Consider the following 132,808-nt stretch of genomic DNA (forward strand, 5'->3'; position numbering starts at 1 on the left):
TTTAAACATTTTTGAAATAGAGATGTGTCCCAAGTTTTTGGGTAATGCCCAGTCAGCCTCAGAATTCTATCTTCGGACCGCCCATATTCTCATACTTAGGAATGAAGAAATGAGCGGTCCAATGATAAAAACCTTGGACCTCATAATTCTATCTTCGGACCCCCCATATTCTCATACTTAGGATGAAGAAATGAGCGGTCCAATGAAACCTTGAACCGCTCCCTAGATTGAGTAGAGCTCAGTTCTAAAGGGGTTTGACATTTCTATCCTTGGGCCGCCCATATTTTTGTTAGAGAATGAAGAAACAAGCGGTCTGAACATAGGAACCTCGGATCGCTCCTTGGACTGAGCAGAGCTTAGTTATGGAGCAATCGCAGGTTTCCATCCTCGAACATCCCATTTTCTCATTTGTCAATGAAGAAACGGGTTATTCGAGGACAGGAACCTTGGGATTACTCCATTTCGAAAAATATTTATTTTTTTTTAGAAAAAGCGGTCTGGTGATGGTATCCTCAGATTTAGAGATAATTTTGAAAAATAATAATAATACAGGTTGACCGCCTTCCACATAATTTTTGTCCAAAATTGCCCCAAAGTGTATTTTCCTTTTTTTTGTTCGTATGTAAATTACTCTTAAAAATATTATTGCCCTTGTATTTTAGGTGTAACGGACGTGTGGCAACACAAATTTTTTATAAAATATACTCATATTCCGATGTATGCATAAAATCCTAGAATTACGCATTTTATATTTAAAATTAGAGTGCCACAGTGTGCTCCAGCACTATGAAGTTACTCCCTCGGGCAAAAAAGAACTAGGATCTTTTTTGCTTTTTATAGTCAAAAGATATTATACTCACGTAGGAGTCTATTTACTCCCTCAGGTCAAATCCTATCTGGAATTAATTTTAGGACCCATATTTTAGGGACATAACCTCTTTGACCCTTAGATTTACCTCAAGAAAAAAAAAAAAAAAAAAGTTCCTAATTTTTAGAGGGTAAGATCCTAGAAAAACTTAGAATTCAATTTTTTTATTTATTTTCATGATAGTAATCTAGTGATTCTTGGGGTTCTCAAAATTTCAGACTAAAAAACCCTGTCAAGTAGGTCTTCGGGAGTAGATGTACACTATGCTCTCGTGGAAGCATGGTATACTAGCTCTTTTTATATATAAATTTTAAGAACCACCATGTGAATATTTTCGAAAGGGTGTGGTTAGCGTTAGGTTGCAACCTTAAACAATGAAAACTAGACGCACCTCCAAATTTTACGTAAGATATATATTCGGTGTGAACAAAATCTTAGGGTAGCTTAAGAATCTATTTTCATCTCCAAATATAAGATTTTGACTGCTAAAAATGGTTCGAAGCAAGTAGATCTATAAATTTGTGAAAATCTTGAAAATTGACTCGAAATTTTTTTCTATTTTATTGTTATTTCCATACATATCGAAATCGATATGATCAAGTAGATAAAAGCAGTCTTTTCCGATGTCCGTTGATGTGCACCTTAGTTCTACCGTTTAGAGGGACGATCTTATATAAAAATTTTCCTTTTCAAAAAAGAAAAATGTATGGGTTTGTGTTCATAAGCATTTTGATTTGACTATCTAAAAACAAACCATCTCAATTAAATTTTGGGTATGGTTTATGTAGGCTTGTCTCTTGATTTATAGAAATAAAGTTGTGACATTCTACACTGTTTTTTTTTATTGCAATGTATAGATTTGATACGTCTTTTAAAACAATGTCAACAAACGGTATTATCTTTTAAGATAGTATCAAATATATACATTCCAAATAAAATAAATGATGTTGATTACTGCAGCATTACATCTATTAATAAAGTTCCAACCTTATATGAACTTTTTCCTTAAATTTTAGAGCTTTTTTTAGTTGCACAAGGAGTAAAATGTTTTTTTTTTGGTATTTAAGTTGATCACAATGCTCAGAAAGTTACATCCTTAAGTTTTAGGGTCCGAAAATTATTCCAATCCTAGAGAGAGTTTGAACCGAGGGAGTGACTTGGCAATGTACTCCTGCAGGAGCATACCATCTTTTGCGTTTTATATAATCTAAGGAAGTGAGAAAGACTGGAGACTCCTTGAGAGACAAAACGTTTGACCTATCACATAGAGGATTCACCAAAGCAGGTTGCATCGTCCTTGTTTTAGTTACATGGCATGTGGAGATCGTCTATTAAAGAAACTTGATTTTGGCCAATATAGGGGGACTTTTTCCAGGTCCCCTAGCTTGGGTTTTACGACAATGCATGAACGAGTGTCTCATAAATTATATCTTTCTTTAAAGTCAAGATACTGGCATAATCATCTGAATCTCAAATCTATGAACCCAAAGCTCTCTTAGTTGTAGGACAGGGGCTGGGTCGTGGTGGTAGCACCTCATACCTAAATACCACGTTATGGTTTTCAATCTTGCCGACATTACCGACTGACACTTTTCAAAAAAGTTACCTCGCTAATCTATCTGAAGAAAATGGGTGTAGTGCTCAATGACAGTAAGCATGGAAATTTCATGAGGGTTACTAATGGGTTTCTCCTCTTCTAATTATTTGAAATCACATTAACATGATTGTACTTCCTAAGCTGAAGCATTCATTTTCTCGGATTTATTCCCACTGACTAAACTAGAGAATGATGGTTCCTGCAATCTTATTTCTACAAGTAAAGTTGATGCTTTATATAAATTTTCTTTTTAGTAAACTTTTACGCTCTCTATATGCGTAACTCAGCTTCTTCTCTATATTTCATTTTGAATGAATTGTCCATGGAACTTGAGAACTCATTCAAAAAAAAAAAGATTTCTCCATGGTAATGAACTATAAATTTGCCAGTAGCATTTCTGGTTGATGGCAAGAGTTTGTAGTTTAGAAGCTTGGCATTTGGAGGAAAAATGACATGTTTTCTAACCGTGAGAATTTGGCATGTCTAGGCCAATTAGAAGTCATTTTCCCCTTATTTGTTGAGGACCTTTTTGAACGGTAAGGGGTGGAACAGATTTTGGCATCATGAGTAATGGTGATAATAAGTAACAGGGAAAATATCATTAAAGGGCTTGAATTATTTCACAAAGTCATTAAATGTCTATGGAGGGTCTATTTAAAATTTTATTTCATAAAAGTACTTCAAAAAATTGGTCCAAATATTTTGAAATTAGCTTTGTTTAGGTTGGTAATCCTCAACAATTAAAGGTATTTTGGTAATTTGGCCAACTTAAGTGGCTCAAACTAAGCTACAAAAAAATACCCTAATTGTTTAGAGTTAGGAACATGAAGTATTATGAAAAGGACTATAAAAAAAAAAGAAAAGAAAAGGAAACCTAGTTATTCACTTTTGACACTATAGTACTAGGGGTATTTTGATCATTTGCTATATTTATGTTCATAACCCTAAATACCAACAATTTTTTGTTAGGAAAAATATAAAATAATACCATTTATTTTTTGTATAAGGAGGTCAATCAGTCAGGGCCGTTGGTTTGAAGCTTGGTTTGTCCCTTTGACTAAATTTAAAGTTCAAAATATTTTTTTTTTAACTTTGTGACATACCTTAACCTGTCAGATTTCACATCTGATTGCTAGGAGTAATTATGACTGCCATATACTAAAAGTAAATATCTTATAGTATACAACTATTTCTTATAATTTATCTTCAGCTACATAAGTGAGCTGAATTATAAATATATCCCTAGTTCATGATTTTTAACCTTGGGAAAAAGCTAACAACAGCTGGGCAGCTATAATGAATAGTAATATAAGTAGAATCTCAACCATCAGATATTCATCATGTAGTTCAGAATGCATATCGCTATACAAATTTTCAATTTTATTTTAGAAATCAGATTACAATAAAATTTAGACATGTATGCTAAAAAACAGGGTGTACAATTAAAATGTATATATATATATATATATTATTTTCAAAATAACTGAATTACCCCTGAAAAATGACAAGGGTAATTTGGTCATTTTAAATTATTGTAAATACTTTTTTTTATATTTTTATATGGTGCAAAATAGTGTTAGGTATATACACCCCAAATTTCATCTTAATCCGATTTCTAGAAACAATATTAAAATTCATAAAATGATATACATTTTGAACTACATAATAAAAATATGACGGCTGTGAATCTACTTGTATTATTATTTCATTATAGCTATTATAAAGTTTATTCTTAACCTGAATAATGATAGTTTTGGAATTCTTAATTAAATTTTTTGAGGGAGTGCTTTTATGAAATGACGTGTATTGAAAAGTACATCCATAATTTCCTTTGTGCATTTGATTAATTTTTTTTTATGAGATTGCCTCAAAACCTCATCTTCCACACACACATATTAGAAAATTACTGCTGTTAAAAAGTAAAGTCTAATGTTGAATAGTATATTTTGACCTTTGTAATGATTTTATAAGGGATGCTAACTCCTTAAATGATATTTTTCTCTTTTGTATCTATTGAGGTCAATTTTTTTATGCTGGATGTAGACTAAAACAATTACATGTAAATCTTTTTTAACGCTTTGTAAAATACCTTATTTATTGTGGTATTTAAAATACTCCTGAATTTTAATAATTTAAGTTCATGTACCTTTTTCCCTCTCTTTTTTTTTTTTTCCAAAATATCCTCTCGTTCTGCACAGGGTTCTTTATTAAAAGATGAGTTTGGAACTTGAAGTGCATGTAGTCGCCCTACTTCAGCTAACAAATTTCCTACACGCACCCTATACGTGTGGGATTTAGACTTAGTCGCCTCCCCTAAACCATCATAGAACTAGAGCCTTGTTTTTGCGTCCTGAAAATACCATGTTCCTACCTAAAACCAAATTAGGGACCATACAAAGTTAAATGGTCTGTAATCCACCTAATCCCATGCTCCATGCACCTTAATCAACATACCTCAAATGCCATTGAGCTGATCGTGCATTCTTGATTTGATCTATTTCTAACTCTGAGTGTCAGGTTTGTGGGCCTAACATGATCTATTTTTAACTTTGAATGTCAGGTTTGTGGGCCTAACATGATCAAGTAGTCATTCTTAATCTCCTTTATCTTTGATTTCCTTTTCATCTCGGTCATTTGCATGTCCTATTTTGCCTTCTTTTGAAGTCCAAGCGTTTTTTCATACTTTTAAAAGTCAAGTTTGGCGAACCGCTAGATGCTGGACCATAGAGGATAGGACTTGAGCCCTATCCTTTGTAGTCTCTAATTTGAGAGAACTCATTTTTTCATGGTTTTCATATAATCTCGTTTCGGTGCAAATAAAGGTGAAGGAGGCTCTTATTCCTCTCACCTCAGATTTATGCAAATAAAATTTCTGAACTAACTTGTTCATATATTATCTGATTCCAAACGCCAAGTTTCGAACTCCTCATTCACAAATAAAAAAAGACGAGCCGGCTGTTCGGCACAAAAATTTCCTAATATGTGGACTTCTCTGTTTATTAGAGTGAAGGAGGGAGCTCTCGTTGACAAAGAAAGACGAGTGTGTAGAGGTTTATTTTTAGGGTGAAGACTAGTATGGAATTTCAAGTTCCGAACCATTGGTTTATAAAATTGTTGGTTTGGAACTTCAAGTTCTGAGTTGATCTCCCAGTCAAAAACAAAATAAACAAGTGAACCGAAAGTATTTTATGATTAATGAAAGAGAGAAAAAAAGAGACATGAGCACAATGTAACTCGTTTTTCAATTACGCCAATTATAGGACCTAATAGTTTTGGATGGTATGGTCCCTACCTGGTCCCCCACTCCACCCATAAATTGCCACCGTTTTATTTTTTTATTTTTTATTTTTTATTTTTTAAAGCTAAGCCAATGTTTCATACGTTCCCATATGCGGTATGGCCCATCCTATGAATCCTTATTTTAATTTGTATTGTATTTTATTTTATTTATTTTAACAATTTTTTAAGATCATTAATTTTGACTGATCTAGACTTAATTTCAATGGCGGATTCATTGGCTTGACATATATACACATGCATGAATGATCCGCTCCTCTGATCCGAGTTTTAAAATACTGCTCAAAACAATTCTGCTCAAATGCAAGGGTGCAAAAATTCATGCCCCTAATCTATTGTTCATCTAAACGTCGTGCTGAAATTGAAACCCTTGATAAATTTAGGCATCATCGATAGCAAGTCAACTCCTACCAACACTCGTAATGATCTCTCCATTTCGGGCACAAATTGAAGGCAATTCATGGAGTTATTTCGAAGGATGCAATTTCCACTAGCCCTAGGCTTTCAGAGACGAAAAAAAAACAAACTAGGTTTCAGAAAAATAGTAAAGCCTCATCTCGAAACTTCGTCTGAAAAGTAGTTTGGGCACTAAAAATATTTATTATGGCTCTAAAATCAATTTTCACCACTAATACTAAAATTAGAGCTTAAAAGGTGGTACAGATATTGCAGATTTGTAAACACTTGAAAAATAAATAGCCTAGATATTGTGTTATAATATAGGGTGCAGCTGGCATACGGATGCATCCGTAGGAGCAGATGTGAGGTGCACCTTCAAATATTATCATGGTATATAATTTTGATGTAAAATGATCTTAGGATTATCTCAAAATCTATTTTTATATCTAATTATAAAATTTTAAATTTCAAAATTGGTTAAAATCAAGTAGATCTATAAACATATGAAAATCTTAAAAATTGACGGTGTAGATAATATGTTGTAAAATGCACTATTTCTGAGAATTAAAATATTTTTATTTTTCATAGTCATACATCTCGATGTCGAGATGATCAATCAAATTTTCAACATTAAAACTACCTTTTCCGATGGATTTTTGAGGGGCTTATGTAGTTCTACATTATAAGGTAGCATCCTTATATATATTTTTTGTTATAATATATGGGAATATCTACAAATAAACCTTTTATCTTTTATACATAGAGGTCACAATGATTCTTGTCCCTTAAATTTCAAAATGGGTGGTTATAAAAGTGTCATTGAATAGATACAAAGTTCAAAAAAAAAACTTCAGATTTTGTGATACAATTCAAATCATATTTTTTTATATCTAATGAGTGAGTGGGAATGATTGTGACCTCTATGTATAAAGATAAAAGATGAATTTTTTATAGATGAATGGTCTCTTTATAGACAAACCCATAATATATGCTATAGTAATGGCCTCTTTATAGGCAATCCCATAATATATACTATATTTAAGACTTCATGTCCTTTTTTTTTTCACACTCATAATGATCAAGGTCACGATCACGGATTTGAAGGTTTTTCAATACCAACATTGCAATTTTATGTGAGTTTCGAGGTCAAGCTTTACTTATTGAAATTGCATACTATGAGGTCATTTATCTTTGTTAGAAAGAGTTTTCAATTACTCCTAACCATTAGATGTCAAATTAGATGGCTTGAGGTGTATACAATGTTCGAAAAAAAAAAATTAGCTTTAAAATATAATCAATAATACACTCACAACCACTTTGATTTAAAATTGGGAAAAGTTTATATAGAGCCGAGGGTCTAAACAATCAAATAAGAGCCTACCTCAAAAATTTCATTAGAGGAGGTTGTTTTGATGCCCAAATATCTTTAAATTGATCATCTCCACATCAAGATGCATGGACATGAGAAAAAAGTGGATTTCAATTTATGGAAATAGTATATTTCGTAACTCATTTTTGGACCGTCAATTTTCAAGATTTTCAAGTTTTCATATACATGTCGATCTACACTATTTTTGAAGCTTTAAACTTTATAAATAAAGGTGAAAACATATTTTAGGGTTATCACAAAGATTTTTAATATTGAAACTATATTTTTTTACACTTTTTTAAGGTAGGCTCTAATTTGATATTTAGAGCCTAAGCCTTATACAAACAGCATATTTTGAAATTTGATGGACAATAATGATCATGATATTTATATAAAAAAGAGGAAAAAAAATTTGAACATATTAAATAAATGCAACCACATCCAATTTCGCACCCAAGTAAAAGTAAATGATCTTTTTGTATAATTTTGTATTTTTATTTTGATGGCCTATAAAAGCATCTCATCATTGCCGTACAAGCCGATGCTTATTCGAATTGTACGTGGTCCAATGAGGATTTACCACGTCAGCTTACGGGGTAAATACAAAAGGTACGCACCACATGGTCCTGTTGTTGAAGTGGTTCACGAGAGGCAGCTGTGGGGTTCCAGCCTGCGTGGCTCAACTCCCAAGGACACGTGGACGATTCGATTAATCGTACTATCCCTAGTACAAGAGTAAGACCCACGTGTACGGCCTCGCCTCAAAGTCTCCACCGAGTGGACTCGTCGCGTTTGCCTTGAATTTGGGACTCGAGATCGGCAACAATTCACCCAGCAAAGTCGTTAAACATGTCGCCCAATGGTTTGATTGGAATTTGGGATTCCCATAAAAGCTCAGGCTTTTGAAAACAAAATAAGGCCTTATCTCAAATCCTCGTCCCAAAACCACTTTCAGCTACGGAAGCCTCGCTTTAAAATTAATTTTTAAAACTGGTAATGAAATTTGAAATTCAAAAAATAGTATAGATGATGTGGATCTATAAACGATTATTTTTTGAATAAAATGAACGATTTAAATAATTTGTAACAATATATGTTATTTTTAGAGCTTAAAATCATTTTTTTTTACAACTATAATGTTTAAGACAAGATAATTGATTTAAAGGTTTTCTAATGAATTGCAATTTTTGATGAATTATGAGGTGAGGCTTTACTTGTTTTGATAGGGCTGCAGCTCTATCGAACTATTTTCCATTTGTAAATAATAATAATAATATGAAAATACAAAATACGTTATATTTAGCAATGTACATAAAAAAAAATAGCTCGGCCAAAGAAATCGGGGTTTAGCTGAGGCAAGTTACTCAGACACGTGCGAAGAACTCTCCTAAGTAGAAAAAAAAATCAACGTATATTTTATAACCTTCCAATTTTTAACCTTATAGGCAGAATAGCAATGGTAGTTAGTTGTCCGGCTTTCATATGCCTCTTTACCCCGAAAGTCCTCAAGGTGCTTTTTGCTTTGAGTGCGGTTCAAACTGTGTTAGTCCGAGTGGACTTGGTTGAGATTTTGAATAAATAGCTATTTAATTTTTATTTAATTGATAAATTAGGCAAAACCGATTTGTGTGATGCCTCAAAATTAGTTATATATGAGTTTTGACTGATTTTCTGTAAAATTTAATTTTTATTTTGAACAAGATCAGCTAAAGCACCAATCAACCGTCCAACCGGTTCAATTCAATCCCTGTTTACTACAATAGGACCTTGGAAAGAATCTCACTTATATAGGATTCCGATTTAATTTATCATTGATTCATATCGATCAACAATGTCGATCCTTGCATTTTGTGTAACCCAAATTAATCAAAATTTTGCGCATGTATCATGAAGTTGAGAAAAGCCTCACGGGTAATCCATTGGTGGCATGACGGTTGGCAATGGGCTGGCACCCAGATGCGGTAGAAGGGCTTTGCCCACTGGATGAACCCAGGTATGAAATTTTTGCCCTGTTGGCTCTCAGTTGTCGTCCCCTTTGCCCTGTCTTTTTTTCATTTCCATCATCATCATCATTATCCAAGCCGTAGTTCACGTAAACCCTTAACCTGAGACGTTCAAAGCAAAATGCACCTCTAAACCCTATAGGGAGATCTAACTTTGGTGGCAAAAACCGTTATAATAGTTTGACAATCTTTTTTCATTCATAATTATAAAATGTAAATCCTCTCCAAAATATATGTAGATTAAAGATCTACAAATACTTAAAAATCTTAAACACGGAAGATCCAAATATTGTGTTATATGATCTCTACTTTTTAAGACTTGAAATCTTTTTTTTTCATATCTATACATCCTCAAGTTGAGATGATGTATTGAAGAGTTTTTAATATTAAAACATCCTTTTGAAATGAATATCTAAGATGCACCTTATCTGTATAGTTGATGCCTTAGATAAAAAAAGTGATTTTAAGAATTAAATATAATATCACCAAAACAACAAATCAAGCCACTTTTGGATGCTTTTGAAATGCTAGAATGGATTTGGTCTTATCCCAGGTTGAGCGTGTGCCGGAGATATATGCGGGTAACTTTGGTGGAGCACTTCATAAAGTATGGTTAACAATTAGACAAATCGTATAAGTATATGATTAGAAATAAATACTACTCCATAACATCATAGAAATCAGAACCCATTCGATAAAAATTTTATGTGGAGCACTTTGTAAAGCAAGGGATTTATGATTTAGTTCAAACAAATAATTAGAAATTCCATCAACTTTTGTGTGAGCAAGAAACATGAATAAATAAATATGAGATATTTTGATTGTAACCAATAGATGATAAGATGAAAGAGAGTAGGCATAGGTGGGTTGGCCATGTGTGGAGCAGACCCAATACAACATCGGTAAGGAGGTACGAGTAAGTTCAAGTGGGAGGCTAAAAAATGACAAGGGTTAGGCCCAAAAGGATATAGTTGGAAGTAGCGAGAAAAAATATGGGGACTTATAGCCTCACTTATTAATAGAGTAGAATGACGGACTAAGATTCGTGTAGGTGACCCCAATTAGTTGAAAAAAGACTTTCATAGTTTGCTGCATCAAATATATAAAAAGCATAAAAGTATTAACAACTCTCGTTTTCTCAAACGAGTTACATAATAGATTAGCCCTTCCATCGATTATTCCAACTTATGATCTACAGACTGATCCATGCATAATGCAGAGGCAAAAATTATGCATTGTAGAATCTACAATTAAAAAATAGATAGATAGATAGATAGAGAGAGAGGCATTTGGGCTCAACAAATTCCAGGCATTTTAGAGTTCCATGTTTGTTTAAGAAATAAAGACATTGTCATATAGTATAGGGGATAATTATTACCATAAAGAATGGTCCAATGAAGGAGCAGGCATCGGATATAGCTCCACATATTCATACCAAATAGTGGAATTCTTGTACCTGGAAGAGAGAGAGTGGGGGCTTAAAATGGCGAGAATGTCATACCAATACATCGATCTTGAGATCCATTTTAGAATGAGTAATGATTATGTCACGACTCTTGCTAAATAAATTATTTTGCGATCCATTTTAGAATCATACTGAAATTTGAGTTCCTAAACACTCACTTCTGACGGTCCAAAACTAGGACCATCTTCATTCAATCTTATCTTCCAGCACCGGTAGAGTATAGATCATCGCTTTATTTATTTATGGGAAATTTAACATGCACCAGCAATGGACTATTTAACATTTTATCCGTTTTTCTTTATTTAATTTCAAAAAATACATCAAAATCTACATGACCATGATTTGGGATACTTAAAAATGAATAAAATATTAAATAGCTTATAAATTACATATATTTTCATATATTGGATATGTAACAAAATTATCTGAATTTGCAACCTTTAAATGTTGAATATAGCGCAGCTCAAAAATTCATAAAAGGTCGTGATGTTAGAAAATCCTCTTATTGATCATCTCGATGTCGAGAAGTAAGAATATGAAAAGAAAAAAAAAACACGAGACCGTCTTGCAACACATTATCTCGATCGCCCATTTTCAAGATTTTCATGTGTTTATAGATATACTTGATTTGAACTATTTTTAGAGTTTAAAATTTTATAATTAGAGATGAAAACATATTCTACTAAAATTAAATTAAAGTCACGAACTATGCAAACCACACCATCACATATACATTAATTTATTGGGTTTTGTCTGTAACTTGGTTCCTTCTATGGGTGGAAAAAGAATACAAAATTAAGAGAAATGGATCAGCAATCCAAACCATTGAAATTGAATGATGATCTTTTCTTTTATTGTATTGATCTGTTCATCTGTTAAGAAAATGCCTGTTAAGAAAATGCAAGAAGGAATAAACCCTCAGAAGATGCACAAGATATGACCACTTCATATCAACACAAAGAATGGCACGAATGCTTTCCACAAGGGCCGGGGTTATGTATAAATATGTACAAAGTACTCCACTCTTCCAACAATAGAGCCAATGAAGACATGCAGATTGAGTGGAGCAAGTTGTGAGGGACATCAAGCACATAGCTTTACACGTTCAAGTCACCTGATTCGTTGGTCGTCTCAACTTTTGCATCAGCTGGAGACGCCTGGTTCAAGGAACAAAAATTAACAAGTGAATGGCTCAAAACCAATAGAACTTCAATATATTTATAGACATCAACTAGGAAAGAAGGCAGCATTAAACTATAAGGAGTTCATGATGAGAGAGAGAGATTTGGGGGGAAAGGGTGTCTCTACCTCACTTTTTCCCTAAGACACCTTTTCCAATGATAAGAAAAAGGGTGGAGTGCTGTACTGTCATTTTTGGGTTCTCTTTCCATCTTTTGAAGAAGACCAGCTATTCATTTTATTGTATCATGCAATGGTATGGAAAGATTAAAAATATGAATTAAAAATCTATTAGTTGTTATGCTATGGTTTTAATAAATATGTAAAGTTTTATACTTGGTCCTACTTTGACCAAATTTGTATCTTCCGTTTTCTTTTTTATTTCCCGTATTTTGGGCAGTAATGATCCAACACAAGTTGTTGCCAAATTTCTTAATGGACATAGAAGATACTTTACATCGTAAAGCTAAATGTTCTTATGATGTACAATCCTGAGAAAGAGGAGTGAGGTGTCAAAACATGATAGCAATTAAACTATTGGATGGATGAACGTATGTTGGATTCCCCTTCCAATAAACTCTAGTTTGACCAGGGTCTCCAGTATCCCAAACAAGTTTGGGGCATGATTTTCATCAGAACCCCACACAGGAAAAATGCCACTCACGATGAGTCCCTCTTAAGGGCCACAAAATTCGACTCCTCTCATGAGTCATACCATATACAGAAATTGTAATGGACTAAAGTTTCCTACAGTTTTTGTTCTCATGACAAGCTACTACATATCACATTCCCAAAATTTGGGGGTTTAAAATTCATCCTAGAGGGGGTTTTACCCGAGGGAGTAAAAAGACAGTACTCCCGTGGAGGCATAATATCTTTTGGGCCTAACCATTATTAATACTTTCCTCATTGTGTTATGCCATACGTTACTCATAAATTTTTATCTTTTTCCTGATGTTACCTTGGACCTTGTGAGAATGGAACTGTAGATGCCACATGGCACTTGCCACGTAACCACCTCCGCCTCAAGCCCGCTCCCACTGGTAGATATTTATTTGATTATTTTTCTCCTATTTATTTTTCTCCTATTTTTTACTTTTTTTTAATTACATTTGCGATTGGAAATGATTCATCTTTAACAAAATAAAGATCATTGATCCGATTCCACATATATTGCCTGCCATCCAACACAGACCAGCAGTGTGGAGATCCTTTTACACATGGATCAAGGTTAAAAGTAAGGCTCCACAAGCATTAAAAGAACATAACTAATTTCCAACTTATTTAAGTTCATCGAAAATGCATTTAGGTGACCAATCTAGCAAACAGTATAGGCCTTTTCACGTGTAAGGGACAGAAGGGTATGTCATGGTTTTCACTTAAATTTCTCCCCTACTACACACTCCCCTAACAATCATATGCATGTCATTATCATCATCATCATAACCTTTTCCCAACTAATTGGGGTCGACTACACGAATCCTGGCCCGTACACAAATCTTGGCCCGTCATTGTGCTCTATTAAAGGCCATACACAGTAGAGGTCTTTTCACGTCAAGGGACAGAAGGGTATGTCATAGTTTTCATTTAAATTTCTCCCCTACTACACACTCCCCTAACAATCATATGTATGTCATTATCATCATCATCATCATCATAATCAAAGCCTTTTCCCAACTATTTGGGATCGACTGCACGAATCCTGGTTCATCATTCTGCTCTATTAAGGGTCATACCCTCCGTGACACCATATGTCCCCATCTCTTTTCTCACTACTTCCAACTATGTCCTTTTGGGCCTACCCCTTACCCTTTTTGAGCCTTCCACTTGAATTATCTCGCACCTCCTAACAGGTGTTGTATTGGGTTTGCACAAAATATGGTTCTCTCACGTTATCACCTATTGGTGCCACATCTAAATTGTCCTGAATGTATTCATTTCGAATTCTATCCTTTCTTGTCTTGCCACTCATCTATCTGAACATCATCATCTCAGCTACACTAATTTTATGGATATATTGTTTCTTAATCGCCCAACATTCCACCTATAAAAAGCAAAGTTGGTCTCACAGCTGCCCTATAAAACTTGCCATTCAACTTCATTGATATGTGGTCATCACATAAAACTCCGGTTGCACATCTCCACTTCGCCCATCCAGCCCTAATTTTATAAGCGACATCTTCCTCAATCTCTTCATTTTCCCAGATTATCGACCCAAGCTTTTAAAAGTGCGCTCTTTTTAGTGTTACTTGGCCGTCAATCTTAACTACTTCCTCATCTCTACTATTATTAAACCTAAACTTGCATTCCATATACTCTGTCTTAGTCCTGCTAATTTTAAAACCTTTAGGTTCTAGAACATCCATCCAAAGTTCTCAAGTTGTATCGAAGCCATTTCCGGTCTAATCAATCAAAACTATGTCGTCCATGTGCTACAGTACCTTATCTTGTAGGTGCGTAGTTAAATTGTCCATAACTAAGACAAAGAGGCATGGGATCAGTTTACATAAGGAACGTTGTATTGAAGCCATTTCGGGTGTCATCGATCAAAACTATGTCGTCCATGTGCCACGATACCCTCATCTTGTAGGTACTTAGTTAAGTGGTCCATAACTAAGACAAAGAGATATGGGATCAATACTGACCCCTGATATAAACCTATTGTCACTGAAAACTCACGCGTCTCTCTACTAGTTGTTTGTACATTAGTTACCGCTCCCTCGTACATATCTCTCAGCAAGTTCATGTAGTGTCTGGAGAATCATTTCTTTTCCAGTACCTACCAAATCAAATCTTAAGGTACTTTATCATAAGCTTTCTCTAGATTAATGAAGACCATGTGGAGGTCTTTTTCCTTCGCCCTAAACTTCTCAATTAGTTGCGTAAGTAGGAAAATAGCCTCAGTTGTTGACCTCCCTAGCATAAAACTGAATTGATTTTCTAAGACACTCGTTTCATGCTTCAGCCATTGCTCAATCACTCTCTCCCACATCTTCATAGTGCGGCTCATAAGTTTGATCTCTAGATAGTTCGCATAATTATAATGTCTCATTTGTTCTTGTAAATAGGTATTGCAATAGTTTTCCTCCATTCATTTGGCATTTTCTTCGTTTTCAACACCTTATCCAACAGTTTGGTCAGCCAGTCAATGCCAATCTCCCTCATGCACTTCCAAACCTCTATCGAGATACCATCTGGTCCTAAAGCCTTCCCTATCTTCATCATCTTCAAAGCTTCTTTCACTTCCGATATTCTAATCCTATGAATGCATCCATGACCTCCACCCTCATTTATGCCAACAGTTCCCTCTACCGCTACATCCGCCCTCATTAAACTCATCATCCTTTACCAAGACCCTTTGATCGTCACTCTTAATCTATGTCCCTCCACTTTTTCACTCTCATTTTTGCTAATGTGATGACATTTTTTTCACCTTTTCATGTTACCAGTTTACTGTATAAATTATCATGTCTTAAGTTTTGCCTTGCGATTTGTTTAGCATTTTTCTTAATATTTTTATATTCTTCTAAGTTTTGATCATCATTTCCATTACATTGTCAAGTTGTATAACATGATTGTTTTTCGCTAATGGCCTTCTAAACCTCAAACAGTTATATGTATTATGTATATGTATGTTGTATGCATATATAAATGTTATATCACTAATCATATGCCTCACAAAGTACATGTTCATATGCCTTACAGTGCATTGTATACAATATAAATAGAAAGCCTACTAATCCTTATATGAATATTATATCAAAACAATATTTCAGATAAATCAAATTATTCCCAAATCCGTTGATTCAAGGAGACGAGTGCTTTTAGATACTGTTCTTAATTCTTTTAGATATACCATATTATCGCATGTAGTTTAATAAGTCATATTACATTATATCATAGAGATATGGAATGCTAAGTATCCAACTATCATAATCAGAAGGAAGAGTGCAACATACTTCACAAATACTACAAAGTGTGCATATTTCCGGGAGAGATTTAAATGTACCGCAGAGGTGAAAGTTGAGAGCTAGTAATTCAATATCCATTTAGTGAGAGCATAGAAAAGTATAGTTAAAGATAGATTCTCTAACCAGACTGGGACTAGATAGGAAGATATTTAAAGATAGATTCTCTAACCAGACTGGGACTAGATAGGGAGATATTTAAAGATAGATTCTCTAACCAGACTGGGACTAGATAGGGAGATATTTAAAGATAGATTCTCTAACCAGACTGGGCCTAGATAGGGAGGGATGAGTGCTAGGTAATTGCTACTTCATATTCTATTTGTAATCTCTGATTGAGATTTACCTGTAGTAGGTTTAATTGTGCAGATTTTCATGCTGTTATTAATGTTTGATTTTGATGTAGCTTTTGCACTTCTTATTTTCTCACCAATAATAGTAAAGTAATGAAGAAAGATATCTATCACGTTGAAGGTTTAGTGCATTCTATGCAGTTGAACTACCTAAAACATAAGCAATAGATTTCAAAAGTGAATTTCCTAAATGGATTGAGACCCACAGCCACTTTAAAATTTCACAAAATTGTTAGTAGTACGATACTAAGTAATCAGAAAATGGGTAAAAACTTGAAGAAAATGAGAAGCTAGCCTGCCACTAATAGAACAGAAATTTGATGAACTAGTGTTCAAAGGATAAACACTAGAAAATTGCAGGGAACAAAGATAAACTATTTAGAAACTCACATCTGTGGTCTGGTCAGCAGGGAACAAGTGTATGGAGCCTGGATTGAATGTCATGCCACTGAACCCAAAGAAGATGCAAAACGATCAGCTGCAATCTTTTTTTTTTTTAAATAAAAATAAAGAACATGGTAGAGTTCTGATAGTATAAATGAGATAAAAATCCCTTACAAGTTACCAGATAGGTAAAGATGGGTAAATACAAACACTGAAGAAACAAAGCAGTTAATCACCATTACGCAACAACAGTCATGAATTTGAAGTTCACATACTACCAAATAAAAATTAATAAGGAAACACCAAGTTTGTCCCTCATCAAAAATATCGTGATACAGACATGCGCTTAAGCTACGGTAGAATTGCAGAAAGATATCACACAGTAAGTTTATGTGGTGAATACCTTTTTGAAAGGACTAGCTGCCAAACATATGGGATGAAAAACTCTTCTGGATGATGCTCTTGCTCATAAGTGAATTTTAACTGGGTGAACATCTGTTAATATCCAACATTTACATCATGTAATAAACCTAATAAAAGATAAAACTGGTATCCAAAATAGAAACTAGATTCTACTATTTCTTTTATACCACTAATCCCATTGCTATAACACAAGCAACAGCAGAACAGAATTCTACCTTCATTCCATCACCACGCCATGATCGGCAATTAATAATAATGACTTGAAGGACTTTCTCCACTGACCATTCACCATCCATATTTTGTGCATCCATGCGGCTGTTGAAGAAATCTAGTACCTGCAATACAGATACTGTCTTACTCATTTAGTCCATTCCTGACAAGCACCTTAGCACCAGGTGCATTGTCTTGGCAAACAAGGTGCTCAAAGACTAGAGGCATACAGAGTAAATGTTATCCAATAGCTCGTAAAAGCGTGGGTGTTGCTTAAAAGGCTCAAAAACTTCTTGGCGATGCATTATTGCATATACAACCTGCACATTTTTCACAAATATTGAGAGAGAGAGAGAGAGAGAGAGAGAGAGATCATTGAGAAAGAAGGTATCAGAAATAAAAGCCATGTGATCCATCATCCGCCATTAAAGTTTGATCTGAAGGAAGAAAAATAATGTTATACTATAAGAAATACCTCAGGATTTCGAGGCAAAGCATATGTCATGATTGCATTCAGAATCTCCAGTACAATCCGTAGGAAATCAGTATAAATGTGTAACTCAGTTGGCTGCAAGAGTAACAATCATAGTTCATTGTGACGTCATTAACAAAAGTGTAAAATTAGGTTATGAAAGGAAACTGTAAAATTAGGTTATGATAAGGTCATTGATAATTTCTGAAGGCTAGCCTGATTACCATATCATCCCCGATAGTGTTCCCTTCAGCCAAATTGGCCTTAAAGTTTTGGATCTTATCATTTCTTAACTCCGCTAATTTGGTATACCTGGACAAGATAAATAAAACTAAAATTAAACATATAGTCATAGAATCCAAAAACAAAAAAAGGAAGAAGAAAGTCAAAATTGGAGTACTGGAAAAAATTAAGTCACACATCATCAACATATTCCCAACTAAAAGATATAATCCTGATTAACATTAATGACTGTGCATGTAAGAAAAAGAGAGAAGATTGGTTAGAAAAAATTAGCATACTTGCGTGCGAGCATATCAAAAAGGCTAACCAGCCTCTGCGAAGCATAGGCACTTAGTCTATGAACATGAGGTGCCATGTTTGCCAGAGTTGCAAGACAGTTTGTATGTAGGTAAACATCCTGTTCAAGATTGGAAGAAACAATCAATACTGAGAAAAGACTCTTGACAGGACTTACTGATCACAAAAATCGACATGTTTAATTGATGCCATAAAAATCTGCAGATAGGGATGTTAAAGAACAAAAATGAACAAACGTCACTCCTAAATTTGGAATTCATAAAGAAGAAAATAATTCAAGAAAGTCAGCAAAAATCATTGACAATAAATAGCTGCTCTAGATGAGCTATATATACATACCCTAAGCTTCGACATGTTGTACTTGACCGTCCTTATAAGTATTACGACCATCAGAGAACCAAGGGATGTATGATGTAAAAGACGTTCTTGGTACCATGGAACACTTGGTAGTATCTGCAAAGTCATATAAAATGCAATAGCTATTTTATCTAGATTCTAACATGGATGAGAAGTCTCTTAAGGAGCTCCTGACAAAATTATCTTACCAGCTTATGAATACTAGCATTGAAAGATGAATCCTGACTTAGTATAAGAAGTATAATCAGCAACATATAAATTTGATTAGAGGTCCTCCTTGAAGCATTGTAAAGCATTTCGAGCACAGGCATCAACTGCAAATTTATATTGCATACGACAATATAAAAAAGTTAGTTCAAATGCTCTTGACATGTTTGGTAAAATAGAACTTCGGTTGCAATAAAATTATCAACAAGTTCGTGAGACAAAAAAAAAAAAAGGCCGCCAATAAACTTTTTCTGATGCATAAAAGCCAACAAAAACATATAGCAGTGCTAGCAGAAATTTGTTCTTTCTACACATGAAAACCTAAGAAAGATCTTTTAGGCATGTAAAGGATCTATTTTAAAGCAAACTGTCGGACACATGATCTTAAAGGACATCAAGGTAAGAAGAAACTTCTTAAACAGAAGTGCTTCATTTGCTTGGTAGTAGTCAAAACAGCAACAAATGCTCATTCCCAGGAAAGCCTAACCTTAGACACAAAATAGAGATGGAACAAGAGCCAACAATACTTACCAATGTATCCAAATCCGTTCTCACTAGAACATACTCCAGAAAGTCAGAATTTCCATGGACTAATGAATAGAGAAGTAAGACTGATGTCTCATCAAATAAGCACCTGCCGTAACAGAAAGAATTTAAAAATATACAAAGAGCATGTCACAAACAGCAAAATAATAGCAAGAATATCAAATAAATCCAGAGATGGATGGCATTGTGCAAAAGTCAATTATATTAAGGTCATTAAAAAGTTTAGAACAACTAGGACACAGAAACCTACATGAGTATATATAATGAATACAAAGAAGTATATCATAGCTAATATCTGCTTGGCATTTTTGATAGGTATACTTTTGTGGCTATATAAACAAAAAGGAAAATAAAAAATTAAAGGATAAGTTAGCTTGTTTGGGGTCTCTGGGACAAACTTCAAGGAATTGAACCCTTGACCACCCTCACCCAAAACAATATGTCTACCACTAAGCTGAAGACTAAGGGACATGCAAAAGTAGAACACAGGATAGGTAAACTTGATATTGCTAAATGAAATAGTAGAACTATGATTGCATGCATATGTTGAAAGGCAGCATGAAGACCTTAGTCATTGCTTCTCTTTTTGTACATGAAATTACCTCAAGAAAGCAAGGGGAACATTTAGAAAACTGCCAAGACATTTTCATCAAAATTTTTACTATCAGTGGTTACATATAGTTGCTATGGGTGACACTTTTTGTGAGACAAGCCTGAAGTCTGCTTTTCCAATGAGTTTTGAGATAAGTAGAAGATGAAAAATGAAATGGCTAAGTTATCAAGGAACTCCTATCTACCAAAAACGTAACATGTAGTGTGACTTTGTCTCTTCGATTGCCAAGGGAGGGTGTGGAAGACATCATGAACTCCTAGACGATCAGTATGTTACATAAAACTGTACCCAATTTCTGCTCTTGACACTTGTAGGAAGAAAGGCCGCGTACCATGTCTCCATTGTATGAATCTTTGTTAATGAAAGAAAAATGATGGATGGCAGTTAAGATCCTCAAATAGGGTTAAGATTAGATAGCGGCACGAGTGGATTTTGACAGAGTGGCCTAAATTGCTTTGACCGCGCAATGGATGTTGGGGTAGTTGTATTCTATTGTAAATGGATCAGAAGTGAACTCACATGCAGAATTTCTTAGGAAAAATGGCTGCTTAGTTACAAGATCAGCATAGGAATAAATGAGATGTGATTGATTAAGCCACTTAGGGACATCGAGACCATGTGAAGCTCTAAGGATAAATCTATACCTGTTTTTAAATATCGAATGAGGCACAATGAAGTTGACAATATATTAAACATCATTTCACTTTCAGGTGCTATTTCATAGCCAGATATAAGCAATAACTTCAGCACACAAAACTACACAGAGAGCTAATGGCAAGTTTCTTGTTGACAAGCTATAACTTATTACGTTCCTGATGCCAGTATGAGCGCCAATTGAAGTGTACTTGCCCTTTGCAAGTGTAAGGGTGATTATGCACATGTCCTTTTGCCCTTCGCTGTAAGGCATGTTTATCAATTGCCCCATATGAATTGCATATAACCCAATAATCATTTTGTTAACGACTTTATTTCCCAAATCCCTGCTCACCATGTCAAGAACTAAATGTTAAGAGAATTTAATAAGACATGAACATGTGGGAAGGGTTGAGTTTGAGGAATCGAGTATACGGAGGCATTTCGAAGCTTCCAATCCAAAAGCAACATTGGATGTGGAATGGATCATCAAATGTCAGGATCCTTATAACATTATTTATTTGAAGGATGCTTGAAAGTTACAAAAGATTTAACTAGGTTTTGGGTTTCACTCAAAATGAAAAGAACCAGGGATTCAGATGTTTCCCTGAATCCTTAAGGGATAGAATATTCAACATGAAAACAGGGTTCGCATTTCGATCTCCAATCTAATGTATGCATCTTCATGTAGATCATGTTCTGAGGTAAGCCATCTCCATGTCTAATTGTTTATCTAGGGATAAATAAACAGTCAGATTCAGCAGATCCCTTTTCACCATGGAAGATGTAATAACCTATTAAGAAAAAATCCGTACAACTTGTATCCATCTATAGATAGTAGTATCTCAAAGCAACTACAAAATGTTCTATTTTTGATAAATGTTATTAGAAGAACTTTATGGCTATCTAGAGGGGTTCTACAATGTTACAATCTTTTGCAATTGGTTAAGGTTCTCTATGATTTACATCGAACTTTACCTGCAAACAGAGAAGTAAGGGAATATCATGTATAACTGGCATTCAGTAAGGTTGCAACTCTGCTGTCTAAAGAAAAGAACTTTCAACTGCAAGCTCAAAGTTGGCTTCTAAACAGGAAGGTTCAACCAACATTACCGAGCAGATTAAATTATTACAATAACAAGAGTTATTGCTAAAAGAGTGAATAAATAAGAGATAATCCTCTATGGTTTCATAAAGTACCAATGTAAGATCATATGTAAGGAACAAAACCTAAGGTTTACAAGTATTGTCGTGACTCATGCAGCGGCTACAAGCTATGTTATCAAAGCACTTTGTGCATGTGCCTAGATGTTGACTCCATGAAGGGCATCGTTACAGCAACTCCCTAGGGCTTCTCTAAGAAGGAAAAGACAGGTGAGAAGGTCTGTGTCAGCTACCTTGAAAGTAAAGGGTTTACTGCTGGAATACAAGTTATGGGTCACTTTCAATTGTTGAAGGAGGGGACATGCAAAAGATAAATTTTCTAAAGTAACCAAATGCCCAAAGGTATCTTCAGATATTTCATTTCAACCTGTTGTGAAGTAGTCCTAGACTGTAAACAGGAAATAAGAACATAGATTTTCCTAAGTCATTTAATTATGTTTAATGGTACTATGCCGATCCTAATGGTACTACAGAGTCAGAATGACAAATTCCCAATATTACTTTGAGGTGCATTTTTTAATATAGCAATATACTCCCAGAGCCTCAGAAAACAGAAGATAAATTCCAAATTATATGAGAGATAGTAATACTCACGCTCCAAGAGTGTCGAATAAAGAAGCAAAAGGCAATCTCACAAGTGGTCCACTGTGTGCATTCCCCTCTACATCTACACGATCAACTGCATAGACGGTGGAATTGAACCACATTAAACACATAAATAGAGACCACAATGTGAAACAAATTCAAAGACTACTTAGGGAATAAAAAATGAAATGAATTAGCCATGGAAATAATGTCTTACATTCAATATCCCTTGCATTTTCCAGAGCACTACAGTAAGGGTTGTCCTGAAAGTAGGAACTTTCTTTAAGAAAACCATTCATCTCCACACCATCTTCACTTTTGTCCATAAAATTATCATCCACTATTATTCGCTTTTGGTAGTGAACGAGAACAAGTAAAACAAGTAGGCTGATATCTGCCAATGGACTTCGTGATCCATCACTACTTGAATTGACAATATAATTGAATGTATAGTATGGCAGTAGTACAAAAGTTGCTGCAAGTTCAAATAATAAGCACAACCCATCAGGCTTAAGCACGATGAAGAAGAGGATTTCAGAAGTGAATCATGATATGCGGAAGACTTGCAAAATCATAATTATCACATAGGATTTAAAATAAAATCATCATTATCAGTTAGTTTGGTTTTTTGTAATAATAAGAGTCAAATGTGGGACAGTACTCAAACATTACAAGTGAAAGTCCATGCATCAAGTATGTCAGTAAAAATGTCCAGTATTGGTGTTCAATGCTACTCAAGTAGATATAGGTTCACAGTTCACCTAACGAGGAGAATGAAGATCCTACAATATAGTCATAGTTAAGTATAATGTCAAAGAAACAGAAAAGTCCTATTGCAATGAGAGAATGGAACCACGACATCTGGCATAAATTTAAAAATTGCATAAACATACCAGCTGCTGAGCCAACTTTTTGTAAGACGCCAGTTTGACTCCCTTCGAGAAATGAATTGTAGGATGCTGAATTCAAAGGAATGCGCGGGTGAGTAATATATGTGAGCAGTAGTCTACGAACAACAGAACCAACCAAGGCACTCTCCTGCATCAAAATCATGGCAGTGTAATATTAAGTGAATAACTATAAGAAAAGGCTCCAATTGTTCAGGGTTTAATACTGCTAAGACTATTAAAGACAACCTGAGCCATTGCTGCATCGATAAATGGATGAACATCCTTTGGCCCTCGAGATGGCCCAGCACGAAGCTGAGTGGACATTGCCACCAGCACCAAATTCAGTACTTCATGATGGAGGAGGTACATTCGAGGACTTGCAAAATAAAACAATGATACTTAAAATCAGCAGAATAGAAAACGGGGCTAACTAGAAACAACAAATAAATCATAAAGAGAACAGGGCTATACCTGATATCTGCTGTGCCAATAAAAGAAAATAAATTCCGTGTGAGCAAATTTACTAAATTTTGACCTACAACAGGCAATGAAAACTGTAAGCTGTATGCACAAAAAACAGAACGGCATGTGTATGTGTGCAATTTAATAAAAAGCTAAGAAAATTAATATAATTTTGATAAGTTATCAACCTCGTAATTTATACTGCACTGTTTTCTAAGCATTTTACTGCATGAATGGGTCATCATGTTGATAGTTTTGGACTTGCCATTTCAGACAATCCTAACACTTAATGGTCATGGATATCACGGACTATGTGTCATGGAAATAGGCCTGGCAATGAGCTGGGCGGCCCGACCCGGCTAAGCCCGGGCTTGGGCAAGCATATGTGGCAGGCCTAGCCAAAACAAAAGAAGGGCCCATGCCTGACCTGGTCTGGCACGGCTGAGAGACAGGCTAGACCCTTTGGCCCAGCCCTGGGCCTGTGCAGGGCCAGAGACGCTTGGCCCAAGCGCAGCCCATTGCAGGCCTGCAAAGAAACTAGGTTTAGCTTGCCCTTAATTTGCAATAATCCGAAAGAATGTGCCCCTCTCCAAGGCTAACCATTAAAGTGAAGCATCAATGCAGAAGATTACAGAACATACAAACCAGAATAATGCATTAACAAAATAAAAGCCTAACAATCTTGGCAAAACGATAGTCCTACAAATTTATAATTAGTATGGCTCCAACAATTTGAAGTAAAACAAATGGAAAGCTGATTTACCCTTTGGGATTTCAGATGGAGCTGCTTCACTTTCATCAAGGCAGAGATGTAGTTCATCAAAATTGTCACTTTTTGCATTCTCAATTAGGTATTTCAAGAAAATGGAGGATAAGTGTGCGGCATTTACAGCCTTTGCGTACAAAATTGATGGAACAGCCGCTGCAGAAGCTAACTCTTGCAAACACCATACCAGATGAATTAAGATCTTGGCAAGATGCCTTGTGTAATAGTTGTTTTGGGCTGCACATGCATACAAGAAAACAAATCTGACCACTTAAGCAATAAATTCAACATATTATCAAAATTTAATTATAATGAGTAAGCAGAAAGGTGGTTTGAACACACTAAAGGAACTACAAAGGAAATGAGTTAATTCTGCCATAAAAAAGAAGTATTAATAATTAGCCAGGTATGTGCAGATTCTTGTAACAGTGCTACATTAGTGTACATTTCTACTTTGTCAAAGGAACATCCAACAATAATATATTTAACATAATTTGTGTGCTCTAAATGTCAACTAGATTGAGAGCATGGGAGTCTATTCACCAATCTTGGGCTTAGTATTCACAATGTTATCATCGTATAAATTGGTGGAAAGTTATAAGAAATATAAAAGACTTCAGAATTTTAAGACGTCGACATACTTTTATCCTAGCATACTAAAGTCACAATAAAGCATCAAGTTTGGGAGTGCGCATGAGCATATAGGAATAAGTTATCATTTTGATTGATGTGTTTTTCAGTAATATCAAACACAATTGTTTTGCAGAGTAAATCTTGCTTCATGTATGTCAGGAAGTTAATCAAGCTCATTTTTTGTAGATATGGCCCACTAAAGGAGTATTCAGAACTTGTCAGAAATTCAGGTGCCCAACAGCAGGTTCAACTTATCGAAGTTTTAACTGCTTTGGAATTTATCTCTTGCTCTTATGATCCCCAAATTTCCTCCTTCATTTCTCCTCGAGCCTTTCCTTTTTCCATACAATTCAAATTAAATTGTCTACTCCTCTTTTTTTTTTGTTAATTACCTTGAATATACTCCATCCAGGATACCATTTTCTTAGTTAACTAGGTTTCATGGAGGCATACGGCTTTCCATAGCCTGTTCTTGTAAGCTCTAATGCTATAACATGGAAATTTTCATATGTTTCAAAATCGTATTAGTAGTTAACACCCAAATATCACTATCCTTAGATATTACTGTTGAGCTTCTGACTAGGATACCTCATATGAATCTATCACAGGAACCCCGATCATAGTTCAAGACAAATTGTATGGAAGAGCAGAGAGTTGCCAGGAAAATGATAATCCGACATCACACAACTAGATTCACGAGCATTATTCTAATAATCATCATCATCAAGCGCCTTTTCCCAACTATTTGGGGTCGGCTACACAAATCCTGATCCGCTCTATCAAGGTCCATACCCTCAGTGAGGCCCTAAGTCCTCATATATTTTCTCACTACTTCCAACCATGTCTTTTTGGGCGTAACCCTTGCCTTTTTATGAGCCTTCTACTTGAACATCATTCTAATGTCAGACCAATTAAAAACAAGTAACGGAATGACATCAGAAATGAAACTATAACCCTCAATTTACTTGACCCTAATAAATATATAACTCAGTGGAAAAAGGAGAGATCTAGATTGCAATCTCCACAATGGTGCCATTTGCATAAACACGGATTCAAATTCAAATATTAACTATGATGCCAAACAGCTCACATGGAAGAAAACCATATCCTAAATCCTAGGATGCATTCACTAAAACCTCAACTTATGAATGTAAGAGGGGAGATAATCCCAATTCTCATGTTCGTTTCTCAGGCATCAAACAGAAAATTAGAACTGACATAAAACTAAAAGCAAGTACTTGATGTTAATTGTCACAATTCAATTACAGAATCGCAACCCACACATGTTTGTTGTCCAATATAACACTTCAAAAAGAGAATCCAAACACTTAAGAAACCCATTCTAAGATAACAGGACAAAACTAGCAATTAAAAAGATTAAACAGAGCTCAAAGCACAATGATAGAGACACCCCAGAACCGAAAGCCACTGAAAATACCAACACTAAGCCGTTTCACAAAGAAATTTTCCAAAACCCAGCTTACCAAGACTCTCACAAGCCTCTGAGACCTTGTCTTGAGGCCATTGAAGAGTGAGAGGAGATTCAAGAAGCTTCTGCCAAAAATCAGAGGAAATCGGGAACGATTTCTCCCCTACAAATGTAGCAAGAAGATATTCAGCCTGATCACGAGGTCGAGAGCTCTTAGAAGGAGTCGAAGGCACACCACCCATGCTCTATTGCTCTCTATCTACTCTCCCGATTTGGGTTTTCATGAAATTCAACACATGGAATCAGGGTTTGCATGAGAACCAAGATTTCTCAAAATTTTAGTCCCAGATCCCGACCCTTAAACCTAAAAAACAATTTCCAAGTGATAAAAAGCGATTCAATTCAAAGATAGAAAGAGAGTGGTGAGAGATAGAAAGTGAATGTAGATCTGGGTAATAGAGAGAGGCGTAAGAATCAGAAAGCTTTGAAATGAAGGAATAGGGAGAGGAAGAGAGAAATGAGGTAATAACAAGACTGTTGAAAATTCGCAGCTTAAGGTCGATGAAGAAACTTAAAAAACGAGGGTCTTGCGTTCTGAAATGCTTAATCAAAGAGAGGGTATTTGTTGGTACGTGCCGTGCTAGGCATAAGAAATGTGTCACGTGGGGTCCACCTCGCTCTTATTTTCTTCCGACCCGGTTTTGTTTTACTTTTAATTGACTTATTACTCGATCACCGTCTTACGTCGGGCTCTATCTTGGTTAGGCCGTGCAAAATGCAAATAGATATCAGCAAAAATAAATTGCGAAAGTATATTGTTTCCCTGTAATTTATTATAGGAAACTAGTTTAAATTAAGCTGACCAGCCAGAGAAATATATCTAAATTTAATATTTTGATCTTTAGTGGATTAGGTGTTATCGCTTCTTATTTGGGAGAACTTTATTTTAAGGGTTTGTTTGAGTACCAGGAGATATATTGCCTAGAAAATATATTAGTGACATAATATATTGCCTGCAAATGGATTATTATTATTTAGATAGTATCTGGATGCAACCTAAGAAATACGTTGTTATTGTTTGACTGTGTTTGAAAGAAATCTGAAAGATACATTACCGACATTTTCGTTAAAAAAAACGTGCTAATTTTATCTATAATGATGTGGTTTTTTCATACCCATTTTTTTATTTTTTATGATAAAATATCAATTAAAACTACTTTGTTTTTTATTATGTGAATGTAATATCCACATGGGTTAATTTTATCCACCTTATTTTTCATTGTTTTTACACATATTTACGATTTGAAACATATTCTAATTCTTGCTTATTTCAGTAATTAAATTGAAAGTTCTAAAAAATGTTTAGGATTGACTAATTTCAAGGTTCAAAATCCGTCTTTTTTTTTTTTTTTCATGTTATCAACCTGTGAACTTTTGAATCCAAAATCTATCTTGGAGATAGATTTTGGAAGGAGGACTTCGAATAAATGTGTTTGCTGATGAACCAAAACCCAGTCCAAGAGGTAGGAACAGTACGAACTTTCGAAAAGGAAAAAAAAAAGTATGAGCCAATTTGCATAATATATCAGGTTAAATTATTTCATTGAATTATCTAATTGTAATAAAACAATTCATTTAAATCTGTTTTGAAGCAAGAAATTGCCCCACGGTTTGGTAATCGTTTGAAAATACAATTGATAATCCCATAATCCTCAAGCCTACATCCATAAAAAGATAACTAAATGCTAACATCTCATCTCTTATGAAGCCGATTGAATGAAGTGTTGCATGCATATGTTAATATGATATAAAGTAGTTAATAGGTTGGAGTATGTTTACAAATATTAATCCGTCTTATTAGTGGGTTGTGTGTATTTTTTTTATGCGAGTTTTAGAAGGTTGTGACAAATTAAAAAGGTGCTGAATTGTCATCTACATTTATAAGTTTTAGTTAACTTGTAGTCGTTCTTTGATGAAACTTATCTCATTGGAACTTAATGCATTTTTGTGAAATTTTAATTTCAAGATGATTAAAGGGTTTACTACGATGCTAAAATGCGAATAACGTGGTGTTCCATTCTATGATAGTCGTGGAAATGGAGGATTCCTATCCTGTTTAGGTCATAAAATAGTTGGAAAAATCTCACTTGCCCACCTTCGTAATATTTTTTTTTTAAATGTTCAACCACAGTTTTATTTTGCTATAGAAAATACTATGTGTTATTTTAAAATAGTATATCTTTTATAATTTAGTGCTTTGAAAAACATATTTTTGTGTTATTTACAGAGAAAGAAGTAAGTCATTTATCCTATATTGAAAAATGAAGTCAAGGAAGTCGTGCTTATATACATGGGGCTACCTTTGTCATTTACATTCTAAGACATAATAAGGTGAGAGAAGGTCAATGCTGAGCATGTTAGCAAGTGGTCCTCAAGAATGATCCCACAACCATCCCTTGTTGACTTCCATAGTTGTGGCATATAGAGCACACTATAAAGAGCAATTATATCATTTATGTCGATCATCATTATTTCAATATACCATATAAAGTTACCGTCTTTTGGCTTCACATCACAAGTTGAAATGGGCTCAAGATTAAGTGGTTCGGTGGCAGAGCACTACAACATGATATCTTGAACTCCATTTTTATCATGAGTACAGGACCCAATTCCTTACGAAGTACCCAAAAAAAAAATAGAGGCAGTATATCGATTTCTAGTTATAAATATAGAAGGCCGTGAGCTTGTAAGGGAGGAGTTTGTACATCCGAAGGGTAGGTACAAGAAAAGTAAAGGAACATTTTCCCACCCTGTAATGAATGATTCACACTGAGGAGACAAGGGTTACACCGTGAAGACAACGTAGGGACGCACTTTATAATCGAGTTAATTCGGTGGGAAGTTTTTCATTTCAATTAAATGAATTCTATAAATGAAGACACCAAGGGCGGGCGCAATGGGCCGGGTGGGCTAGGTCAAACTCGAACCCAACCGAAGACCCTATAGGGCCAGCCTGGGCTTGGCTTGGGCCAAACGGGACCCTGCTATTGGACCAGGGGTCCCTGCTACATAGAAAGGGTAGCAATACACCTAGCCCAAGCACATGGCCACAGGGTTTGGTGGACTGAATTCTCCTCCAATTGAGTAAACGCACCGAAATCTATGGACCATGGCGAGTACCAAATGATTTGTTTTGGCGTTTCAAGGCATCTTCCTTTGATGCCCTTTTAGGAGACGGTTTGATTGGACGTGGAGGGGTGGAATGTTATGGAGTCAATATTTCTATATTATTTCCCACATTCAAATATAATTGAATAAAGTTAGGGCTTAGTAAACCATCCATGTTAATTGAAGAAGAAAATAAAAAGTGAGGGAAATTGCATAAAGCAGCAACGATGTAGAAAAGTGCCCATCCCAGCAATGAGCGGGGTGGCCGCCTCGCCCAACCCTAAAAATCTAGTGCAACCACAGTGGCCAAGGGAGGGTTTGGGCAGCGGACAACGACCCAAGGGCCATCCCAGCAATGAGCGGGGTGGCCGCCTCGGCCAACCCTAAAAATCTAGTGCAAACCACAGTGGCCAAGGGAGGGTTTGCGGCAGCGGACAACGACCCAAGGGCAGGACCCGGCTTGGGCCCGTTTGGAAGAGTAAAAGATTTAGGCAATCCATGCTATGTTTGTTGTTGTCCTACGTCCCAATTTATGCAAGAAAGGTAAAAGCAGGCTTTTTATCGAGCCGCATCAATTGCCGTCTTACAAAATGACACCCCCTTATAACACACGAATGGCTGGTAATTGCCCAAGTGCCCGAGCTCTCGAAAACTAGAACTTGGGCTGCAAAACATGGCCCACAGGTCAGGGTAGGCCCAAGGCAGAGCCACCCCACCTTACCATTTTTTCCACCTTTTTTCTTCTTTTTTTTCCCTTTTTCCTATTGGTTCTAATAAGCTCAATCGGGCTTCAGCTAGGGCCTCGTCAGCCCAATCTTGGTGAGGCTGCATTCAAGCCGGCCCTATAGGCACCAAGGCTCGGGCTGGTCCGGCGCCTTGCCAACCCTATGTACCATGTTTTTGGCCACAGTGTGACATCTTGGTATAACACTATTTACTACTCAACTTAGGGTGTGTGTGGATACGTGGAGATGCCTATCTGGGAAATGCTTTTTTAAGATTGCTAATCTCTCAGGTTTGACTCTCAAAAACACCTTTGACATTAGATCCCCGGCAAAATGACACAAGAAAGGCATTTTGAGAGTCAAACATTAAATATCAAAATATCAAGTCTTTTAGACAAACATTTCATTAGAAGGGCATAGATGAAAGTAGTGAAAAAGAAATATAGTGACTTATGATATTACTGATGGTATGACATTTGATAGGTGGAATGAAAGAACATAATTTATGTAGCCGACCCCAAATAATTAAGATAAAGCTAAGATGATATTGATGATGATAATGACGTTTTATGTAGTTTCTCTTGAATAGCCATAATGAAAACAATGTAGGTTGGCTCTTGAGATGCTAGGCCTTCGTAATTTGTAAATGGATTTATTATTTATGTAAAATCCAAACCAAACAAATCTCAGATCTTGGAGTCTAAGAATTCATGTGTGGCATTTAAGGAAATGATCGTGCGGGAGGCCACTTGTCGATGGTTATGTGGAAGTTCCCTTCACACCGTAGGACTAGACATCTAATAGTTTGTCTTATTAGGAGCATGTTGCTTACTGTATAATAGAGTTGTTGTAAAAACGAAATACAATCCACAAAAACAAGAAAGAAAAAACAAATATAAAAGAAAGAGACAATCAACCACAACACAAAGATATACGTGGTTCAGCAACGTGTCTACGTCCACGGGAGATGAGAGCTTCTTTACTGGCAATAGAGAATAGGGTTACAATAGCTCTCTTTTCCTCACGCTTCTTTGTTCTCTCTGATTACAAAGAAATTAGCGTTTTTCCTTTAACCTTAAAAAGAACCCATCACTACAATATATAGAATCATGTACAAATTACCAAAATACCCATGTACAGATAAATACCCATGTACAGATATATATCGAGCCCCTCCGGAGTTGTCCTTTTGACTCTACCTTGACATCTATTTCTTCATAATACAAAACATCAATCTTCAACAGTTGTAACCTCCATTGCACCCCCTTTGACATCCTCTTTTTTCTTTTTTTCTAAATGGAAGTTATTGATTTGAATTAGGAGAAAATATAGCTTATAAAAAACCCATAAAAAACCATATTTCTATTTTGAAATACACACAAATATTTTTCAAAACCAAAAAATACTAACATTTTTTGCGTTTCCCATAAAATCGAATTTTGAAGGTCTCCCGCCTTCTTAAGAAACAAATATCCAGCTGATGTCAATCTAATGGTTGAGAAGAGAACCCCCAAGTAATCAACTATGAGGGAATTCCGGCATAAACATTTCTTTCATTCAATAAGATGAATTTTTATACTGAAACTAGTGTTAACTTTCATAGAAGTAACCAAATAAATTTTTTTCTTCTTGGATAATTTAGTCAATTACTAACCATTCAAGCTTTCATATAAGTATATCTACCTTGTTCGTTGACCGGCTCTTGAGAACTGTTAAGGGGAATGGCTTATGCCCTATTGTATGCCATAATACCATTTTATGTTTATGTTTAGAGTAAGGAGGTCACGACCCATCATATGTCAAATCGGACAGATTAAAATACGGGATGGGTTTCTACGAGGCAGCCGACTCATGTGTACATATGCAGCCCACTATTAAAATTCTCTTTAAAGATGGATTTTTTATCCAAACTTTTACGAACTCATCAAGCAAATGATATGAAATAAAAAAATAAAAAAATTGAACTTCTAAAATGGGTTTTTTTTTGGGGGATGTTTTTGGCACTGTCTATAACTAATTTGACCCCGTGCGCTTTATACAACATCCATCTTAAAGATGGGGGTTGAAGAGTCCGTGGGCTCTTTCACCCGCCGACTCATTAAACACATTTCCTAAAACATGTCACAGATTTTGAAAAATGCCTGTGACCTTTGAGTCTGATTAATCGCATACTCTCAGCCTTCCGATTTCGAATCTAACACCCAGAAATGACTGTGACCTCCTTATACAAAAGATAAATGGTCTTATTAAGTCCTATGTTCGAACTCCGAGAATTTTTCCCTCGCATATTTAACGGAAAAAATGAAAATAATTAGTACAATACTTATAACTATAACCCTCGCTTGATAACATATTTGGTGAACTGATAACAAATTTAATTCTAGAAAAGAAGCCCTAGTGGAGTTGTCTTTATTCCTTACTAAGTTCCAACTTATCGTGCATTTGGCAATGTTTTTGAATTAGGATCGAAGCATATCACAAATCAGTGCAACCTTCGTTTTTGCTAGAGACTCATGACATTAGAGTTCTATAAACTCTGGGGATCTAATGATATGTCACCTCTATATATTCATTAATTTAGAGTTCTATAAATCATGCGGATCTGGTGAACAGTCAAAATTGAAATGAACAGTCTGGAAACAATTACGTAAGGATGTTGACAAGAGCGTATTTACTTCATTAATAATTCGGCAATATTACAACAATACATAATAATTACAGAAAAATCAAAGGAAAAGAACTTAAGAAATCAGCAATTAATCCATCTGCACTCCTAATTAGCAAGAGCATCCGCCATTGTATTTGCTTCCCTGTAAGCATGCTGAAAAGATACTGAAGTTATAGGCTTATGACAAAATAAAGCCTCACCTCAAATCCTCGTCTAGAAAGTACTTACGACAATAGAAATCTCCATGATGGATCTAAATCAATTTCCAACACCGAAAATAAACTTTGAAACCCAAAAAATAGTACATCTTGCTGATCTATGAACACTTATTTTTAGGGTGAAATAGACGATCTAAATAATTTATTACAATATACACAACTTTAGAGCTTAACATCTCAATTATTTTTCACAACCATAATGCTCAAGCCGATATGAACAATTTAAAAGTTTTTTGAGGCTTGAATTGTAATTTTTGATGAATTTTTAAAATAAGGCTTTACTTAAACTATTTTCCATTATTATTGTTTATTTGTTTTTTAATTCAGATTACTGATTCATGGTAGTTGAGATGTTAGACCATGAAAAATTGGATCCAGGACATCTCCAAGATAATTTGGAAAGATTGGATTGCACCATGACGCACCTAAAGGTCTACCCTTAATGACAAAGTTTTAGCAACCTAGAGAAAATTTTTGGGAAGTTCTAAGTGGATGTATTTACGGGCGCTAAAGAGATCTTACCCACCCCAAAAATGTAGATGGGGAGAGACATCATATTTACTTATTTATTTGCTTATAAAAGTAAAATGCATCTCAAAAGTCCATCTGAAAAGTTTCAGAGGTATTTTGGTAACTTTTGTTTCACGAATTATTTTTTTTATATTTTTATTAAGTGCATCTCACTAAGATGTACATACATTCCAAATTTCATATCATTCTGATTTGTAGAAAAAAAATGAAAAATGAAACACTACTGAACAATCATGACCGTGTAATGAATTTTGTACAATGATGAAAGTAGGCGAAATCACTGTTCATTTTTACCTATAGATGTTGGGAAGACTTTTCCTATATATATATATATATATATATATATATATATATATATATATATATATATATATATATATATATATATATATATATATATATATATATATATATATATATATATATATATATATATATATATATATATATATATATATATATATATATATTCAAATACTAAAAATAGTTTATCTTCTAACACGTTATTCGAAATGCCTATCTTCAAGATTTTGTAGTGTTTATAAATCTACTCAATCTGTATCATTTTTAGAACTCTATACAATTAGATTTAGTAATAGATTTTCATTATAACGATTTTTTACATCAAAATTGCATCTTTTAACAAAGTTTGAAGATGAACTGCGCTTAAGTTGTTTAAGGACGACGCCATAAATAAAGCGTAAGATAAAATAGCACATAAGTTTGCATTGGTATATAAGTAAGTCACAATTATTATTGACCATTAGATGTGAAATTGAGTTGTTGGGGATATGTCATTGGCTAGGCACAAGGTCTAAAATAAAAATTTTCAATTGTTGTCGCATATTTCAATGTGTTGGACTTTACATTCATGGCTTAAAGTAATTGTGATCTTCTTGTGCCAAAAGTTAATGGCCTAATAATACAAAACCCTAATTTTATTATCAAGAGCTTTGATTTGGTGGGTGATGAAAAAATAAAGAGTCTCCACACACTACATTGATTTTGTGAGAGATATGTACACGAGAGTGCTAACTAGTGTACGACCAACTAGTGAGTTGTCAGTGGCAATAGGTCTATATCAGGGATCAGCATTGAGCCCATACCTTCATATCTTAGTTATAGACAACTCAACTAGGCACCTGCAAAATGAGGTACCATGGGGTATGTTGTTTGTCGATGACATAGTTTTGATTTATGAGACCCTAAACGATGTCACCACAAAGTTAGAATTTTGGATGGATACTCTAGAATCTAATTATTTTAAAATTAGCCAGACTAAGATAGAACATATGGAATGCAAATTTAATAATAATAGGAGTAAAGACAATGAAAGAGTTAAGATTAACAACCAAGAAATACCAAAAAGAGTACACTTTTGATAGCTTGGGTTAATGATCCAAGAAAATGGGAGACTGAAGAAGATGTCACACATAAAATTAAAGCTGGGGCAAAGTGGTATGTGCAATCTTAGTTTTATCTGATCGCACATACCAATTAAGCGGAAGAGCAAATCTATAGGATAACTATGAGATCAATTTTGTTTTACAACATATCCATTGAATGAGCCGCTGAGATGATGATGTTGATATAAATGAGTCGTAAGACAAGAAGGAATAGAATTCGAAATGAATAATTGTAGCGCCAATAGGCGATAAGATGAGATAAAGTAGACTTAAGTGGCTAATCATGTATGGGCCAAATCCATCATAGCACATGTTAGGAGGTGCGAGTTAGTTTCAGTGGAAGGCAAAAAATGGGCAAGGAGTAAGCCTAAATGGACATAGTTGGAAGTAGTGAGAAAAGATTTGGGGACTCATGGCTTCCATGAGGGTACAATCATTAACAGACTAGAATAGAATACTATGATTCATGCAACTGATCCCAATTAGTTGTGAAATGGCCGGAGAGTAGAATATTCATTTATTCCCGGGGGTAAACCCCCAACTAGAATTAATTTTAGGACGTCAAATTTTGGGGATGTAACCTCTTCAACCCATAGATTAGCCTTAATAAAGAAATCATAAATGTACACTCTATGCACTAAAAAAATAATAATGTCCTAAGATTGAAAATAGACCATCCAATTTTTAGTTTGTGAGATCTGAGTGTTGGAAAACTCAAATTTTAAATTTTTTTAAAAGGAAAAATTTTATATAAGGGTGAGGCTCTAAAAAATCAAATTAAGGCACATCTATAATGTTTAGTAGGAGAGGTTCTTTCGATACTAAAAAACCCTCAATTTGATCATCTCAACCTCAAGATGCATGCATATAAAAAAAATGAATTTCAGATATTGGAAATAGTGTCTTGTAATGCATTTTCCAAACCGTCGATTGTCATGATTTTTAAGTGTTCATGGATCTGCTCTATTAACACTATTTTTTAAGCTTTAAATATTATAATTAGAGATGAAAATAAATTTTCAAATCATCATAAAGATTTCCAGTACTGAAATAACATCTTTTGACACAATTGAAAGGCGGGCCTCAACCTCATCAAACCACACCCTTTTTTTAAGTAATTATTTAGTGTTTCTCAAAATTCTAGATTAAAAAAACCATCACAAGTAGGTCTTTTGACTGCAACAGTAGAAGTAAACTATGCTTTCAAGAGAGAGCATAGTATGCGTGCTCTTATTAAAAAAAAAAAAAAAAGTGAGAGAGGGTATAATTCTTTTTTTTTTAAAATAAATAAATATAAAATAAGACCATTTACTTTTGTTAAAAGGTGGTCACAATTAATCTTGACCATTGCATGTAAAATTGGATGGCTGCATTTATTTCTTTGACCAACCTCAAAGTTCAAAAGAAATTTTTTTGAACTTTATGACACTCTCAAGCTATCATATTTCACATTGGATGGTTGTAATTGTGATATCTCTATATTAAAGGTAGGAAAAATTACAAAAAACACCCTAAAATGGACTATCTATGCAATTTACCCCACCCCAATCTTTTCTCTCACTTCCCCCCCAAAACGACCTTTCCTCGAAAAACCCCCAAGGTAAAACTGGTTAATTTTTGGAAAGAAATGCCCATTTCGTACAAACCAAATCAATTCACGAGTCCCCAATAGCGTACTGCCGGAGCGTGTCTTTGCACTGCCGGATTCTGTTCTCATATTGCCGGAGCGCTGTGGCTCAGACCTGCAATGTCAGAGCACACATTCAGAATGCCGGAGCGCTTGTTTATATTGCTGGAGTGCGGTCCTCCATTATGCTGTGGCTCCAAAGACTTCATTGTCGGAGCGCGTCTTTGCACTACCGGAACGAGTTCTCATAATGCCGAAGTGCTGCGGCTTAGACCTGCATTGTCGGAGCGCACATTCAGAATGCCGAAGTACGTGTTTGTACTACCGGAGCGTGTGTAAAAATAGGAGAAAGAAGACCGTGTAAAAACAAACAAGGGTAGTTTAGCCTTATTTCATGCTACTTTTGGGTTAGGGGGTTATTTGCCTAGGTAAGGTTGTTTGAGAAAAAAGATGAGAGAAAAGATTGAGGTGAAAATAAGTTGTATAGATAGTCTATTTTAGAAGTAAATGATCTCATTGTATACCATCTTTTATTTTATTTATTTATTTATATAATAATAAATTTTAAATGCTTACGTAATTGTTACTTGGAGAGCAATAGCAGGACGTGCGGCCGATGAATTGCCGAGGAAAGTATAGTAGATCGTACGAGTCTTAGCTGTATATTCATTATCCAAATGTACAAACTGCTTGTGGACCCATTTTGGTTTTGGCGGCTCCCATTGCTCTCTATCTTATGTTATTTTTGCACTAAGGGAAAAGTTTGTATAGAGCCTAGGCTCTAAACAATCGAACTTGAGCCCATTTCAAAAATTTTACTAGAAGAGATTGTTTTGGTTCTCAAATATCTTCAAATTGATCACCTCAACATCAAGATGTATAGACTTGAGAAAACAATGAATTTCAAGTTTTGAAAATAATGCATCTTGTAATATATTTTTGAACAATCAACTATTAAGTTATTCAAGTTTACATAGATCTTTTTAAAACTTCAAAATTTGTAATTAGAGATGATAATATATTTTAATACTAATCAATGATTTCGAGTATTGAAATCGCATTTCTTGACACAATTTGAAGGTGAGCTCTAATTTGATTGTTTAGGGCTTTGGCCCTATACAAACAGCACCCTTTACACAGTAGATGTCATGAGAATCGAGAACGTTCTTAGCGTTCCCCCACATTCATCGTCACCCAAATTAATTAATGTGCACCTGCACTTCAATCCAATAGCTCTACAACTTTCCAATTCACCCCTTACCTTATTTAAGCTCGCCCTCACCGCATTTCTCCTGCCTTCTCGGCCCTTTTAAATCGATCAATTTCCTGTTTCTCTCTCTAACGCGTGTCTCCTCCTTGTTTCTTGCTCTCTATTAAGAAGAATATTTCTCTCTCTAAACCTGGTCTTAGAGGATTCAAACTTTGTCAGCTTCCTTTGTAAATCAATTGCGATTTATTTTTGCTGGCTCCCAGGATAAATATCTTTTACTTTCTTTTGCCCCCCTTCCTCTTCCTCTTCATTCCTATGCCTTCACTTACTTCCAAAATCCACCTATGTATGAGCTCACCTGTGGATTTTTACCCCAATAAAACCGCAATTTTCTCGAATTGTTTCCTCCCCTCTCTCTCTCTCTCTAAAATTTTCCACAAGTCCTCGAATTTTCCTTCTCTCTCAGGAACCCCTAGATGAGCATTCTCTCTCTAAAAGTATCAACCCCAATTCAAAATTGGGAGCCATGTTTCAATTGTAAGGGGAGGAGAGAGAGTGGGGAAATCAGTGCGCTTTCAAGTATTGTCCTAAATTAAGCAATTTGAAAGCATGGAGAATCAACAGGGCTCAGTGAAGGAGGAAAGAGAAGAGAATGAAGAGATCGATTTTGGGGAAGAATGGGGAGGAGGATCCTCCTCTTCTTGCTGGTACTATTGTGCTGGTGAGGAGGGTGCACCCATGGGTGCGGGTGGGTCCGAGCCCATAGTGCCCAGGCCCATGGAGGGGCTCAACGAGGTCGGTCCACCCGCTTTCTTGACGAAGACATATGAGATGGTGGATGATCCTTCGACTGATACAGTGGTGTCGTGGGGTCCCAATCGAAACACATTTGTAGTTTGGGATCCGAATGTGTTCGCGTCTCTGCTCCTCCCCAATTACTTCAAGCACAGCAATTTCTCCAGCTTCGTGCGCCAGCTCAATACCTATGTGAGTCCTCTCTCTTCAAATAAGTTTTTTGGATTTTTTTTGTTTTCTCTACAGCTAATCAATCTATGTTTGTTTCTCGTTGGTTATTTATTTGTTTTACTCATTCTCTCTATAGATTTGGGCCACAATTCTTTTTCTCTCGCTGCAGAGTTTTAGAAAGGTAGATCCAGACCGATGGGAGTTTGCAAACAAAGCCTTTCTCAAGGGCAAGAAACACCTCCTCAGAGCCATCAAAAGAAGAAAACCATCTCATCCTTATCACCAGACCAGCGCGCCCTCGAACCTACAAGTGGGTGCAACAGGGCTCGATACTGAGCTCGAGCGCCTGCGCCAAGGCAAGGAACTCCTGACCATCGAGCTCGTCCACCTTCGCCAACAGCAGCACGCCTCTCTAGTCCGCCTCAATGGCCTTTCTCAGCGACTCGAGCACACCGAGCACCGTCACCGCCAAATGACTGACTTCTTGGCCCGAGCCATGCGCCACCCCACTTTCATGCAAAACCTCGCCTCTCCGGCCCAACCCCAGAGGACCGTACTCCCCGCAGAGGATACGACCAAGAAGAGGAAGGAGTTGGAGGGGTCAAGCTCGGGCTCCGGCTCCGGCTCGAGGATCGAACCGTTGCTGCGCCCGTGCGGGTTCGACGATGACGACGATCCTTCCTTTCTGGCGGAGCTCTTTGGCGAGAGGTTCGAGCCAGTGTCGGAGCCCACGTGTGACCCTGACGTGGACACCCTGGCTGAGAAGTTAGGATTTCTTGGCTCGGGGCACGAGCCATAGACGCAGTTGAGCTCACGCCTCATTGCTTTACACGTGCGCATCCTCCATGCAGCAACATGGCAAGGACTTAAGAGTCTTAAGAAATCTAGGGTTTTCATTTCTTAGCTTAATGTTTTTTGCGTTGTTGAAGCAGGCTGAAGCTCGAGGCTGGGACCTTATTTTTAATCTCTTGCTGAGGGGGATGAACGGTTTGCTATGAAGAATACACTGGTTTGATGTGATCTCCACCGTCCAATCTACCCATTCCACTTCTCCACTAAATGATCTTGGTTTTGGTGTTTGCTTTGGCAGGTGGGCTGAGATCGATCTGCAAAAGAGGCAGTGCCACTTTGGTGTTATTCTTAAACCCCTGTTTGTTTTCGTTGATAAATAACTTGCCTTTGTTTTGTTTATGTGTGTGTGTGGCTCTTTATGGTTTTTTAATAATAGAGTATTTGTCTCTCTTTTTTATAGGAATTGAAGTTGCGGCTGAAGACCGATGAACTCTCTAGAAAGATCCACCCCCAAATTATTTAATTCTTCTCACAAAAAATCTCAAACAAAAATAATTTACTTCCAATAATTAAATGCCCTAGATCGAGTAAGAATACGTTATTGATAATAAATAATAGTAAAGTAAAAAGCAAAGGATCCAAGTATTATGGTGCTGAGGATGAAGTAAGCGTGACACCAAGAAACCCACCATGCCATGAGAGACGACGAATAAAAAACTCACAAGTTGCTGCGACAGCAATAAGGAGGTTCATGCACCCCACATTTAACGTGGGTTCCGCAACAGTGGACCGACAGTATCGATGCTATTCATTTCCATCTAAACAAACGCTTGTATCTACGTCATTTTTGGCTCGCATGAAAATATTTATTTTTGTGAAAGTATTTTTATAAAAAAAGATTTTTAAGCGATGCATGAGTATTTTTACATTAAAGAACTTAGCTTGTGATTACGTGTGAAAGTTTTTTCACACCTAATTGGCCCTAGAGCATTTTTTTTACTAATTGGTAGTGAAAAACTCACAACAATTAATTATATGGAGGAGCTCTTTTCATGTGAAAGATACTTTCACGAAAAGATTTTCATGGATAACAAACGTATCCTTGTAAACTGAGAATCAGTTTTTTTAACTAGTCTAACATCGTTTTGGTCTGCCCACTCACCCATGTTTTTTTTTTTATTATTATTAATTTTAATTTTCTCTATACCGTTAATTTGGATTGATTTGGATTAGCAATTCAGTGATCCGACATGGACGTATAAGTTGGCTTCCTGTGATCTAACACATACACATTGATAGTGTTAACTGGGCGTGGGTTCTAGCTTCATGAAACTTTAGATGAGCATTGGGAACTGGTTTTCTCGAGGCTATTGAATTAGCATTGGATTGCGGTATAAAGATGAAAATGAAAAATTAATAAAGAGGGAGAAGGATGGAAAAGTAGAGTGGGTTGGAGCACTTTAGTCTACATGCACTGAAGAGAATAAATTGATGTATATATGGATGCGGTTTATATAGACCTCCCACTCCGAACATTCAAATGGACACTTCCACACTCCGTGGAAATATGTATTGGTGTCAAAAACTCTTACACTGACACAAAATAAATCAAATTGAAAATCTAGCAAATAGTAAAATAAAATAAAACAAAACCGGTCACTTCATTCTTTCTCCTAAGGTTGTGAGTAGCTCGACCTTGAATTTATTATGTTTATCGCATCCTTCAAAAGCATATTGAATAGCTTTTGTCGTCCCACTACTTGTCATGGTACTTTATTCTTCAATGAACCAATTTATTAAAAACTAAATGCGCAATATATAGTGCAACGTTGGGATGCCAAGCATATATTTGATTTTATTTTTGAGCTTCTTACTAGAGAAGATCGACTTTGATATAGATATCATGCGAAAATTTCTCAGTTTTCGAATCAAAATTTTCTTAGTACATATAAGATCAACTATTGGAATTGATAGTGTGGAGTGTGATCGATCCCCAAGGTGGGATTTGGTGGTACATCTATATGATTGTGAGCACCCTCTTTTTGATGAACGATGTTTTCCAACTATCGCATTTGCAAATTTATTACGCCGATCTTGTCTCAAGTTCCACAAATCTTGAGTGAAGTTCCACAAATCTCGTGTCAAGTTCCAAAAATCTCACCTCAATACCGTCCATGGATTGATTTATGTTTATTTACACTTTCGTCAAAATGTTGTTTCACATCTTCTATAATCTGTGGCAATAGATCAATGATCGTAGGAATGGATTTCGGTGGAATTATGATGGACACATCTTGTAAAGCTCTTATACGAATTGAGGTAGGGGAAGGAGCAACGAGACTATTCAAAAAACTTTTCTTGAACTTTGTGACATACCTAAGCTATTAGATTTTACATCGGATGGTTATACCAAAGGCAAATAGTTTCATTGTGTATAATCCTAAAAAAATAAACAACAGAAAATAAAATTAAAAGGAAGAGCGGTTATACCCTCTCTCAAAACCTATAAAAGATACCACCTCAAAAAAAACTCTTCACAAGACCTTAAACAAAGTCTTATTCTCTTCGTTCTATTTCTTGATGCAAGAGTTACATATCTATATATATAAAAAAAAAACTTAAAACCTAACTTACTTCATAAGAAACCCTAATTAAATCCCCACTTTTCTTCTTTTTTTAATAAATAAAGTTCTGATTCTACTCTCAATTATCTATAACTAAAAGAAAAATACATAAATACCCCTTAAAAAAAATTAAGAACCCAAAATAACCTCAAATCTAAAATCTAGAAATTATAAAAATAAAAACCAATTACAACAGTAGGTGAAACATGTGTGAACTTTATGTTGGTCAGAACTATGAATTTCAGTTGGCCCATAAGCTTTAGCCCCTAACAGAGGTCGAAAATCGAGTTTTTATACGGACAAGTCGAGGATAGAAGTGGAGTCTAGTGAAAACAATAGGAGTCAATTGCCATTTATGACCGAAGTTACTATAATAGTGTGAGCAAGAGGGCCTCCTAGAATCCTTATGTGAAAACAGAAACCCACATGGTAGTTATGAAATACTTTCAACTGCAGATAAATGGATCCAAAGTCGTGAGATGCTTCCACTGTCTTCGAAGTATTAGATATCTTAACAAATAAATCTCTCTATAATGTAATCCATTCAAGGATGAATGTACTCTCATGATAGAACTGGGCTGAGTGAAGCACTCATTAAAGAACTGTTAGAGTTGTACTTTCTTGAGAGCATTCTAGGGTCTACATAGCCCAAAGTAAATTGTCTTTCGACTAAAATTGATGGGTCGTCGACTAACGATCACATCCAAACAAGTCTTCACCTAAAATATGGGAGAGATTTTCAAGATTCAAAAAAATATCTCTTTCTCAGATAAATATAGCAAAAGCTCAAGAGTAGAAGGACAACACATTTCACAATCACAAGACGTGAGAAAATAATGGTGTTGGGATTAGGTTGCATAAACCACAATGAAAGATCATGTGCCATTGCCATAATCACGGTGAAAAGCTATTTCGGTCCTTCTTCCATGGAAATTCAGCAATGAAATTTACATTTTAAATAGTCTACCCTTGCTCTAATTCACTGGTAAACAGAAACACGAATCCAAACAGTCATATGTGTTGGTCAGGCACGCAATTACTAAGGAACCTTCACAATTTGCTTGAATACCCAAAATTTTGTTTAAGCTGGTTAGAAATGCTGAATAATTAAATTAAAATATTTGTGAGAGCTGTGATCTTGCACATTAGCTACCCTCTTTTCCTAAATCTAATGCCTGGATACATCTATTCGTTAGACTTTCCATATCAACACGTATGATCCGACACGTTTGGTCTTTACAAGTGTGATCCATATCAACACGTATCCCACACGTATGATCCGACACAGCCGACACGTTTGGTTTCATGGCTGGTGTGCTGAACCAAGGAACCCTAACTTCTCAGCCAGCGTGGTCACATCAGGGTCATCCCTGGGCTCAGACTCGGGCTCCCTAGGGTCGAGCCCAGGCCTCCCTCTCTCAGTAGCATCGAACCTATACGAGCCCTGGCTCGACTCACCCGAGCTGGACGCAGCCAGCTCCTTCCTCTTCTTTGTCGCGTCTTCCCAAAGGAGAGGGGTGCCATCGGTTCTGGTCGCGAGGTTGTTTACAAAAGTGGGGTTGCGCATGGCTCGGGCCAAGAAGGAAGTCATTTGGCGGTGGCGGTCCTCGGTGTGGTGGAGTCGTTGAGGTGGGCTCGAGAAGCGTGCAGCTGTCGGCGAAGGTGGACGAGCTCAAGGGTCATGAGTTCTCTGCCTTGGCGCAGGCGCTCGAGCTCAGTGTCGAGCCCTTGTGCATCCACTTGTTGGGTTGAGGTCGCGGTGGTCTGGTGAGAGGGAAGAGGGGGTTTTCTTCGTTTGATGGTTTTGAGGAGGTGTTCCTTGCCCTTGAGGAAGGCTTCCTTCGCGAACTCCCCCACTTTTCTGAAACCCTATGTACAGGGAAAGATTGGAGCTGAGAAAAATTGAATGTAAATCCGAATTTTTGATTCTATTTGGATTCGGATCCAAAATTTAGATCGAAACAGTAATTTAGATCTAATCAAGGTACAGGTGGATGCAATTCAGATTTGACCCAATTTTTAAATGGATTACATACAATGAGATGATACAATTTACCTTTTGTATAAAGTAGTAATAATTCTTTACAACCATTTGATGTGAAATTTAATAACTTAAATGTATCACGAAGTTTAAGAGATTTTCTTTTGAAGTTTGAGCTTGGTCAACGAAATAATTACAACTACCCAACCTCACATCTAATGGCTAAGATTATTGTGACCACTTTGTATCAAATATAAATGGTCTCATTCTATACATTCTCATTATAGTAGTATATTATATATATAATATATATCATTTTTTAAACATTTAGAAGACCTAATTTGGATCCTCCCCGATCAGAAAGATTCTCAGCCTTGGTTGGGGATTTGGCGTGGATTTTCAAAATTAGGGAAAGAACAATCCGCGAAGGATATGTATGTAATAGAAGGAAATCGTAGAAAAGGGCAGAAACTCAATTCTCCGGTTAATTTCTAACAAAAAACGGAAGAATATTACTGTGGATTCATGGAATATACGAAAAAAAAGACGTTGATTTTAGAGAGAGAAAAGAATCATCCGAAATAAAGACCCTCGAAGTTTGTCTCTACACCGTCGATCGTACAGAGCCCCATATTTATGTGTTATAGGCGAGAGACCATGGGTTAGGTGATCGCGCTAGACCACCCAAGCAGCGCCCTTATCTGAAAGCAACACCATCACAATTATTATTAATAAACTAATGACGAAAAAAGGTGGCACATGTTGGCTCGTGCCTTCCGGAAGGTTTAGGTCAAGACAAACAAAACCCAACTGTATGAAAATGTAAAGGTTGAGGTAGGTGCTAGGAATTGAAGGAAAACTAAATGCTAGCGTTTCTCGACAAAAAAAAAAAAAAAAAAGAGCAAAACTAAATGCTAGCGCTATGTAAACAAACCAAACAAGGCAAAAGCTTGATGAAAAAACTCCGTATATAGTAGGGGAATTTTATATAAGGATATGGTTTTTACGAGTCATAGGTAGGACTCATAGGTAGAAATTGCATCCCATATTTGTAATCCCTTTTTTAGATGGATTTCAAACCTAATTTTTTTAGGTATATATAATATCTGAATGTCTAAAAAAAAGAAATTTTAAAAACTTCTGGTTTAAAACCACCAATAACACTAGAAGTTCCAGACCGCCCATTTTAATGAATCAAAGTGGTCTAGAACAACTAGTTCTGAATTGCACATTACAGTCGTGAACTAATGGTTCCAAACTGCACAATCAAAATGATTAAGAACCTCATAATTTGGCATATAAGTGGAGTTTTCCCTAAAGGCCCATACATATATCACTCAAATAATAAATCAAAGTAGTTTAGAACTACTAATCTCAAAATGTAGTATCCGAATGACCCAAACCAAGGGACATTCTGGAAAATTAAAAAACACAAAGACTATGGAACACATATTTTAGATACTATTAGTACTTACTATATAATATATTAGCCTAAATTTCCCTATATAATAACCCAAAAAATAACATTGAGATTGAGACAAAAAATAAAATTAAGCACATCGTTGGAAAAAATAATGAGTAGATATTTACATAGGTATTGAGGTGGCGCACGACGCTGGAGAAATTGTGGAAGGGTTCATATGCCTTCGTCAAGAAAGGGGGCGGACCCACCTCGTTCGGCTCCTCCCTGGGCCTGGGCTCAGACCCACCCGCACCGGCCAGTAGTTCGAGTAAGAAGAAGAGGATCCTCCTCCTCTCTCTTCCCCAAAATTAATCTCTTCTCTCTCCTCCTTCACGGGACCTTTTTCATTATCCATGCCTGCAAATTGCTCAAATTCAAAGCGTGGACTTGGAGAAACAGGTCTGAAAAATGCAGATTTCAACTGAGAAAATGCAGTGTTGAAAAATTACATACCTGGTTTTCGGAAGGAAAACAAATGCAGTGAAATGCTTAAGAGCAATGAAATAGAGAGAGAAGATTTAGGCTTCAAACCACTCACTAGAAATACGAGGGGCTTTCGTCAATGGGCCTTTCAGGCGAATGTGATAAAAAAGACACAGTCACGTTTGGAGAGAGCGAGGGGGTTTGTTTCTTTTCTAAAATGGAAATGAAGAGAGAGAAACAAGCACGAAAGTGGCGAGGCGTGGGTTTAAATGGAGGCGAAAGAGGAAAGTTCTGGAGCGGTTGAATCGTTGGACAGAGACTGATTGTTTGATCATTTAATTGGAAGTTTTAGAACATTCTGGAATTTCATGGAGATAGAAAGAGAGACACGATAATGGGCCGGTGGCATCATGTATGATGTGGGCCTCGCAAGGATTGGGATAAAAATGGAGAGCAAAGCCTGAGTGCCATCTCACCTGTGTGTCTAATTCCTCGGCATTTAATCGGCGAAGACCACTCTTGAAGAAATATAGATAGGACTACATAAGAGTTTACACCTTGGGGCGTGCAAAAATTGGAAGGATTACATTGGACACGCACTTGAGCCATCATTGGTTCATGATAGCCATGGTCCTTGGAAACATGAAAGTTGTGAATAACAATACGAGTAATGATCTTATGGATCTTTTTTCACCCGTGTGTGTAGGATCCTAAATGATTATCGTTAAATTTGGCACGGATCTATAAAAAAAGTCAAGTCACACGCTCATGTAATAGCTTTTTTAAATATTCGTGTCAATTTTAATGGTGATCCTTTGGGATCCTACCCACATGGGTGGAGAGAGGTCCTAAAGGATCGTTACTCTAATAATAATATATTTACTTTTTTAGATAAGTGATCCTATATGACTCTTCCCTACCCATGTGTATAGGACTTTAAAAAATCACCATTAAATTTGGTACGGATCTATAGAAAAGTCAAATCCTACACCCATATGACAAATTAATAGTGTTTTTACTTGGTGTTTTTAGAAAGTATTCTTTTTAGACAAATTAATACAGGCCATCTATTTTAGTGAGGTGCTTAGATCTAGGCTTTAGAAAGATTTTTTAACCTTTCCAAAATATTTAGAGAGGTTTATTATTATTAGATTAACAATGTTAAAAGAGAAAAAAATGATTTTGAATTCGTAAAGACCGAGATATTAAAATTCACCAAATAGAAGATCTAGATTCATTGTTGGAGATGATTCATTTTGACTATATCCAAGTGTAAATTGAATTTAATTTTTTTTGGGATTGATTATTAGGATTAAAATTTTAACTTCATGCAAATATCACAAACACGGTTTCCTAAAAGTATAGTTTTATTGTATTACAATTGCATGGTGACATCATATATATACGTACATGCATGAAAATGTTTATATAAGGTGTCAACTTTATAATATAGAAGAATGGCGCACCTCAAAATTACACCTAAAAAAGTTATTCTAATGTCAAAAAACCGTAAAATAGGTTATCTTGACCTTTAGAATATAGAAAAAAAAAAAAAAAGATTTTAAGTTCTAGAAATAGTGCATCGTGTAGCACACTATCTTGACCATCTATTTTCAAAACTTTTAGAGTTCAAAATGGGTAGTTGTAAACAAAAAAAAAAAAAACAAAAAACAAAAAAAATTCTTAGACTTCCTTATTCACCCAAAGCATAATTATAAAGAAGTCCGATGAAATGATCCCACGAAAAATCATTAATCTAATTAAGGTTGAAATGATCTCATGCATAATCGTAAGGGGCAAGATGATCCCTAATTAATGGTGAAATGACCCCATTAAAACTATGGGGCCTAATTTTAACATTCATTCGTTGAAACTAAAGGTGCTAATTTTTAACTTTTATTTCTATTGTGTACTAGCCAAATATTAACTGCTATTTCGCTTGGATAGATCATCTAAAGGACAATCATAATATTCAAGTATTCCTAAACTTTCATTTGCAGTGCGATGAGATCATTTGGCCCATGAATGATTTTGCAGTTGATATTTTCGCAGGATAATATCAAAGATTAATCATGATAAGATCTGGATAAATCGAATTTACTGATAATTTATCAAATGATCTCATTTGACACTATACGGCTGATTTTTAGCTTCCATCATTTAATATTGTAGGGGCTAATTTTAGTTTGGGTGTGGTTTCTATAAGGTTGCAACCTTAAACAATCCAATTAAGGCATTCCTCCTAATTTTATCATAACATGTAATATTGGTGTAAAAACATTCTTAGGATTATTTGAAAATCTATTTTAATATCTAATTATAAAATTTTAAATTTTAAAATTGGTTAAAATTAAGTAGATCTAAAAATATATAAAAATCTTGAAAATGGACCGGCTAGATATTGTGTTGCAAGATACATTATTTCTAGGACTCAATTGTTTTTATTTTTATTTTTTCCATATTCATGCATCTCGATGTTGAGATGATCAATTTAGAGGGTTTTTCAACATTAAAACAACCTTTCCCGATGGATTTTTGAGGTGCATTTTTATTTCAACCTTATATAATAAACTTTTTCCTTTCAATTTTCATTTGGGTACTGGGGATAATTTTCACTTTCATTTCCAATTTTTGGAAACATGATTGTTTGGTAAATTGGCCGACTGACCTGTCGATGTGCTACCTCCTATTAATATCCATTTTAAAGACGGACTTTAGAATCAAAATTTTGGTGTTTGTTGATCTCAACTACGATGATAATAATGAATAAGAAATTTCTTTCTTTGAATTATTATTATTATTATTTTATATTCTCTTTTTTCACCATCAGTTTTGACCTTTAGAAGGGGAACCTTTTTTTTTTACCTCTTCTTATGCACGAGAGGATGCACATGTTTTGGGGAGTCGGTTGAGTTGAGTCCTTTACGTTTTATATAGGCATCTTCATTTTGGAAAAAAAATTATATAGAGACAAAGCTCTAAACAATCAAATTAGAGCCCATCTCAAGATTTTCACTAGAAAGGGATGTTTTGATACCCAAATATCTTCAAATTGATCATCTTGACATCAACATGTATGCATTTGAGAAAAAAATGGATTTCAAAAATTTGGAAATGATGCATCTTGTAAAGCATTTTTTGACTGTCAATTTTCAAGGTTTTCAAGTTTTCATAAATCTGCTCGATTGGCACTATTTTTTTAGTTTTAAATTTTATAATTAAAAAATAAAATATATTTTAAGGTTATTACAAAAACTTCTAGTATTGAAACCACTTCTCTCAACACCATTTGAAAGTGCGCTTTACTTTGATTGTTTAAAGCCTATACTCTATACAAACTGCACCCTTTAATTTTTAACTTTTTCATTTTTGGGGTACCTCATCAAAAACATTATGTAACAAATAAAAAATGCCTACATTGCCCCACCCAGGGTGAAATGGGATCATGAGATCTCTTGATACTTACCAACATAAGGGCTCGTGGAATATACTCCCTATGGAGCATAGTTTCCATTTGAAGAATTTTTTCAACATGAAAATTTGAGAACCACCTTAAAATCATGATTACTCAAAAAGTAAAAGTTTTGATATTTGAGTCTTCTAACATTTGGATCTCTTTTCTTTTCTTTTTTTGAACGGTAAGTAAGTAGTTTCATTTTTGAATGGTAAGTAAGAAGTTTCATTAAGAGAATGAAGAAGTACAAAAGAAACAATAAAAAATGGAAAGAAAATTATTTCATGCGGGCTAGATCGCATTTCTACAATATGCAGTCCAAAAGTATAAAACATTCATCTTAAAGATAGATGCAAATAGGTGGTCCATCTAAAAACAAGTGTAACTAATAGTCTAAATATTTTTTTAATATAATTATTAGTTCTACTTTTTTTTTTTCATAACCATGATCTCCATATTAAAGATTATATATTCTCTAAAAATTAGGATCAAATTATATTTAAAAAATATGTTTAGTATCAAGCCCACATTTCTACAAATATTTTTTTAATATAATTATTGTTTCTACTTTTTATTTTTCATATTCATGATCTCCATGTTAAATATTATAGGACAAATTATATTTAAAAAGGGGAAAATATCTCTATACCCCCAATTTTTAGGTTTTATTTTACAATAGATCCAACGTTTTAAAAGATATCTTAGAGCATAAAAATTGTAGATTTTATTTCTTCTAATCCCCTGAGCGAATTTAAACCTGTTTTTTTAGGCCAAACAAATCTAAAAAAACATGCCTTTTCGAAAAGCCATCCTCTCAAACTTCTCTTTTTTTTTCTGCCCTGCACCCCTTCTCTCTCAATCTTTCTCTTCTCTCTCCTCTGTTCTCTCTCTATGTTTCCTATCTCTCTCCCCTCGTTCTCTCTCCATGTTTTCCTTCTCTTTCCATCTTTCTAATCTCTCTCCCCTCACTCTGTTTCTTCCCGTTCTCTCTCTATATTTTCCATCTCTCTCCCTCACTCGCTTTCCTCCCATTTTCTCTCTATGTTTTCCATCTCTCTCTCCATGTTTCCTATCTTCCCCCTTTACTCTCTCTCCTCCCATTTTCTCTCTCAATGTTTCCATCTCTCTCCCCTCACTCTCCATATTTTTCATCTCTCTCCTCTCATTCTCTTTCTATGCTTTTCATCTCTCTCCTTCCAAATATATAGTATACAGAAAGACATCACAATCTTTCTCACTCACTCTCCTCCCAAATACACAATATTGTCTTTCTCACTCTCTCTCCTCCCAAATACACAATACGCAAATAAATTCCCCAGTCTTTCTCACTCTCTCCTCCAATTCTCTCTATGCATGTTTCCCCTCTCTCCCCTCTTTCTCCTCCCACCCCGCATCCCTTCTCTATGTCTTTCCCATCTCTCCCCTCACTTTCTCTCCTCCCGTTCCCCCTCACTCTCTCTCCTTCTATTCTCTTTTTCTCTGCATGTTTCTCATCTCTCTCCTCCCATTTTCTCTCCATATTTTTCATCTCTCTCCTCCTATTCTCTCTCCATATTTCCCATCTCTCTCTCCTCCCAAATATACATTATACATAGAGATATCCAATCTTTCTCACTGTCTCTCCATATTTCCCATCTTTCTCCTCCCAAATATAATACACAATATACACAAAGACGCCCAAGTCTTCTCTCTTTTTCTCTTGTTCTCTCTCTTTCTATGTTTCCCATCTCTGTCAAATACACAATATACAGAGAGATGCCCCAATCTCTCTTTGGTTCGAAGAAAATCCAATTCCTATAATTCCCATATTTGGTAACACCTCTCTCTCTCTCTCTCTCTCTCTCTCTCTCACCTAGTTCCCATTTGCCCACAGAGATGGAGATTTTCCAAGATTCACCGCTCTTTCTCTATCTTGTGGAAAAGAAACCTAATTATCATCTGAATTAAGATAGAATGATTTCAACACCTCTCTCTTCCCTTCTTTCTCTCTAGTGGTAATTGGTAAAGATTTCGTTTATCTTGAAGTATATAAATGAAGAGAGAGAAATGATTTAGTTGGATTTCATAGAGGTGAGAGGTTATCGGGAGGAGAGAGAGAGAGGTGTTTGCAGAAACATAGCAGGAGAAAGTAAGTGAGACGTAGGACAATAGGAGAGAAAGAGAGAGAGAGAGAGAGAGAGATAAATTTCAGGGGTATGTAAGTGAAGAGAGAGAAATGATTAGGTTTAGAAAGAGCATATTTTTTTCATATTTATTTAGGTTAAAAAATAGGCTTAAAGTTGTCACGAGGTTCGAATATATCTTTTGAAACCTTGAATTATTTCGTTTAAAAAATAGGTTTAAAGTTATCACGGGGTTTGAAATATATCTTTTGAAACCTTGAATTTATCAAGAAATGAAATTTAAAAATAGAAGATATAGAGATATTTTCTCTTTAAAAATTTAAGAAATAAAAATTTAAAATAGAGCATGTAGAGATATTTTCCTTTTAAAGCCGTCCTATAAACCGGGTCCAAAACAAAAAGCAAACCGCGAGGTTCGAATATATCTTTTGAAACCTTGAATTATTTAGGTTAAAAAATAGGTTTAAAGTTGTCACGGGGGTTGGAAGATATCTTTTGAAACCTTGAATTAATAAAAAAAAATGAAATTTAAAAATAGAAGATATAAAGATATTTTATCTTTAAAAATTCAAGAAATAAAATTTAAAAATAAAACATATAAAGAAAGATATTTTCCCTTTAAAGCCGTCATATAAATCGGGTCCAAATTTAAAAATAAAACATATAAAGAAAGATATTTTCCCTTTAAAGCCGTCATATAAATCGGGTCCAAAACAAAAAAGCACACCGAGGGATAGCGCCGTCTGTGGGGGTCGAACCCACGACCACGTGGTTAAAAGCCACGCGCTCTACCACTGAGCTAAGACGGCTACGTACGTGTTTTACGGTGAGCGAAGTAGATGTAGAATACCATTAGATTAGCCGACAAATACTCCACCTCTAGGGCTGGCGAAATCCTTATCCCAGGATAAACTTTACGCTGTTATACACAGCACCAATTACCATTACACAGCAGAGGGAATGCACCATTTCCACGGTAAACGGCCGCTTTTCGGGGTCTGGATGAGTATCATCATTTTTAAACTGGTTATTGAATCGTGAGGGCGTGGTACAGGTAAAATCCATCCAATTACCTTTAGAACCGAGAGGATCAGATTAAATTAATAGTAAGAGTCCAATTTCAGTTGGCTAGTTTAATCAGTTTAAACAACTAGTAAACCCTATCAAATAGTGATTTTGTTTTATTTTCAACAAAATCCAATTTTTACTTTATATCAGACTGACTAACCAATGCTTATTCTTTGGAGTCGAAATAATCAAACTCGCCAGTCAAATTTTCACAGCTATAGTCATGATCGTTTTTTGAAGTAACGAATGTCTATGAATCACATGTACATTCGTTTTTTTCTTTTCTCCACAAGAGTAATCCATGGAGAAATGGAGATTAGTTGCAACCTCAATGTACATTATGATTTTTTTTTTTGGAAAAAAAACGCTTTTCGAGTCCTCAAAAGCACATTTAAAAGCATTTCGGTAAACGGGCAGTGTTATCGACGAAAGGGTCCAGGTCCAGATCCAACTTGGATCCTACGGGGTCAGGTCGGGTTGACCCAACCGGACCTAGCATTTATGTGTATGGTACATATGAATATATGGTAACTATGTGTTATAAAATATAAACCATATTTGTTCTTTTCTCAACCCACTTGAACCCGACCAAGGTCTAGGTCTGGTCTAGGTCCAGACTGATGTAAGAACTCGTCCTTTTGAAAAACAACATATAATAGGTTCAAAATGAGCTTTGATTCTCAAACTTATAAATATGAACTCAAGAGACACCAAGGTTGCAACCAAGCTTACACCCCAAGGGACAAATTCCCAAAGATTTGGAAACAAACTTCTCAGTTAACGTAGTTTAACACTGTTAAAACATTCCAAATTACATTTCTTTCTCAAATGAGGTATCCATTGAAGTTCCCAAAAGCCAAGATCGTTTAAACAGCAAAGAAACGCATACATAGATAGCACAGGCATTTGGCGGTAAGGAGAGAGAGAATGTTCACTTTCATTAGCAAGAAGTCGGGCTTTGAGGACCTCCCTTCACTTCCAGCATTACTGAACTGCTTAATGCCAGTGAAAAATCAGAATAGCAAAACTGCGAATACTCGGATATGCCGCTTTGGGAGTCTTAAAAACGAAGAATTTTCTATCCAACATGATCACAAAATTCAACCACTACCATAGGCATTGCTTCTCTACGGCCTGTACAAACACACATATCTTATGTGTTAATCAAACACAAAATCAGAAACACTCTCTCTCTCTCTCTCTCTTCTCTCTCTCTCTCTGGGTCAGTGTTCGCAAAATCGGCCGGTTAGAATCGGAACCGGCCTGTTAGATCGCTACCGGTGGAGTGACGATTCCGGTTAGGGTCAGTTTTAAAGTACACCAAATAAGACGGCACTCTCCAAAAAAAATCGGGACAAAACCGTCCGGTTCAATGTCGAACCGGTGGTTTTTCTTCAAAACCGGCCGGTTTTCCTAATCGGTCCGGTTTACCGTTGTTTTCATCCGTTATAACACCATTTTAATGCATAAAATAACGGTCGTTATTTTTATACATACCTGTTATTTTTCATATAACAAGATTTTGTAGTTTTTTTTTTTCTTCCATTTTGTAATTTTCTTTTTGGTTTTTTCGGTCAAAGATTGATTTTATACACCGTAAAGTTTCAATAGACCATCGATTATTGAATCAAAAGTCAAAAAACAAAGAGCTCTTGGCGGATTGAAATGGGGATTTTTCAAAATTAAAAATTTCTGCCATTCTATCAAATGCAGCTTTAATACCTCATAAATTTTCATAAAAGTGGAGGGCTTTGATTGATTATTAAAGGATTCAATGTTTACATATTTCAATTTTTCCAAAACGATGAAGATTTGAGGTTTTTTTGCGCCCGAAGTACTGTCGTGCGAAGAATTGCTTTTATCCTAACAAATTGATTTCTGATCGATTTTTATCCAATTGATTACTGAAGTTTGATCATAAAAGCCTTATCTATCAAATAAACTAGTTATTTTGATTTACTATTGATTAAATGTTTTTATATCAACTTTTTTTGCTGTGTTTTTTCCTGAAATTTTTGTGAAGTGAAAAAATTGCAATTTTTTTTAATAAAGATCTCAATAGTGAATAAATATTCATGAAGTTTGGGGAATTTGAATCTTAATTGAAGTATCTATCATATCCCCCATGTCGATTTATTCAAAAAATGAAAGATTTGAGGTTAATTTGTGATGAATATAAGAAAAAAAGAATATATTCTTTTTTTTTTTAATTTTATATATTTTTTTGGTGGGCTTGTTGGATTGTTTTTAATGTTATATATTTTTTACAAAAATATGTTTTTTTGTGATGAATATGAGAAAAGAATATTTGTTTCTTTTTAATGTTATATATTTTTGGTGAGTTTGTCGGATTGTTTTTAATGTTTTATATATATATATATATATATATATATTATAAAAATATTTTTTGTGATAAATATGAGAAAAAAATTGTTTCTTTTTAAGGTTATTTTTGGTGTATGTTATTGATGTCTGTGTTCTCAACTTCCTGTTTAGTTGTAACATTTTTTTCTAATTTGTTTTTTTTATTTGTTACAAGCTATCTATCATTTCATTTGTTGCAACTTCATACTCTTTAAATCTGTTTATTAGCCCTTATGAAAAAAAGAGGTAGAAACTAAAAAGGGTTTTACTCTCCTCTCATATTTCCACATGCTAAACTGGATAAAAATTTAATCTGTTTTTTTTTTAAATGTGTATCTTAATTTTACATTTTAAAATTACCATCTCATATAATTTTTTTTTTTTTTTTTTTATGTTAAAACCCAACTCAAAGGTTAGTAAGTAAATGAATTTTGGTCATTTCAAAATCGATTTGGCCATTTGAAAATTGACTTGGCCATAATTTTTAAAATACGTCATTTGGCAATTTGAAGCAGCACTTAAAACCTTGACCCACACTTTGCATTTGATAAACAAGTTACTAATAAATGAAATGCTCTCTCTTACTCACAACCCTTTGAAAAATTGAGAACATCATGCTACAAAAAAATACACTCTCAAACCCAATTCTAAATCGTATTAAAGGGTTTTTCAACATTAAAACAAAATTTTTCAACATCAACATTAAAACAATATAGAAGCATATATTGTTGCATCATCCATTGTTAGTTGGACTTTGTAACTTCACCCATTGAATTTATGTGAAATTATAAATTGAGTTGCATATTTTGATAATATTCAAATATTAAATTAAATAAAAAGTTGTTTCAAAGTTTTTTATAAGATAAATGTATATAATATGATGGTGTATATTTAATCTAAGTTTTTCTATTTTTTTAATATTTGTTTGAGATTTTGACCTTTTTTTTAAAAAAATAAAATCTACTTGACCAATTAATCCGATTAACCGCTTCGATTAGTCCGGTTCCAGTTCGAACCGCTCCCAACCTCATGACCGGTTAACCGTTCCGGTTTAATTTTGCGAACATTGCTCTTAGTCGACCAAAGCTCTTTTGAAACACTATTCTATAAAATAACAGGAAATTCCACTCCATCATCCTGCATACGGAACAAACCTTGGATTTGGCTGCTGCCATGTCGAAGACCAGTTGGTATGTGATATACAGTTTAGTAGAGCCAACTCATCGCTGTTCCTTAGGAATTAGTGGTGGATACCCTTGTACGTTAGTATATACATTCATCAGCTGGCGCCTGATAAATTTGACACGGAAAATATGCCATGCACTGGTGTATATAGTACACCGCATGCCCCAACAAACTAACCATGGCTCCTGGTGACGAACGAGGGGATTGTATCCAATAAGACATTTGCCAAATGCTAATTTTTTTACCATAACACATGGGATATCCTTGTGCATCACATACTACTTGGAAAAGCGCATGCAATGGATGGTTCTATAAACAACGGATAATTATTTTTTAAAAAATAATCCACAAATCCACCTTGTAGGAAAAAAAATCATCTTTAATTAGTTAGCGCTTGACGATTTGCAATGCTACCTCCTACGCTCAATACCTACCAAGGTAGAGGCCCTCTCCCCACTGACTCACCACACAAAAAAACAAAAAAACAAAATCTCTTCGTTAAAGATACAATCCTTAAAATAATAGGGAATATCTCTTTGTGCACATGGCGTCCAATATATGTAATGAGCGTAAGGCAATTTTATTAAAACAGGAATCTCCTTTTCCACTTAAAATTTCTATTTATATATTCTATTTAAATTTGCAACCAGTGTAAGATTTAATTTGATTGCTGAAAAGTGACCCAAATATCCCACTTTATAGGATGTCCCAATAAGTACCCTACCCTAAAGCCTCTCTCCTCGTAAGGTCCTACATTAGCTGAATGCGACGCATCTCCGCACCTAACTGTGACGATATATATGTACAGGAACACTTCGTATGAGTTTTGCATCCAAAAAATTTGATATAGCAAGAGATATCCATACAAAAATAATTCAAAATTAAATAGCGCGCTTAAAGATAAAATTTATGTCGTTCTACCTAATCACACAAAGTTCGAAGTGGTAATGCATAGCAACTATTATGAAGTCCCAAGTGTTCAAAGCTGATATTTTTGTTACGTATTAAAACATACTATATTAGCTACAAACTACATGCACAATTCGCATGTCGGGGGCATGCGTATCTAGAAATGTCAACATGCATCTCACCATAAAACATGTGTCAACACAATTAGAAAGGTGTTGACACTGATTAGAGCTAGGCATCACCATAAAACATGTGTAACACACAATTAGAAAGGTGTTGACACTGATTAGAGCTAGGCATGAATTTGGCCCAAGCGCAAACAGATGTATGAAGAGGCCTTGCTTAAATTACTAAGGCCCTTGCCTGGTTGTAAACCCCCTTTGTGACCCCAGAAAAGGGTTTAAAAATGATCCATTTTTTAAACTGGTTATTGAATCGGTTATAAATCCCTTTGCGACTCCCTTTTTAGCAAATGCCTCCAACTCTGATGAAAATAAGAAAACAAAAAGAAAGAAAACGGTACGTATATTTATGAATAAGTCCCCTCCTTAAGTGGCGTTGTGTGTCATCTTAAATCTCCCTATAAATTTTTAGCCAGGAATATAGCACATCTGAGATGCCTGTAGCTTTTCTTAAAGCCCCCAATTTATGATCATTTATATATTTTTTCAAAAATCACTATTGATCACACACCAAAGCTAAACAACCATGATTTTCCAGCATCTAGTCAAAAACCACAAACCTAAAAGCCGTTTCCTTTTCTGAAACTGGAATACAATACAACGTGCATATACGACCAGAACTGCATGCCACTAATTCCGGCAGCAAAGTTGTTGGACTGCTCGAGTCAAGCAAAACTGGGTTGACAGTACTCTCTCTCTCGCTCTCTCTCTCTCTCTCTCTCTCTCTCTCTTGGGGTACACAATACAGGATGAGAGTAGATATTGTATAGGTAATGCAGTTGACCTGCTAAATGTCATGTGCAGACCCAAAGATGTTTGCTCAATCTTTTTCATTAAAATACAAAAAGTATTTTTAGTCTTCTTTATGGGTGTAACAAAAGGTGTGATTAAAGTAAAATGCAACAATAGAGAAGAACTGGGGTGGCAATGAAATTTTTCAAATGGGTGACGGGAAGAAATATCAACTCACTGGGACGAAATGGAGGTTCATCATCCAGGATGATGTTGGAAGTAAGGATGCCTCAGAGCATCATCAACGCTCAAACGATCTTCCTGCAAATGATAAATTGGATCATATGAAAATACCAATCTCGCAATATCACATTGTTCTAAGTTCTGATGAAGTACTAAATGCATAGGAACTTTTTGCCAAAAGAAAACGAGTAACCGACTATTTTTATACACTACATAGAAAAACATTACATAGTTGTCACTACTGTATTAACATAATGCATGCTATAGAAAGATAATAGAATTAAAGAAATTGAATGGTTTAGTGACATGGATAATTCTGATTCATGCCTAGTACCACAATATTTTTCATTTTCATTACTTTGATGCTTACATGGTAAGAAAATTTGGGAGCTAACCAGAATCTCAGCTTTGTAAATATAGTGATGCATAAAATAATCCATGCTTATGTTTATGTGCCAAGAAATGCGACGAATGCTTAAGCTTGTCCTGTTTAATTTGCAAGGCACAACAAACTAAATCTGTAAAGGAAATTGAATGCATGATTTTGATGAACAAATGTTATCACGTAGTAAATCCCTACAAAACGAAAATTTAAGTAACATCAAATCACTCACGCCAAAGAACATCATAGATCAAGAAGTGGTCTTCAAATGGCCTGCTTGACTATAATTTATTAATAGATTGGCGAAATTGTAGCATTCAAAGTTGAATAATAACTTCTACGACATTTCCACTAGGCATAGCATATTGCATTTGTTATGTATGTTTTTCTAAGGGGTGCGGTTTGTATAGAGCCGAGGTTCTAAACAATCAGAGTAGAGCCCACCTTCAAATAGTGTCGAGAAATGTGATTTCGATACTGGAAAGACATCAAGAGCATCAAACACACACAAAGACAGACACACTTATCAATGCACAAATGCTGTATACAAATAAAGATACATATAGGTAGGGACATAAATACAGATAAACAGAGAAAACCCACACTACTTAAAAATCGAAAAGTGGGATACTTCAACAGTATGGAGAACCTACAGGGTGCCATAACAATAGTTGGCGAACCAATCGCAATGCCCAAATATTTGGAAACCTGGTAGATAATCAGAAACAACAAGAGAGTGACAGAATCAAAACAATACTTTTTTTTTGAAAATACAGAATAAAAACAATAGTTGATAAGAATGAAAGGAAAGATAAGCAAAAGCATTGGGAGAACATAGATATTAGAAGCCAACCCCAGTTTAAGAGGATCTCTATTCTTAATTTGATCTGAAAAAGCCGCCTCAGAGCATCTCCAAGAAGCTGGATGTGCATCATCCTAAATTCCAATCAAGATATCCAATACACAGTCAAAATATTTCTGAATCTAATAAGGGGGTGTTTGATGACTATGAAAAGGTGGGAAAATTCATGATTTTCCCACCTTTTTGATTGGACAGGTGAAAGCTGCCCAAAAAATTTACATGGGATTGCCCGTAATACCCCACAAGTGGGAAAGTCGGGAGACCACGAAGATAAGTGGTATGTGACTTTCCCTCTTGTGGGGCATGAGGGGGAAAGTCACCTCTCCCTCATTATGAGCATTAATGCTCATCTTTTTAAAGTGTAAAAAGTTAAAATTTCAAATTTTAAATTTTGTTTCTATTAAAAGCTTACAAATACACCCCCTTTCATATGTATTTTGAGTTATTTAATAGGATTGAGACCTCACACAGCCGGGGTCATCAATTTTGGATAGACCCTAGGGTGAGCCTTCCCTAACCTCTCTTCTAATTCCTACCCCCCATGCCTACCATCTTCCCTAAATGCTATCTCTTTTTCTTTCTAAGGCTCTCTTTTTCTCTATCCTCCAAGGGCCTCTCTCTCTCTCTTTGGTAGATACTTTCTCTAGGAGTACCTCTCTATAGACTCTTTCCCTATTAGACCCTATTATGATCAATTTACAATTTATTGAAACTGAAAGTTCCCCACATGAAACTGATTGCACAAATTTTCTAATCATGTCATCAAATAAGGGAAATTGACTGCTCCAATTTTCTAACTAGAATATCAAAATGGGGAAAGTGATTGCACCAACTTTCCTTATGTTTTGAGAAAATCCCAATTATTCTCAACAATTCTTGGTGAAATAGTAAAAAAGTTCTCAAATAGGGCCTAAGAGTTTTGCAGATTCCATTCAGGGGGTAATCTTTGGGCAACCCCATGCATTAAATAGCCACCCTTTTTCAAAACCGTAAGTAGGGCTAGCTAAAGCTATCAAACTTCTGTAAAAAACGAACTTGTAGACAAATCAAGATGCTGCGATTTGGACTCGTGGCCACCAATAGTATGTAGCTTTTCCATTTATGTCATATTTTTAATCTCATTAAATGAGATTGAATTTCAAACCCATAGTAAGACTACTGAAGAGAAGAAGAGGAAATGAAAAAGAGGCCAGTCAAGCAATTGTTACATGGTGTCCTTTCCAACTATTCTGCAGATTTTGAGGGGAAGTTCCAGGGACAAGGATGCACATTTCCATGAATGATCTCAATCTGCCAAAAGAAAAGAATCTTAATGAAAGTTATAACTTGATGTCAAAAGAGAAATAAAAAAAATTAAGATGCAACTGAAATAGATAGCAGCTCTTAAGGATTAGAACCTACTTATATGCAAGCTCTTTTGTTTCCTCATTCCATCCATTGAGCTGCTGATCGAGAAGAGCACGGGTTCGAGAACTTATTTGAAAAACATGGGGCGATCCTATGATCAGCTCTAACATCACAACCCCCACACTCCACATATCATACCTGCTCGAAAAATTTTATATGGTTATTCAGGCTTCTAAATTAGTAAACATAATAGAAAGTATTTTCTCACTCATCAACTACAATCGAAGTTCACACAAAACCTCGTGAATTTTCAATAAGGTAATTCTTTTTATATAATTTCCAGAAAGAAATTGACAGAAAATATGATAGGCCAAAGAAACCTTGGAAGCAGTTCAAAATAATTAAAGTATGCAGCTACAAGCAGAATCTCATGCAAAGTCTCAGTCCCAGACACACCTCAAAGCTATGTCTGTTGGTGCCCTGAACCAACTTGCGTTCAGAGTAGCTTCAGGTGGAGTGTACTCAACAGTCTGTTCAGACCTGCAACATCCAAAACACCAATTCAGGTATACCTCGTGTGTGTGTGTGTGTGTGAGAGAGAGAGAGAGAGAGAGAGAGAGAGAGAGAAACCTCACGTGTGTTTGCGTGTGTGAGAGAGAGAGTTGGTGAATTATCCCAAAAAGAAAAAAAGTGTTTACATGTGATTTCACAGGATTTGCCCAGATGAAAACAGAAACCCCAAGCAAATGACAGTTGTCGATACCTCATAGGGGTGCTTCATAAATATAGAATTTACAACATTGTACCTCGAAGGTCCATTTGTTCCATAGAGATGTTTGATCGTGAATCCATCAACAGCACTACCAAAGTCAATAATGCGCCTAAAAGCAGATGGAAAAAAAAAAAAATTATGCTGCAGAGTTTGGAAGTGGGAGAAATCAACCAAATTTAGGCACACACTATTATACATTATGTGCATTCTATGCATTGATTCAAAAAGCAGTCCACCCAGTGCCTAGGCGAGTAAGGGGGCCTGAGTATATCACCTAGGCCTGCACGGACCAACTAGGCGGGCTGTCCCTGGACCCCTGTTTAGGGACCCTAGGCGCCTGCCTAATACCCTGTCTAGGTGGGCACCCAAGGGACTGCACCCGTCTAGGTGCAGAAATACCCATCGAATGGAGTACTTTTCTTTTCTTTTTTTTTTTTTTTTTGGATTAAAAAAATGCATATTCTTATGCATTTTTAATACAAAATCTAGACCTAAAACATAATTACTAGACACCCCTTGCCCCCTTTTGAAATCCTGGGAGGCCTAGACCACGCTGGCCACCAAACATTATTTGAAAAACTAATTCTATGGCATAGGTCTATTGTAACATATGTCTATTTGATCAATATGTCAGTGGGTCGGTACATATGTCAGTAGGTCTACTCTAACATATATCTTGTGACATACGTCAACAGTACATATGTCAGTAATTACCGAGGAAAAAGAGCAACAATTAACACAAAAGGGTAATCTAAATCATATTTATCCAATGGTTTTTTTATTGTAGACATTCAATAATAAATGAAAAACACCTAATGCATGGAAATATGGATAAGGATAATGAAAAATTACAATTTTAAGTGATATCGATGATCCCCAGTTGGAGTTCCCTCTAAACATCTCCCAGTATCATCATCTTCTAGGCATATGATCATATTCTCTTCAATAACATAAATATAATCAAATGCATGGAGTTAGCAAATACCATTAAAGATATGATAGTAGAATCAGAACAAGACAATTAAATCATCCTCTTTGCAAAGAAAGGACATCATATTATAAATCCTAAAATTGTTCTAATAATTACTGACATTAAATTCCCAAATGTTAAAAATATCAAATTCCTCAAGCTGAAGAAAAAAGCGATCATTCTAATATACTAGAATAAAATAATAGAATACTTCAAGTAACACTCCCAGGAGAATAGTAGGATCATTTTTAAATCCATTTATTCAAAATCAAATATGACAACAGCTAAATTATTTAACATATGCATGACAACCAAGTCAATGGATAAGGCTAAATTATGCAAGTGTCCTTTAGCCTAGATTCCTAGAATCACACTTTATATTCTGCATAATTGTGAATGACACTAGGGGTATAAAGATTGCCTTGAGAGTCAGTCGGCATGGACCTAAGCAAGGCCCTTTAACCATCAAATCCAACCCCAAAACCAAACTCCCATTGAACAATTCACGACCCATAACCAAATTTCCATAGTACAGTTAAAAATTAGAAGTTGACTGATCTAATTGTTCCCTTGAGACCAGCTTGCCATACACCATGCCTAGTACCCACTCATTTTCGGATGGCAGAGTTTTCAATTTGTTTCGTGTTTATTTTGATCATTTTTATTATATCAGAAATTTCCTAAATGCACTAGAGAGATTAAAAATATCTTAAGGACAATCCCTAAAGAAAGACAGGTTAACAGGGAAGACTTATACAACAACTCTGGATATCAAACACCGCTGTATTAGTCCATTACAATTTACTTATGTATTTGTTGTTAGTTTTGTTCTCCATAGTTGGTAGTACTTTTCTATCAACCACAAATACCACCTGCAGGATGAACCTAATGCAAGGAAATCCATACCATCTTCTTTATAAACCTTACCAATTTACTCCAATTCACATAGCATACAGGCAACAATTCATGTGGTGCTATGACAAACATATGTCTGCACACGTCTGCTTCTGCATGTCTATAAAGAGAGCATTATGTGGTGAGGCTATGACTACACCCAGAAGGGTGTAGCCACACCAATCTGCACTGTACATCCGAATAAGACACAAAAAGTTATTTTTTGGATGCTACAATAGGGAATCTTGATAGCTTTCACATCCAGGGTTTAAAAAGTAACTTCCACACAGTCCCTTTGAATGGACAGTGATCTGTAAGGCTACAGACTTTCAGCCGCAGCTGCGGAGTCACCAAAACATTTTCTGATATATGTAAGAAACATATAAGTAATAAAATGTGCAGATGAGATTATTGCCCCATTGAAGCCAGATGGTTCAGAAACAAAGACAAATCACAATAGACAAGGGAGACAAATTGTGATAAGATTAGCATGAAAGCCTACATACAAAAAACGCAAAGTTGATTACAATAACATTCTCACCTGGTTTTATATCCCTATGGATGATGGTGCGATCATGACATGATTTGAGGGCCAGCAACTAAAACCAAAGGGAACAAAAATGGAACACCCCAATTAAAATATGCATTAGCTAACGCATTATGCAAGAAATATTTAATACTTTAAATGAACTTTAAAGAAAACTAGCACTATAAATGAAACATCAAGATGACGAGAAACTACATAGAACATAAAACAACCCAAAATATAAACATTTGATGGCCCAAACCCAGAAAGAAATGCATCATAATATCATCTTTGGCAATTTTGATGCGTTCCATATGTGTGATTCCTGGGATGGTTAAGTAACCACTGACACTTCAGATTATATGCTGACACTTAACCTCTTCAATGTGTTTCTCAAGCATGGCTTGAAAAATTTAGTGGCTAAACAAAGATGTTGCTGTTGCTTTGACACAAGCATAGACTGACAGATCGACCAACCTGCAACACTCAACAGGTGATTTATATTGCACGGGCATTGAGGCTTGCATCTTCATGAAAACATCTAGGAGAAGATCGGGGTTTGCCTCGTGCAATGAAAAAGGTAGCAGAGAAAAACCTTAGGATATAAGCCCTAGATTTTGAGGAACATTAAGGCCTTTGTAAACCATGGGATGTAAGGCCCTAGGGTTTTGGGTACTAAAAAGGCCTCTTGTAGGAGAAATCCTCTTACCAGCACGTTTTACAAAGAGAAACTCTGAGAATTGAAAGGATAAGAAACCACAGCTGAATTATGAGTATGAAGGCTAAGGTTTTCGGCAGCGATGGAAAACATGAAGGGGGGATGAACAAATCTAGAGAGAGAATTTCTGGAGAGATACTATGTGAAACAAAGATATAGAAGAATCCGAACCCTAGATTATCAGAGAGTTGATAAGCTAGAAAATAAATTGCACAAAGCATTTCTCGTAAGGGAAGCACAAAGAACCTAGAAATGGAGAAACTGCAGCGATAGATGAGAAACCCTAAGCAGAAAAGGAGAAAAAAAAGACAACATGTTTCTCAAGCATGGCTCTATAATCTTCTAATTTTTCTGAAACAGATCAAAAAGCCGGCCTCCTGGGTGGCCCACCTAGGCGTCTAGGAGGCCTCACCGCCCCACACTGGGCCTATGGGGCGACGACTACTCACCCAAGGCACCACCCTGGTGAGGGTAGAAATTTCCCTCGCCAGAAAGGCAAAAAACGTAATCCCTTCCCAACACCACCATGCCTCCCCCCCCCTCCGGGGGCTCTTTTTTATAAGGGGCGAAATAATATTTAGGGCCACTTTGGGTCCCCAAAACTCCAGAGAACTCTATTTGTGCAACAAAAAGAACTTTCCTAGCTCAAAATCAATTTTTTTTAAGGATAAAATCTGATATTGAAGTTTTGGATTTCTTGCGAAATCAAAAGGCATTCAACCAAGAATTTTTTAGGGATTGAAGTGGTTAGAAAAGTGAGCTTTTGACAACCGAAAGTGACCGATTCAAGCCTGCTTCAATGGATTTTCGAAAGGTTAGTAAAATCAGTTCTTTAAGTTTAGGGTTTCATTTTTTTTTTTTAACTATTGGGTTATGTTATTCTTTTTTATTCTCTTGCATTTATTTTTGAACTTCGACTTTACATTTATGATGAAACTTCATGAGTGTTATTTTTCAAGGATTTGCTATTTTTGTGACTATAATATATTTTTGGAAACATTTCTAATTTATAATGCAAATTAAAAAAAAAATTCATTCTTTTGCATTTATTTTTGAACTTTGACTTCACATTTATGATGAAACTTCATAAGTGCTCTTTTGCAAGGATTTTCTATTTTTGTAACTATAATATATTTTTGGAAACATTTCTAATTTACAATGCAAATTTGAAAATTTATTTAGAACGCAAATATGAGAATATTATTCTATGTTTCTAATTTTTAATGCAAACTTGAAATTCTATTGTATATTTTTGGCTATGTTTCAAATTTACAATGCAAATTTGAAAAATAGTACTATGTTTGGCTATATTTATAATTTATAGGGAAAATATCTCCATACCCCCTATTTTTTGGTTTCATTTCTCAATAGACCTAAGGTTTCAAAACATATCTTGAGGCATGGAGATCTCATGTATTATATCTTCTAACCCCCTGAACCAACTTTACCCATTTTGACCTTATTTTTTTAGCCCAAAAAAATCTTAAAAAAATATTCCCTTTGTAAACCCCATCTTCTCTCTTCTCACTTGATTCTCCCAAAACTCCTCTCGCTGTACTTCCCCCAACACTCTCTCTCTCTTTCTCCATATTTCCCCCAACTCTCTCTCTTTCTCCGTATTTCCCCCAACTCTCTCTCTCTCTTTCTCCGTTTTTCCCCCAACTCTCTCTCTCCACAATGCTGCTGAATTTTCATTATCGCTATGAAGATTTTATCTCATCCGCTGAAGAACGATGAAAAGCAAAACCACACTGCAGAAAGCCAAAATGGCCACTACATTCTTGAACAAGACGACCTAGAAGACCCAGCCCATGGTTTCAGCTTGCAAGGCAATCCTTCACCTAGCCATGGAGTCCAACCATTGGGCAATCTTCTCTTAAATGCTTGTTCCTCCGACTCAAGAAACACCGGCTTGGAAACACTCTATGTTCTCACTGAGGCGTCTACGCTCTTGGAGAGAGAGAGAGAGAAACAGAGAGAGAGAGAGAGACAGAAACATGGGGAGAGAGAGAGTATACAAAGAGAGAGTGAGTTGGGGAAATACGAAGAGTGAGAGTTCAAAAAATACGAAGAGAGAGAGTTGGGGGAATATGAAGAGAGAGAGTGAGTTGGGGAAATACAGAGAGAATGAGAAGAAGTTTTGGGAGAATCACATGAGGAGAGAGAGGATGGGGTTTACAAAAGGCATGTCTTTTTCAGATTTGTTTGGACTAAAAAAATAAGGTCAAAATAGGTAAAGTTGGTCCAGAGGATTAGAAGATATAATATATGGGATCTCTATACCCTAAGATATATTTTGAAACCTTGGGTTTATTGAGAAATGAAACCTAAAAATAAGGGGTACAAAGATATTCTCCCGAATTTATAATGCAAAATTGGAAATTTCCAATATATTTTTGGCAATATCTATCTTTGTTTCTAATTTATGATGCAGGTATGAAAATATTACTTTGTTTTCTATTAATAATGCAAATTTGAAATTTTATAACACAACTTTAATCATGTTTCTAATTTGTAATGCAAATTTAGCAATTATGATTTTTTTTTGTCATTTTATTGAGTTTTTTATACTTTCGAGTTATCTTGAGTCTTGACATTTGAGTAGATCACAAATTCACATTGTCTTCTTTTGCTTCTACTGGGAAACAAGTTGATCCGGGAAGGTATGAAAATATTACTTTGTTTTCTATTAATAATGCAAATTTGAAAATTTATAACATAACTTTTACCATGTTTCTAATTTGTAATGCAAATTTAGCAATTATGATTTTTTTTTGTCATTTTATTGAGTTTTTTATACTTTCAAGTTATCTTGAGTCTTGACATTTGAGTAGATCACAAATTCACATTGTCTTCTTTTGCTTCTACTGGGAAACAAGTTGATCCGGGAAGGACGCATGGGACATGCCCAAATCTATCAGACAAGCAAAAGATCCAATGCAATTATCGTAAGAGAGTCCAATCATGTGGAATTAATAGATTTAAGAAGCATTTGGCTTAGTTAAAAGAGGATGTTGCACCTTGCACTCAAGTACCATCAGAGGTTAGAAATGAGATGTTGGGGCTTCTTGAAGGATTTAAAAAGAAAGCAAAGGGTTAAAAAAATGGATCAGGTCAAAAGAACAATAGATATTTGGGATCAAGGAGAAAAGGAAGCGGAATATGAAAGTAGGGCTAGACTAGTGATGGAAGTGGAGATTGAGCTGCAGGGCCCAAGGATTCTTTCTTTGCCCCCCTTTTGTCGGATCCTACAGTTGTGACTGAAGGAAAGGGCCAAAGAACCATTGAAAGCCACATAAAAAGGAAGGAAAGAAAGAGATCAATATGGGGCTACTTGGATTTTTCAAGCAGACATCTCTTTCAATGCCAACACCTTGAAGACCTTCAAAGCCATGACTGAAGCAGTGGGTCAATTTGAGCCACGATTAATGCTTCCTACTCAATACGAGCTCAAGGGCCCTCTACTTCAAAAAGAGGTAGAATTGACTAATGAGTATTTCAAGACTCATGGGGAAGTATGGGATCGATTTGGGTTACCATAATGACCAATGCATTGACTAACCAGAGGGGTCATGAATTTGATGGTAAAATTGTCCCTTGGGGATAATGTTTTTAGGTCAATTGATGCATCTGATAAGGCACGTGATATTGAATTCATTTTGAAATTGGTTGAAAAATGCATAGTGGATGTGGTGGAGCCTCATGGAGTTCAAGTGGTTACTGACACAGCTCCCTATAATATGGCAGCTGGTAGGCAGCAAAAGAAAAAGAAGCTACAGATATTTTGGACCCATGCATGGCACATTGCATCGAGGTCATGCCTGAGGCCATTGACTAGAAGGCAGTGGCAGAGTCAGCTATGAATAAGACCCGGATGGTCATAGATTTCATTCAAAACTACATGCGTCTTGGCCTAAATGAGGGTGTTTTGTAAGAATGAGTTGGTAAGACCTGGTTGACTAGATTTGCCACCTCTTATTTGTGTTTAAAGCCTCTTCAGGTCCAAAGAGAACTTAAGAAAAATGTTTCTTTCTGATGAGTGGAACCAAATAAAATGGTCTACCGAAGAAAGTATCAAAAATATCAAACTCTCTTTTTGGTGTGTATGTGTTTCAAAAATCATAATATTGAAAATATCAAATCTCTTTTTGGTGTGTGTATATATTTCTAAAATCACAATGACTTAATAAATTAGAATTTAAATAAAATTATCATCTCAAAAAGTTAGAAATTAGATTAGAATAGGAAATTGGCATATCAAAAGTACTAAAATTGCTCTCATGTCCAGATTAGCTACATCAAATTTAGTATGGGTACAACCATCTGTTGCAAGTGCTTAGCACTATGGTTGGACTGGGTCCAGTTGGCAGCTGGCCTGGCCCTAAAAAAACGGCCTACATCACAAATGTGGCCTTAGGGCCAAGCCGGGCCTAGGCCAGGTCCGCAACAGGCCAGCCCAGCTTGGCCAGCAAAGCACCTCCTAAGCTACAACTACTGAAGCTACGAAACCCTAGCTAATCATAGCTACCTAGACTTCCTTAAGCTACCTAGAGCCCCTTGCTAATCATAGCTGCCTAGACTTCCTTTAACTACCTATATCCCCTAGCTAACGTAGCTACCTAGAGCTATCAAAACTACAAACAGATATTGGTCTTCGGACCAATATCTAGATACTCGAGCTACCTAGACTTCCTTTTGCTACCTAGAGCTACCTATATCTCCTTTAGCTACCTATAGCTAGAGGAACTAGATAGCTCAATAGTAAGAGTGCACATATAGAGCTACCCCTACTAAAGGAACCTATAGCTACTTGCCTACCCATACATTTACTATAGACACCCTCTTCTATGAAAGCGCAACAGCTAAGCGCTTGGTACTAAGTGGTTGGTTGGGTTGCCTAAGAAGCGAAGCAAGCTCATAAGCTTCTTTTCCTACTTATTAGCTAAGCTTGGATTTTTTTTTCTTATTGCTTTTTTATTTACTTATACTGTATTTGTCCAGCCCTTATAGGGTAGGCCCAGGCCTGGGTCGGGGCATCTTCAGCCTTGCTAGGGCCAGGGACAGCCCAGCCCAGGCCTGGCTAAAACAAAAAGTAATCAACTATGGAATAAATGTGTCTCAATAAAGAAGCCAAAATTAACTTATCAGCCTTGAGAGTTTTCCTTTGTCTTATAGCAAGATCAGTAAAATCAAACTTACCAGCCTTGAGAGTTTTCCTTTGTCATATAGCAAGATCAGTGCCGAGTAAACACAACAACCATGAGAATACCATCCGTAAGCACTGAACTTGGGATACTACATTTTTAAAACCTAACCAAAGGTTCAATGAACTTACGAGAAATCTGTTTAACTAAAAATTTAAACACTTTCAGTCCTGTTACTGCATAGGGGATAATAGATATTCAAATAAGCTAACAACAATAGATAAACTCCTCAATCCCTAAACCCCAAACAATTTCCTTCATGCTCTCTCCAACACACATATTATTGCATATATGCAACCATGCTTGCACATAACAACACCACAAAGGCACATAATTCAGCAGTTCACATTCTTGTCAGAAGAATTAATAGTCATTCAATTCAGAAGGGCAAGAGAGACTTAAAATCCATTGACCAACTAAATGCAGACATACCAACTGCCATATGATGTTGCGCATCTGCTCTTTTCCTGCTACTGTCTTCCTTAGCCAATACCACCAAGAAGATGGATGCAAGACCTGGATGTTTTCCCTGTGAACACTTTGATTATCCGTACTGTTTTCAATTTCTACTGCAGTGTATATCAATTTTGACAACGAGCGCCCTTCGTTCCGAAATACAAGCCAAATTTCTTTGGACTGAGACTCAAATGACTCAATATATCTCGCCACGTGCATCAATCCTTCCTCATAATCAGCACCCCACACTTGCATGTTGCCAAGAAATGTTTCTGTAAGATTCCAGGGATATCCCATATCAACTCGTACTGATCTGTTCAGTGATGATGACTGATTTGATTCAACTTCTGCTACCTCTGCAGAAGAATTTGACAGGACTGTTGGGGATGAGCCTCTTAGAAACGCAGAAGCATTCAAGAAAACTTCTCCAAAATGTTTCTCACGCAGGCCACTTAAGTAAGCACTATTGCCTCTTTCCACCTATTAAAATAGATTAACACATTTCCAAATCAACAATATATAATGAAATCCAGGAAAAAATGCTTAACATGGATACGAGATGACCAAGAAGAATATTTGTTAACAAATTAGATTTTAAATTCTAACCATTATGAAAATTATATTCAAGAGATTATATATATAGGGTTATTCTAGAATAAACTATACTAATGGTGAACTTAGAATTTCCTACTCCAAAACTTTTCACCATAAAAAGCCCCTATATATTCAAAAATGGCGTTCGACCATAAATAGTTTTTTCATTTTAGGAAAGGGTATTTTCATCTTTTTAAAATCCCTCCAAAACTCAATTTCAAAATAAAAAGATTCTATTGACTTTCATTATCAAAAAAAAAAAAAAGATTCTATTGACGTTTTTGAGTAATGACGGGACTTTAAAAGCAACTTAAATTTACAAACATGCCCTTTTCGAAATTTTCAACCAATCTATCGTTCATATAATTTTAATACTAGTTGAGGCATTTTGTTGTCAAAAATTTAGCATGCAACTAACACAAAAAGATTAAACATGTATGTTATTTCTGAAATGGCCATGAAACAAAAGCATATAACTGGACAAATGAAAAATGGCACACTGGGGGCTTCATGGTGACGGCTTGAACCCCAGCACGAAATAAAGGACCCAGTGGTGCAGCAGCCCCAGACCACATGGTAGGATTCCCCAAGCCTGAGAAAAGGCACTCAAAGTAAAGTTCCTCAATCCTTTGAAGTCTTCGAGAACAGAGACTACATTTGATTTCTAGTTTCAACTGGAGTTAGTGAAAAGGAATACAGTACAATAGTCTTGGAGGGGCCACTCAAGGACAATATGCCTGCAACTTACCAAAAATTATAATTTTGATCTATAATTGCATAGTTTTCTAAGTGTATGTGTACCACAATATTTACAAGTTCTGATCAGTTCTGGTGTCACATACTATTAGTACTAACAGCGAAAGATGTAATAGCATGAAAATAAGAGATATCAGAAATGCCATTCTTAAATGCCAACAATCTTACCATTATTCGCTTCAAAATAAATGAATCTCCCAAGCTAGAATCAGAGGGATTAGGACAAGTGGAGTTTTTTCTCATATTAAGGTCATACTCATAAAGATTGTGAAGTGGAGGGATACATGAAGAAAACTTTGCGTCAACCGGCTTCGTGTTTTGTGCAAAATTGAAACGACCTGCACCAAGTGAACAATTCCAGTGAAATGCCAACCAAACTTCACCATATGATCCACGGTCAAATCTTCTCTTAAGAATGTACCTGAAAAGACATCAAAGCACCAAATATTTAGAACATGCACTAGTAAAATTCAAAATACGTTAAACCAAGGCTTCTCTAAGGAGTAGCTTCTAGAAGTCAACAGTATCTGCAGACTAGCCAGCTTGAACAGTCCTTTCTAGACAATGAAACAGGTGTAGGACCAAGACAGTATGAAAGCATAATATGAGAAGCAACATTACCAATATTACAATACATGAAGTAGGGAAGGGACACGTTAAGGCCCCGATCTTGGGTCAGGTCTAACAGACTCGGCCGAGTCAGTCAGAAACTCAGCTGAGTCCAACCAAATGAATATAAAATAATGGGAATCAGCCAAACTTCGCCAGGTCCAAGTGGACTCACCCGAGTTTTCCAACTCTGAACATTACTCTAGTTATTAAATATCATAACAATGTCTACTGTATCTCAACTATCAACACAGTAAAAATGAAAAGAAGTCTTGACTGGACGCTTATCAACAAGACCAATTTTCTTGCAAGTACAAAACTGAACATGTTGCATTATGGGAAGCGCTTATGATCAATGTAGTGCAAGAAACAATAAAAAGATATTTGTAACCGAAGTTTAACTTCAAAAAACCCATGATGATTGATGATGAAACTACCTAAAATTTGAGGAGCCGTATACATATGACTCGGAGGCATTGATATTGATCTCATTAAATGGAACCGATCTGATTAAGCCAAGAACCCTTGCAAACCCTTCTGGATTAATGCATTGTCCCTTCTCTCCTTCAAACTCCATCCCCAAGTTCAAGCATAAATAATGGCCATTGTATAGATCCAAAGGCCAATCACCTTATGTGAGAAAACAAATATATGTTTAGCCTGTCATCGATGGACAAAGAAAACACAAAAGTGCAGAAAGCCAACAAATTCTACCCATTCAGTGAAGAACCTCTACCTCATCAATACATAAAGATTGGTAACTGTTTCAAAAGAGAGCTATTTTCAACGTCATAATCATAAGAAATCACTACATTTCTCACTAAATTTCCTGGAAGAAGTAAACTAACAACCAATATGCATTAAAATTGCTATATTCTCGAAGACAATATCATGATATTAAGTTAGTTATTAATAACAGCAATTGTAACTGACACACATGTATTGATATTTCCATGTCTTTCCACCTAGTAAATCTATACACAATTTGATCTCCAATGAACAAGGTCAAAAATCATTTAGAACTCACAACCAATGGAATTGCATTCTAGTAACAATAGAAGCAGAAACAAGGAAGTAGTTATGATTGATGGATGAAAAATAACTAAAAGAGAGTATTTTCAATATCTTGGGTCAATAATCCAAGAAAATGGAGAGATTGAAGAAGATGTTGCACATAGAATTAGAGCTGGGTGGGGCGAAATGGAGATGTCCAACCAGAGTTTTATATGATCATCACATACCAATGAAGCTAAAGGGAAGTTCTATAGGACAGTTGTGAGATTAGCTTTGCTTTATGGGATGGAATGTTGGGCAGTCAAGAAATAATACACCCATAGGATAAGTATAGCAGAGATAGGACTGTTGAGATGGATGAGTGGCAAAACAATAAAAGGTAGAATTAAGAATGAATATATTTGGGGGAACTTGCTCCAATAGGCGACACGATGAGGGAAATTAGACTTAGGTGAGCCGACCATGTGCAACACACACCCAATGCAACATCAGTTAAGAAGTGTGATTTGGTTCAAGTGGAAAGCTCTAAAAGGGCAAGAGGAAAGCCCAAAAGGAATGGATGGAAGTAATCAGAAAAGATATGAGGACGTATGGTCTTTCTGAGGATATGGCAATTGATAGAGCAGAATGGCGGAATATGATTCATGTAGCCGATACCAAAAAGTTGGGATAAGACTCTAATGATGATGATGAATCAATGGAGTTACATTTTGATAATGAAAAAAAATTATTTAAAACTTCACCAAAAGACTACAAGAATAATCTTGGAGTACATATGAACAAAAAAGCTATTTAAGGAAGCAAAGGTCCCAAAATCCTAAAACACCCCCATAAATCCACCAAATTTGCTGACCGAACAGCCACCAAGTTTGCCTTTTGGAAAGATGACAGACATTCAATATGCATATGCCCTGCATGACATCTTGCACGTCTGAGAAAAGACCACTTAAGCTCCTAGGAACTACAACATTTCCTCTTGTCCATTTGATAACATTTACAGAACCTGTGTCATAAAGATAGGTCCCAATGGAAAGTTCCTCGATAATCTTCACCAATTTTGGCAACATTCTCTTCAGCCCATTCTTCAAGCTCCTAAACACCTATAAATAATCAGTGCAGAAGCACACAAACTCCAAGGGAAAATGCTCATAGTTTCAGATATTAAGTCATTTGAACTATGTTTCCACTATTATTGCTCACATGGTTATCACGATCTCCCAACTTGGTGACGATCCCACATTCCCGGAGCTGGACCTTGGGCGGATACTGCTCCCATATATAGGGAAACATGATCCCAATCCTTTAGGGATCAGTCCATATAGATCACACTAATGTTACATTGATTTTTTACAATACAACAAGTCTTAAATGCACTTCGATTAAAGAAAGAAAGTAAATATGCTGCAAAATCATGTTACATATACTTTTCAAAAAGAAAAGAGAAGCTTTTACCAGATAGATATTGGACCTTTAGAATTTATCATGCGACACCAGAAAGCTGGAATCTAGCTTCCCAACATGTTGGGATTCAGATCCCTAAAATTCAAGGTGTACAGACAACAATCCTGACCATAGGGAGCTTTAAGCCTATCATGATCCAAGCTTCTGATCCCGCTCCAATCCCAACAACTATGACAGCATAATTTTTCTCATAAAGCACTATATCAAATGACAAAATTCCCATATTTGACTGGAATTCATACCAAGAAAAGCAAACAAAGATTTACTAAGTAGTTAGAAGAATATGCAGGGTGACATCATAATAGCAAGAATTAATGTAATTCACTGAAATAATAAAGTGCCCCAATAGAAATTAAAGAGTTCTACTTACTTTGTTGTTGTTCTATGACTTCAGGTAAAGCATACAGTGAATCATATGTTGTGTGATGCTCATTTTCTTTTAACGAGCCAAACATGTAATCCTTGTTGTCATTGAGATTCTCAAATAAATGAAAACAGCGTATTGTATCATGAGTAGCTTTTACCTGCATTAGCCAATAAGTTTCTTAACACCGCAAACCAACAAAGGACGTGCACGACATTTTGGGAAGATGGTTAGAAAACATGTGGCCATTCAGTTACAATTAGAAGATATCCTAGCCAGAAATTAGACTACGAATAAATACAAGGCTGTAAAAGCATCTAGCAAACTTAATCATCCAGAAAAAAAATATTATCGTGCAACAAAGATAATCAAATTACAAGATAGTAGCACCATTTCCACAAGAAATCAAGTTGACATGATCAAAAGAGATTCCAAGGCAACATTAATTCCTTCAGTCTGTGAGAAGATATCAAAATGTCATCAAACAAAAAATACAAAATTATAAATAACTATGCCTGTAAAAGTGACCTAAACTTAGCTATAAGCAACGTAGTCAACATATGACCCATGATTCACCAGCTTTATTCAAGGATTACCATGCAAGCAAGTCAAGTATTACATTATTTTGGTGCAAAACCTCGTACATTTGATAACAACAAAACACTCCTGGAGATGGATAACCCAACTAAGGACAACAAATCTTGTGATGAACAATCTATATTTCTCCTCTTGGTCGCAGATAATGTGCTACCCCTACTTCTAATCACATGCTCAGTTATTTTTAATCATTAACAATCAATTGAATTTCATTTATTGCTTAGAAGTACTAATTAAATTATAACTAGCATACAACCCATGCCATGCATGAGCAGAGAATGTAATTCCCTTTTTCTTTTAGATTCCTCATTTCCTTTTCTTTAGATTCTCTCTACACTTTTTGCGACAATGTTTTCAAAACCCAAATTGATTTTGGATTGCCCACCACTATTCTGGTCTAGATCAGCCATATTAGTGATCTGGATCGGATGAAACAATCAAGATTGGAAAAAAAATTAATAAGAAAATTAATATAGGGTGATTCAGGGTGGGGGAGACCCAGACCACCCACCCGCCAAATCCGATCCAGATTAGGGGTTCCTATCTGGATCACTGGGCTTTAAAACCTTATATTGAGCCAATATTTTCAATTTTATTATTTGTTGATAATTTGAGTTATTGAGTTTTACAAACAGCTAATAGAGATGTGCCAAAGGTTTTATGCTAGCTGCCAACCAAACACAGCCCTCCTCCTTTCTCATCCGGGCTTAGAACTGGCAATGGTGGAGTTAATAACTATTCTATGAATCGATTTTCTTTTTACTATGATTTTCTTGAAACGAAGTGTGTTCTTCCAAAAAGCCCCTGATAGCTTCTATACATTACTGAGAATACCTCAAAGCTAAGGTTATTTTTGTCAACAAAATCTAACGTGTTATTTGGAACCAAAGTAGGGTGCTAATGCATATGAGCATAGGTAGTTTAATGAAATCTGACAAATGACCACAATCCAAACACATATATTATATAAAGTATGAGACTTTATATTGCAACTTCTGAATTATTTAATTACAGATTGAATCTCAAATTCAATTTATTTCATTATTTCTAATATTATTTTCCAATTCTCCCTGTTCTATAATTGCCTATTTTTCAAACAGCCATACGCATTTCAGAAAAGCAAATGCATACTATGTTTCACATGACCACATGAAATGTGATACTTACAGTTATTACCAACCAATTGTCATTACCAATCAATCCATTCAATGGGACAGTGATGGAGGGAACCAAACATGATATGACTTTCCCTTTTAAGTCCCACTCTCTCTCCACTGTCCAACCCATTTATTGGATGGTGAAGACTTTGTCATAAACACATTTCATGTAGTCTCATGGACCACTGTACTCTTTCCCCTTAAAATATTTTGATTCTTACGTCTCAACTATGTTAAAAAATTTCCGTGCATCCAATCAGGTTTGAAACCTTGATCAACAATTTACAACAAGACCAAGGTAACGCAGGCTGATATGACAAGCTTCAATCCACAATCCTTGCGGCACAAAGCATGTTAACAACACTGTCCGTGGGGGTAATAATGCCCCCAGAAGAGGCCTTTTAGTTCATATTAAGAGAACTAAAATAGTCAAGACAGTATTAGGCACCCAGGCCAAACCATTCTATCAAAGAAATATCAAAGGAAAATATCTACCCATTTACTACAATAAAAGAAAAAAGATTTATAAAAGTGTATAGCAGCAATTTATCCATTTTGACATTTAGCTATAATGCTAATCAAAAGGGAATGGAACAGCATTGTCGGGAAATAACATGTACTTCCTTACCAATATTTGGGTAAAATCTGCCAGAATGCGATTCATGAATTCCACTGGAATAAGGCCAGAAGTCGTGCCATCATTAGCTGCCAATGAAACGAAAGCACCAACCCACATCAGAAATACATAACTAATTTATGTATCATGCTTACTAAATGATATCCTTGTTTCATTATATGGTCCATGTTTGACTACAAAAATACAATATCAGCTGGCAGCCTCATTAGGATATCATTATATGGTAAGTGTTTGACTACAAAAATACAATTTCAGCTAGCAGCCTCGTTGGAAACTCATGTCAGGGAAGCACTCCTGCTCCAAATATTGACACCACATCAGAGTTTTCCATGTCCTTCCTAGTAGAAGCTTACTATCTCCCTAGTCTCCACTCATACACCCAAACTTATTCACTAGATATTCCTGGTAACTAAGATTTAGGCTCACCATGCCAAGTAACATGTTAACAAATGCTAAGAAAGGAAAGTGTTACCTGATCCACTATAACTTAACTTCTCAATCTTGTTAGACATCACATGTGCATTTTCTACTTGATCATATCTTGCCTTCATTCGGTCTACAGAGGTATCCTGAGATTCAAGAGGAACTACAACGGCAGCCAAGTTATCCATGCTACCCTGCTCAAAAGCACTGTTTACCAGACATTCAGCCAATGGAATGTTTTCTGTAGAAATTGTGCCTTCTTTCATCTTGCTTTGCATGCCAAAGTCCCATAATAAATCACATATATCTTGGGTGGTTAATTTGTCAAAGATTCCGTCAGTTGCAGCTACAAGGTAGCTATCATTGTTTGATAAAGGTTGCCAATCTGTCACCTCAGGTGCTGATATAACACCATACCTGACAAATAAGTATGAAGCACCATGTGAGAAGAACACAGAAATAGTTCCTGGCAGCCCCGTGCTGCGGTTTTGGAAAACAAGGTAATGCCTGCTAAAATTTAATAAAACAGAGTAGATCTTCAGATGATCAGAGATACTGAATTTTTATTTTCAAGGTAATTTAGCACATACGATAGCCACATATATAAGCATTACCTATCATAGATTCTTGCCCTCAGCTGCAGTGGTTCTCACCCATTGACTAGCCAAATTGTGTACCACATGTTCAATTTTGCAAACCTAACTCCTACCCCATGTCAATAGGCCAAAAAAATAAGGGATTTTAAAACACAGATTCTCGAAAAAAAAATAAGAGAAAAAATGGCAGGTCGAAAGGGGTAACCCTAGAACAGGCACCCACATAGAAACTAGACATCATCGCATCGAGAACAAGTTTGTATCCCAGACTCAAATGAGGCTTGATCTAACTAGTCCATCCATGTGGCGTCCCATTGTAGGCAAAATGCACTAACCTGTTCACCCAACTTTAGAAACCCAATTTACCTTAAGTTGCATAATTGCGTTTAATGTTATTATAATAAACCTACTTGACAGTACCAAACTCAACCTATGAATTTTAGATTAAATTAATTCAAAAAAAAAGAATCTTACAATAAACTATGAATTGCAAGTAAAATAAAGGCATAGATATCTGTTCATCAAATTCAGATATCTCTACAGGTTGCCAAAGCATTTTTATTTATTGTATGCAAGGCCATAAGATGAAGCACTGAAGAGATACTAAGAACATCAAAAAGCAGAACACCTAAGTTCGCATTGAGAAAATGGATGACATAAATGGTTCAATGTGCTAAGCACTTCCCATGACATAACATCTAAAAGAAGCAAGGTATTTGATTCTTTATAAACATCATGACTTACTTTTTAAGTGAAACATCACCTATGGCTCGAGACACTGCTAGCTCTCCATTAACTCGAGGCACACCACCCCATTCTTCAACAAAACCACCAGCTGCTTCTATACGCATCCTTTCATCATTTCTATCAGGGTGATGGTCTTCGGTAAGTTCCTTTACACATAAACGCCTCGGGCTAACATTGGCATCTAACTTCAAATTCCCATGGCCTCTCATAAGCGACAAAGCCCGCCTTCTACGCCTGTAAGCCTTGGAAAATGTGCCTGTGAAAAATTAATATTTCAGGAGATCTTGAATTAAATGTTACTAGACTTGAATGTTCAAGTACTACTAGATTTATTTCAGAGTTACAGGATTCACACATAAGCCATATCAATTCTCATTTCCAATCACCATGAGAAAACAAACAAATTAGTTCTTGACATAGAAAGATAAATAACTGCAAATTCTGTGAATACAACCTTGCAATCAGTATTGTGCAAATCTACAAATGAAATACGGATAAAAATCTGAAGCTAAACAGCTAAACAAATACAAAAAGAACCTTCAATCTCTTGTGAGACATCAAAACATTCTGAGCATAGAAGAGCTTTTGAGTCTCCAACATTAGCAACTAAAACATGGCCTTCGGCTTTAAGAACAATAGTGGCCGTAGAGCCAGAATCTAAATTATGTCGGAAAGCATCCTGCACAACAATACAAGGAAAAAAGTCAAGATAGAAAAAGGAGAATCCATTTCTAGAGGGCAAAAGACATATAACAAAAAGGAAAATGATAGCACGCTCTGGCGGAATGCACACCATTATGTTCCGCCCAATATATCCACCATCTAAATATCATTGATAGTTCAGATTGGGGCTCGCGTGTCCACCACTTCGAAACCGATACTTTGACTGTGCCAATTTTTTTTTTTGCCGGGGGGGGCAAGATGCCCAAGTCTTTGCAAGACCAGATTATCCTCCAAGTCTCTCAGATGAGTTTTCATCTCTCTGTCTCTCCTCTCCCTTACTTTGCAATACTTGGAATCGGCTCCTCTTCTCTTGCCTCCCTATCTCAATTTTCTCTGTCTGCATCATATAATATCAGCTCCCCCCCCCCTCTAAAGCGCAGGGTAAAAGGTACACAAGGCCATCCTCAGAAAGAAACCGTTCTCCCACCCCTCCTCTAACATGCAGCAGAGTAAAGTGCAAGCAGACACACATCACGGTGTAAAGTGAACAGATCTCTCCCTATCTCTCTATTCTCTCTATGGAACATACAAAATGAGCTCCTACTTCTCACCATACACCTACCAGAGGATAACTACCCCCACCCCCCCCGTTGCAGTCTCTCTCTTTCTCTCACTGCAAAATAACCATTGTCCATAAAATGCAGGGGTTTTTGTAAGATGAGATCCCACGAAATGGATTTGCATTTGGAGGATTAACAGGGTGGCGCAGACCAGAAAAAATTCGGCAGAAGGTCAAAATATTGAGCTGAAGTGATGGTTACATATTATCTAATATCATCAAATCTCTGCAGATGGATTTGAATCTTCAAAATGAAGTTGACACAATTAGCAGAATATGACTGTATGCATTCCACCTGGAGTATGCTGTCATCTCCCCAACAAAATACACAATAGAGTTACCTTTGAAAATGTGGCGTCGATATCATAGATTGTCCTTAACAAAGATTCCTTCAAAATGTCCATGTAAATTGATCCATCATAGATCCTTGACAATACCCAATTAGACCTGCAATTCCAGCAAATCCAACACATTTTGCCTTGTAGACTTCAGCTTGGTGAGCAATGGAGAGAATATCCAATAAGCCCATTATCAAAACCAATACTGATGAATAGGCACAAGGTGAACAGGTGCACCTTTCAATCTCGCCATTTGAATCATCAAATCCTTCAAGAATTCTTTCTGGTTCTTTGTATGGCAATTTCTCAGCAGATTTCTTTGACAATATGGAATATATATCATCAAGAAGAAAATACACATGCAGAAGAAAATATTCTGGAAGAAGCTTAGATGCCATCTCACTGGCTTCAGCACCATTATGACCATCAAAAACAGCAATTAGATCAACCTTAATCTCCTTGCCCTCTCTCCTTCCTGTTGCAAAATCAGAACATAAAGAAAGGGATAGTGTAAGGTTCAAATATAACATTATTTCAATGATATCTACATGCAATTAGTGCAACTGCTTCATTTGTCTCGGCTCTCTACAAAATTACACGGTTATTAGGAAAACTTACTTCAAGTCCAAAAAGATTTAAATATTTCCAGTCGTTAGGCCAAGAGATGCCAATGAGTGAATATTGAGAAGAAGACAAATGTGATGCCGACAAGTTGATGGCTACCGAGAGACAAACTGTAAGATAAAAGCAATTGCAAGCACAAGGTGTTTAACTTAGATTTGAAGTCAAATTCTCTCCATTTGGAGATATTTATCCCTTATTCAAAGAAGGAGTACAAACTAAACTTGAGGCCAGATAAAATCGCAACCAATTAGTTTCAAGCATGCCAAAATACTAATGAAATTTGTGGATTTTTAGCACCTGTATTTTCATTCTGATTTCTTCAATAAATTTTGCTACTTTAAGTCAATATTTTCTTCTCATTTCCATGCAGTGCAAAACGCAATCAACTTGTTCTATCTTCCACATTTACATGCTATGAGAAAATAAAAAGAGTAGCACAACCAACTAGCAGGCGATGAGAGTCAGAGCAAAACTAGATATAATTCATTCGCCACTTCAACAATTAAAACAGCCCAGGCATACAAAAATACTCAGAAAAATGAAACATTCAAGAATCGAAACATACAAGAAAAAAAGGAAAAATGATCAACTTCCATTACAAAATAAAGCAGATAAAATGAACAAAACGTGAAAACAATTTTAAGCAATGCATACCAGGAAACGGAACTCGCATATCAAGAGCACAGAAAGCACGATCCTCTTGGTGCCTCCTCCTACCCTGAGAGATGGCTACCTGGCAATTAGCCCTCGGCCTCTTCCTTTCATCATCGAGCCTCCATCGAGAGCATTTGTGCGACTGAAACACAGCCGGAGCCCCACCCTCATTGTAGACCATAACACAGGTCGATGATTCCCCATATACGAGTGCACACCGCCAAATAAACAGCAATAAAATCCATAGTAACGAATTCGTCATGAAGAAATAGCTAAGAAGTAGAAATTAGGGTTCCCGAGAAGAAACACAGAGGCATAATAACTTCTTCAAGAACAAAAGGACTGAAAACAACGTACTAAGACTTCAGTGAAAGGAACAAACACTCCATGATGATCCCTTAAAGATGAGAGTGAAATTCTTAGGGTTTTTACTGGACGAGATTCCTTTTTGTTTTTCCCAAAATAGAAAAAGAGATCCATTTCTCATTAACGTTTTGAAGAAAGTTCGGGAAAGAGCGGTCCGAGCCTGAATTGACTGCCCGCCTTTTCCAGTCACTTGTTTTAAAGTGAACTGTTTATTTCTCCGAAATTTTCAATTTCGCGCACGAAATTTTATACCTGAATATCGGGAATTTCGGGTTTGGGCAAACACTAGCTAAAACCAGCGATTAAACTAGGTCTAAGTCTTACCTCTAAATGTAACGAACCCTCGCTAAACTGGGTCATATAAATCTTTCAAACCTCGTTAAACCAGCAGTTAAACTGGGTCAACCTTACAAGAACGGGCAGGGCCAAGCCAAATCGGAGGCAAGACCACAGTTTTAGGGATCAAGTGCAAATTTAGGGGGATGGTGTCCTAAAGTTGAAGGGCTCTCAACCCTGCATAAATACCCAACGAACCTTCACTCTTGGCATCTCTCATCCCCTCTCCTTTTCCCCAAGAAAACTAAATAACAAGAGCGAAGGGGTGAGAACTAAGATTTTTTAATTTTTTTTCAGAATGGGGCTAAAGATCGTTTTATTTCTATGCTTTTTGGGGGTTAGTACCTCCTTTGCACAACAAATGTTCAATGTGAAGGACTTCGGAGCAAAGGCTAGTCCCCAAAATGAGGACACTCAGGTGAGAATTGTATTGTATATGCCACATTCCTTTGTATCAAGTGTACGTGGATGTTACTAGTATTGCATAGATATATTACTTTTAGCTGGTATTGCATAGATATATTACTTTTAACTTGACCTTGCATGCTTATATTTCGTATTTCATGATGGACACATTGTGTCGTTCGTGTGTCTCAAGTTAAATGAAGAGGGTTTCACAATTTTATGCATCAAACTTCTCGCATGTATCTATATTTTAGATATGGATGCCCTCTCCTAAAAACCAAAAATAGCGTTTCCAAAAATTGACACCCACACTACACAACCTGGGAATAGAACCCAGCCGTGGGCCAGGTACGGGTAACTTGGAACCAGTTTGTGTAGCTGGCCCTAACCGAACAGATCTTTATAGGGTTAAAAAAATTTCAAAAAATTCTAAAAAAATATGAAAACTATGATTAAAGTATAATTAAATAAAATACATTTAAATGAGATTAAAAAAATTGATGAAAAAAATAATTTTTTAAAAGTCAATTTGTGCCTAGTTGCATTTTAGAAATAATCCAAAAAAGAAAGAAAATATAAAAATAAGCGTTTATCGCCCAAATGCTTTTCAATCTTTTCTAAAACAGTAGAAAACATTTAAAAAACCTATTACAAATAAATTTTTTATTTTTTGGATTTTTTACAGTATTTTTAATTTATTTTTAAGTTCCTAGCTTAACCGCCATAACCAGCCACGGCCGGTGGCCGGTTCCAGGTAACCCACCCTGTCGACCTGGCCAGTTGTGCTAATGCCGGTGTCCATCGAATACTTGATTATTCAAGGGCGAGAAACTTTCGCATACGACCCTTCCCCGAGGAGAATGAATCATTCCTACAGTTTCTTGCCATCTTTTTACTTATGTGGAGGGTATAAAGAATGAGAAGCCCCCTCATCTGCTGACCACGAAAGGGCTAATATCTGCAGTCCATCAAGCATTTTAAGACTTTTTGGTTAAGCTAGATGGACGGTGGAGATTAGCTTTTCTCTTGCGCCAAGTTCATTACACCATTCCTTTGTTTTCTTTGCCCATGAAAACCATGGATCCTAAATCTATCCCCATCACACACATGGTTTTCTCAGCAAAGCATATGGCTTGGTCTCTCGGTCCAGTTTCAAACTTATAATAACTCATATAACACTTTTTTTTTTCATGTTCATATAAATTTTCACACAATTAACACCATTTAAATTTTATGTTTTATTTGAGATGTTATTAACATTTAAATTTTATATTTTGTTTAGGCATTCTTGGACACATGGAAAGCTGCATGTTCATCGGGAGGGGAGGCGACGTTTTACGTCCCTGAAGGGACCTACTACACCGGGGCCCTGTCCTTCATTGGCCCATGCAAGAACCTTACGAGAATGACCTTCACCGTTAAGGGTACCCTAAAAGCCTTCACCGACTTGGGTAAGTTTGCCAAAGACGGTGCATGGATCATGTTCGGGTGGGTCAATGACCTCACAGTCAACGGTGGTGGTGTCTTTGATGGCCAAGGTACTGCATCTTGGGGCAAAAACAAGTGTGGAAACCAGAAGTATTGCAACCTTCTTCCCACTGTAAGTGGTTTAAACTTCTTTCTAAACATTTTGATTTGATTTGTAAGCATGGAAATAGGATCCATTGGAGCATGAAACAAGAGGATCCTAGAGTTAAGCTGGGGGAGTTGCTGATTCTATTGTTTTGACAAGATCAATAGTCCATCACAAGAGTTTTAGCTAACAAGGTGCACATTTAAACCGGTCATTCACGTTCCAAGAATCGGATTGACCTCACTTTCAATTGTGTTCGGTTTTGCAGAGTTTAAAGTTCCATGCTTCGAAAAATGTAGTCCTCCAAGACGTGACCTCTTTGAACAGTAAGTTCTTCCACATTGCTGTCCTGCAGTCCACAAACTTTAAGGTGACCGGCGTCACTGTCACCGCACCTGGGGACAGCCCGAACACCGACGGGATACACATTGAACGCAGTGTCGGTGTGACCATCTCTCACACTAACATCGGCACCGGGGACGACTGCATATCTATCGGTGAGGGCAACTCCCATGTCTCCATCGACAACGTCAACTGCGGGCCTGGCCATGGCATCAGGTTGTTTTTTATCCTCACTAGTGGCAATTAGGGTTGTTTTTGCCATTTCTGAAAATGAGGAAAGACATTACTGCCATTTTACAAAAGCTTATGAAAGAGGAAGGGCATTATTATCATTTTACAAAAGCTAATGAAAGCCGTGGTATTCCATTTAATAGCTGAAGTTGAGTAATTTCCGTATGAATCTTAAAATTTTAGGTAAAATATGAAATGTTTCATTTATAGATAGAAATCACAAAGAAGGTCGGTCAACTTTTTTTTTTTTTTTTAAATTACCTCTTAGTCAACCTAAATTTTATCTTTTATTTTAAGCAGCGTTTTAAAAAACGCTGAGTCGAACTGGACTCGCCCGGTTCGACTCGGAATTCGCGAAAAGGGACCGGATCGGTTGAAAAATCGGAAATCGTCCGGTTCTAGAGAGAACCGGACGATTCTGCACAGTGACTGGCCGATTCACTGTACGGAATCGGCTAGTCCGAACAGCGAATCGGCGAGTCCGTACGGTTTTTTTTTTTTTTTTTTTTTTTTTTTTTTTTTTTTTTTGTAATCCATGATAGATTTTTTTGTAATACTTGATCGATTTTTTTGTAATCCATGATCGAATTGTTTTTGTTTTTTTGTAATCCATGATCGAATTTTTTGGTTTTTTGTAACCCATAATAGAATTTTTTGTAATCCATGATCGAAATGTTTGTTTTCTTTTCTTGTAATCCATGATCGCTTTTTTTGTTTTTTTTTTTTTTTTTGTAACCGATGATAGAATTTTTTGTAATCCATGATCGAATGTTTTGTAATACATGATCGAAATGTTTGTTTGTTTTTTGTAATCCATGATCGAAATGTTTGTTTTTTTTTTTGTAATCCATGATTGAATTTTTTGTAATCCATGATCGAACTGTTTTTTTCTTTTTTTGTAATCCACCATTGAATTTTTTTGTTTTTTTTTGTTTGTTTTTTTTTGTAATCCATGATTGAATTTTATGTAATCCATGATCGAATTTTATGTAATCCATGATCGAATTTTATGTAATCCATGATTGAATTTTTTGAAAATTTGTGATTTTTTTTTTTTACTCCATGATCGAATTTTTTTTGTAATCCATGATAGAATTTTTTGAAAATTTGTGATTTTTTTTTTGAATCCATGATCGATTTTTTTGAAAATTTGTTTTTTTTTTTTTTTAATCCATATTATTTAAAGAGAAAATGAGAGAGATGATGATTCTGAGGCCACCCTATCCCAGCCAAATTATTCACATATCGAGTCCCAACAGCAACAGTGTAGGGATGAGCACGAAATACTGTAAATTAAATGCTGAATGGCAGTTCATGCAGGGAAAGAATATATCAATATTCACATTTTTATTCAAAAACATGAAAATTCTTAATGGAGTACCCTCATTTTTTATTGAATTCCTAAAAAACAATATTTATAATGAATTTTCATAAGTTTTTCGATTTTTTTTTAAGCTTTATTCTGACCGATTCACCTGATTCTCGATCCGGATCGCCGATTCGCCGATCTGGATCGGTTTTTTGGAAGTCGGATCCTAGTCACCGATCCGTTTTTTAAACCATTGATTTTACGGATTGAAATTGTAGGGCAGTAAAGCTTGGGGTACTGCCTTACTAATGAAAGAACTAAAAAAGAACTTAAACAAAAAAAATCAAAATCAGAATTGATCGAAGGGTAATTTTCAAAAAAAAAAAAGTGTTAGATCAACCATCTTTGTAATTTAGTGGAGCATTTTGCATTTTACGTAAAATTTTAAATTCCATACGTAAATGACGCGCTGAACTTTATTGTCTGGGCAAATGAAAAAGGGAAGATGCGGTAGGAAGTGTATTGTTGTCATTTGCGAAATTTAATAAGATTTTTGTTTCTGGTTTGGTTTAGCAGAAACCTGGAATAATTGATGTGAAATTTTTTTCTCATTTTGTTTTTTCACATTATTTAGTGTTGGGAGCCTCGGTAAGTATCCTTATGAGGGAGATGTGGATGGAGTTACGGTGACCTCATCAACCTTTACAAAGACGAAGAACGGCATCAGGATTAAGTCATGGCAGGGGAGTCCCAAAAAGACCCTCGCCAGGAACATGACTTTCGACAATCTGGTCATGAACAATGTTCAAAACCCCATCATAATCGACCAAGAATACTGCCCTAGCAAAAGATGTGGAGCCCAGGTCAATCTCTATCTCTAAGCAACTCTCTTCTCTCTCTAAACAAGTTAATCAACTCTCACTAAACAAGTTGGACATCTCTCTCTCATTTAGTTAAACAATACAGACTCGTTAAACAAGAATTCTCGACATAAAAACACAGACACAAAGGGCTGATCTGATCTTTGAATAGAAAAAACAATGGACATGCTGGGTTTTAAATGAATTGGCTTATTAAAAAAAAAATTTATTATCATAAAGCTCATCTTCATTATGAGAAATGACCACCTTGCTCCAAAATTACCGTTACTTATAGGAAAATCTTGATTCATTGGGCCTTTCGATACAATCAAATAAATTAAGCAATCATCCTCTGTTCTAAATAAGTTAAGCAAAAACTCTCTGGCTCTCCGCAAAACAAGTAGAAATTGGAACTTCACAAGGTTTAAGTTGTAGTGTTCTGAGCCCTCTCTCTACGTACTTTTCTAATGCTCAAAGTCATACACAACCATTTTCTGAATCCTCCATGACACAGACACCATCTTTGGTACAAATCAAGGACGTAACCTTCAAGAACATTAGGGGCACGGCTTCCTCAGAGAACGCAGTGACACTAACATGCAGCTCTGGCTACCCTTGCCAAAACCTTGTTCTCGAAGACATCAACTTCAATTACGATGGCTCTGCGACATGGAACTATGTAAAAGGTCACGAGATTCCGGCGAAGGCCTTCTGCTCGAGCGTCAAGGCCAGCTACAAGGGAGTGCAAATACCTCCCCCTTGCCAGTAGAGCGAGTACAAGGTGGTGGTTGCCTTAGTTACCAGACGCCTGAGGAGCGCAGATGGCTATTGAAGTGGTGGTGACCTGTTTTGTCCGCTCGTTTGGGTTCTCGATTGGGAATGATTTTGGTAGCCAAGATTTAGGAAAAATGGTTTCTTGTGTCCTGGTGGAAGATATTTTTTTTTTTGTACTATCCAGCCACTGTCCTTTTGCCCGAGTTTCTTGGTCTTATATACGAATGCCTTGTTCTACAATGTCGTATGTGTTGCATCTCTCTCTCTCTCTCCCCTCTTACTTTAGTTTTTCAATTTTACTTAAAATAAAAATAGAGGGTAAAGAGATATTTTCTTTTATATATTATCATTATATATATCTTTTTGTGCATAAAATTCTATCAATTTCATAAATGAGTTTTTTATAACCAAATAAATTAAACTATAGATGGCTTGTTGGATCCTCCCGGCACAAATTGGATGCAAGCTATCATACAACCATCAGAACCATTCTAATGTACCAAAAGAGAGACCAACCAACAAAATGTGAAACAAAGTGTGCATTTAATGTACCTAGATAATGGAGAGAGTGAGGAAGAATATGTGGACCTCAAATTCTATGCATAAAGATCATGGCAATTTCTTTGGCAAAAAGAAAGGCAAAGGATACAAACCTTCCTTCCTCTAAACTGTGAACAGTTATAGAAATTGTATTACTATGAATAGTTATAAAAACTGTATATTCATGAATAAATCCATCATTGTAAATCAAGTTTACCTGCGTTCAAATGTCCAAACTCAACTTGCTATCTCTTAACTCATCTAAGTTTGAGGGGGAGTGTGGAAATATAGAAACTTACACATACGTTTAGAAACAATATTTTCTTCTTTTTATGTGTACAATATTTCTTTCTTTTTATGTATACTTATATTAGGAAGATATTTCTGTTATGTCATTTATTGTTCAAATTCAAACGGCTTTGTGTCAAATCATCTCGAGTTTCAGAGAAGTGTGAACAATTATAAAAACTATATAGTAAACAGTTATGGAAATTGTGAACATTCATGTATAAATTTGCCATAAATCAAGTTTGGAAGATAATAGAAACATTATCTTCACATAAACCTCCTCCATATTCAACAGTATATCAAATTACAAGAAAGACCTTCTGTTATAAACATAGATCGCTCAGATTCCCGAGCCAAAGTGAATCAAGAGTCTGGCAATATCGGGCCCAAAACAATCCTTCATGTCTCCCAAATTTTAAGGTTTTTAAAATTTTTTCTGATATATACTCCTATTGACTCATAAATCACCCAATTCAGAACAAGAGAGTGGGAATCGAGGTAGCGTGTAGGGCTAAGAATTTTCCCTAAAGTCCAATTTTCCCTTCATGTATAAGTGATGGACAAGTTGGATTCCTCTCTGTACTAAGAAGAGGTTATTCCCTATCTTTGCAGCACCTTCTAGAAGTTTGGTGATCAGTCTCCTTGTTACGACTTTTTGGATACTTACGGTTTGTAACTTTGCATGAAAAAATTGATGATCCTAAGACCAGCTTTATGCCATTCTCCAAATTTTCTTGTCCGTCGCTTATTTTTGGACGCAATGAATGGGAATTCAATGCATATGAGAGAGAGAAAAATTTAGGGATAGAGAAAGAAAATAAAGATAGTTCTTATAAGTTTAGAGAGAAAAGATGAGAAAAAGTAGATTTAAATATGATTCTAATAGGAGATAAGATGAGAAAAAGTAGACTTAAACAGATTGGGTGGGCATGTACAACATAGACCTAGACTCAGTACAACACTTATTGAGACGTATGAGTTGATTCAAAAAAACAATGGGTATATCCAAAAGGACATGATTGAAATGAGTGATAAAAGATATACGAACTTATAATTTCACTAAAGGTATAATGCTTAATAGAGCATATTGACAAATTAGAATTCGTGTAGCCAACCTCAATAGTTGGAAAAAGATTATAATGATGATGACAATCATAGCAACGCAAAAATGCTAATCAACGCCGCTAGTAAACGTACAAAAAATAAAAATAAAAATTTGCCCTCTCATAACTTCGAAATGAAAAAAAAAAAAAAAAATTAAAGGATCCTACAATTTTTCACCCTATATCTGGCATAAATGCATTTTATTTTGTTTTCGAGTTTTGCGTAAGAGAGAGAAATGGTCACCACACTCACCACCAACCAAAAACGCATCATTGCCTCTTATTGATTCAATGACTGCAACAGCATCACTTTAGTATTTTTAAAATAAAAATGATGGATCGAATCAGTCATCCACGCAGGATTGGTGACCTGGCTAGGCCAATTTTTTAAAAAAAATTAAATAAAAAACAATCATCTAAAGTTGAAAATGTTTAAATAAATTCTTAAGACAATGATTACAAATAATAGATATTTTTATTAAGAAAAAATTTATATATGGTTGTAACATGTAAAGATACACCTAAAAAATCCATCATAAAATGTTGTTTTAATGTTGGATGTATGAATATGAAAAAAAAAGAAAAAAAAGATTGATTTCCAAATATAGTGCATATTACAACACATTATCTAGATCGTCTATTTTCAAAATTTTTATATATTTATAAATTTACTTGATTTTTACTATTTTTGGAGTTTAACATTTTATAGTTAAAAATAAAAATAGGTTTTAAAAACTTTTTACACCAAATTATACGGTATGATAAAATTTGGAAGTGTGCCTTAATTGGATTGTTTAAGGTGGCAACCAATTCCCAGTCCATTCGCGCGAATCCAGAATTGGGGATAAAATGGGACCGGTTACTTGTGAGTTCCAATTCGACTAGGGCAGTTAGGAGTCAAACTCCCGATTTTTCAAACACTAGCGCAATGGCATCTTGCGTACCGACTTACAAACGAGGAACTTGGAGGGAATTTTCGATTTTAAATATATGAAGTCTACACCATATTCTAGGCCCACGGTGGCCCGGCCCTGGCTACCCTCCCGCTATATTTTGTGGCACAGGCCCTAGTTTCTTTAGGGCTTGGCCGAGACAGGTCAACCAATCCACTGTAGGCCCTAATCAATCCCCATTGAAGCTGGCCAGTTCGGTCCAATTGTTAAATGACTTGCATAAAGGTTCAGGAGAGGCGGTAGTGTGGTTTTATTTTCCAAATCTTACAAGATAAAACTTCTATGTTACCCTTATTCGAGCATCCATTCTGAATTGAGAGTTAAAATTGTCCCAATCACAATGTCACGTCTCATACTATTTTATTTTTCATTTTTTTTCTATAAACTAATTTAACATGAAGTCCAATCCTCTATTGAACTCGCACCAGCGAAAAATATATAAAAAATATATTTCTAATAAAATAAAATGATCAAAATACTCTTGAAAGTTTCAAAAGGTATTTTGGTCAATATATTTTATCAAAAAATTATTTTTAATATTTTTCATAAGTGCGCCCCAATTAAAAGATGACATATGCCAAATTTCATATTCATACAATTGGTATAAAAAAACTAAAAATAAAATACTTTGATACATGAAATGTAAGATCAAACATTGAGGGACTCTCTTGATAAAAACTAAACCTCTGAATAGTAAAAGAAGCATAGATCTTCTATGGACTCTCTTGATAAAAATTAAACCGTTGAATAGTAAAAGAAGCATAGATCTTCTATGTTGTAGGAGGGGAAATGTAAAAACCTTTCCCTTCTTACAATGCGTGAAATTGGGGAAAGGTATTTAGTTTCACCACGTTTTCAAAAGGTAGCTTCTTGAGAGAAACGCTTATTGCAATGTATGGCGTAGGCATGGGTCAACCCAAATTCCAAACCACTATTTCTAGCCGACGAATCTCATCAGCATTTGGCGAGCTTGCAATTGTAAAAAAAACTGTTTGCCCATACTAGGAATTTTGGGTAAAGGAGAAAAAAAACATAGGTTTCTGTTTCTCATTCATTTTCTCCTGTCAAAATGAAAGCTGAAAAGCCCATTTGGCAATTTCTTACCCACTAAAGCATCTAGAGTCATTCAACCATTAATGTTTTCCATGATTAACAATTCACGGTGGTCCCCATAACCGGAGACCATCGCAATCAGCTCATAAGGTCGCATATCATGAACCACACCAAAACATAGTGCATGAAAAAATGCCCATTCAAACTGGAACCACTGGGGCCCAATCGGAACTGGTGGGCTGGCGATCTTGTTATGGGAAAACCGGTAATCATCTAATTCCCGGGATTTTTGAAGAAAGAAAATAAATCTCATCTGTACACCGGTTCGACTTAGAAATCACTGGAGTTGCACCACAATACCCGGAAACAATCTTAATGGTTCAGGGTACACTGGTGAAACCACAAGGAATAATAGGATTCCAAGCAAAAAAGTGAACCCCTTGATCACAATCATTTACCCAAAACCCGTACCGCATCCAGCCACTATAATAGATATAAATATATTAAGCTTAAACAGCAACCTCAAACCATAAAAAGATGTTGACATAGAGATCAAGCACTAGCGCGTTTAAGAAAGAAAATCCATTAAAGGAGCCAAGCAAGAAGTATGTAGCAAAACATCACTATTATATAGTAAAGTTTCACAAAGACTTCAGGCATACATATTATTATTTTATGCTTATTTTCACAAGACTTCAAGCATACATATTATTAATAAAATGTCACTGAGTTATATGGGAAATGATAAAGCGCGCACACACATTTATAGGACACCTAAAAGAAAAAGCCAAGCCAAGTGCCTCTATTGTGCCGTATTAATGTGCTTCTACAGCATGACTGCCCTGATCCTTCTCGATAAAAGCTTCAACATATTGCTTTCTGCGATCCAATGCATAATGCATAAGCATCAATCCCCATCTTGAGCAAAATCTTGTAAAGCTTGTAAAGTCCAGAAGAGAAGCTAAGTTACCTGATAGGGTGGTCATCTTGAGGGCGGTTGTATGGGGTCCATACAGGTTCACCAACAAATAAACGCAGGGCCTGTACAAAAAGAGCAATCAACCAAATATCATAAAACGAAAAATGAGGCCCACTCTCCAAAATTTAAGTTGGTATTCTAATATGAAATAATAAAGGTAAAATAAAATGTTCTATTTATAAAACAAGAGAAATGAATAATTTATAAGGGTTTAATACTTTGGTATGGTTGTCGGAATCCATGGTGAACCGATGATAGATTCCCGCTGGTAACACAATCATGTCTCCTTTCTTCACCCAAATACGAATCCAACGGTCATTGTTGTCCCTAACGTCAAAATAACCTGCAACAATTAAACAATACAGAGCACATCATATTAATATCTAATATAGATATTGCATATATCAATCACACCCTGCTATGTCTTCAAATTCAGTAACTTTGATCAATCAACCTATATGTCTATGTCTATGTATGAACAGATGTGTATTTGGGTGTAACCACAACAAACAAAGAATCATTCCAAGTGTTTGCCTCCTAGCATAGTAGTTAAACAATGTCACAGGTGACAAGTAAAATTACACATAAAAAAAGAATAACAATAAACAATAAATAAATAAAACAAGAAATAAATAAAAAACAATTCCCAAGTTCTTATCTGCAGATTGATTGAATCTTCTATTTCGTTCAAAGTATACAGTGCACAGATTAGAGGACACATACCACTTCCCTCCAAAAGAAAGCGGATCTCTTCATCAGTATGAATATGCTCTTCATAAAAAGATTTCAACTTGCACTCATAGTTTGGCAACTTATCTGGGCAGCACGTGATCAAATCCTACAATCAAAACCATAATCACATTCAGTCTACAACACTGACCCCCTACCCTGCAAGCCCTATCATCTAATATTGGGGTATGTTAATGTGTTCAAGAGACAAACTGAATAAGTATAGCCCCTGGATTCTCGTATCTTGTTGAACTCTTCATCAGTTTCATAGTTATCAGCATCCAAATGCCAGTAGAGAACACCTAGCTCTAAAAAAGGCCAAAAGCAAAGCAAATTTTAGTTATGAATATGGAGATACATTGAAATTCTGGATTGAAAGGAAGTATGCAAAGCAAGACATGCACCTGCTAGTTTGTCCAAAGAAACGTACTCAGGAGGATCACAATGGTGGGGAAGTCTCTGGTCCTCATCGGTCTCGTTCATGTACCAGGCCTGGATGGTTGCCTCACCCTGTCACAAGAAGAAATTCTCACAAACATCATCAAGAGCTAATGATGGGAAATAGCCAAGTACAAACACAAGAATAAACATGACTTTCTCAAACTTTAGTTGTCTATTCTACATATATTAAGCCACAATTAAAGGTAGGACGCATAGCATTGAGCCAAATATGGACACCTGCCTAAACAAGACTTTCCATGGGGCAGGCCTGGGCCCGAAAGCAAGAAACAACAGCTAGCGCGAAAGCCGTTGCGCTAAAGCGCATCTGTTTTCTTGCTTGTCTTCACTGGCTCGAAAGCACTCAAACTTTAGTTGTCTATTCTACATATATTAAGCCACAATTAAAGGTAGGACGCATGGCATTGAGCCAAAAATGGACACCTGCCTAAACAAGACTTTCCATGGGGCAGGCCTGGGCCCGAAAGCAAGAAACAACAGCTAGCGCGAAAGCCGTTGCGCTAAAGCGCATCTGTTTTCTTGCTTGTCTTCACTGGCTCGAAAGCACTCAAACTTTAGTTGTCTATTCTACATATATTAAGCCATAATCAAGGGTAGGATACATGGCAATGAGCCAAAAATGGACACTTAAGAGAAACTAGCAGGTGCATGTCTTCCTTTTATAGAGGTAACTAGTAGGTGCAGGTGCATGTATCAAGGAATAGGTTTTAGGATCTCATCCATCTTGCTAAGTTAGTAATTCATAAATTTGATTGGTTTATAGATATAAATATAGGGTTCTTACTTTAAGAAGATAACTTCTTTTCTATTATTACTTTAAGAAGATAACTTCTTTTCTATTAAGAACATTTACCATGTTTTTACCACCAAACAATACATGCACAACATACAAGGAAAGAAAAGAGCACAAAAAAGGACAAGACAACTCATAAGTGTCTATACCACGTCAACAGTACTTGAAAATTCAATTCTTGCTCCTGTACAATTTTATCCTTAAAGTAAACAAAGGGAATATGGAGGCTGATGCAGCAATGAATGGGTCAGCCGATGTATTGAGTAATAATTTAGGATAAATTATATAAAGGAGCTTCATTTGAACATTTGACAGAAGAATCATGTGAAAAGTACAAAGCTGAAGAGGAATTATGTTGTCAACATGCATGCAATAGAAAGTTAAGATAATTAGAAAGGCTATACAAGGACATAAATGTCTGAAATGACAAAAAGACATACAAAATTGATTATTACTATACTATCATATTGAAATTTGCAGAGTGCACCACCCCAAAACATCAATGTGCTCAAGTACAAGTAAAAGATTTGGCATCCCCATTGATTAGTAAAGTTCAACTTCAAACAAATCCATAGAAGCTCCATTTATCATCGTCATCTAAGCCTTATCCCAACTATTTGGGGTAGGCTATAACATAGGTTCAGGATAATACACACACACATACAGACTCACAGAGAGAGAGAGAGAGAGAGAGAGAGAGAGAGAGAGAGAGAGCTCCAAATACACTCTTGAAACTATTCTAAGCCTGTTGATCAAACTAGAAAATTCAGCCAGATAACAACCCCTCACTCCCCAACAGGCACAAAATAATGAACGGAATTTGACAAAGCATAACACCCACAAAACACAATACTAGGACTCCTTGTCCAACTCGCCACACTAATGAGGTAAAAATTTTGCATTAGAAATAATATTTTGATAATTCTTCATTACAACATACAACTAACCAACAAAAGAATGTGATCTTTTAAACTGCCACATATTGATTCCATATCGGTACTTTACCAAGCATATAACCAGCCAGAAACCCCATCCCAAACCCTTTGTGATGAACCTTCGTGCAAGCAACAAGTATTCTTGGTATAATAATAGTCTGAAGGCTTATATTCTGATACAGGCCGCTCCAAGATATTAAAAAAATGAAAAAAATGAAAAAAATCATGATAAATTGTAAGATTAGTGTATAAATGTCTCCAGCTATAAATTCTTCATATTTCCGAAATGTCTCCAGCTATATATGGAATTTTAGATCAATTTTTTATAGGTTTTTTCCATCTTATTTGGATTTTTAGTTTAGTTTTATTTTTCTATTCTTACTTTATTTTTTGGGGCTTTTTTTGCCTGGTACATTATTCAGGCGCCCTAATTACTCAGCTTGGGCAGGGCCCGAGTATGGTTTTATAAACCTTTGCTGATGAACAAAAAACTCAGCAAATAGTAAATAAAGAAAAATATCAACACGTTCATGCTGAATTGCCCCATTTCACAACATCTCCAAAGTTTCAGATGTAACCCAAAACCCTGAAGCCAGGGATCATACTGATCTCAAGTAAAGACTTTGAAATTCATACCAAAACCCTGAACGCATGACTCAAACCGATCACAAGAAGAGACTTTCAAATGTAACCCAAAACCCTGAACCCATGGCTCAAACTGATCACAAGTAAGACTTAAGTTTTATCAATATTGCACAAATCAATTGATGCACTTCAATGCCATCCAGAAAATACAAATACCCAGGAATACAATTTCAATGATATTCAAGACCTCCCTTTCAAATTGCCCAAATATTTTCCCCATGGCTTTAGATAGCGCAAACAAGAGAATCCCTTAAATTTGGAACCGAAAAAACCCTTGTTCTCCAGAACATATATACTCTAATTTGATGAAAATACAAAACCAGGATCAAAAGAAAACTATGAACACAATTTCTTTACAAATAAGATCAAAAGCAGTGGAAGAAGAAACGCCAAAAACGAGGAAAAAGAGGATTGAAAAAGAAAAATATCGAAATTTGGAGGAGGCCTCCATATTGATGGATGAAGCATACCTTGTTTGAAGACGCCATTTCTGAATATGGTTTGGAGACCAGAGGCAGCCTTGCACAGTTCTTATTCTCTCCTTATGGTCCGAGCCGACCCCATTTATATAGCAGAAGGGACGGACGGACCTAAAAAGTCTAGATGTAAAAAGGGGCGGTATAGTGTGCTCCCGCGGGAGCAAAATGCAAAACTAAATTAGAGAAAAAGGCATGCCCATTTTTTTGCAAAAGTCGGAAAAAGAGCCTTGGACTTATCTTATTAATCTATTTTTAGCTTAGACTTAAATTAATATTATAAATTTAGCTCTGAGAATCTCTCTTCCACCTAAAGCAAGAAAGCAGCGTGACTCATTTGTACAAGCGAATCGCCCCAACTCCCATCCACAAATTAAAGACGCCTTTCATTTGTCGCCTCAATTAATAGTCACTCCATAAATGATCAACGTGCGTGTTTCATGTTCCCACAGGAGCACACTGTATATTAACTCCCTAGGGTAATTTTTTTTTGTTTTAAGGGAAAAGCTAAATTGGGTTGATGAAATAGAGTATTCTCAATGATTCAGATTAAATTTGGGTCGATCCAATGATCACGATTATATTTTATATTTAGATTTTAATTTTTTTCTACAAATTCAAATCACTTGAAATTTAGAGTTCTATTCTTTATAAATAGTAGATTCTATTAAAAATATCAAAAAAATAACTCACAAAAAAATAAATTGATCAAAATACCTCTGAAATATTTTAAACGTATTTTGGTTAATTTATTTTTTACGAATTATTATTTTTAATTTTTTTTATTAGTGAGCTTTGATGAGAAGAACGAACGTCTAAAATTATTAAAAATGTTATAATTATATAACGAAATGAGGTCATGAGTGTCAGATCGGCTCAGATTCAACCTGGGTTGTTGGCTTTATTTTCAAAGGGAAAAAAAAGATTTGAGTTTTCAACACTTAAATCTTGCTCTCCAAAAATTAGCTTTTCCTTGTGGAGTTTAGAGACGATAATTTTTGCAAATACATAGTATGTATGATTTTATTTTTATTTTTTTTTGAGATTGGTCGGTTCAAGAGGTTAGACCTCCAAAACTTGAATTCCATAAAATACTTTTTACCTAAATTTTAAATGAGGGAGCAAATAGATAGTATCCTCATGTGCAAGGGGCATATCTTTTTATATGAAGAGCTAATTCTCTCTTTTACCTACCTCCCTCCCTCTAGTATATTAATATTCCACTCACTCTTCTTCCCCTAATTGATTTTGTACTTAAAATTATCTTATGGAGTCATATACCTGTGGTTTAGGGAAAATCATCAACCATTGACCACAATTGTTTGTGACTACAGCTGTAGGCATCGGGTTCACCTCAAGAAGAGCACTCACATAGTCAAATTGAGAATAAAATTTGAATAAGTAAGCCACGAATCGCGGGGCGTTTGGAAAAACTGGGTGTTGAATTTGTATTCTATATTCTGTTGGCTTTACACGTCTGGAGTTTCAACTTTCTTCGTTTACACATCACACATGAGGTTAGCGCCACAAAAAATTAGGTTAGCGCCATAATTTTCCTACTTGAGAGTTTACAAGATATCGATTCTTTCTCCCTCTTCTCTTTATTTTCATTTTTAGTCTCTCGTTAATGTTTTTTCTGATTTTACTCTTTTTACAATGTTAATGTGTAACTTTTTGATAACTTTTTAGTCTCGTGGTACGCTTGAAAATGCTTCTATGAAAGTATTTTGATGTGAAAAAACTCTTTAATGTAATTTGGTGTGGAGTTATTTCACATCAAATAACTGCCAATTCATATGAAAAAATGTGTTGGGATTAATTGGTGAGAAAAAACTCCAACACCTAATAACATGAAGGAGTTTTTTCACATAAAAATGCTTTTACAGAAGTATTTTCACACATACCGGATGTTCCCCGACAAATTTCATGAGCAAGTGTATTGGGCGATACAAAATTGCCAATGAAGACATTATAAAAATAGGTGAGGTTTGTATTAGCTGCCCAGTTAAACAATCAAAGTATTGTGCATCTCCACACCTTATTAAAAAATGTACTGCCGTGTAAAAAACTCACTGTCGAACAAAAAAATTTGTTTCTATCTTTATTTATGAAATTTAAAACTCCAAAAAAGATGCGGATCAAGCAAATCTATAAACACTTGAAAATCTTAAAAATGGATGGTCCAAATAATGTATTATAAGATACACTATTTTAAAGCTTAGATTCCTCCTTTTTTGTATCTATATACGTCGATATAATCCATCATAGGAAAAATCGACCGGTTAATCAGAATCGGCCACTAGTCGGTTTTGGTTTCGACCGTTTTGGTGAACCGGCTAGGTATTTAAAAAATATATAAAATCCCCAAAAAAACAGGATTTTGTTTGTAATTTATTTTTTAATGTTTTTTTATCATTTTGGCAAACATTGGAAATTGTTTTGGCCATTGAAACTTATTGTTACATTTTCCCCATCTTTTTTGAAAATTTTCAAAGATAACCTAGGCCCAAATCGATTGATTGAAATCCTTCTTTTTCTTTTTCTTTTTAAATTAATTTTCAACTTCATATGGATGTACTTTATTTAATCATATTTTAAATATATTTTTTATGTTTTATCAGATTATTTTGTATTTGTTTAACACATTTTTTACAGTTAAGCCGATTGAACCGGCCGGTTGAACCACTTCCAGCCCTATATCTGGTTAACCGTTCCGGTTTGATTTTTCTTACACTGATATAATCTATTGGAGGATTTTCTAAATTCAAAACAACCTTTTCTTAAAGGTTTTTTGAGGTGCATGTCACTTCTATAGTAAAAGGTTGACACCTTATAAGAACTCTTTCATATGAAAATTTCGAAGTCTTTGAAATAGTGAGGCAGGTGTTGGAAACCTCATCCATAAACGCTAATGCACTTAGCCTTAACGGGCGAGGATGTACATTCCTGAACAATCTCCAAATACTTCTCTATCAACATATCCAAGTTCCTAGTGGAGCTATTGTCAAAATTCAACTTAGGCTCTGCCATGGTTGTTTCCCGTTATTTGATATTTGATTTCTACCTATTGTACATAAGGGAATAGGATGTCTCACTAAAGGTATGTTTCTTGATAGAGTAGAATGGTGGACTGGGATTCATGTAGCCACTCCCAAATAATTGAGAGAAGTTTCTAATGACAATAATGTCTGTACACCAAACAAGGCAAAAACCTGATACTACATTGTGTAAGTAAAAGATCAATGCAGGAATGTGTAGCTAAATAATTCCTCTATTGCCTTACATAACAGCCACACGTTTGTTTTGTTAGGCCTCACTATCTGAAATGGTCCACTATAAAAGGCTTACCAGTATGGGATTTTCATACTCCCACACAAAACCCAAGCTTTTGCATGGGTTGTCACTGTAAAGCGATCTATAGACCGGACTTACTATGAATATCACTACGAGGCTCGATTCTTAGATGAGGGAGTCCTTTTTGGTGGGGCATTAAAAGGATTGATGTTGCTCAAGATGTCACAGAATATTCCACAACTCCCAAGTCACTTAGCTTCCTTTATTTTAGTTGAATGGACCACTCTTAGGTTCTACAACACCCCATGATATTGAAAGCTGACTGGCCGATCTTCTATCGACTTATCCAAATAAAAGCGAACCTGAGCTGCCATCTCCCTCTTGAGAAGCAGCAATATCTACAAAGCAACAGTTGGGAAATGTTTATAACCCTCCAACTGGTTGATATGCCTAATCGAGACCCAACTTTCCTCGCCAATCAACTTTTCTGGTCTTCTCGATATGTCTTTATGACTATCTCCCGCAAGAGATTGCATCGCATGCTTCCATTAACATTTGGCGAGGAATTCTTCATTCATCAGCTTTGGTCTTCAAGTACATTGTCCACCGAACTATGTTGGGTACACATATTGCAAAGCACTCTCAACCAATAGTTTGACCTTGCTACCCTTGGCTTGGCTTTGCTTATTGCTTGCCTTCCCACCGGCTTTGCTCGTTGCTTGGCCCTCTTGCCTTTTGCCATCTTTTGGAGGTTGTTTGATCATTCCCCAAAGGAATGTTGTTATTAGGGGTTCAAGTGCATTGGCCATAGAAACATAAATTCTAAATGGGGATAGGAAGTACATGTGAAGACTTGCCAATGTGGACTTGAGTAATGTGATTCTAGCCGCCCGTGATAGGAATTTGGTCTCCCAGATATCTTATTTCCTTTTGGAATCTCTTCATCACTGCATCATGGCAACTGTATATATGCATGCAAAATGCTCCACCCCATTTTTGCAGTGACAAAATCACCCAAACTGCAAAGTTATAGGGTCAATCTTATGAAGGTTTCCGAGTCTCTAACCCTCAGTTTGAACCTTATAGGTGGCCAACTTTACATGTTCAAGTCGTATGCATGGTCAATTTCTGTGAAGCCTTTTCTTAATAAGCGTTCAACTTTGCTCCTTTGATGGTCTCACTTGTGAATTGTGAGTTACTTTTCATTTGATTGTCAAAATTCAGTGTGCTCAATTGACATTCAAAACCAACTACAGTCAAAACTCGCAAGCTTGTGCTCAAATGACAAATCAAACTGCAGTCAAAACTCGCAGGCTCAACTACCAAGCTTGCGCTCAAATGACAATCAAACTGCAGTCAAAACTTGCAGGCTTCGCTTTATTGACGATCAAAACCTGCAGGCTAAGCTCATAGGAAATGCAACCCAATGAAAAACACTGCATGCAATTCCTTCCTTCGTTCTTTAAATTAAAATAGGCAAAGAACGGAAGCGCACATTCTTTTCGCACCAAATTCAAAACAAGCTAAAACTCACATATGCATTGATATGATAACATAGACGCATGATAAACATCCACTCAAATATAGGACTTCATATTACAGTAACCAAGATACACCCTTCCTAACTCCATAACCTACAAATATTTTTGATAAGATATGTATGAAGATACCACCCTGTGAGAAATTACATGGTATGTGAAATAAACTAATGCGCCTCCACAGCTGTGCCAGCCTTGTTGAACAAATTCTTCACATACTCCTTTCTAGAAGGATGATCCTCTTGCGGCCGGTTGAAAGGAGTCCAAACTGGCTCACCAACAAATAACCTCATCAACTGCACAAATGAAGTTTTTGATGAGATAGAAAGGGATGTTGTACAAATTAAGTTTTTGTTTATGGGTTGGGTCGGGTATGGGTCCTAGCTGGACCTGGACCTGGACCTAGACCTGTGGCCCTAGACCCATGTTGGGTCCGGATCCCAGGGGTCGGGTAAGGTCCAGATCCACATAAAAGAATAATAACTTAATTATAAATATTTATTGTGGATATACATAGCAAATATCCTGTAAGATCGGGTCGGGTTGGGTTGACCTTGACCACAGCCGACCCAATGAGTTCCAAAATGGACCAAGACCCAAGTCAGGTCTAGTCATTAAGACTTGCACCTGGACCTGACCCATCTGGTACAATATTTGGGTTCATACCTAGACTCGTGTCGAGTTTACCTGTTGGGTCGGCGAGTCGACAAAACCCAACTAGCCCTAGACATAAAGCCACCCAAAATATGGACAAATATGCATAGATGCCACAATCTTCGATATCCACACACAAATGCATATGGTACATATAAACAACATGATCATGAAGGTTGTCACCATTCCTACAATGGGTTGGACGTTGATAGATGGAAGTGGATCCCACTTGACAATTCATTAATTGCATTTACATCCCTACTCTCCACCACTGTCCGACTGATTGGATGAATGGTGATAAACCACAAGGTTCTAGGTGGATCATATCATATTTTCCCAATGCATAGATTAGATGGAGGCATGGTATTTTCCATCGAGAAAAAAAAATTTGAGGGGTAATTTTAATTACACGAACACATGCAAATGCATCAATGGAATGCCCACTCGAGGTTGGAAATCATGGTTCCTTAGGATTAGGCTTGGAGATCATGATACCCGATAACACATTTGAGTTTCACGGAGCTAATTTTATTTGGGAAAATTATCAAAATACCCATGTGAGATGAACTATTTAATATTGTAATCATATTGTTTGATTCAATTTCAAAATACCCTTAAAAAGACCCGTGATCATAAGCTGGAATAGTGTCAAAAGTGTAAAATGCCAAATAGTGCATTGCTCAGGTATTTTGATAAATTTCCTATGTTACTTTACATACACGCACATATATAAAAAGGGGTGCGATCACATGCTTCTACGGTCCCTTGACGCAAGCCCATCGGATGTACATTGGAAATCCAAAATTCTACAAATCCATTATCTCAACCTTTACAAAAATCAATATGAGGGGCAAAAAAAAAGGATTTTTTATCTGTAAAAATGCTCTATCTAGTACCTATGTGTTGGACTGTTCATTTCCATTCTTTATAGATCACAGGGAAAATATCATCTACAAGGTCAAAAACCCCTTATAAATTATTGAGGCCAAAATTTTGCAATTAACATTATAGAGATTACTTCTTAATTTTAATTTCATTCAAGTACCTGCTCAAAAATATCTTCAAAAATACCTAAATCGTAGGGTTGGGAAAAACTGAACAATAAAAAATATCTCAGTAATTTTACTCACCCTGAACAAGCAGGCGTATTCCAGCCATTTAGTTGGAGCCTTTTCAAGGGGTCAAATTACTTGAATGCCCTTACTTGAGAACCTTAAACAAGAGCAATTTGGGTACTTTTGAGAAAAAAAATTAGGAGGTATCCAAGTGAAACAAAAATTTAAGAGTAATCCTCTGATGTTAATGGAGATGTTTCATCACCCTAAATGATTTTGCAATGGGTTATGACCCCTTAAATGATATTTGCATTAGATCATAAGACTTACATTATTTTTGGAGCTCCAAGCTCATGAGTCAAAAAAAGAAAATGGGTTTGCAAAGATTTGGGCAGTGTTTCGAGCCCTAAATCAGCCACAAAGGGCAGACACATGCATCCCAGGATGCACAAAAAATTCTTTTCCTAAAAAATAAAACTTTGGAAAGGAAAAAGTCCTTATGGTAACTTAGTTAAACTAATGAATAGTTTCGATATTCGGAACGAAACAAAAAGGATTTGGTCAAAGCACTCTTAATACAATTGTGCCCATGCCACTTGAATTGGGACAATTTTTGTCATGAAGTATTACACAATAAGCATAGCTATCATTTTGCCAACTCTCATCGATTTTGCATTGTCCTAATACTGCTGACCATGTGGTACTCATCAAAGGGTAATCATTCAAAACCCCATTTGATGCCTTGAACACGCCATTCTCTTCTAACATGACCAACCTACTCTCTTCCATAGATCAGAACAATTTATTTATTTTTGACTATCCATATTGCTTATATTAAGCGGTTAAGGTGTATACACATGTCGCAAGAACAAAATTACTAGTATTAGTAAATTTCTTCTTACCTTGACGTAGTTCCCGGTGTCTAGTGTGAAGCGATGGTAGATTCCTGCTGGCAAAACAATCATATCCCCAGCCTTAATCCATATGCGAATCCAACGGTCATCTTTATCCCTCACATCGAAGTAACCACTGCCCTGTAGGCAATACCTTATCTCTTCATCGGCATGGATATGCTCCCGGAAAAAGTTCCTTAGCTTTTCCTCATAATTCTCCACCTTACCAGGGCATAGATCTAGCAAATCCTAAATAACCCAAAGAATAACAAATTAACAAGTTATAGAATCACAAAGAAAAGTTCTAAGGAAAATATCATTGACAAGCCAACACAAAAAATAAATGAGGTGCTTACATCAACAACTCTATCAACAAAAGGGTTCAATCCCAAAGATTTCTACTCAATAATTTCAATTAAAATAGCTACCCTGTTAGCAAAGTGGCTGGTTTAACTACCTTATTGATTTTCTGAGGTGCTTTGAGCATTTTCTTAGCACTTTGCCAATTGAACTAAATATTGGAGTCTTTGTATCTTCTTTTTGTTTCCTTTATCTTTGGAAAATTAGATGAGATAGAGAGAGAACATACCATGTAGTTGTATCCTCTGCTCTCTCGAATCTTTTGCAATTCCTCATCATTTTCGTAACAATGTGGATTCAAGTGCCAGTATAAAACCCCAAGTTCTAATGTCCAAAGAGAGATTACATGAGCATTCATTTGAGCGTGGTCTAAAAATTGTTCATTTTATAAGAATGATTTTGTTGATCTTTAATTAATAATATATTCACAATAGAGTATCAACTTTGAAAAATACCTGCAAGCTTGTCAAGGGAAATATATTGGGGTGGGTGGTAGTGGTGAGGAAGCCTTTGGTCCTCCTCACTTTCTTCCATGTACCAAGCCTCCAAATTTCCTTTCATAACCTTAAAATAAATAAACAAATAAGCAGTTAAGGGATTTGAAAGGAATATCACCTTTATTCATCCACTTTACTGAACAAAACTCAACCCTTAATTCCTTGTCCTCACAACTAAAAGTCTGTGCCTCCACTGAAAATTGAATGCAACAATATCTCGATCCCCATATGTGTAATTTCTCAACATGGGTTATGAACAAATGAATGAAATGACTTTAGGAAGGTTTTAAAGTAGAAAAGATAAGTGGGTCCTATTGCCTCAGTAAGCTAACCCAGCATACTTTAAGGCTTAATATGACGCTAACAAACACCCTGACAAACCAACTTAAGGCTTAAACTAGCCTGCCAAGGTAAACTCACTTGAGTAAGCTTTAGCTCAGTGGGAGACATATTGGTTTAGTGGGAAAGTGAAGCGTTCAAACCCATGTCTCAAAACTTTAGTTATCGAGACCGGACTGTATCGACAGGTCCGAATTGTTGAACGGCTGGCTCGTGTATTTGGCCGTCAAAAGCAACAATCAAATTTAGTTAATGTTAAAACCCATTTTTGACTGGCTTGGCCGGTTAGATTGGCCAGTTTCGAACTATTAGATCCACCAAAGTTCGGTGACTTGGTTTTTAATATATTTCACACTTTTAAACTCGTATTCTCGTTTTCAACCAGGACCAAACCTATTATCCATTCAGTGGCTAGCATAGTTCCAATAACATTGCCCAAAGAGTCATAAAGGCCATTAAAGAGCTGCTGGGTAGTTAGGGCAGTGAAATCTAAACGTTTACCCCCCAAACAAATAAATCAAAATGATTATTAACAGGACCGGATTTTCAATTTGATGAATCAAAATTTTATCTTAATAAAGGCTAGCATAATTATAATCTGGTAACAAGAGAAGAAAAAGATGGAATGATTACTAGAAAACGAGTCTCCGAGTCAGGTGAAAAGCCCGATTCATATTCCAATATTGCTTGCCCTATCAGATGCTTTTAGCTTTTGTTAAATAAAAATTACATCATTAACCAACAAAAGGAAGTAAGTTTATTTTAAATTTATTCTCTGACGACCATGAAAAGGCATTGAATTCAATAAATTCAAGCATAAAATCTTAAATGCTTGAAATTCGACCAGACAGTGCATAATGTACAAAATACTGACCTCGGGTGACAGTATGAGGATGAAGAGTGAGATGAACGATCGCACCTTAAATGAACCACGACGCACTTCTTAATGGTTATTTATAAATGCTCATCCTCTCCCTCTCTGGAAATTTCATCTACATATTGGCTTCGCCATCGGCTTGTTGCCACGTGGTTAGCTCACGGCTCTTAATAGCACAAGCTTCTCCCTTTTGACCTTGTGTTGAGCTCCATATATTGTATTTTGATTTTATATTTTTTAAATATATAAGATGGGCGAGATTTTTATGCTTCCCCATAATAAAACTTCTATACGTCCCCTTATCCAACCATCCATTCTGAATAGAGGATTAAGATTGTCTCAATCATAATATCGTATCTTTATATTATTTTATTTTTATTTTTTTCTATAAACTATTTTGATATCAAATTTTGGACGTCCAATCATCTATTAAACTTGTACTAACGAAAAATATAAAAAAAAATTTCTAATAAAATAAAATAACCAAAATACCCATGAAAGATTCAAAAGATGTTGTAGTCACTATATTTTATCAAAAAATTATTTTTAATATTTTTTAATAGGTGCGCCCAATAGTTTAAAAAACGGATCGGTGACCCGGATCGGGCACCCAAAAAACCGATCCGGATCGACGAATCGGCGATCCCGATAGGAAATCGGGTGAATCGATCAGAATAAAGCTTAAAAAAAATCCGAAAAATTTATTAAAATTCATAATAAATATTGTTTTTTAGGAATTCAATAAGAAATGAGGGTGCTCCATTAAGAATTTTCATGTTTTTGAATGAATATGCGAATATTGTGATATGTTCTTTCCTTGCATGAACCGCCATTCAGCATTTAATTTACATCACACAAAAAGATAAACATAGAATTATCATGGAATAAGTATATCAACATACATGGACTACAATAAAGCATTAAATTAGTAACATATGATCTAAAAATAAAATGATAGATGACGTTATTGTTCTTCTTGGTCACGCTGGTGCCATTGATTGAATTCGTTTAACAATTCATTGATTCGATCTAAAAACGAATCATCGATACTAGCAGGCGTCTGACTATTCCCAAATCCCTGAGTGTTAGTGTTTTGTTGTGTTCCCAATCCAAAATCCCCGAAGCTTGTCCATCCTTCATGCTCACCTGCACTGTCGTGCTCATCCTTACACTGTTGCTGTTGGGACTCGATATGTGAATAATATGGTTGGGATAAGGTGGCCTTAGAATCATCATCTCTCTCATTTTCTCTTTGAATAATATGGATTAAAAAAAAAATTAACAAATTTTCAAAAAAATCGATCATGGATTAAAAAAAAAAAATCACAAATTTTCAAAAAATTCTATCATGGATTACAAAAAAAAATTCGCTCATGGATTAAAAAAAAAAAATCACAAATTTTCAAAAAATTCTATCATGGATTAAGAAAAAAAATTCGATCATGGATTAAAAAAAAAAAGTCACAAATTTTCAAAAAATTCAATCATGGATTACAAAAAATTCAATCATGGATTATAAAAAATTCGATCATGGATTACAAAAAAAAAAAAAAACATAAAAAAACAAAAAATTCCATCGTGGATTACAAAAAAAGAAAAAAACAATTCGATCATGGATTACAAAAAATTCAATCATGGATTACAAAAAATTCTATCATGGGTTACAAAAAACAAAAAAAAACAAAAAATTCGATCATGGATTACAAAAAATTCTATCATGGATTACAAAAAATTCGATCATGGATTACATAAAATTCGATCATGGATTACATAAAATTCGATCATGGATTACAAAAAAAAAACAAACAAAAAAAAACAAAAAATTCGATCGTGGATTACAAAAAAAGAAAAAAACAATTCGATCATGGATTACAAAAAATTCATTCATGGATTACAAAAAACTCTATCATGAGTTACAAAAAAAACAAAACACAAAAATTTCGATCATGGATTACAAAAAAAAAAACAAACATTTCGATCATGGATTACAAAAACATTTCGATCATGGATTACAAAACATTCAATCATGGATTACAAAAAATTCTATCATGGGTTACAAAAAAAAAAAAAAAACAAAAAATTCGACCATGTATTATAAGAAAAAAAAACAAACATTTCGATCATGGATTACAAAAAATTTGATCATGGATTAAAAAAAAATTCTATCATGGGTTACAAAAAAAACAAAAAATTTGATCATGGATTACAAAAAAAAAAAAAACAATTCGATCATGGATTACAAAAAAAATCGATCAAGTATTACAAAAAAATCTATCATGGATTACAAAATAAAAAAAAAAATAAAAAATAAAAAAATAAAAAAAAAAAATTTGTTCTTCCGTATGGGACTCGCCGATTCACTGTACGGGACTCACCGATTCCGTACAGTGAATCGGCGAGTCACTGAGCAGAATCGTCCGGTTCTCTCTAGAACCGGACGATTCCTGTTTTTTTCACCGATTCGATCCGTCCATGGCGATTCCCGTCCGGTTCGACTCGGCGTTTTTTTAAACACTGGGTGCCCCAATTAGAAGATGACACATACAAGTTTCATATTCATACAATTTGTATAAAAAAATTAAAAATAAAATACTTTGAGACGTCGGATATAGGATCAAACGGTGGTGAGTGGCTCTTTTAATCAAAATTGGACGGCTGGAATGTAGGAGAAGCATAGATCTTCTATGGTGTCGGGGAAGTATAGAAACTTTTCCTATAAAAGATTAAGGTAGTATTTTCATAGTTTTTAAAATAAACAAATATTAAATAATTTAAAATAAACAAGCAGCAAAATTACCCATGAGTAGTTGAGAGTTAGTTTGGTTATTTTATTTATTTTAAATTATTTTTATAGGTGTATGATAGTGAAAATAATGAAATCTCTAAATTTTAACATAATTTGATGTATATATAAAAAAAAATTAGCATCAAATTTTGGCATAATTTGATGTATTTCAAATAATCTCATAATTTGAAATATATGAGATTATTTTAAAATATAAAAAATAAAATAGAGTTCTTGATATTTCCCAAGAAAAAAACCCTATATAATCATGCTTAGATCAGCTTGCGTCCAAGCGTGTTACGTCACTGTTCATGGGTGCAACTCCAATAATCAATCTCCGGTCGTTGGCATAATAGAACCTCGAATGTGGTTTTACCAACAGTTAAAAATGAAAAGAAAAAAAAAAAAAATCTCTTTAATGCATTTGTCTAATAATGAACGTCGATTTTCGTGGTTGCTTATGATGGCATGCTGTAAATGATATCAAGGATTCGAAAGTAGAGCTAGCAACGGGTTGGGCAGGTCATCCAGCGTTTATGGCCTGGGCCACAAATTGCCAGGGTAGGGCCCTTTAGCTCAGTTGGGCCAGGCCCAGGTCAGGCCAATAAGAACCTAGACCGAGCTTGGGCCTATCCTGTTGCCAGCTCTAACTTTCTCTTCGTCACAATGCCGGATCTCTCTCTCTCTCTCTCTCTCTTTTAACGTCTTGTTGGGCCTTCTATGGGTAGGATTGTTCAAAATAGAGCAGCTCTCGCGAACATTTCCCATCCTTTCCTTAAATTAGAGGATCTAAAAACTTGGGCCTCAAGGCGCAGTATCGACCTCACTCAAAATATAATTCTTCTCAAACCACGTAAGATGTCATCAACTACTCAATTTCACATCTGATTTTTATAGCATGATTTCACTGTCGATTTCTCAATCCATGCTTAAAAGGTGATAAGGCCTCATCATTCGTTTATAAGTTTGAATTTATTAATCACACCTATTCTCAAAAAGTGACCAATATAACCCTGCTTGTAAATTGCACCATGCCCTTACTACTCGAGAAGAATGGGCAAAGAACGATCTATTGAGGCTTCTTGTGTATACTGGTACAACCATATGCATGGGAAAATAACCAAAAGAAACAATAATACAAGGGAGGAAACTTGGGGGCAAAACGCAAGAAAAAATATGGACAAAGGTAACCTACTTGGGCCAAGCAAAAGGCAAACCCTTTCTTTTTGGCGGATAGAAGGCAGCACTTTTACACACTCCATTTTTTCTCCATACATTAGACACTAATTTACAGCGAGAGGGGGGGAGAGAGAGAAAGAGAGACTCCATTATCTCCTGGAGCTTCAGAGAGAGAGAGAGAGAGGATCAGGGCTCTTGGGTGTGGACGCGCGTATGGAGCTCCATAATCTCCTGGTGATTGGGGTCCACTGATAAGGCAGCCCGGCAGTCCCTGAGGGCCCCCGGCACATCTCCTATGCACTCGTGGAAGGCGGCACGGAGGTGCAAGAGATGGAGGTCAGCCTTGAAAGCAATGGCCCTCGTCAACTCTGCTATCGCCTCCTGCTCTTGGTGGCTGTCCATCAATACTGCACCCACCATTTTCTTTCTCATCACATTACAACAAAGTCACCAAAAAGGAAAACACCACATTTCAATCTAATAATTTTGAATATAGTCTACCACTAAGTAACCACACTTTTACTTTTCTCATACTAAAATAACAAAACAATAATAGCAACGTTGATGATTATGAATTATGATGATTTTATGCCTTGAGCACCAAGCACATGGCAGAAGCCTCGACTCCCCCCTCACCACCACTAATCAAAAGTTTATCCATAATGGATGCCACAATTACCAAGTTACAGAAATAGCCATGATTAGTTAAGTCTGGGGTTCACCCCCAAAGAAAAACTAGAACGAAGATGCATACATAGAAACGTACAGTCTCACGGCATATTGGTGATTCATATATTATATACGCCAAGTTATTTTGCAAAAATTTTGAAAAAGAAATTTGATTACTACATCATGTTTTATTATAAATCTGATAAATCACATTAGTGCAGGGCTATGGCTGCATACAACACAACAGCGTTGTGTGGGTGCATCATCTATTTCTTTTATGAAAGGATAAGATTCATATGTATCCACCATCCAAAATCCGCCGAAGAGATGGATTTCAGGGGCCAATAATCTTGATCACAGGTGATCATGAGATAAATAAATAAATTTGAACTTTAAAAGTGGGTCTATTTTGAACTTCTTCTTGCAATATCAATATATATATATATATATATATATATATATATATTAGAATGTATTTTTTCTTTTCTTTTTTGCAGCATTTATTTCAAGTTTGCGCAACTCATTAGATCTGCATCTTTTTTGGAGCTGCAAGAGGATGAATCCAAGGCAGAAATGTATTTCTAATGATTTTGGATGTGTTTCATAGCCTAAATTCATCGAAAACTGGGGTGGATTTGTGTCCGGGATTCATGGTAGATTTTTTTGTGAAATTTGAGCTGGTAGAAGGTAAAATGGGGGTCTGAATCTGACCTGCAGCTCTATATCTATAGGGATAAACCCGAAGAGGGTCTAACTGGGTGACCATCTTGAGATCAGCCTTGGTGAGGTCTCGATCACAATACTCAGACCTCTTTTCATAGGCAGATGCATTGTTCCTGGCTTTCTCAATGAGCTTTGTCATTTCATCATATGCTGCTTTCTTGTCATTCTTAAGGTAATAGACCCTAGCAAGACCTTGGTGGGCTCTGGTATGTCGAATCTTAAGTGCACTCAGGTAGCAATCGGCTGCCAAGTCCAGTTTTCCACAGTCCACGCAGACACTCCCAAGATTGTTCAACGCCTGCCCATATCATAGAAGAAAACAAGAAATAAGAGAATAAATTTAAGAAGTTATGCCCCATAATAGAGACGGTCATTCAAAAGAAAATATTATGAAATGCCCTATTAATAAAATATATTAGAATGATGTTATGACCAGTGTATTGGAACTATGTACATGAAATCATGATGAAGATATTATGACACTTGTATGGACCAAATAGGACTTTCCTAGAAGAAAGTGGACATGTTTAATGTGATCTTAGCAAAGTGCCCTGCCCTGCCTTGGCAAAGTAAGTGTGTGCATGTATGTCCCAGTTTGTGTATATTTATGCATATTAATGCATATTTGCATAACATGCCAGTTATTTTACAAATAGGTCTATCGAAAACCTTTGTGAAGCGCATATGCTTAAAGTCCTGATTTTCCTAAAGTGAATTTAGGAACATAGATCATCTAATCCATCAGTTACAGTTCCAACCATCTACTTCGTATGTAGATAACATCATATCCCCTTGAGGCCTCAACAACTAAGAAAATTGGTTTTTGAGTCCCTCTTGTCTAGGTATGAGTATTTGATTTGCCAGGCAAGGTGGAGTTATAGTCAAAGAAAGAGGTACATGAGATAAATGATTGCTAGCAATAACTCTAATTCCAAGGAACAATTTAATAACAAAATGTGGAGAAAATCTAGAAGGGAACTCCATACACCAGATGAACAAATCCACATTAAACATCACCGAATCAAGTGGCTCTACTGTAATGTCAGAAAGGACAAGAATAGCTCTAACGTGGGTAAAGGAATCAGCCCCCAAACTAGGCAACAATTTTATTTTAGTCCATTTTTTTATACATTTAGATTTATCTTCATATACTTTTCTACCCAATATGAGTATCATATTTCTTTATTTTCAATTTGATTTTCAATCTATATATATATATATATATATATATATATATAACTTCCAGGGTGTGGGTCGCCATTACACACACATAAAAGGAAAAAAAAAAGACTTTCTAGACCTTTCCTATTTTTATTTCTTTGGTTTGTCCAGCCAGTGCACTGTGTAAGAGTACTCCAGTAGACCGAAAAATGAAAACCTAATTACAACCTTCTAGATTGAACCAATTTTTTAAAAAAAAAGACAACCAACTCCTCTAAAATAATTTTAAACAGCGGCACTCCAAATTTTTAACAAATTAGAACTCCTCTAAACTTAGGAATTAGACCAGGTCAAAGACTTCAACCACTTCCCACTTCCTTATCCTAATTGAACTAGATGTCCTACATTTATCAAGCTGTCAGCCTCGCCAGAATATGTGCAATCCTAGGGCTCCAACTAAGAGATTGAGGAAGGTTCCTTTTGTTTTTGTGTCTGCATATTTCAGGAAAGTCCCTTTATGGCATTAGATGTCCAAGAAAGAAAAAAATGACAGCCCTCATTTAATATGGTGACAATCAAGTATTTTCCAACAAGTCCCATCAGATTACGTTACCCCTCCTAGGAAAATTACCAAATGCATTTGCAGTTAATATTATCAAATACCCAGTGAGTTGAAAAATTCAAAATTTCATATTACCCCAACCATGGTGTTAGAAGATTTCTACTAGGCAAACATATTAGTCTCTTGCTGGCTAACTTGATCTTAACAACAACCATTAAAATAGATCTCATCTGCTAACGGAACTATATCTGATCACAGGTCCTCGTGGGGTTCAAAGGACTGGGCCCTTAAAACATGCAATTTCTACCATTTCTGACAAATGCACACACACAAAAACCAAGAAATTCATGTTAATAGCCATTTCCAGTAAATTACTTCCACTAAAAATTGGCATAAAAAATATTAAAATTGTAATAAGAAAGAAAGCATGAATTGTGATGTGTACTTGCATGTAAAGTTGTAAACCTAAGTGAGTGCATGATAAGAACAACGGGGTAAAGGAATGAAGATGAACTCACCTGGCCTTTACGAAGTCCATCCGAAGGGCACTTTAACGCATCTTCAAGAAGTGAGACAACTGTGGCAGAGGATGAAGCATCAAGGCTAGAATCTGCTAAGGCATAGGCTTTCAAAAAGAAAGCTTCAAAAGATCTCTGAAGGTTAATTGATTCTTCAGCTTTACGAAGCCCTTCCTCACAATGACCAGTATCATACAAAATCCAACCCTCATATACCAGGCGCTCATGCTCACTGGTTGCATGCTTGCGTGCTAATTGTAGGCTGCGCATTGCTGCTTCTGGAGAATTCAATCTAACAAAACCAACTCAAGATAAATCACAAGACAACATAATTTACTGTGGAAGACAAGTTATTATAACTATGAGAGAGAGAGAAATTTCCTACATCAATACACACCTGCCCAGAAGTTATAAACACATAAAAACGATGACCAGTGGTTAGATAGAAAGAGAGAGAGAGTTCTGTACCTAAGCAGAAGCAATGACTGTCTGAAGTAAAGGACGCCTTTCGGTGCATCTGACTCGAGCATCTGGTAGATGACTGAAAGGGACCCAATATCATCAACTGAAGACCACCTATCATAAAGCTGCAACCAACAATCTGCAGTTGTCCAATGCTCAACATGCTCATGAATGAGGGTGCGCAATTGAGAAGCAGCTACCCTTCCCTCAAACATACGGTAACCAGGATTAAGTGTAAGAATCGCTTGGATATCACATAGAGCCGATCTATAATCCTCGAGAGCAAGGTAAATGCAAGTGCGAAGCTCCAAGCAATTGAGGGACAGCTTGAACCCAAGTATCCGATTAATCTCAGCCAAGGCAGCTTGGATATTGTTTTCTCTCATCAAAGTAGCAGCCCTATACATGTAAGGGTAGTTAAGCGTTGGGTCCAACTCTGTGGCTTTTTCGAGATCCCCCCACTTCTCACTACCACTGCAATAAAGAGACCTCTCCTGATACATCCAACCAAGAGGATTACAAGAAGCAATAACTGAACCAATCTTTTCATACGATACGAGCTTATTGCTTTCACCTTTTTTGAGACCAACTCTTGCCAAGCCAGCAATGGCATAGACATGGCCAGCCTTGTAAGCCTCTTCGAATAGGCATTCCGCTTCATCATACTCTTTCCTCGAGAGCCTAACGCATCCCAACTGATGAAGGGCCAGCTGCTTTTGCCTGCTATTGCATGCACATTCTACTAATCTTTCCAAGAAACAGGCTGCCATATCAGACTGAGCATCACTATTCATTGCAACCTCACTTAAGAAACAATAAAGGGAGAATGAAGCTCTACCCACCATAATCGACCTTTGTCGAGCATTGGCATTGCAGAAAACCCTAACGACTCGACCATCACTCAAGCATTCCGGAAGCTCATGCAGGAACACTTGCAAGCAGGAAGCAGCGAGAACAGGGGCTCCTTCTTCCAATGCATATTCCATAAGATCAATGGCATCTTGTCGATTACAAACCAAAGACGCAAGCTTTCTATCGCAAGTAGCCTTCAGTTTCTCACAACAAAATTTATTGGCAAACATCAGAATCTCAAGCAAAATATTTACGGGTAGATCCCCTAAATGTCCAATCTGGCTAAATTCCTTGATTGCCCCCATACTAACAGGGGAAATTCCATTCTCAGATAGATCAATGTCCTCTTGTCTAGACTCTACAAAGCACCCACAAAGCATGGCATGAAAAGGAACCGACAGCTTCGCTATCTTTTTTCGGTCACAAACTATTTTGTCATCCCCAATTCGAAAACAAACAGTATCAGAGAGGACGCCACAATTTGCAATTTGTGTTTCAATTTTTTGATCCATTTGGTTTGTGTTATCTACAAAAAGCTCTGATGAAAGATCTAACGGACCAAATTCTTGGATGGGTGTTCCACAAGAGGCCAATAGATCAGAAATCAATTCCTCACCCTGCTTCTCATATTTCATCCATGCCCCAAAAATGATTTTCTCATGGATGGTGTTGGAGTTGAGCCAGGCTGATCTGAGGCTTCTTCGAAGCAATTTCCGCTCCCCAAGCCCCCGAAATACTTGAAATTGGAGAAGATAAAGATCTGCCTTATCCTGAGGAAGACATGACTCGAGCTCTTCGTGAATTTGAGCTAAAACTTCTACATAATCCAATGGCTTAAAGTGTGGTAAAACTGGCGGTTCTGCTACCTTGAAGAGGGATTCGCTACACGAAGAAATGAGTTGGAGATGAAATGGGTGAGGGTGCAATTCAGTTACAGAATCGAGATGTAAATTAGGAAATTGAAAGACAAACTATAAAATTAGGGGTTTCAAAATTAAATCAACAATGCCTAAATCAGTTAACAATATCCATGAGTAATATGCCCACTGCATCAAAATAGTATATATATGATAAATCAGACATGAGTAGTTGGTTCACTTGGAGAAAATTATGGTACCCATATCAGTGGAAAACTTGAGTCTGTAAGCTATTCATCACAGAAAAAATAAAATTACGGAGGGTTTTAAGCATAACGAATCTGTTGAAGTTGCTAACACTCACACAATTAAAAGAGCCATTGCGTGCCAATTCTCAAAACCCACAGTAAAGTAACAACTAACAATGCCTGATAAACACAAACTAGTTAAACATGATTAATATTCAAGCCACTCTTTGATGTTGGTTGAAATAATCATAGAAATAGGTACTATCCATATCAGTGGCTGCGTATTCAATAATAGATAAAATCATATCATTATACTTGGATACCAAAACCGAGAGAACCAATAAGCACTGAATAAACTTGAAACGATAAATCAGATGCGGTTTCTAATTTTTCATTTCTTTCATTATTATTTTTTCTATATAGGATGAGCTGAGGTTCATGGTTGAAAAGTGGGAGCGGATCACTCACTTGGAAGAAATGGGGGTATTTTGCTGATTATCCATATCGGTTACTAGAATAAGGAAAAAGTGACTCATCAAAGAGTAACAGATTACCAGAAAAAAAACGGATTTAGTTGCTTGAATAAAGCGATTGACACCCAAATAAATTAACAAGCATGAATCTGAAACCACTTAATTAAAAATAAGAGATAAACACGATAAAATAGTATATACCTCAACAAAAAATTAAGATGAAAACAGAGGCAAAGGGGTTGTATTGACTTCTAACTACATGAATAAAATGGCTACAGCCAAATCAGCTAACGTAATCAGTAGTGAACTGCCAATCAGGGCAGAATTTGGGGCATTTCCTATTTTGATGCAGCAGCTAATGGCAAAACAAATTAATACAATCAGCAAATGGATAAACGATTTGAGTGCAACATATACGGGAGAAAAAAAAAATCAAATACTTACTCGAATTAATAGCAAATTATCAAAACAAAATTACAAAGAGAATACAGATAAATTAAAAGGCAGAAACCCAGGTTTTAATTACTGGGCTACGAATACTTACTTGGAAGATGAGTGATTAGAGAATTTAGAGAGCTTTCCTCTTTCAACCTGAAGCCATGACTGTGGATTCAGTGCATGTAACTGTGGCTCTTTACATGAATCATTGAGAAACAGGTTTCTCATGGTGCACAAAAGGGGCAAAAAATTCCAGATCTCTGCCACCCCAACACAAATTAACAGCAAATACGATAGGTAAGAAATGCACCCCAAACGCGAGAGAGAGAGAGAGAGAGAGAGAGAGAGAGACTTATCTGAAGGCCCAAGGATCTGAACCAGCAAAGATACAAAGCGGCCTTAAGACTTCGCTTTTAAAGAGAGAGAGGAATGCCAAAAGTGTAACAGCAAAAGGTGGTGTATGAGTAAAACCGAAACATTTGGGAAAAAATAAATACCTCAGAAAAGAGAAGAAAACGTATAAGAAGAAAGAGGAAAATTTGGGTTTCGATGAGAGAGAAACTCTGGGCTAGAGAGAGAAAGAGACATCGGCGCTGTATCGTGGCCGGGCCATGGTTACCTAAGATGTAAAAACGAAAAAGAAAGGGAGCGGTGTAAGCAGAGTGACCAATGTTCAGATTAAACTTACAGAAATACCTACTACTCCAGTGCAGTGCAGGTACTCCTGAGCTCAGTTAAAACCAAATGACCAACATACCCTTTTCGGTCTTTCAGTTGAGTAGTTTGAATTTGACCTAATTTTTCATATTGAATTTCGGCCAAAAACCAAAGCTTTGAATACTTTTAGAAAGAGAAAGATGTGGATAAAGGGATGAGCTGCAAAAGTATTCTCTCTCTAAAGCTAGGGGGAAAGCGTAAGTTTGCATCTTAGGGCTCGGCGCTATAGTGATGCTTCGATGTGGGTTCAAGTTGTGCAGTGCAGTGCAGTGAGGGACTACAGATTTTGCGATGAATAATAGTATAGTGCTCCGTCCCTTTCTCATGAGTGAGTTTTGATTCTCAACAGCCAATCACTCGTAACGTAATTGATTCTCCTTGTCAACATTCTCATGCTTGTCCCGTCCAATGCTTCATCTACTCCACCTAACTCTCTTTCTCTCCATACATCTACATGAGGTCTCCCGCCCCGCCCCGCCCCGTTAAATCCAGGCCCACCCCAGTTTTTTTACTTGCGTTTTCATTTTTTAAGGGTTGGTCCGTATAAAGCTGAGGTCCTAACAATCAAAGTAACATCCTCATTTCAATATCGAAAACATTTATGATGGCCTCAAAATTTGTTTTCATTTTTAATTTATAAAAATATAAACTCTTAAAAATTGAAAATTAACCGTCTAGCCATTATTTTCAAGACTTTAAGTCAATTTTTTATGTTCATAAACTCCATACATCTAAAAGTTGAGATGATTGGATTTGAGGGTTTTTCGACATTGAAACTTCTTACAATGGATATTTGAGGTGCATCTTAATTTGATTATTTAGAACCTGAACTGTATACAAATAAACTTCCTCTTTTTAATTACCATTAGGTCAAGACCTGTGGCTAGTATGGGCTGGGCCATGGGCTAGCGGTGTTTGGCCTAATATGGGCTGGGCCATGGCCAAAAGACCCTAGACTAAGCCCCTCTGTTGTCGGACCTTGTACTCTCTCTCACTCTAATCATTTTCGGTAGGCTATTGAAGGATTGGAAGCCAAGAATTCGAAGGCCTTATCCACACTTTAATGAACCAGAATTTATTAAAATCACAAAAGAAAAGGAAGAAAATCCATTTTCATGGTTGGCTGCTTAAATATCAATATTATTAAAGGATTGGAAGCCAAGAATTCGAAGGCCTTATCCACACTTTAATGAACCAGAATTTATTAAAATCACAAAAGAAAAGGAAGACAATCTATTTTCACGGTTGGCTGCTTAAATATCAATATTATTAATTATCAAAAGCAATTGAAAAAAGAATTAAACAAAAAGAAGAGGGAAAGGGCGCAACCAACCGGTTTAAAGCTAAATACCCAAACGTCAAAACATTTTTGCCCCCTTATTTCTATTTTCCAATATTCGTGAAGGAGGTATTTCTTGAACAGAAGGGCTGATTTCGAAACTTTGAGTATGCCATAGGGGCATTTGTTTGGGATTTGCCCTAACGAAAGCAGTGATGCAGAACGGCGCACATGCCTCCTTGCAGAACGCCGCTTTCCTCGTTCCGAGAGAAGCTCCCACTGCTCCTCAAACGGTAACTTCCAGAATGACTAAAATAGCCTCCCGCGGCTACCTAAATCTCTAATGTACCTTTCATCGTTGCAATCCCTACACCAATACCAAAGCTGCAAAATGCGTAACCAATATGATACATAGGAACTTTAACGGTTTTTCTTTTTTTGGTTGGTTTTCACCCAAATGATACAAATAAAAGAGAACATAAATGAAGAAAATTAATGTTTACATTTTTTATGGGGTGCGGTTCGAATAGAGCCCAGGCTCTAAACAATCAAATTAAAGTCTAACTTCAAATAGTATTGAGAAATGAGGTTTCAATATTGAAAATCTTTGTAATAGTTTTAAAATATATTTTCATATTTATTTACAAAGTTTAAAGCTTCAAAAATTGTGTAGATTGACATATATATGAAAACTTGAAAATCTTTAAAATTGACTGTCCAAAAATGCGTTACAAAATATACTATTTCCAAAACTTGCAATCCATTTTTTTTCAATGGCTATACATCTTGATGTTGAGATGATCAATTTAAAGATATTTGAGCATCGAAACAACCTCTTCTAGTAAAATTTTGAGGTCGGGCTCAAATTTGATTGTTTAGAGCTTAGCTCTATATAAACTTTTCCCTTTTTATCTAAAGGTGCGGTTTGTATAGAGCCTAGGCTCTAAACAATCAAACTACGGCCTACCTTCAAATAGTGTTGAGAAATGTAGTTTCAATACTAGAAATCTTTGTGATAGCCTTAAAATATATTTTCAACTTTCTTTATAAAGTTTAAACCTTCAAAAATAGTGTGCATCGACGGATCTATAAAAACTTTAAAATCTTGAAAATTGACGGTCCAAAAATGCATTACAAAATACACTATTTCCAAAAACTTGAAATCTATTTTTTTTCTCATGTCCATGCATCTTGATGTCAATATGATCAATTTGGGGGTATTTAGACATCAAAACAACCTCTTCTAGTGAAAATTTTGAAGTAGGCTCTAATTTGATTATTTAGAGCCTCGGCTCTATATAAACTTTTCCCTTTTTGTAATTACGACTAAAATTATACTAAACCCATCCTATCCTTTTTTTTGCCCTACAAAAATAGATATGGAGCTCCAAATGGGGTGCAACAAGAAAAAGTTAGCATCCGCTAAATTAGATGGCCAAGATTACAAATCTAAGATGACTTTCAAGATGGAGTATCTTTTAGGCCCCAATTTTTTTCCTAAAAAGTATAGAATTGGATCAGATTGATGACCCATCCTAAACATGGAAAAACAAGGAGGCAAACCGCATTAATTACCTTCTTTTTTTTTTGGTTTTTAGAATAAACTGTGGGATTATTACAAAATCTAGATCACATATTATTAGAGGCATTATTTTTAAGACTTTGAATTCTTTTCATATTCATAACTCTCGAGGCTGAGATAATCAATTGAAAGGCTTTATCATGTTAAATGAGCTTTTTCTTGTGGAGTTTTGAGGAATATGATGCATTATATAAAAAAAAAAGTTTATATAGAATCGAAGCTCTAAACAATTAAATTAGAGCCCACCTCAAAAATTTCACTAGAAGAGGTTGTTTTGATGTCCAAGTATCCTCAAATTGATAATCTCGAGGTCAAAATGCATGGACATGAAAAAAAAAAATGGATTTCGAGTTTTAGAAATAGTTCATCTTGTAAATTCATTTTAAGACCGTCAATTTTCAAGATTTTCAAATTTTCATAGATATGCTCGATCTACACTATTTTTTAAGCTTTAAATTGTATAATTAAAGGTGAAAATATATTTTAAGGCTATCACAAAGATGTCCAGTATTAAAACTGCATTTCTCAACACTATTTGAAGGTGCGCTTTACTTTATGTGTTTAGAGAATCGGCTCTATACAAACCGCACCCTTATACAAAATGTCTGGTTTGTATAAGGCTGTGGCCCTAAACAATCAAAGTAAGATGCATCTTCAAATAATTGTTTCAATAATGGAATTATTTGTGATGGTCTTAAAAGTTTATTTTTATCTTTAGCTATAAAATTTAAAACTTTAAAAATAATGTAGATCAAGCACATTTATGAACACTTGAAAATTGACAGTTCGAAAATGCATTACAAGATACTCTATTTCCAAGACTTGAAATCCATGTTTTCTCTTGTCCATGCATCTTGAGGTCGAGATGATCAATTCGACAAAAGAAGCTCTTGTAATAAAATTTTTGAGGTGCGCCTTAATTTGATTGTTTAAGGCCTCGCCCTTATATAAACTTTTTCCTTAATTATAAACTGTTTCCTTCGTCTCTTTTTGCACTTGGAGGGCATGCCGGTGTCTTTAATGAACTAGCTTATAGCGTGGGGCACTCCGTCCCTACTCCCTACGGTTGATACCGCTATTTATGGAAGTTAAAGGTATTTATGGAAATTAATGGTAATAATGGAATTATTATATTTTTTTCTGCATTTTCTGAAACTAGGCCCTATGTACCAATTTAAGTTGACATCCAAGAAATTGAGAATTTTGGCAATTTTCTTTTCTTTATTTCCTTTTCCGGGTCAGAAGATCTATTGTCCTTAGATCTGAAAAAAAGCCATAAATAGTTACCTAAAAAAATCAGTCATAAATGGGCCTGCTTTTTTGGCCCAGCATTTCATAGATTAAATCTACGTCACGTACCCAAAAGAACAGAAGCTTAACAAGTACTAAAAAAAGTGCCACCAAATTGAGTAGGAAAGGCAAATTAACTTGGGGATTATTTATTGGAAATAGTTTTATGTAGGGCGTCAATTTATATTGTAAAAACAACATCCAGCCCACCAGAAAAGTTGTTCTGATGCTGGAAATAATGTTAATTTTATTTTGGTAAAATTATCCAAGTATACATTAGAGATAAATCATTTTATATTTTTATTTTTGTCATTTGATTTAATTTTGAATACAAATAAAAAGACACGAGTTGGAATAGCTTAAAAAGGGTAAATTTTAAATTATTAAAATCTAATTCGTTAATCTCCCACATTTTTCTTGAAGTCAACATGGTGGTTGATATTCTTGTAAAAAAAAAATGCTACTGTTTAGCCTGAAGCTGCCATTTGGCCCGCCGAATTTTTTTACTTTATTGTTGCTTATGATGTTACCTGGGTGCCCTATGATGGGATTTTATTTTTTTGAGCGTATACATATTTTTAAATTATTTTAACGATATACCAAAAGAATGATGAATTTTTCGTTTATTTTTAATTGGAATAATGTATATTAACATTGTCTCATTTTTCTCACAGGAGCAGGGGCATTAAAGTAATTTCGTCTTAGCAAAATCACGTGGAAGGAGATTTCTTTGGGTGGTACGTACGAGCAAAGCGGATCCATCGTATCTTGTTGTGACATTATAAATATGCTCGAGAAAAGGAGAATAATTTTGTAATCATTCCTCCTCCATCTCACTCTCATCAGGCAGGGCATGGTTGTCATTTAGAGAAAGAAGGTTTTTCATGGGACAAAATGAGTATGAGACTATGATAGGCGTGCGGCTTGTATAAAGCCGACCCTCTAAACAATCAAATTTTATCCCACTTTCAAATATTAGTGAGAGATATATAGTTTCAATACTGAAAAGTTTTGTGATAGCTTTAAATTATATTTTCATCTTTACTTGTAAAATTTAAAGTTAAAAAAATAGTGTAGATCAAACATATCTATAAAAACTTGAAAATCTTGACAATTGATTGTAAAAAATTGTGTCACAAGATGCACTATTTTCAAAACTTGAAATTCTTTTTTTTTTCATGTCCATGCATCTTGATGAAAAGATGAGCAATTTGATGATATGTGGGCATCAAGACGACCTCTTCTAGTAAAAGTTTTGAGGTAGGCTCTCATTTGATTGTTTAGAGCTTAAGGTATGTATAAACTTTTCCCTTTCGAGAAAGAAGGTTTTGCATGGGGCAATTTGAGTGTGATAATATGATTTATGGTCTCTTGGGTAAGTGCTCTTGTCTAGTGCAGCTTTTTCAGGGTTTTTGTTTTGTTATAATTATTTGGAAAATTTATCCAAATATTCATAAATGATGAATTATTTAAAATTTTATTTGTACTGTTTTATTCAATTTTCAAATACCCATCATATGATTATGAGTTGGAATAGTTACAAATGCATAAACTGTTAAATAGTTCATCTCTAATAGTTACAATTTCAGTGGTGTATCTTGGAGTTAGAAAGAGTTTTATATTTGCCTCTTGAAAACTGTATTTAGAGGCATAATACTCACTTCAAGAAAGAGTTCTCAAAATAACAAGGGTAGATTACCCATTTTTCTAAATTGTGCGGCTTACACAGGTTCAAAGTAATATGCACTTTCAAACCCTATCAGAAGATGCAATCTAGTGCCGAAAGCCCCTACACTAGCATGAAAAGGAATTTTCATCCCTAATTATGAAATTTAAAGCTCAAAAGTGATGGAAATCTAGAATATATATGAATACTTGAAACTCTTGGAAATAGAATGTCTTACTAATGCTTTACAATAATACTATACACTATTTTTGAGACTTTGAAAACTTCTCTTTTTCCTGTATATCCATACATCTTGATATTGAGAAGATCAATTGAAGAGTTTTACAATGTTAGAACTACCTTTTTCAATAGTTTTTGAGGTTGCCTTCTTTCATTGAAGTAAAAAGTTCATATAAGGTTGAGGCTCACTATTTTAACCATTTTCTAATGTTTCTATTTAAGCTGTTCTTTTGGTGGACTCTGTCTCTCCAGTTATAAGACGGGTTTTTGTGGGAAATTCATCAAAAAGTGCCTAAGTGGTGAATGTTATTTTTTAAGAACAATTTATCACACTGCACCTTTTTTTTTTTTGGGTGAGTCGGTGGGGAGAGGGCCCCCACTTGGTAGAAATTGAGCCTAGGAAGCTTTTGATAAAATTTCAATAGCCCATGAAATGACATATCAAAATAGGTTTTGAAATATATCAAAATATACCTAAGAAAAAGTGCTAATAGTTCATGCATTTTGATAAATTTCTCTTGCTTAATTTAATAAATTCCATCAAAAGACACTGGTCATGAGTTATGATCGGTGGTATTTTAAATGTATTTTTCATAAATGGATAAAATATTAAATAGTTAAAATTTATATATACTTTGTTGAGTTTCCCTTTTCTTCTACATTTTATGTGGCTGAAAAGGGAATTGGGACTCTTTATCCTTTATCTTTTTGTTCTTTCCTGCGGTTTAAGAGCAATTGAGATGGAAGGACTAGGGTTTTCTTAAAAGTCAAAATATTTGTTATCAAGTAAAATTATATAGTGCCACATTGCTTTTACTTCAGCATCAAGATTCTTTCAAATCAAGGAAATTTATCAAATTGCTCATGGGAGATTGACAATTTAACATTTTACCTATATCTTTTAATTTGATTTCAAATTTATTATAAAATAATTCATAGTCTTGAGTTGGAATAGTTCCATAATGATTAAATAATTCAATCCTTAAAAGTATTTTGATAAATTTCCCTCCAAATAATTTTTTAAATTCACAATGATCATAATACACGCCAACATTTGTAATAGAGAGATAAAGATCACATATGTAAATCATCACGTGGCACTAGATTTAGGGGCCCAGTGCAGGACGGTCATCGATTCGAAATACCAATGTAGCACCGCACGTGTATCCGTAGAGTGCATTTTCAGATGGATCACAAGAAAGGTAATCACTCAAAATCATCATAAATTCATTGCATAATATAGCTTACCACACTCTAATAAAAACAAAAGAGTAGGTGTTGTACATTACTTCAAAAGACACGCTAAAACTTTTTTTAAGTAGTGGTCGAAGTAAACACCAGACCTAAGAAATGAGCTTGGGCTTAATTGGTTAGCACTTAACGATTCACAATGCTACATCTTAGGCTCAATTTCTACCGAAAGTAAAAGCCTCTCCCTAATGATTCACGAAACACTGGACCTGGTGTAAACAAATCCTCGGTAAGGGCTTTTCCCTACTTACTTATCAAACACTGGGACCTGGTGTAAACAAATGGTCTTTGTGATGCCAAGTGAGTAGAGATTTCATACTATACACAGCTTGTGTATGCTATAAGATATACAACTAGGGTATCCAACCTTCAGTCTTGAGCATGGAGAATGGAAACTGAACGTAAACCTAGATAATGCACAATCACTAGCTTATGATTAATCTTCACCGTCCATTATCTAACCCTGGCAAAGTCTTATACAACAGTAATGTGATATATATGCTACGCTATGGAGAGAAGCACCATCCATTCTTAATTTCTTATTGACATCCAAGTGACGACTACCCTTGTAGGGCTCATTCCATTGTAAGCCATGAGGCATCAATTGGATGTGTTACATGCACACTCGTATCTAAGGTGTCTAGTATTTCGGACTAAAAAGCCAACACTAGTAGATATATCTATATGTTTATTAATTGGATAGTATAATTGTCCATAATATAATGTAAGCCCCCCTTTCAATTATACTTAAGAAGTACATGGTGAGGTGGTAAGAGCATAGGACAGGGCCATATATCTTTGATCCCTGAAGAATAGAAATAGAAAAGTATTTGGTGAGCTGACTCATTTATTTATGTACCTCATATATCAAAAATCATCTTAAAGATTGATCTTGGATTTAAAGTTTTAGGTATCGCTAATCTCAACCACGATGACGATCATGAATCTGGATTGGATTTTTTATTTAAAGGTAAAAATGGTGTTCCTAGAACTCTATTTGCCACCATCTATTTTAGCTTGAATAAAGAAACACTAAATAAATTTACCTAAAATAAAAAAAAACAAAATAATAGGTAAGTGGGCTAACTCAACAAAACCATGTCCAAAAAAATATCATAAAATAGACGAAGATAAAGAGTGTTTGCGCTTATTGGGTTCAGTCAGCTACCACGACGAAAGCGATAAGCGAGACATGAAAGACTGATGTGCAGGAATATAACAATGAGAGAGAGAGAGAGAGCTCAAAACCCTAAATTCCATTGGTTATGATGAAATTGGTTGGTTGGTTGGTTTGATGGGATTGCATTAATCATCAAACGAAGCAAAACCGATTCCCCTCTATGCATATATTATCGATGAAGGTATCTGGTGATGTCACGTGTATGTATTATACGTGTGAAAATTGTTTCGTACGGCCCGACTGCATTTCTACATTTGCCGTCTCTAAGGTATAAAGCATCCATCTTAAAGATGGATGAAAAAAAGATGGTCTACCTAAATATAATTGAGAATAATGGTCCAACTGTTTTTTTAATAAACTTATTATTTTTAATTTTTAAAATTTTTTTATTTTTCATATTCATAATTCCCATGTTAGAGATTACATGTCTTTAAAAATTAGGTAAAAAAATCCATCTCAAAAATAAATTTTTAAGAGGTGACTCATATCTACATGGACTCATAGAAACCGTGTCTTTATAAGTATAATCACATAAGAGAATATTTTACTTATACTTCCTTGGTCATAAGATCAACTTGGGATAACTTTTTCAATGTAAAATTTTGGAAACTATCTATGAATCACTAGATGATTACTCTCAAAAAAAAAAAAATTGAAAATTTGAGTTTTTAACACTTAAATCTTACAATCTAAAAATTAAATGGCCTCTATTCAATCTTGAGACATTATTTTTTTTTCAAGTGCATAGGGGGTGCAATTAGAGCTTTTTTCATTTAACTTAACCAATGGATTGCAGAGGTTACATTTCCGAAATTGGGGTCCTAAAATTTATTTTAAATGGCATTTTACTCGAGAAAGTTAATGAGCATCATATTCATGCCGGTGTATGATATATTTTCACAACATGTAATAGCAATGAGGTTAAGATTTTGGATGAGGTGTACCTTATATGGAATAAATCAAATGCCAAACCAATAATGGTAGTAATTAAGTTGGAGAGAGAAATATAAGCATGCGATTGTGTTTTTAACGAGTCACTCTTTGGGCATGCCGCTAGATGTTCACTATTTGTCGGTTCAGATACTCCTCCTTAACCTTCCTTTTTTTTTTTTTCGACCATATATTTTCTTTGACCACTCTTTTCTTCTCTCTTTATTTTTTGGGTGCAGGTGGCATACGGATGCATCCGTAAGTGTACAGGTACGGTGCACCTTCAAATTTTATCATAATATATAATTTTGATGTAAAATGTTCTTAGGATTATCTCAAAATCTATTTTTATATTTAATTATAAAATTTAAAATTTAAAAAATAGTTAAAATCAAATAGATATGTAAGCATATGAAATCTTGAAAATGGACGGTGTAGATAATATGTTGTAAAATGCACTATTTATGAGACTTCAAATCTTTTTATTTTTCATGGTCATATATCTCGATGTCGTGATGATCAATCAAAAGGTTTTTCAACATTAAAATTACCTTTTTTGATAGATTTTTGAGGTGCATCCGTAGTTCTACATTATAAAGTTGCATCCTTATATAAACTTTTTCCTTATTTGTTTGGGGTCATGTTTTAAGGCAATTACAAATAAATGAGTGGGATTTTGAATTTGAGTTAGAAAGTCCACAATTTGCAAAGGTTTATAGAGAATTGGTCACAATTTAAGGTAAAATTAGAAACACACGAGTGGGACTGTATTTGAGGGCTTATAGAATATTCATCCAAAAGACACCCTCACGGCATGTTTGTTAACAAGAAGTTAGGGGAGGAAGAAGGAACTTCCCCATTACTGTACAAGTTTCATGTTTGATGCATAAAGCTTATCCATTAAAAAAGTCCCACCTAGAATTTTTTTATTCTCTTGTGTTTATGAAAAAAATTTCATCTAAAATAATGGAATTTAAAATAGGTACTTGGTTCCTCAAACATGTCCCTCCTTATATTTATATTTATATTGTTAATTTATATTTATATTTATATTATTAATTAATAAAATAATTTATTATGTTATATATTATATATAATAAAAATATATATTAATAAAATAAATATAAAATTCACTATATTATATATTATATTACGTTGTATATAATATATGTTTAATTATATTACATTATATATAATATATGTTTGATAGTATAATAAATCATTATTTTTATTATATAATAAATATTTATAATATTATATATAATAAAAATATATTAATAGAATAAATATAAAATAATATATATAAAATAATATATTATGTGTTATATATTATATGTAATATATATTTATACATAGTATACATCTATGTAATATAATATATTTTATTATATATTATATAATAAAATAAATATAAAATATACTATATTACATATTATAGTATTTTTTCAATATCATATATTTATATTAAAATTATTACCATATTTTTTTTATATTATTATATATAATACATATATTTATTTAATATAGCATAATATATTACATAATATAAAATATAATATATTTTGTTGTATAATAGTTTTTATGTATATAATAGATATTTAGAATACAATATATATTATATATTGTTTTATGTCTAATATAAAAATATTTTTTAAATAATATTTAAATAAACATGACTTTATATTTCAACAAGCAGTCAAACACAGGTACCTAGAACTTTTAATATTCCAGTCAGTTATCAAATATATAGACTCAGAACTATAGAAGGACTTCCAATTTCCAAAGGACATTTACCTTCCAGTTATCAAACAGGCTCTTGGTGTGTGTTGTTTCTTGGAAGTTGCGGCTCCTACAATGGTAGCGCTTCTTGTTTGTTTTAGAAGCCGATGTTTTATCTTATGGTATTTTGTAGAAGTTGCTGTTTCCATGGAGCAACAGCTTCGAAGGTATATGAAAGAGGGGTTTTGACCAGACCCCCGCTTCCACGTGACAAACATGCCCTTAAAGCTCACACTATCTCCCACAATGTGGAATTCCACTCTATGGAAACAAGAGGGCTTAAAGATCTTTACAAGCTCGAACTTTAGAAATCAAACTTTATTTTCACATGAGGGCTTGAAATAACAATGTAAGTCCAAACTTTCTTAAGAAAAGATTCTAAGTAGTAAAACCAAATGCGTATTTCTTCTTATTACTTTAGTTTTGAGTGGGAAAGAAGGGGTTAGGTGGGGATACCCTCCGTGCATTGATTTGCTAATAGATTTCCTCTCAAATAATCAGAGGGATTAATTTCACCTGAGTGCCCAAGCTATTGCAAAAGAAGTTACCTACGTTCTCTTGTGGGAAAAAACAAAGAGAAATCACAAGACTTACCTAAGGATATCTTATGATTCACTTCAATCCAATCATCTTTTTCTCCTAGTTTGTTAGGATGTTTCCTATTTATTTGGGGATTATTGTGTTTCTCTAGATAATGGGGTTATTTTTTATTAATTTGTGATTATTATTAATCAAAGGAAAATTGTTTCATGTGGCTTGGACCGCATGACTACATATGTTGTCCAAAAAGTGTAAAGCATCCATCCAAATGTTTTCTTACTATAATTATTATTTCTAGTTTTTAAAGTTTATTTATTTTTTCATATTCATGATCTCCATATTAGAGATTTTATGTCCTAAAAAATTAAATAAAAAAATCCATCTCAAAAATAGATTTATTAATAGGCCCGCATTTCTACATATGCAGGCTTGACTGCATAGAAACCAGGTCCTTAATGAAATATTATTATATAAGTGCTTATTTTGAGTCGTCCTATTTGGATTAGGATTGTATGTGAGTCCATATAGACAAAGATCGAACTAGAAATCCTAAAAATTTAGGAATTCTGGTCTAGCTGTCTTTGGGTTGTTTGTTTGCTTCATACGAGGTTGTATCGTAGAGGGAGATTTACATAGAAAAAGAAAGAAAAAACCTTGAGTGTAGAGACTATTTACTTTTGGTACAAAGATATTACAATTGCTTAGTTTTCGAACTTTGTGTCACGTCGCAAATTATCTAATTTGACATCTAATGGCTATTAGCAATAATGACCTCCTCGTAAATAAAAAAATTTGTATATAAAATCTGTTTTGAGAAGTATTATTGAGAGGTACTGTTTACTTAGATGTACGAGGGAAGTGCGTCCATATTACTAACCGTGGGGATTGCAAAGGTGCGTGTGTATTATTGCAAAGGTGCTTGTGTATGCGAATGTATAATGCACGTATGTTTGGATGGACGACACAAAGATGCTCATATATTTGGACGATGTAACATATTCTAAGAAGAGGGAGGAGGGTGAGAAATGATCCACTAAGTGTAATGGAGTCCATTCTTGAAACCCAAAGGAGTTAAAAATGCTATTTTTTTTTTTTTTTGTTGGGAGAAGTTTACTCTCATACCTCCATGAATATCTGATATCACGGGATTCCCCTTGAAATTCATATTTTATAATGGGAGAAAATGGTATTAGCCCATTAGTTCATATGAACATATGAGCTCAACGTTCCAGATTGAATCTAGGCTGATCTGATGATCACGGATATCTGATAGTGTTTGAATTTTTGTTTTTTTTTTCTACGAATCCAAATCACTTGAAATTTTAAGTGTGTGTTTATAAAAAATAGGTGAATCTTCGAAAAATATCAAAAAAATATTTTACATGAAATAAATTGATCAAAATACCCCCAAAAAGTTTCGGGGGGTATTTTGGTTATTTTTTTCATGCATAATTTTTTTTATATTTTTATTTGGCGTGCATTGATGAGAAGAACACACACATAAAATTACAAATGATTTAAATCTGAAAAAAAAATGTAAATACTACTAGATATCCGTGATCGTCAGATCGGCCCAGATTTAATCTGAGCCGTTGGGCTCATATGTTCATATGACCTAGTGGGCTAATCTCATCTTTTCCCTTTTATAATTATGCCCTTTTTATAGTTTTGTCAAAATGCCCTCACTTCGTATCTTCAGGGTCAGAAGTGACAATGATATTCTTGACTTTGGATTTATAAGATCTTAAGTCAAGTTTATACTTCTAACCTTCAAGATCTGAAGTTAATTAGTCATTTTGAGACTTCAAACCTTGAGATCCAAAATCACGGATACAATATTTTCATTAAGTGTTGACTTTAGACTTTGAAGATTTAAAGAAAAAAAAATGACTCGATTTACTTGACTTTGGACTT

General features: G+C 35.5%; 7 protein-coding genes and 2 non-coding genes across 23 annotated transcripts; 2 read left to right on the plus strand and 7 right to left on the minus strand.

Moving 5' to 3' along the window:
* Positions 1–11,823: 11,823 nt before the first annotated feature.
* On the minus strand, positions 11,824–27,359 carry LOC18429595 (dyggve-melchior-clausen syndrome protein). 2 transcript variants are annotated; one of them, XR_016051932.1, is made up of 18 exons: positions 26,868–27,359; positions 24,748–24,987; positions 23,994–24,057; positions 23,769–23,898; positions 23,526–23,670; positions 22,850–23,107; positions 22,642–22,726; positions 19,623–19,725; positions 19,073–19,198; positions 18,867–18,980; positions 18,509–18,627; positions 18,212–18,299; positions 17,991–18,083; positions 17,746–17,835; positions 17,521–17,654; positions 17,286–17,377; positions 16,889–16,946; positions 11,824–12,155 (listed from the first exon to the last, which is right to left on the minus strand). XR_016051932.1 is itself a non-coding variant. In XM_006838880.4 (18 exons), exons 1-18 carry the CDS (start codon positions 27,052–27,054, stop codon positions 12,096–12,098), a joined length of 2,172 nt encoding a protein of 723 aa, XP_006838943.2. In that variant the 5' UTR covers positions 27,055–27,359; the 3' UTR covers positions 11,824–12,095. The 2 variants fall into 2 exon arrangements, 1 of the variants encoding a protein (XP_006838943.2); XM_006838880.4 differs by having other exon boundaries at positions 17,521–17,640.
* An 11,441-nt stretch (positions 27,360–38,800) lies between these two features.
* LOC18429596 (heat stress transcription factor A-7a) lies at positions 38,801–40,953 on the plus strand. The gene is made up of 2 exons (XM_020664505.2): positions 38,801–39,352; positions 39,501–40,953. The coding sequence occupies exons 1-2, from the start codon at positions 38,975–38,977 to the stop codon at positions 40,128–40,130; spliced, it is 1,008 nt and encodes a 335-aa protein (XP_020520164.1). The 5' UTR covers positions 38,801–38,974; the 3' UTR covers positions 40,131–40,953.
* Positions 40,954–52,927: 11,974 nt separating this feature from the next.
* TRNAK-UUU (transfer RNA lysine (anticodon UUU)) lies at positions 52,928–52,999 on the minus strand. Its single transcript has one exon. It is a non-coding gene; the product is annotated as a tRNA-Lys (tRNA).
* Positions 53,000–58,713: 5,714 nt separating this feature from the next.
* LOC18429599 (uncharacterized) lies at positions 58,714–83,782 on the minus strand. Of its 14 annotated transcripts, none has more exons than XR_016051943.1 (21): positions 82,858–83,777; positions 81,817–82,054; positions 81,583–81,688; positions 80,497–80,638; positions 79,957–80,215; positions 78,666–79,033; positions 78,185–78,261; positions 75,809–75,962; positions 75,430–75,606; positions 73,401–73,593; positions 72,523–72,775; positions 70,981–71,484; positions 64,642–64,699; positions 63,089–63,176; positions 62,271–62,345; positions 61,921–62,004; positions 61,519–61,662; positions 61,326–61,407; positions 60,109–60,191; positions 59,909–59,963; positions 58,714–58,951 (listed from the first exon to the last, which is right to left on the minus strand). XR_016051943.1 is itself a non-coding variant. In XM_020664560.2 (21 exons), the coding sequence occupies exons 3-21, from the start codon at positions 81,975–81,977 to the stop codon at positions 58,889–58,891; spliced, it is 2,949 nt and encodes a 982-aa protein (XP_020520219.1). In that variant the 5' UTR covers positions 81,978–82,054; positions 82,198–82,313; positions 82,858–83,258; the 3' UTR covers positions 58,714–58,888. The 14 variants fall into 14 exon arrangements, 4 of the variants coding, with proteins under 4 accessions (XP_020520219.1, XP_020520218.1, XP_020520220.1 ...); XM_020664560.2 differs by lacking the exon at positions 75,430–75,606 and adding an exon at positions 82,198–82,313 and having other exon boundaries at positions 82,858–83,258; XR_016051938.1 differs by lacking the exon at positions 75,430–75,606 and having other exon boundaries at positions 72,523–72,692.
* LOC148782998 (small nucleolar RNA snoR134) lies at positions 65,055–65,198 on the minus strand. Its single transcript, XR_016053140.1, has one exon. It is a non-coding gene; the product is annotated as a small nucleolar RNA snoR134 (small nucleolar RNA).
* On the plus strand, positions 83,546–89,291 carry LOC18429600 (exopolygalacturonase). Its single transcript, XM_006838884.4, has 5 exons — positions 83,546–83,977; positions 85,247–85,564; positions 85,806–86,095; positions 88,054–88,282; positions 88,794–89,291. Exons 1-5 carry the CDS (start codon positions 83,858–83,860, stop codon positions 89,046–89,048), a joined length of 1,212 nt encoding a protein of 403 aa, XP_006838947.2. The 5' UTR covers positions 83,546–83,857; the 3' UTR covers positions 89,049–89,291.
* A 4,307-nt stretch (positions 89,292–93,598) lies between these two features.
* Positions 93,599–98,072, minus strand: LOC18429601 (acireductone dioxygenase 2). The gene is made up of 7 exons (XM_006838885.4): positions 98,001–98,072; positions 95,103–95,208; positions 94,912–95,006; positions 94,693–94,807; positions 94,188–94,312; positions 93,961–94,031; positions 93,599–93,869 (listed from the first exon to the last, which is right to left on the minus strand). The coding sequence occupies exons 1-7, from the start codon at positions 98,016–98,018 to the stop codon at positions 93,806–93,808; spliced, it is 594 nt and encodes a 197-aa protein (XP_006838948.1). The 5' UTR covers positions 98,019–98,072; the 3' UTR covers positions 93,599–93,805.
* A 4,740-nt stretch (positions 98,073–102,812) lies between these two features.
* LOC18429602 (acireductone dioxygenase 1) lies at positions 102,813–107,558 on the minus strand. The gene is made up of 5 exons (XM_006838886.4): positions 107,511–107,558; positions 106,256–106,364; positions 106,030–106,124; positions 105,450–105,689; positions 102,813–103,134 (listed from the first exon to the last, which is right to left on the minus strand). Exons 2-5 carry the CDS (start codon positions 106,359–106,361, stop codon positions 103,006–103,008), a joined length of 570 nt encoding a protein of 189 aa, XP_006838949.1. The 5' UTR covers positions 106,362–106,364; positions 107,511–107,558; the 3' UTR covers positions 102,813–103,005.
* Positions 107,559–111,352: 3,794 nt separating this feature from the next.
* On the minus strand, positions 111,353–119,095 carry EOL1 (ETO1-like 1). Its single transcript, XM_006838887.4, has 5 exons — positions 118,547–119,095; positions 115,579–117,306; positions 115,111–115,402; positions 112,858–113,167; positions 111,353–111,884 (listed from the first exon to the last, which is right to left on the minus strand). Exons 1-5 carry the CDS (start codon positions 118,666–118,668, stop codon positions 111,664–111,666), a joined length of 2,673 nt encoding a protein of 890 aa, XP_006838950.1. The 5' UTR covers positions 118,669–119,095; the 3' UTR covers positions 111,353–111,663.
* Between the last annotated feature and the right edge of the window lie 13,713 nt (positions 119,096–132,808).

The sequence above is a fragment of the Amborella trichopoda genome, chromosome 3, assembly GCF_054954075.1.
Source record: "Amborella trichopoda isolate Santa Cruz 75 chromosome 3, AtrichopodaSantaCruz75HAP2 v2.0, whole genome shotgun sequence".
In the NCBI taxonomy this organism is placed as follows: Eukaryota; Viridiplantae; Streptophyta; class Magnoliopsida; order Amborellales; family Amborellaceae; genus Amborella; species Amborella trichopoda.

Excerpts from the sequence above, each read along its gene's own strand:
- LOC18429599 (XM_020664559.2), bottom strand. The coding sequence starts at position 83,119 with ATGACGAATTCGTTACTATGGATTTTATTGCTGTTTATTTGGCGGTGT. Across the intron at positions 80,216-80,496 it reads TGTCTCACAAGAGATTGAAG|GCACATTTTCCAAGGCTTAC; the intron begins GTTCTTTTTGTA and ends AATTTTTCACAG. Across the intron at positions 79,034-79,956 it reads GGTGATGTTTCACTTAAAAA|GTATGGTGTTATATCAGCAC; the intron begins GTAAGTCATGAT and ends CTTATTTGTCAG.
- LOC18429596 (XM_020664505.2), top strand. The coding sequence starts at position 38,975 with ATGGAGAATCAACAGGGCTCAGTGAAGGAGGAAAGAGAAGAGAATGAA. Across the intron at positions 39,353-39,500 it reads TGCGCCAGCTCAATACCTAT|AGTTTTAGAAAGGTAGATCC; the intron begins GTGAGTCCTCTC and ends CTCTCGCTGCAG.
- EOL1 (XM_006838887.4), bottom strand. The coding sequence starts at position 118,668 with ATGAGAAACCTGTTTCTCAATGATTCATGTAAAGAGCCACAGTTACAT. Across the intron at positions 117,307-118,546 it reads TCTAATCACTCATCTTCCAA|CGAATCCCTCTTCAAGGTAG; the intron begins GTAAGTATTCGT and ends TTCTTCGTGTAG. Across the intron at positions 111,885-112,857 it reads CTATAGATATAGAGCTGCAG|TATTGATGGACAGCCACCAA; the intron begins GTCAGATTCAGA and ends TGGTGGGTGCAG.
- LOC18429595 (XM_006838880.4), bottom strand. The coding sequence starts at position 27,054 with ATGGGTGGTGTGCCTTCGACTCCTTCTAAGAGCTCTCGACCTCGTGAT. Across the intron at positions 22,727-22,849 it reads AAATGCAAGGGATATTGAAT|TTGATCGTGTAGATGTAGAG; the intron begins GTAAGACATTAT and ends CCGTCTATGCAG. Across the intron at positions 12,156-16,888 it reads CTGCTGACCAGACCACAGAT|GCGTCTCCAGCTGATGCAAA; the intron begins GTGAGTTTCTAA and ends TCCTTGAACCAG.
- LOC18429601 (XM_006838885.4), bottom strand. Across the intron at positions 95,007-95,102 it reads TTCTTTGGACAAACTAGCAG|AGCTAGGTGTTCTCTACTGG; the intron begins GTGCATGTCTTG and ends GGCCTTTTTTAG. Across the intron at positions 94,032-94,187 it reads ATTCCGACAACCATACCAAA|GCCCTGCGTTTATTTGTTGG; the intron begins GTATTAAACCCT and ends CTTTTTGTACAG.
- LOC18429600 (XM_006838884.4), top strand. The coding sequence starts at position 83,858 with ATGGGGCTAAAGATCGTTTTATTTCTATGCTTTTTGGGGGTTAGTACC. Across the intron at positions 86,096-88,053 it reads GGGCCTGGCCATGGCATCAG|TGTTGGGAGCCTCGGTAAGT; the intron begins GTTGTTTTTTAT and ends CACATTATTTAG. Across the intron at positions 88,283-88,793 it reads GCAAAAGATGTGGAGCCCAG|ACACCATCTTTGGTACAAAT; the intron begins GTCAATCTCTAT and ends TCCATGACACAG.
- LOC18429602 (XM_006838886.4), bottom strand. The coding sequence starts at position 106,361 with ATGAAAGGAAATTTGGAGGCTTGGTACATGGAAGAAAGTGAGGAGGAC. Across the intron at positions 106,125-106,255 it reads TTCCCTTGACAAGCTTGCAG|AACTTGGGGTTTTATACTGG; the intron begins GTATTTTTCAAA and ends TTTGGACATTAG. Across the intron at positions 105,690-106,029 it reads GCAGAGGATACAACTACATG|GATTTGCTAGATCTATGCCC; the intron begins GTATGTTCTCTC and ends TGGGTTATTTAG.